A 143,775-nucleotide genomic window follows, 5' to 3' on the forward strand; every position below is an offset into this window, starting at 1 on the left:
ATGTGAGAACATGGTCTAAATGCTTCTTGAATTCTGGTGCTCAGAGCCGTGCCCTGTGCAGCCCGTTCCATGCCCACCGCCCTGTGCTGCAGCCCCTGTCCCTCACCCCCAGCTGCCCTCCCCTCACACAGCTCCATGCCGTTCCCTCAGGCCCTGTCGCTGTCACACACAGCAGAGCTCAGCGCTGCCCTCCGCTCCCTGTCAGGAGCTGCAGCCACCATCAGACCTCCCCTCAGCTCCTCTGCTCTGTGCTGAGCACACCCAGGGAACTCAGCTGCTCCTCATACACTTTCCCCCTCTAGACCCTTCTCCATCTTTGAAGCCCTCCTTTGGACACTCTCTAATATTTCATGTCCTGTGAGTACCGCTGCACACAAACGTGCACACAGAACTCGAGTCAGTACTCGATGCATCCATGCTGCCATGAAGCCACCCTGCATGGCCACAGCTGAAGAAAGCTCAGGTGCCGCCCTGTCAATGCAGAGAACAAAGAGTGACATTGCCCAGTGAGGTGGTGCTTCCTCCTTGTTCTGGTGCAAAGGCCAGGAAGGCTTGGAGGCCACTCCCTGCGGAGTGTGAGATGTCCTGCCTGTCTCCAAAGACAAGCCTACCATCAGGAGCACTGTGTGTGTATCAGCTGAGTAGGCCACTGAGACATTGGTATATCTTGAGAAGAATGCAGGAGAAATGTAGTTTTGTTAAGTAAATGTACATAATATGTATTTTGCTTTTTAACTAGCAGCTTTAGCGCACATTAGAAGCTTGTATTTGTCTGGAGGAACTACATCCCCACATTTCCATTGGGAAAGCAACGGAATTGTATTACTAGGAGGGGGGGGATTGTGGCAGCAGTTATGTTTAGAATCTGTAGACAAATTGGTGCCTGGAGGCAGCTTATGTAAAAATAAATATTTATTAATTGCTGTTTAAATCTGGCTTAGAACAACAGTAATTGGCAAAACATGGTTTTCTGGAGAAATTGCTTTTGTTTGCTCTTTGCTTGTTATTTTTTACTGCAGTTACTCTGAAAATGTTGTGCCAGTTCATTGTTTTTTGGGAAGTGAGCCCAGTCTATGCCCAGGACTACAGTTATATTGGTCTGTGGAGGAAAAGCATATATACAAAAGAAACCATGCACACTCATTAGTAAACTTGATTTACTCGGTTGCCAATAATATACTCCAACTCCCTACTAGGAGATGAATTGCAATATAAACTCTTAAACACTTGAAATAGTGTGAGACATAGGCAAAGCTGGATAATAGAGTTGCTGGAATGTGGTACATTAGTGTTTTCTGTCTGAGCAAGTCGTTATTGTAATGCTTCCTCATTAAAATGTCTGATAATTGGAGAAGCCCCTTAATGTACTGGCAGACAGACACCTAAGGTAGTTCATATCCACAGCAGTTCTAATGTCAAAATTTGTTTTCTTGCTCTCCATCATCTGCATGAAAAGGACCACTGAAGTTAACTCTGAATGTTGTTTATCTAGTGACCTTGGACCAAAATTAAGTTTAGTACCACTCCAGAATGGACTAAGTGCTTGTTCCTTCACATTGGTTTTTTTGGGTCATTCACTGGAAATTACCCAAGTATCACTTATCGGAAATGATCTGTTCTGTGCTGCTTTTCTGAGAACCATTTTGGGTATTAGTAGATGAAGAACAAATTCTTCCCTGAGGTGACTTTATTCACAGATGCACTCCATACCAATGTTAGCTGCTAAGAAATAAAGCTATAATGTACTTAAGCTCACCACGATGTGAGAGCAGGAGTACATATAATTCCTGAGTTAAGTGTTATAGTCCATGGCCTGGAAAAGAAAAGAATGCTTTCTTCCCTCAAGAAGAGGATAGAATCTGGAAGGGCTGGGCACTCTTTTGGCATCTGCTAGGGAGAATAAAAAGATGAATAAAATGGTCCTGTGATTGGAATGAAATGAGTTTCATTGATTCTTTGCATGTACAGTTGAAATTTACTATTTCAGACTTTGGAGTACTGTATTCCTTGTTCAAATAAGCATTAAAACTCCTTTTACTGAAAATGGTTGCCAGTTTTTCAGCTGCGCTATTGATTTCCTCCACCTATTCTAAGTAGTGTTTTGGCATACAGCAAAAGAAAACAATACTTTAAACTTGCATAGCAAAATACAAATCCTTGCAGCAGTAGCAGCAGAATCACATGGACCCTAGCAGGTTTGCATCAGCTAAGGGCGTCTTAAGGGATCAGCCACAGATCCTCAGCAGTGGGGTTTTGGTTACCAATGTCTACTAAAAGATGGTTGTGCAGTAATGGGGATGGAATTAATGGAAGCTGTAATTATGCTGTGAAGACAAGGATGACACATTTATGTGTAGAATAAATTATTGCCCTAACACTATGGTTTGGAGTTCTGTGTAGAAGAAATTCATGGCCAAGGAAGAAAGGAAAGATTAAGGTCTATTTAAGAGGCATGTTTCCTAGTGCAGATTCCTAGCAGAGATTTGTGCCAGTCTGCATGGCACTGGATTCCTATAGTGAAGCTCAAATGATTGTGGAATGTGAAAAGGAAATTGGAGCTGGCAGAAGTGCTGTCACGAGTGAATGGACACTGGTTAGCGGAAAAGGGAGCCAGCCAGGATGTCTGATGGGCAGAGACTTCAGACTGCTGTGGCTTTGTGAAGCAACCCTTCCAGCAACCTAAGCTGGGATGTGCAGTGAGCCACAAAACCTAATGCCTATGAGTCAGTGCATGGGGTGCAGGGTATGGCTACAGGAAGAGGAGAATGTCAGCTGCCAAGAGAATGATGACTCCAAGTTATTGTTTATCTTGCTTGAAGAAGGGATCTTACTTGCTGGGGCTAGTTTATATTTGTTAGCTGATCTTCTGTCCCCCTTTTCAGCCCTAACTACAGCGATAATTATTAAAATCATAGTTGGCAGGTAAGAAAGTCTAATGCAGTGAGTGTCCAGAGTAGCTTGATGTCATTCTACCTTAAAAGATCATGAAATTACCTTCTGAAAAATTTTACCTGATCTTTTTGTGTTAGTTGAGCCTCCTGAAACTTTAATTTAAATTTAAAGCATGGGATTTTTGAAAGGAAAGTGCATAGTCTATCTATAGAAACAGCCTACAGCTGACATAAAGGTTTCATGCTGCAAGTTTACAGAGACTTGAAATTGCTGGAAGGCCACCAGTTTATCTGGCTTTAAAATTATTTCCTCCACAGATTGCATAGGGCTGCTACATGTTTTTACCACTTCTAACTTTACAGTTATTATTCCAAAACATCACTTTTCATTACTTTATAAAAATTAAAGAGGTGCTTAAACTGCAGTTTTGGGAACAGCATTATGTTGCCCAGCAAGTCTTGAATTCATATTCTTTCCTAATTTTGTAATGACATTGTCATGATCTTCTAACTTGTCTATAGCACAGATTCTGAACCATAGTGGCATATTGCAGGATTATAAAATACATGTATTTTCATCTGCATTCAAGCTTATGTTCCACATTGCAAAATTAAGGACATTCTCTGAATTACAGCTGAAAAGATTGAGGTGCACAACTCATACCACTGCTATTTGATAGAATAAGTTCTTCTAAGAAATGATGTTTTGGCAGAAGTTTGTACTGAGGAATACTGGTAAATGTTTCTGTTATGAATTTGTGTTCTCAATTTTGTGTTCCAGTTTGCCTTTGGGTTTCCCAGCATCTGAACATACCAATTATGCCTAATTTTGTGGGTGTAAAAGTTTCCAAATTGTGTTTCCCTCTTTTTTTTTTTTTTTTTTTTTTTTTTTTTTTTCTGTAGTTTGAAATGCAGTCATAAAAGTCTTTCTGGCAACATGATTTAAAATTGATATAATCCATTTTGATTTTTTTAATGTTACTGCATTAGACAATCTGAAGTGCCAATAACAGGAAAAGGTTTTCTCTTACTGCTACCTGTAATAATTGTTTTAGAGTCTTATCGTTACTGATTTCATAGAAGCTTAAATCCACCATGTGATAATGAGCCTTCAACATAGATTACAATAATTAATTCTGCCCTTCCTGTGCTAGCAGAGATAGGTCTGTGCAAAATTTGCGATGTCTTCGTTCTTAAGTAGGCTTTAATAGATTTGATTTCATACAGCTTCCCGTATAAGCTTGTCCTATTGAGATAATCAGCAGCCCTGGAGGAGCCAGGTTCCCTGAATCACTGTTTCAATGGCACAGTTCCCTGTATGTGCAGATAGTTCTGCCTGCTGAAGTGTCACTTGGTATGTGATACAGAGTAAGATGTTCATAATGGTCAGTGTGTAAAGACACTGAATCTTGTATTGGCTGTGGGATACTAGATATGAATCAGCAGAGCTAGTTTTACCTTGCAAGGCAGGATTACAATAATCATCACATCTCTCTTTTTACCTTAAAATTAAATCAGAAAGTAAGAGGGAAAATAGATTTGTCTGCAGGGTGGCAAAGACCTGTGATGGAGTTGTTGATTTGTCAGGCAGTTCGACTTCCTAACAAAAGCAAATTAGTAGTGCACGTAAAATATATCTTTCCCCTTTATTTTAATACAGTGTTTGTGTTCTTGTACCAATGGCTTATGAAATGACTGTGACTAAGTAGGCAGTCTTAAAAGGAATCTGTTTTGAATAACAAATATGTTGCAGTCTATGAATGTATGCTGTGTTCTCTTTAGTCCAGGCACTTAAAACCTGTAACTCATCTCTTTATGGCATGTAAACTGCTGTAACTGACAAATCGATTTGTTTTTCAATTGGAATGTTGTCAAAGTTTTTAATTTCTTTCTTTATCTGGTGGCACAGTTCCAGCAGTTCACATCGCGACTCTTTCACTTACTGGAATCAATTACTCACTGTCACACCTGTGCCACATCTTCTCAGTGTCGAAACAGGTATGAAATTCTTCATCCCTTTTAAATTTTAGATTTTCTTCCCGCTCTCTTGTTGCATGTGAAGATATAGCTCCAGTCATCAAGACTTGTGCTACCATTTCTCGAACAGACCAGTCAACATTCTTTACTGAGATAGTCTCAACGTAGAGAAAGTAATTGGTCACAAAGAAAAATGCTTGTTGATGTGCCCTAATGCAACATTTTTGGTCACCCTTTTATAGGAGAAATGTCTTAACAGTGTTGGATCACCCAGAATCAGATTCCTCTCAAGATTTAAGAATGAAATAATGCATTTACTAAAAACCACAGGTTTGTAGTTCTAGAATAATGCTATAAAAAAGTAAAGAAACAAAGAGTATTATGAAGATTGTGTAGGTATTTATATTTATATTTATGTTTAAACTTAGCTCATTTTGGAAACTCTATTCACTTGACATTTTCTTTGCCCAAGGTGGATGTTCATTTCTTTTCCAACCCCTGCTTAAGCACTGAACAGGAAAAGTGGACAACAAGCAAATGATAAGATTATGTGATGCTCTCATTTCTTGGTCTTGTACAAAGCGTTAAGGGTAATTCTCATTTAATTTCTAGAGTTTTGTCAACCTTAGAAAGTAGGATGATGGAGATAGGTGAGGGAGGTGCCTGAATTAGCCATTGCAGCTAAATCTGCTGTCAAATGTGCATCACTAGTGTGCAACATTAATGTAGATTTTACACATTTCTGTCACAGAAAGTGGGATAAATACAGTGTCATAGGAAAGGAGGTTCCACTGAAATAAAGCAACATGCCTCTGCATGGTTAACTCTTTGAAGTTTACATCTTTTGACATTAGAATATAGCACTGTTGGGGGAAAATGGAAATAATACATCGTGTTTATTAATCTTTGTTATTCAAGAGACAGTAGGTAGATAAACTGTGTGCCCAAAACACTTCTGTTCAGTGATTTGTATGTGTTTATACTCTGTGCACAATATTTGTTTATATAAATATCTCTGCCTGCCATCCTCCCACAGAGCACTGCAATGTGCTGTGAATTCTAATTTGAGATGTCTCAAGGGCATTCATTAGGCCTGAAAGTTATGCTTAGAACTTCAGGACAGTTTATCAGCCACTCACCAAGGATGCACAAATCTTGAAGAATTATATTTCAGCTTCCTGAGAAGCAGATTTTTTTGTGTGTGAAATAGTTGAATCGTTTTGTCAGTTATGTATGCTAGGCATACATTGTTTTCTCCACAATGTGGCATGTGGGTTACCTTGGGCAGGAAGCAATTACTGGTAATTAGCATCACTTATGTGTCCTTCACTGAAAAAATATTCACTGTTCAGCAGTTGTTGTTGAGCCTCCACAATGGAGCTGTGCAGGAATGTAAAAAGTGCCATTATTCCTAAGGCACGATGTGAACAAATGTGTCTCAAAATACTGGAGTGCTCTTTTCAATGTGTTCACATGGTGAATGCTGTCTTAGGTTTGGACTGTGTTTTGACATGTGTCTGGAGCTTTCAATTTAAATGTCTGTCGCAGCGCAAACATCCCTGTGAGGCCAACTAACCATGTTAATTAGTACAGGCCTAGAGAAAAATAGACTTTAAAATGTGCAGACCTCATTCTTGTTTTGCAGTAGTGAAGTTTAGAAACAATTCAGTTGAAAATATGTAAATATGAACTATGATCACACACAGTTTATGTAACATTAATTTAAAATTATGTAAATTCTTTGCAGTGTCTAATGATTGGTCCCTTGGGTAATCTTCCTTATAGTCATTCCTGTTGGAAATTTCTCCTTGTTGTGGTTCTGGTCTAATGTACAGCTACTGTACATTGAGACATGGTGAATAAAATGGTCATGGATGAATATAGCATCACTGTGCAGTTCTTTTTTGAAGGAAACACACTCTTACAGCTGACTGCAAAGCATCGTATTTGTTGGTGAGAATTTGACTGGGGAGGTGATGGGATTTGAAGCATCAAATGCAGGAAACAAAACACTCAACATTTCCAGTGAATGGAAACTTAGCTCTTGCAGTCATATAAGAAGAAGTTGAAGTATGGTTCCTCTGGAATCCTGTTTGTGTTTTCAGTACATGTTTTTAGTCCAGATGTTTCAAATACTTTGGAAACAATGAACTATTATTGTCAGAATAAATTCTTTCTGCTTTTCAGTGAAGGCCAGATGACTACATTTTAAATAATGGAATAAATTGTGCACAAATGTCTCACCTACAGGCTTAGATAGGTCTGTATAACTAATTCCTGACTTTGAATTAAAACTCTCATTTTTTATCTTCTGTGCTGCTGCTTTGCTTTCTGATGTGTCAGAGAGGGGAGGAATGTTTAGCAGACCTCTAGAGAGCCCTTTGTGTTCTCTCTACAGGGTTGCAAAATGTTTCTGGACAGATCTGTTCAGCTTCTCCTAATGGTGATCTCACCAGCACACAACTCCAGTGCTGTCCATGTAATATCTGCTGCTATATATCATCAGGATTCTGTCTCCACATTGTCCCTTAGTTAAATTAACACCATCTAATTGCGAATGGAGTCATCTCAGAAAGACCTGAAAGCTATATAAAATATAAGACATTTATAAATAGGTGATTGTAAAACTGCTACCTATGTACTACCTTCGCACCATGTGGAAATTTGAAATCTTGGTGAGAGGCAGTCTCTTCTACCTAAGAAGAAATGAAAGCATTTTCTAGCAGTTTGAAACCCTTTGTCTTTCACTGCACTTTCAGTAATATTCCTCCAAGTCTGAGGCTGTCTGTAAGCACAGGCACTTGCCATGGCTGGGATTTCTGCTGGTGCGGGAACGTGCAATAGAATTTGGTCTTCTGATCATGATTCTGTAAGCACCTACTTTTAGACATGTGAAAGTGGCCCCAAGGATTACTCTTTTGTTGAAAGTTAAAAGTATGAGGCTCTTTTCAAGATGAACTGTGTCTGTTAAACTCATTGCTGCAGAAATCTATTAATGTCTGTTTATATCTTTAGGTGGGTGATCTTGTAGGGATTGAGGAATAAGTGTCTTTTCTTTAAATGTTAATTTCAAAAGCTCTTTGGCTTATTATACCTAAATAGAATTTTAATGAAGCATGGTTATTATGCTTAGCAACAGCAAAAGCACCAACCATGTAACAAGAATAATGAGCTATGAGTTATCTCTGTAGCTCGTACTGCAAGGATGGTGTCTTGTTGACAGAAATCTTTCAGACTGTTTTGTACCACTTCTGCTATACTAGATGTTCAGATTTTTACCAGACAAAGTTCAGATAGCATAGCCAATTATAAGCCTTTATTACTCTCTTTCCAAAAGGAAATAAAAAAGATTATTAAAAACATTTATTTATACTGACAGCCAATGCTGACGTTTGCGTTTGAACTTTAGAATCTGTCTTCTACTTGAATAGAGAACAGCCAGTTGAAGGTGCAGGCAGTGCGGGTGCTGGTTGCCTATGGATGCAGAAGCACGGGGCAGCAAAGAAGCCCCATTAAAGGGCTTTTGCCAGGCTTATCTCTTTCTTTCCATTGCCAATGCCTTTTCTTTTAAGGAGAGAAAGACTTTTTGAGCTGCTCATGCAATATGAACAACTGATTTCTAGCTCCTGTCAGCAAACTCTCTTATCCTGAGGGATTTATATTTTTATTTCTATATGCTGTACTATATTTAAATGTTTTATGTTGTTATAATGTTTATAATGTTTTATGTGTCAGAGTATATGCCAGCTGAAGTAGCAAATGTGACCTGACTCATTCTTATCTCTACCCCCTTCCTTTTATGGGAGCAGCTGAGCCTTGGAAGAGGTGATGTTAACAATGTCTAGGCTGCTGCTGGAAAGGTATGAAGTATGGGCACAGAGAACCTGAATGTGAAGACTGGAGGGTTGGGATCCGGTGAAGGATAGAGGGGGACATTTAATCCTCCTCCCAGTCAACCAAAATCCCAGAGTCTTCTCAGCCTCAGTGAATTGTCCTCCACTTCCCTTTTCTTTCTTTCCCACTCTCTCTTTCATGCATCTCCACCTTCCACAACCATTATGCTCTTTTTATACAGACCCTAAATACTCCCTCTATAAAAGGTAAGTAGACTGCAAATGGAAATGAGGCCAGGTTCATGCATGGGACAGCAGAGACTCCGAGCTCCTGAGGCAGAAGGGTACTCAGAGAGAGGGGGACCTGTACATGCTGGGTGTCCGCCATCAGCAGGGGGAAAGGCAGGACAGTTCAGTGCTGTGAGGCAGCTTTTGCCATGCCAAATGGTGGGGTACAGGCCTTAGGAAAGACAAATTATTTGAGGAGATGGAGAATTAGTGGGATAAGGCCCTTCTCTTTCAGACTTCACCGAATCCTGTTTGACATACCTGTCTAAGTAATTAAATATTACTGTGGTGCTGTGAAATCTTTTTTTAGCATAGTGAAAGATTTCACATTATCCACACAAGGCACCGAAGGCTTCCTTAACTCAAAAAGAAGCACAAATGCCCCTTCTGTAAGCAACAGCTTTAATGTTATGTTTAGTATTGCATTAGATGTAGTCCAAAAAATGGTTTGACTGTCAACTTTGTGAGTGATTTGTACATTGTCTTACTTCTGCTTTTTCTTTCCATTCACACCAAAACAGATGGGAAAGTCACAGCTGCTAAGTTCAGACTTTCTGTCTTCTCTGTGAGAACTCTCATGGCTAGCTATTTTACATTTTTACTCCTACAAGCTCTATTTCTATTTCCCATCCTGAAATCACTACTTTAAAGATAGCTCGGATGTATTTATACGGTCTGAGATCAACCCTCATATCCATCTGTTATGAATCCATTACTGCCTTCCTAGCTGTCAGTTACGTTGCGTGTCTGGACGTTCTTTCAATTTTCCTTTGCATTTCTTTGCACATTCATTTGACTAAAGATAGTTTAAGCCCCTTGCTTATATAACCTTGCATCAGGTTCCCCTTAGCTCACTTGTTTTTGTGCTGCTGAAGCTATATTCAATTATAACTGGGTGACTATATTGCTCAAATGGCATTTCTTAGGCTAATCAAGAACTATTTTGGTTACTGTGTCTTCCAGTAAGTTTTCTTCATTACCACATTTTATGTGGTAAAATGTGATTTTTGGAATTGTCGTTTATCTTTTTCTGGTATCTATGTAAGAATTCTTTTTTTAGGTAAACATAAAGTTTTAATTTCAGACTGGGACACCCAATTGATTTCCTGTCAAAACAAATAAAATCAGATTGTAAATCAATCTGTGATTGTAGCAGCAACAAAGCAGGATGTCCTACAAAGGGCACTCTTTTCACTCTTCCACGTTCTCTAAACACACATAGGAGTTTTACTCTCACTTTATTCATGTGAAGAACTGTGGACTTTACATTTTCCCATATCTGCCCATGTAATCCAAGTTTGCTACTAATTTCTTTCTTTGATCTGTTAGTCACTTCATTTGACTTACACTCTGTAGTCATTAACTCTGATATTTTCTTCCTTGAGAGGAATCTATCTCCTGTTTTTCACATACTGCTGAGTTATGGGTGCTTTCTCCTGAAACCTCCACCTTTAGATTTCTAACTTGTAGGACATAACATTTTACACATGCAAGACCGCTTTCTAGCAGTGTGCCAAACATTCGCAAGCTCTTTCTTATCACTAACTTTCAGAGTCTCAAAGGTAATCAACCTACTCAATGACTGGATTTGCTGGATGTTTTTCCCCTGAATCTAACTGCTATAATACTTGTATTATTATATCAAATAAAAATTCCAGAGTGCCTTTAGCTGCAAATCTTAAAAGTCTTAATAGATACAGTGGTGACGTAGGGGTCAGCCTCTTCTCCCAGGTAACTGGTGATAGGACAAGAAGTAATGGCATCAAACTGTGCCACGAAGATACAGTTTGCTTGTTAGGAAAAATTTATTCTCTGAAAGAGTAGTTGGGTGCTGGCATAGGCTGCCCAGGGAGATGATGATGTTACTGACCCTGGAGGTGTTCAAGATCTGTGTGGATGAGGCACTGAGGGACTCAGTGGGTATGGTGTGATGGATTATTAGTTGGACTAGATGATCTTAATGGTCTTTTACAACCTTAATGTTTCTATGATCAAATGATTCTGTAACAGATCAGCTTCTAGTGCAGATAGGACCAAAGCATGTGACAAAGGTAGCCATGAAAGACAGTCTTCTTCTCCTATGTAAGTATGTATACATTTCTACATAAGCATTCTTAATGCATATAGTGCGTGATTTACTTTCTTCATGGCGGACCTTGGTATCTTTTAAAATTTCCCTCTGTAGGCAAAAGTTCTTTTCACATGAGGAAAGTAACCAGAAGTGAAAAAAGGAGAGCACTATTTGCATTTTCTTTAAATGCAAGGTGGTGTCAATTAGCGGTGGCTTCAAGTATAACTCTACTAACATTGGTAGAGATACTGAACTTCCAGCTGAAGTTAATGAACTTATGCAGGTTTATTCAGTCAACTTGAGAACAATGTCAGCCTACAGTGTCAAAAGTGAAAAACTAACCTTATTAGAGATACTTTTCCTTTCTTCTCCTATGCTGTGGTTCAATTTAATTTAATCTACAGATAATAATGAATGCAAGCATTCAAAAATAAGTATCGAGATTGTCCTGATTCAGCATGCCGTTCCTCTGTATGTGATCTAGCAAATAATAAAGTGGAAATACCACTGACTTTTCTGCCTCAGACATCACCATGAATTGAATGTTTTTCTTTACTGCTCAGCTCAAGCTGCAATAGGAAGTACACTGAGGTTAGTAAATAGTTCAGCCCAAATTTATGGTTCACTAACTGGAAACTGCAGATTTTCTGAGGTTTCTCCAAGTTCAAGCATGCTTGAAGTATTATCTTGCTACATGGCACAAAGTGTTCTGGTTGCCCTCAGTAACCAAGGGTTCTTCTGTCCTCCTGACCATTGCTGTTGTACCACTGCTGTGCAATATGTTGTGCATTTGTGTGCTGCCACTTCCACCCTCTGGATGCTCTAGAAACAGGGCAGGGAGATACAGCACTTACCAGCTAGCACTCAGTACTCTGCTTTGTATATCTGATACACCTTTCAAAGGACAATGTGTTGTCAGGAAGTAATCTTGGGTTCACTCTTAATTTCATGTAGTTAAGATAAAAAGAAATCGAACTTTTTATTCACAAGATTAAAAGTAAGCAACACAATAACAAAGATTTACATTCAATGGAGATGAGGAAGTAAAACATTTAAACTAGATATAGTTTAAATTCACTTTACTTACATCTGATTTAATACATTATGCTGGACGTCAAGACTTCTGTGCTGCTGTATATCTTATGCTCATGTTACAGAATCACAGAATTGCAGGGGTTGGAAGGGATCTCAAGAGATCACCAAGTTCAACCCCCCTACTAAAGCAGGTTCCCTACAGTAGGTCACACAGGAAGGTGTCCAGACAGGTCTTGAATCTCCATAGAAGGAGACTCCATAACATCTCTGGACAGCCTGTTCCAGTGCTCTGTCACCCTTACTGTAAAAAACTTCTTCCACATGTTTGTATGGAACTTCCTATTTGAAGTTTTAGGCTGTTACTCCTTGTTCTATCACTATGAACCAACGAGAAGAGCCTGGCCTCATCCATATGCCTCCCACCTCCTTTAGATATTTATAAACATTGATCAGATCCACTCTTAGTCTTCTTTTCCCCAGGCTGAACAATGCCAGGTTACTCAGCCTTTCCTCACACAGGAGATGCTCCAGGCCTTTCATCATCTTTGTGGCCCTCTGCTGGACTCCTTCAAGGAGATCCCTGTTGTTTTTGAGCTGTGTAGCCCAGAACTCGACAGAATTGTCTAAATGTGGCCTCACCAGGGCAGAGTAGAGAGGGAGGATGACCTCCCTCGGCCTGCTGACCACACTTTTTTAATGCACTTCAATGATACCATTTGCCTTCTTGGCCACCAGGGCGCTCTGCTGGCTCATGGCCAACTTGCTATCCGCCAGGACCCCTTCTCTGCAGAGCTCCTCTCCAGCAGATCATCCCCTAACCTGTACTGATGCATGCAGTTGTTTCTTCCCAGGTGCAAGACTCTACACTTGCTCTTGTTGAACTTCACCAGGTTTCTCCTTGCCCAGTTTCCCAGTGTGTCCAGATCTTACTGAATGGCAGCCTTCTATTGTGTCAGCCACTCCTCCCAGCTTTGTACTATCAGCACACATGATGAAAGTGGACTCTGTCCCTTCATCATTGTTGATGAATGTTACATCACTGGAAAACCCCTTTTCTGATGTGGCCTGTTACCTTTTATAACTAATGTATTTTATAGAGTATGAAGTCTTCCTGAGGAGATTTAATCTAATTCCACAAAATTTATTTTACTTACTCTTAATCCAGGAGATGATCTTGCCAGTAAAAAAATAATAAATAAGCATTGTTTTATTTCCCAGAATATCCAGATGCCTCTTTTTCAGACTGGAATGCATCTGCTGTATTTATGAATCTGACAGTTTTGTCCTGCTCCCGCTATGCTAATATTAATGACTGATGAAATGAAAAAAGAAAAAGCATATTTGCTTTTAGTTATTACCACCATTGTGATCTAATTCCCACCTTGTTCAACTTCTTCATCAGTGACCCGGATGAAGTGCTTGAGACTACCCTCAGCAAATACAGAAAGCTGGGAAGAGCGGCTGACACACCAGAAGGCTGTGCTACCATTCAGCAAGACCTGGACAGGATGGAAAGACAGGCAGGGAGGAACCTGATGAGGTTCAGCAAGGCCAAGTGTAGAGTCCTACATCTGGGGAGGAACAACTGCATGCACCACCACAGGTTAGGGGATGACCTGCTGGGGAGGAGCTCTGCAGAGGACCTGGGGGTCCTGGCAGACAGCAGGCTGGCCATGAGCCAGCAGTGCGCCCTGGTGGCCAAGACCAGTGGGATCCTGGGCATTAAGAAGAGCCTGGCCAGCAGGTTGAGGGAGGTGGTTCTCCTCCTCTGTTCTGCCCTGCTGAGGACACATCTGGAGCCCTGTGTCCAGTTCTGGGCTCCCTGGTTAAAAAAGGGCAGGGATCTTCTGGAAGGAGCCCAGTGGATGGTGACAAAGATGGTGGAGGCCTGGAGCATCTCCTTAAGAGGAAAGGCTGAGAGAGCTGGGACTGTTCGGCCTGGAGAAGTGAAGGCGGAGGGGGCATCTGATCAGTGCTTATAGGGCACCTCGTGTGGAACTCAAATGGGTGGGGCCACTCATGGCAGTACGTAGCAACAGGACAAGGGGCGACGGGTAAAAACTGGCACAGAGTTTGGAAACAGTCCCACAAGGACACGAGGAAGAACTTCTTTAGAGTGAGGGTGCCAGAGCACTCAAGACCCGCCTGGACGCGTTCCCGTGACCCGCTGCAGGGAGCGCGCCGCGGCTACACGGCCCCCCCTGCCGGCGGCAGGCACTCACAGCCGGACCGTTCTTCACGGTGCGACGGCAAACGGTGGCTTTAAACCTGCCTTTACAAAGACACGAAGGGGGGAATCTTTTCTAGCCACAGCCTACCTCCGGCTCAAACCGAGCACTTCCGCGCAACCGCCCGCCTCGCCTCAGCCTTCCGAAAAGGACGGAGAGCCGCAGCAGCCCGCGCGAGGCCACGCCTCCGGACGGCGGGCGGGAGTGGCCGAGCACGCGCAGCGCAGGGAGCGTGGCGGCCGGGCGGCGCCGCGATGTTCGTGGCGCGCAGCATCGCGGCGGATCACCGCGACCTCATCCACGATGTCTCCTTCGATTTCCACGGGCGGCGCATGGCCACCTGCTCCAGCGACCAGAGCGTCAAGGTGGGCGCGGCGCCAGGCGGGCCGGGCGGCCGCACGCGGCCTGCGGACGGCGCGGCCATGGCGGGCGGGGCCTGAAACCGCGGCGCACGAGTAGCCTGCGCGAGTCCCGGCTGCGGCACCGCCGTGCTGCGGGGCTGCGCTCCCCTTATGCGGCCTCATGGGCTGCAGCTCCGGCCCGGGCCGCTCCCGTGTGGATACCCACGGGCTGTGCCTCCTTCAGGCCTCATCCGCCGCTGCCCCGCGGGCTCCTCCGTGGCTGCACGGGCAGATCTGCTCCACACGGTGCCCACGGGCAGCAATGGGACAGCCTGCTCCTTTGTGGGCTTCTCCTGGGCTGCAGGGAGCTGCTGCTGCTTGCCTGGAGCTTTTCCTGCCCTCCTTCTGCACTGACCTTGGTGCCTGCAGGGCTGTTCTCTCGCATCTCTCACCCCCCTCTCCCCACTGCTGCTCCATGGTGTTATTTCCCTTTCTAAAATCTGCTCTCCAAGAGCACGCCCAGCATCACTCACGGCTCAGCTCTGGCAGCGGTGGGTCCCTGTTGGAGCAGCTGGAGCTCTGAGCTGACATGGGGCACAGCTGGGCTCTGCTCACAGAATCTGCCCTGCAGCACCCCAGTACCAGAACCCTGCCATGGGAACCCAGTACACAAGCAGACAGCTTCTCTCTGATCACAAACAAAAGAAACAAACAAAACCAACAGCAACAGGAAAAAAGAAAAATCAACCCAGCCCCAAGGAGTAAGCCAACAGCCTTTGATCAGACCGAGAATATAAAACTTGAAGCCTGAAAAGAAAGACAGCAAGATTTAGGTAGAACTTAGAAACCACACCTTTAACAATATAATGTAGCTTTCCAGTTACAACAGTTCTTTATGAGATTCTTAAGAAGCTTTACAGCCATATTGTATTTGATGTACATCCCACTCTCAGCAAATGGGCCCTGCAGAACAGCATTTGCAGCGTTTCATGCTGACAAGATTCCCTCACATCAGGCTGATAAATTGAGAATGGGAGGCTACGTTACTTGTGTGTGGTTCATAGATCAAGTTAGAAATATTAGAAGCAGCAATAAGATCTTTTACCCACTTTGTAACGCTAGATTTGTTTTGTCTGCTGTCTTGCTCTGCCTTGCAGTCACACTCCACAATCTCTGTAGGTCCTCTCCAACAGAACTCTTCTATTCTGTCCGAGGTGATAGCCAGGAGCCACATCAGGGTTTGGGGACCACGTCTGAGCTTGTACCACGGTGAAGACTGCGGTCTGCTGCAGTAAAACAAAGTGATTTGCTCCTGGGATATAATGTATTGAACATGGCCATAATCTGTTTCCTTGCAAGTAATATGTTGCTTACAAATGACAGACTTCACATGATGGTGGATTTTGCAGGCATGTGCCTGTCCTCCACATCTGTAAGAAGGATATTTTCAAAGTTAATCATAGTGTAGTACTGCACCAGGGAGATTTCTCCAGATGAAAACACTCAGTAGTGACTTTTTTTAGTGGCTGTGTTTTTTGTTACTACCTGTTGCACTTACATACAAATTATATGATTGTCTTCTGATTTTTCAATAGGTCTGGGACAAAAGTGAAAATGGGGATTGGCATTGCACTGCAAGCTGGAAGGTTTGTATTAATAGTCATTACACAGTGATACTGTTATTTCTCTCTCTTTTATTTTTTGGTGGAGATATATTTTCACACAGCGGTAGTGTGTGCTTGAGGAGTTGGAAAACAGTACTTTAGCTTTTAATGGAATATTTTCTTGTTTGTATTTTCTTGGCTGTGGGGAGAAAAAGGAATAGGAATGGCTTTTCAACATTGTAACTGACCTCTGTGTTTTTCACCCATAACCTTTCTGAGAACTATATATGGAGTCTGTAGTTGATCAGAGTAATTAGTGCATTCAGCTTCTGACTTATCCTGGAGCTTGTATATAACAGGACCACAGTACAGTAATCCCTATAAAAGAGAGAGCAAGTGAAGCTTTTATATTCCCTTTCTCTAGCAAAAGCGGTGTTCAGTGACCAGGTATGAAAGAGGAGTTTGTTCTGAAGGACAAGCTAAGCAATGCTCTACACATGCTCTAGAAAAGTACAGGCGAGCTAGAAATGGGCATAGTGATGGTTGAAAATGTAAAACAGGGCTGCATCTCCTGTCAAGACAGAATCTTAGTTGGCAACTATTTTTTTGGAACTTAGGATTTTAAAGCAGTAATGAATAATACCTAGAAATGCTAGGTGAGATACTTTAGAGCTCTTACTTCTGCTTTACAGCAGGAAGTCACAAAAGTGTATGGAAAACCCTTCATGCTCCCTTGCAGTCGTGTGTTTCTCTGAACTGTTGCACTTTGTGTTATCTTGCAGACGCACAGCGGCTCTGTGTGGCGTGTGACGTGGGCCCATCCTGAGTTCGGGCAGGTCCTGGCCTCCTGCTCTTTTGATAGAACAGCAGCTGTGTGGGAAGAAATAGTGGGAGAATCCAATGATAAACTCCGAGGCCAGAGTCACTGGGTAAGATTTTAACATATAAATTTAGCTTTTACATGTGCCCAGAAAAACAGATTTGCTGTGCCTCATTGATTTGTTTGCTTATTGTAATGGGCTGAAGTTTTAAACTGTTTGAACTCCAGAATTACACAGAAGACATTAAGTTGTTGAAAATTCCATGTACTGGACATCTGAGTTTGCAACATATTTGCTATTTCTGAAACAGAGTTTTCTTCTTTAATGTGGTATCCTTGACTTTATGTTTTGTTAATTTGTGGCAATGTTCCAATGTAGGAGTACTTTCATGACATTTGGACAGACAGCTAAATGGCAACATTCAGGCCAGTTAAGCGTCACTTAATATTGGTTTAATTAGGTGTTCCTCTGCAAACCTGAATCCCATACACGATAGAACTGAAGTTGTAGGTATTTTGTTCTTTATTCATCTGAAACCATCCTGTGCCATTCTTTTTCCTCTTTGAGACAGTAGCTCAGGTTTGGAGAACAAAACATTTTGCTCAGAAGTAGATTTTCTGGATAGCGTTTCACAGAGGGAATTTCTATGTGTAAACAGATTTTTTTTGCAGACACTCAATCTTATAGATCTCAGTATACTGTTCCTCCGGTACTATATTCTGCCTTCAGTTATCTGCAATTTTCTACTTTCCACTAAAGCTTTCTAAGTGTGTGACTGAGCAGAGTCAGGTTGTTGGAACCTGTGGCATCCAGCGGGGTATGGAAGCTGATTTCATGTGCAGGAGGCTGTACTGATCTGTAGTTTTCAGGTCAAGCTCATGCTTTCTTGACAAGAAAAGAGAAAGCTTGGAACCAAAAGTATTTACTTCTTTTGTCCTTTTTCACTCTAGATAACTTTCCTATCAAACGTCTGCTGTATTCTCCCATTCCCTTCTCAGAAGTACTTGTTCAGACACTTCTGTTGGGAAATCCCCATGGTCAGTTTCAGTAGCACTGAGATTAGAAAGCAGCGTTGTTAGGGATGGCAGTTGATACTGTCAGCACTATGTATGAAGAGGACACATTCAAACTGCCTGTGGCCAATGCATTTGTATTTTATGCTTCTGTTCTTTTTTTTTCTTTCATTCTGAAGTTTAATCAAAACAACTTCTGTTGTTCTCAAAACTTTGATATCACAGTGTGCGTGTCCCTGCTCCAAGTGTGTGCAGTGCAGTGTCCATTTTTCTATTGAGTCTATCGATAAAGTTATTCTCGTTCTGGATGGAAGAAATACATGATGCTATGAAGTGGTGTTGTCAGACTTCCACTGCCTTCTGGGCAAGGGGAAAAAAGTCAACAAATTACAAAATGCATTTTTGATGGAGACATCCAAGAATTTCTGCCTTTCTTTTGCAGGTAAAGAGGACCACTCTGGTAGACAGTAGGACATCTGTTACAGATGTGAAGTTTGCTCCCAAGCATATGGGTCTTATGTTAGCAACTTGCTCAGCAGATGGCGTTGTAAGGATTTATGAAGCCCCAGATGTGATGAATCTCAGTCAGTGGTCACTGCAGCATGAAATCTCATGTAAGCTAAGCTGCAGTTGCATTTCGTGGAATCCTTCTAGGTACGTAAATAAAACCATAGGTTTTGCCTTATAACTGTGTAAGCAGAAGATCTGAAGAGTTAGTTCTGGAAGTGTTACAGAATGTCTTTTGTCCCATGAGGTTGTATTCCTAAACTTAATTTTACAAGCAGTAATTAACAAGCTCAAGAACTGCAATGTGCTTTTTTTGTCCCACAAAACTTACCTGAGTTTCCTAAGGAAAAGTGTTTATAAAGAGACCGTTCCCATGTTTTTGCTTCAGGAAGTTGTCACAATAGGTAATAATTTGGACAACTCTACAAGGACACGCACCCTTGGCAATTCTAGGAACCACAGGCTTTGCTAACACAAAGTCTAAGGGTTGTATTGTTCCTTTAGTTGTATTTTCAGGGGCTCAGTGATGTATTTAACCTACTTGGACAGAAAGAGATCAGAGGAATGCGATGGTTGGTTTATCCCCACCCTAAAGAATATATAAGTAATCTATCCCCACCATGAAGAATATATAAGTAATCTGTCCCAGAGGTTCAGAGTACAAGCTTTATCTCTACATCACCCTAGGAAATTGTGTTAAAAGTCGATTTAAAAACTAGTACTCATATATATGCTTACCTTTTGTAATTGGCTTTCCAAAACCTGAATGAAACCCTCCTAAATCAGTCACTGAGAATCATTGGATGCAGATTGTGCTATATTCCTTAAAGCAAGTATTTCACTGCAAATGCTTAAATGAATTTAATCCTGATGTCTGGGAGCATGTGTCATCCTGAACGAAATTGCCAAATTGTGTTCCTTAGTGTTTTATCTTTATTTGTTGTATGAAGTAGACATTCAAGACAACAGAATTGAGGTAGTACTGATAACTATGAATAACACTTTGTATTTCTTTCTAGGCAACCTTTTTGTTTTATTTACAAATATGTCTTAAATTTTGGAGATGGCTTGTGAAATAATTATTAACAGAATTCACATCTTTTTACTTCCAGCTCCAGAGCACATTCTCCGATGATAGCTGTAGGAAGTGATGACAACAGTCCAAATATATTGGCTAAAGTTCAAATTTATGAATACAATGAAAATACCAGGTATGCTAAATAACAATATATGTGGGATCTTAGAATAGCTTGTGAATGTCTGGCCTTCTGTTTCATTCCTGTTGTTGCTCATGAAGTCATGAAGAGGAGTGGGAAATAATACTCCTCGCTTTTGTCTGCAAGACTTTGGGCAGGAGAGACACCTCAAAATGCAAACAAATGTCAAAGAAAACGGCAGATTTTTATAGTTTTGTTCTATCTCAGTACAGAAATTCCAGTATTCTACTGGCATTTTAAAGGGAGAGTTGCTTTTATGCTTCTGAAAGTTTCTGTGCTTAGTTTTGCACAAGGAATCAGTAGGACTAAAGTTGGAAGTTTGAATTATGGCTGAACTAGAAACTGTTTTGTTCAAGGTAACAATAAAAATGGTTCTAAGATCATATTTATAGTGATAGAAAGTCCTGTGAGTTTACTACCAGTCAGTAGCAGTTGGGAGTTAAGTTAGGAGTTCAGAACCAGAAAATGCACGCAGAACCACTTTCAATTAGTGGATGACAGATTGTGTTTCATTCAGCTTGACTGCTGTGTGAATGGTTCCAAGGTGTTTTGTGAGCTTATTCCTGACTTCACACTACGTTCTTTGTGCATTAACAACACAAAAATTTGTTGCAACTCACCCTGTGGTAAATAAGAAAATGAAATATATTGCTGTACAGCAAAGGAGGCAGGTAGTAGCCTGCTTATAAGCACAAGCTATTTACTAAGTTTCTGGAGTAGAAATTCCTCTTCAGATTTGTGAATGAAGGAATTTTTTACGTTTTCTTCCATCTATTGACAGAAATGTTCTTTGTACAGGAATCTGTGCTTTGTTCTGTGATTTACTATTACAATCAGATTAATGCTTGGAAGTGGGATACAGGAGTGTAACAGCAAAGGAACCAGCGTGGATAGGATGGTATTTCAAAGGAAAAGTAAAGGTGCTCACCTGCCTCTGAAGATCTAGGCTTGTAGGGAAGACTCCACAAGGGAGAGACATCCAATCAGAGATTCTTCCCTAGAGGCAGTCAGCCCTTAAATGAGGTCTAAGAGAGATGCAGCCAGGCTCCACCCCTTCCAGTCACACAGCTGAATTGCCTTCACCTGTGCTCCCAGAGCTAACCCAGTCCTTTCCCCAGGTGATCATTCAGTGGTTCAGGCCATGACTTAACAGTTCCCTTGCGTTTAGTGTTATGATACTAGTAGTTGATGTATCTGTTGTATTCACTTTCTGAAGAAATCAGCTTGTAATTATTAGTTGGAATGTAATTTATGTTAAACAATTACAGCTTTGCATTGTCGTGTATCCTGACTAACCCCCTTTTCTCTGTTCTGTTCGCTTTACGTAATTAGTGGCCCTGGCAGTTTTAGTGGCGCTAATGGTTAATTTTTCACACCCTACAGGAAATATGCAAAAGCAGAAGCTCTGATGACAGTCACAGATCCTGTGCACGATATTGCATTTGCTCCAAATCTGGGAAGATCCTTTCACATCTTAGCTGTGGCAACCAAAGATGTACGAATTTTCACACTAAAACCTCTAAGGTGAGCTTAAAAGCAAGACTGCAACACTGTTCAGTATGATATGGTACATACTGTAGAGTCTTTCTTAGTAGTATCTGAGATGCAAAGGATGTAATTAAATTTATTTTAGCAGCCTGTTTTTTTAAGATGATAAGATTGTGAGCAAAACATCAGTTCTGTCTGAATATCTCTTTATACTTCTAATCTGTTATACAGCTAAGTACTTTTCTAGAAGGATATAGACATCTTTTTGTCGTTGCGTTCAAGCCAGAACTTGGAGCAGTTGTGTGCAGAACTGTCACGTCTCTCTTTAACAGGAAAGAATTGACTTCATCTGGAGGATTAACAAAATTTGAAATTCATATCGTGGCTCAGTTTGACAATCACAATTCCCAGGTGTGGCGAGTCAGCTGGAACATCACGGGCACAGTGCTGGCCTCCTCCGGCGATGACGGCTGTGTTAGGCTTTGGAAGGGTAAGAGCTCTGCGGGTCTCCTGCTTGAAGTGCATCGGCTTTGTGCCACGCTGAATGTATGGGAGGAAGTATTTTTGGAGTGAAAGGTTTTTAGATCGGTGAATGATAGGTTTTTGCACTGACATTTCAGATAAAAGGAAATAAGGTGCTGGAACATGGGACTGATTGAAGTTTCTGCAAATAGTTGTTACTGTACTATATTTGGTAATCTCAAATCTCTTGTTTTACCAGATCACATCTGTGTAAAATTGTCGCCATTTAGAACTAACTTGTATTGAGTTGTTGTCTTTGCCTGCTGCCAAACCCAGAAAAACTGTATTCTGTTAAAGCAGCACTCAGGCAATCTGGCTTTTTTTTTCCCCTTGAGCTTTTTCATATTTCTGTTTAAATTTCAAGAAGCAGCAACAAAACTCAGTGGCAGTTTCCTCATCCATTCTCAGTAGTTTCTCAGCTTTTTATTAAAACTTTATTAAGGACAAAGCAAACCCACTCTTACTACAGAACAAAACCGAGGTTTAAATAACGGATAGGCAGAGAACGCCAAGCAGCTAAAGGACCACATATTCACCTACTCAGAATACATATGTTGATGCTGAAGTACAATTCTAATTCACACCAGACGCCTAGCAGTTGAAGTATCATGACTGTACCAAAAGCTGAGTTTCAGAGTCCAAACTAACAGTTTCTATCTGCGTACATTTGCAGCTAATTACATGGACAACTGGAAGTGCACTGGTATACTGAAAGGTAACGGGAGTCCAGTCAATGGTAGTTCCCAGCAGGGAATTTTTAACGCCTCTCTAGGTTCAGCCAATACAAGCCTACAGAATTCACTAAATGGATCATCTGCCAGCAGGTAGGCTAACTGGTAAAGAGACTGGATCTCAGCAAATACTTTCTTCTCTGAATCTTCGTTTCACTTTGTTTTCATGTCTTGTATTCTTTTAAAGTGTGGTGTCATTTATTGCACGAATACTCCTGCAAGCTGTTCTGGCCTTGCTCTGTGTTTGTGTCTGTTACACTGGTAGTAAGAGGAATTACCTTATCAATAAGCAATGGTAGCAGTGGTTTTTACTTTTAGTTTTTTCGCTTTCTTAAAAAGTCTTTCCTGAAGTAGTTTTGATCCAGGAGAAAATTGATCGTACTGCTCTGTAACTGCCATTTAGATGCATGTATAAAAGTTAAGCAAAAATACCAGCAACAAATTCTGGTTTTGACTGGGACAATGCAGCAGGATGGAAGGAGGAAAAGACACTTTATAGCATAGGACTTCAACAATCATAGGCTGGTGTTTGTTCATTTTACTTGCATTTTTGCAGGTGTAACATCATTTGAGTAAAAATTTTGGGTTTTCTTAATCTTCCTTATTCAAATGGAATTCTTACTGCTTTCTAAATTGTTTTTATTCTTTAATAATTGCTACTAAATAGGTAAATTAAACTGCCTTAACCAAAACCAGTTTTTAATTTGTGTACACTAAACTCTAGAAATTACTGGGTCCTGCACTTGTAAGGTGAAGTGAGTACAGTGCTTTACAGGATGTGTGCTGTATAAGGGCTTGGTGTGACCAAATTCCACAGCAGAAACTTCCAGGTTATTTAGCCAGCTTTATTTGTTTTTCCCCAGATGCCTTCATTTCCATCCATGTACAGCTACCAATACGAATATTTTTCTTTTAATTTAAAATGCTCATCTGTGAAGTACTAGAATAGGTTTTGGAGTGTTGCTATTCCCCTTTCTACCACCCCTGGGCGGTTCTGGCAGTTCAGGATGGCAGTTCTGGCTTCCAAATCCATAGCTCCATTGAAGAGAGAAGGGCATTCACATTTCCTCACAAGATAAATGGAAAGCAAGAGGTGATTATGGGACAAGCCTTCAAAAAGAAAGGAAGCCAAAATTATATTGGTCGTCTGGTTCCAATTGCTACCTATTGTGTAGCAAAAAGTGCAGGAATTATTCCCATCTTGGACATGGGATATCAAACGCTATGCAGCTGTAAGTGGTTTGGACTCCTGCAGGAAGGAGATACAGGCCATTTTATACCTCTTCAGTACGGGGGTGGATCCATAATCTCCTAATCTGAGCCATACTGCCTGAAAGACACCCAAACCCCACTGCAATGGTGGTGGCTCTCTCCTTTATGTTGATAGGAAGCCACCATGAAACTGAAACTTGTACTGTTGTTTTAGACTTCCTCCATTGCTCTGTGTTTTGAAATTTAGATATTGGGACTCACTTTTGGTTACAGAATGAAGCCTATGGCTGTGGAATTTTAAGAATATGTCCTAGGATGGGACATATTCATAGTAAGGTGCACTTAACGCGTTTTCTGTTTTAATCATGTTGGCATGAACTGCGAAAACGTAGTTGCTAACTTTTTTTTTAGCCATTAACATTTTTAAAAAAGATTTATGTACTGACATTTGACTAAATTGGTATGCTACACGATCTACTTCGACTGTAACCACAAACGTGATGTTTTGGTGTTCATATGTTTAAACATGTAAGGTAGCTAAGGCATAGGTACATCTGGATCTCTGGAAAACTGCTAAAACACGGTCACCAAAGTGGGTTCTCAGCCAAAATAGTTTTTAAATGGATGATACAGGATTGTTGGAAAAGAGTTGGCAGGGTGATACTGTTATGCTGATATAATTGTATATGTCTGGATTTGTGATACAATTTCCCTTCTCCATCTGTATTATGTCCTTTTTAACAGAAAGCAGAGCTGATACCAAGCTAACTGGAGTAACTTTGATGTTTTGCTGCTTGTTGCATGCACACAGGAATGGAAAATGAACTCCTTTTTCCCCTCCCCAACGCCGTTTGACCTCTCCCAAGACACCAGCAGCCTGCTAACTACTAAACGCTATTCCAAAAACCTTTTTAAACTACGTTGTGTACTTTTTTTGTACTAGGCCGCACAGTTTGATACTGTTGAAACTCCTGATAGAAAAAATACTAGGAGAGGCTTTTTGTTTAAAAAAAAAAAAAAATCAAAAGAAAAAAAACTTCCATCAGAACAGTTTCTTAAAATAACTTGTCGAGTGAGCCAGTTCTTGAGCAAAACTGAAAATCTTGTCCTTGGTTGGGATGGGAGGAGGGAAGTGACCATTAAAGTAGCTTTCATTAAAATTGTTTTGATAACTGCTGTGTTTTACATTTCATGGTGTTTAACACTTGACTGAGATTCCTTAACATCACAAGTTTGTAACTGCTTTGTAATATATGCAACTGTTAGTTTTAAAGGAAAAATTGTGCTTTGACAATTGTACAGATGGTAGCTTTTGATAGTTTGGTATTTCTTCATTTATAACTTAGTATGACTTAAAATATGTTTTTTGTAAGTGCTGTCAAGCTTGCTTCATCCTGACTGGGACGCATATGTTTTCTGATGTGTTTGTATGTTCCTATGGCAATGATTCCATGCGTAACTAAAATTCTGAGCGTACTGTCCTAAATAATGCAAACGTTTGAGCCATATGAAAGTTGAAACCAAAATGCAGCATGTTGTGGATTGTCCGTAATTTCACAAGTGTACAGCTGTTCTTTTAGGCAAGTCCACAGAACTGTAAACAATATAGATAACACCTGTAGGTATCTAATGTAGTTATACTAAAACACACAAATATTACGGGTAAGTTCTAATAAAAATGGCAGAAAAATGACATGGAGTGCTGTAATTCTGAGTTCTGGATTCACCAGGAAGCTGAAATTGATCCTGAGTATTTTGCGGAAATACGTAAATAGACACAAAGATTGTACTTCGCTGAAAGCAGTTATCCTCTGTAAATGTATACTATTAAATTTAAACTACTGTAAAAGCTATACAATGTTTTTATGTCTATTCTGGAAGTCCCACGAAGTTCATCTGAGTTAGATGCATATGCAGAAAATGTACGTACCTGGTTTTTTAATGTATAACTTGTGTCGCAAATGGAGCGTTGCTAAAAGCTGTTAACATCACAGGAATTCTGGGAGAGTGAAAGCATGTTCATAGCTGTGTTATGAAATTCTTTTGATTTCCAAAGCAGTTTGTTCATTCTGCAAGATGGGTACTACAATTATTATTACAGCATTCTTTCTATGATTTTCAGGGGAAAACTTTTTTTCCTTAAAGGACAGTTTCCAGATTTGTCTTGTTTTGAATTACAAGCCTTGATTTCTGCTATTATGTTCTATTGGTTTTGGCATGGATATACTAAAGCTTTTTTTTTTTTGTTTTCCAGCATGTCTTTTCTCCCCTTTGGTTCTCCTTGTATTTACTGCCTTTCTCTTTTTTCTTGTTTTTGTTTTGTTTTGTTTTGTTTTGTTTTTGTTTTGGTGTTTTGTTCCTGTCTTAATTGTTTCAGGTATTTCTTTCCCCCTCTGGATTCCCCACGGGCTGGATCGAGATGGTCCAGTCATGCCCAGCTCCTTCCTCCTCCTCCTCTGATAGAGCACTCTTGCGATGCTGACACTGCCAACCTCCAGTATCCTCACCCTCGCAGACGATGTGTATCTCGGCCTCTTAATCTATTACCTGAGAATGAAGGGGTTTAACATGTTACTTTGAATAAACGTTGAAGGGCCTTATACTGATGGTTGTGAATGCTTCCATTTCTGGCTGCTTGTGTGTTCCTTCTCTCCTACAGAAGATTTTAAAAATTTGGGGTCTTCATGCATGTTTTGCAAAACAAACTGCAATATTTGGAACAGTCATTTGTGTGCATCAAAGGAACATGTTAATCGGTAGGCTTTCAACTGTGGCAACACATGCAGACGTGAGCCATGAGCTGCTAATGGAGTAGCCAACTTCAAAGTGCCTGCCCTGGTTTTTTTTTCTTTTCTTTTGTTTTTGGAATCAGTTTATTGTGACCTTGAATTTTTTCTTTTATATATTGCACTGAGAAATGTGAAATGTATTCTCAAAATTAAACATACCTTCAAGAAGTGGTTGAATAATTAAAGGATGATGTTTGATCAACTCGTAAAAGAAACAAAACCATTCCTGTGTATACTGCAGCAAAATGCAATTTGGAATGTTGGGTTACTTTAAAAAAATTTTCCATCTTGCTGTATAAATATTTAAATTTTATAATTGTGGTTGACTAATAAACTTATTTTAAAAGGTGTGTTAGTATGCCTTTTCTTGGAATGGTGTGGAGCTATTTCATAAGGTGGAGGTGGTGGAGTCACCGTCCCTGGCAGTGTTCAAGAGGCGCCTGGATGAGGAGCTACCAGAGATGGTTTAGTAGCTTGTGGTACTAATAGCAATGGGAGAGTGGTTGGACTAGATGATCTTGCAGGTCGTTTCCAACCTTGTGATTCTGTGATTCATAACCAGTGTGAGATTTTGGATTCAGATGTCTGTTCTCCTGTATTTGGGTGAAAGAAGCCATGCCAAGGGAATTGAGACTGTTCAGTCTGGAGAAAGAGAAGGCTCAGTGGAGACCTTATTGCTCTCTACAGAGACCTGAAGGGAGGGAGTGGTGAGGTGAGGGTTGGGCTCTTCTCCCAGGTAGCAGTGGTAGGATGAGGGAAGATTTAGGTTGGGTATTAGGAAAAAAATCTGCCCAGAAAGAGTGGTGAGGCAGTGGCACAGGCTGCCCAGGGAGGTGGTGGAGTCACCGTCCCTGGATGTGTTCAAAAACTGTGTGGATGTGGCACTGAGGGACATGGTTAGTGGGCATGGTGCGATGGGCTGACGGCTGTACCAGATGGTCTTACTGGTCTTTTCCAACCTTGATGATTCTATAAGTCTATTACATGACTATTTGGTTCTATTTTCAGAAGATTGGAGAACATTTTAGGTACATATATGTACCTTTATGTACCGATCGGCTAGAAAATGTTGAACTATTCCAGTAATTTAACACATGGGAGACAAGCTGTTATCACATACAAATTTTTCCAGTTCTTTGGTAACCTTAATAATTCTATGATTTCACGGTCTCGTTTCATTGTTTCTGCAATCCCCAGACCAGGAATATAACTTCAGGATAAGTGGATTGTAAGACCTGAATGACAGCAGCACTCTCCTGACAGTGATCAAAGTGATACGTGTGGAGAACAGGACCTTCTCACCCTCTGCTTACAAAACAACGTGGCTTTTATGCTTCAAAACTGAAATCAGACCTTCCACGGGCTGTATGGAATCTGCTTACTACCCTACCTCAATAAGACAAAGCGTCTCGCATAGCAACAGTACGGCACGAGTACATCGCTATCGCAAGCACCGCAACAGCGCTCCTGGGCCCTCGCTGCGAGAGCAACACCCGCCCCTCCCGCCTAACGGCCGCCGCGGACACCGCCGCGCCGCAATCCCCTCGCCCAATCAGCTCTCCGTTCTCCAACCTTCTACTTTCCGAGTGCCCCGACCGCCAATCGCTGTCTCTCACTGCTGCTCGCTCCGTCCTCCCCCATCTATTGGCTGAAGGCGGGGCGGGGCGAAGCGCGCGCGCGGGCTTCCCGCCAGGGCCATTAGGGGTGGCGTTCCCGCTGCGCTCCGGGTGAGCTGGGGGCAGCTTCTCGGCCCGCAGGGGGGCGCCGTGGTGCGGGGGGTCGGGCCGGCCCTAGCGGCGGTTTGAAGTTTTGGCGGTTGGGCGGCGTCCGGCGCTGGCGTTCGGCTCCTTCCGCTGCCCGCTCCCAGGAAAGAGGCGGCGGGACGCGGGGAAAGGGGTCCCGGCCTGCGAGCTGGTGAGCATGGGGGGCCGCCGGGTGCGGCTCGGGCCGGGTCCGGGGGGTGGGGGTTCGTGTGGAGCGCTGAAGAAGCCGAGCCGGGGCCTCCCGGCTCGAGCTGTGACGGCAGCCGATCGCGTCACGGAACTCGCGGCTCCCCAGGTGGCTCCTGCTGCTGTTGGGGCAGTGCCGGAGGGCGGTCTCGCTCCGAGCAGCTTTGCGGGCTAAATATAGGCTGGCACCCCGAGCGGCGTCGGCGCTGCGGCTGGCGGGGAACGGCTCTTTTTAGGAAGTCGGAGGGGGCGGTAACAGAAGCGCCCGAAAGGTTTGCAGAGGGGGAATTGTGATCGATTCTAAAACGTGTATGTGAGCCGAGCGGGGCAGTGGCCAAGCGGCACTGGCCGCTGTGTTTGGGCAGCGTTTGTGAAATTGTTACCGTGACGTAGGTAACCGTGTGCTCTTTTGCTTCCAGATGCTGCTGGACCAGGGCTGACTGTTGCCAGCAGGGTATTGCTTTAGGCAGATTGCGCAGCACGATGGAAAGCTTCCGAAACATTGCTGATGAGACCTTTCCCAGCTTCCTGGGCAGTTCACTGAATAGCAGTGCCAGCATCCTTGTGGAAAATGTCACCATCTCCTCCAACCCCGGTTTACCTGTTGCAGCGTCAACTGTTGCCAAGAACAAAGCAGGCCATGACAGCAGGTGAGGCCCTCGTTTAATTCTACTTAGTAATTCCACTTAATAATCTTACTAGCTGTCTGGTTTGACCCATTTAATTTGGAAAGGAAAAACTACCATCACTTATTATTACACTGCTTAGTAATCAGTAGTGGCTGTTTGTAATAGCAATGAAAAATCTGGGTGAGGTTTGTAACTCATAATGTAGTTAGCTTTCCATTAAAGTTATTCTTCAAAGGAGTAATTTGGCTTTTAGAATGAAAAGATAACAGTACTTGAAGGGAGCATGTAAACAGGAGGGGGAATGGCTGTTTATTAGGGTGGATAGTGATAGGACAAGGGGGAATGGTTTTAACTAAGATGAGGTTTAGGTTAGATATTAGGAGGAAGTTTTTCACACAGAGGGTGGTGACACACTGGAACAGGCTGCCCAAGGAGGTTGTGGATGCCCCATCCCTGGAGGCATTCAAGGCCAGGCTGGATGTGGCTCTGGGCAGCCTGGTCTGGTGGTTGGTGACCCTGTACATAGCAGGGGGGGGTTGAAACTAGATGATTGTTGTGGTTCTTTTCAACCCAGGCCATTCTATGATTGTATGAACAATTGAGCATAATTTCATTTTTTACCTTGAGTATACTCTAGCCATTCGGAGAATATATTTAAAAAACGTGGGTACTATGTTAACCTACCTAAATCTCTCACATTTTAGAAAGGTAATGTAAGTAGAGACACCAGCTAAATTTTAATACAATGTATAATGATTTGTTCAACAAGGGTTAAAACCAACAGTAACAACTGAAACCTTTGTTTATATCACTGCTGTCCCATGTGACTTTATATGCAGTAAGGTCAGACCGTTAAGGCCTGTCTTCAGAAGTGCGCATTCCAAAAGTGGCAGTAGCCAAAGAGAATAAGAACATGCTCGCTCTCTTAAGAACTTGAAGAGAAGGAGCCTCAAGAAAGACATTATTGCTCACTACAACTTGTAACTCCCTGAAAGGAAGTTGTGGTGAGGGCTGGCCTCTTCTCCCAGGTAGCAGCAATAGGATGAGATGGAATGGCCTGAAGTTGCACCAGGGGAAGTTCAGGTTGGATATGAAGAAAAATTTCTTCTCAGAGCAGTGAGGCAGTGGCACAGGCTGCCCTGGGAGGTGGTGCAGTCACCATCCCTTGAGGTGTTCAAGAACTGTGTGGATGTGGCACTGAGGTTCGTGGTTAGTGGGCATGGTGATGTTGATTTGTGATTGGACTGGACGGTCTTAATGATCATCCTTAATGAGTCTGTGATCCTATTTTCAGAAGATCAGAGAATGTTCTGGGTACCAAAACGTACCTTCTATACAGATTGGCAAGAAAATGCAGAACTACTCAAGTAATTCAACACGTGGGAGATTAGTGATTACCAAAGAACTGGAAAGAATTGTATTTGATTACAAAATAGAGATGCTTATCACAGCAATTGTGTTTTCCCTACCCACTCTTACAGGGTTTCTGATATCCGGGCATCTTATTTAGAAGAAGGGAAGCACTTACCTGCATCCCTATCTTCTCACGGTAGCCAGTTGGATCCTGAGCCGATGGGGAGGTTTGCCATCAGTTTTCACGATGACATGTGAGTGAGGCTGTTAAACTAATTTGTTCCTAAAAAGCATATAGCAACATAGTATTTAGATTTGTATATGCAATGGGCTACTCATGGAATATGTTTGGGTTTTGAAAATGAAATTATCAGCCATAAAAACCAAGCCAAATTGGGTCTCTAATAGTAATGTATCCTCCTGCCAAACATCCCATTCTCTGCTCTAAAAAGACTTTTCAAATTTAAATATAGCTAATGCATAATGCAAAAATGTTTCATTTCACTCAATGTGGAAACTTTAAAGTCTTATGATTAGCCCAGTAAGCTAATTGTGTATGTGGCTATCAGAAGTGAAAAGTAAGTTTTGAGCAGAATTAGTGAAATTCTTTGTAGTTCTATTCAGTAGCAGCTTTTGTAAATCCCATTCTTTATATTTCTGCTCCAGTTTAATGTTATGAACAACCTGCTGGTATTTATGGGCTTAGGAAAATCTTGTTTAGTTTTTGTTTGACTTGCTGTCAATTTGATCATGGAATTTTCCCAGCAGGAACCTCTTCCCTTTGGGCTTTCCTCACTTGTTGCAAAAATGCAGAGGAGAAGAAGAAGTAGGGGACAAAACAACAACAACAAAATGGGGGCGGACACGCACATATATTAACATTAAATAGCTCTAGGTGCTTCTCTGGGACGTTTTAGGTTGTGGAACAGCAGCCCTTGATCTTGATAATATTCCTCTATTATAAAATGATAGGTGACGTGTGTAGAATTTGTTAATGGGAACAGCAAAATTCCCAGGGCTGAAGGTGTGAAAACTGGAGAACTTCTCAAATCTTTATGTAGAGAGATGTCGTATGCTGATGTTGATTACGTATAATTATGGTATTTTAAATTGAAATAATTCTCTTTTTAGGGAAGTTGCTAAGTTGGTTAAAGAACCTCAGCCTGCAATTATTAGTCTGGGAGAATCCTATTCCGTGGCTGGAGATCAAGACCAGAACGTTGCTGAGCATTCGAATCACAGTCAAGATCCCTTATTACCGCTTGAACGATTGGAAGGTATTAAACTTCAAGAAAAACTACATACTTGGTCTCAGTGTAGTTACCTTATTACAGTGTGGCTGTGGAGTTTTTAACCATTTCAGTGTTTTGTGGCATAGTGCAAATGGGATTTGGAAAAGAATCTTTTTATTTTGTACGAACTGAAAACGCAAAAAGCTTGGGATTGAGCGGAAGTCCAACAATATGATGACAATGTACAGAGTTGTTTTCTACCCCTTCTCTTTCAATAGATGCAGGTTTATGAGATTGTATTTTAACTGATGTTTCTTTTCTTGCCCTATTCCAGCCATTAATGAGTGATTTTTTTTATTTTTATTTTTTGGCTGTGGCTGTACAAAGTAGAAGCTCATATTTATTTTTTTTAGTGTAACATATGGAAAAGTAGTTTGGAATGCTTGGCTGTGAAAACTGTTCCTTCTTGAAGTGTGAATGGAACAGCAGAAGCAAAACGATGTTCTGTAACTTGCTTTGAAAGTGCAGTTACTGATGTTAACTATACATAAGGGAGAGGGATTCTAATGTGATCAAATTCCTTTGGCTCCTTCAAGAGAGTAGATTCATAAATACTTCTAGTCATTACCTTCTTCCAAGCTATCTGCAGTTTTGTGAGGTAAGCATTCATAATTCAATAGACAACACGTTCTATTAGGAAGTGCATGGTTTGTAATATAAATGCACCCTGATAAACCACTGTTCATTGAAGCATTGTCTTCAGCCATTTCTCCTTTTAGGCTTAAGGAAGTGACAGTAATATAGGAACAAGATGCTTTGGAAAATTGGGAGTGCCTTGTTTGGGCTTGGTTCTGAGCATTGCTACTTGGCTATTCAGTTTTAAGCTGTGCTGTATTTGAAGCTTAAGATTGTAGCCTGGAAACTGCTTTTTGTTCCCATTTGTTTCTGAAGAATTATGAACCTTTTCAGCTAACATCTGTATTTTAGATGTTAGCTCTGTCTTGTGGGACATGATTTGGTTATGGGAGAATACAGTAGAAAAGTGAAAGCTGCTTACAAATGATTTTAAGAGAAGATAGTGTCTCAACAGTGGAATGAAACAGTGGAACATAATGCTCACTTCTGCTTCTGTAATGTGCCACTCTCTCCTTTTTCACAGTGCTTGAAAGGAAGCCTTCAGGCAGTAATTGTCTACATGCTGTTTACAGTTCTAGCCCTGTTGAAACCTTGCCTTTTTAATTGTTTCCAAGATGCTTCTGATTGTTCTTGTACGTTCCTCTGAATGCAGGAACTTTGGTCTTGTTATAACGTGTACATTTCAAGAGGCTGTCTTATAGAATGGTTACTACTTAGTGTTCTCATGTTATGCTACTAACATACTGATTTTTACTGTATTTTTTGTTCCAGATTTACCAACTGGAATATGTTTTCTTCCAGACAGTAAGGATAACAAGGTAAAAACTTCTTAGATACTGTGAAATTATAGATATCCTAATAATAATCTTGTATGAGACTTCTCTCTCAGGAAGGAAAAGAAAGGAAAGTGATGCAACAGTGTTCATTGTTTAGTGTATACCTGCAGGCTGTAACAGCGTGTCGTGTCTCACTTTGCCTCTGTTTTCCCCATCACTTCACATAATTAGCACCATGGGAGTGTGACTCCACCTGATCTCTCTGTTGTGAAAGCTGTTGTTTATTCCTACCTTGTGCTGTCTTCTCATTCTTTCTCCATGTGTGAATCTTTTAAGCACAATTGTAGTTTGCCCTAATGAAGAGTCTTGGAGGAACCTTTCTGAATGCTTTTGGAAGTTGAAGTAGGCTACCAGTCTGATCTGTGATGCCTTTATACTTGTTAATTGCTTAGAGGAATATTAGTTCACATGACTTCTTCAGCGTTCCCAACATAAACCGCACCATTTGTAAGACCTCAGTCTGCACCTGGATTTTTTTCTCTCTTTTCCCATAGTTGAAAACAGCTGCGTCAGGTACTGGCAGGGCTGTGCTTCAACTGCTTTCTGCTGTTGTAGAGAAGCTGATGCTTATGGGTGCAGATGGGAATGAGAGCTCACAGCTCTTGTAGAAAACACACCTCAGGCTGCAGCCTGATGCTGTCCAGCTGTATGCTTCTTGATGTGTCAGCTGGTGTTTTCTAAATTACTTTAGTTTACTTTCATTTGGTCTGTGTTTGTGCTTGTGTGTGTTTTATGGGCCACAGGGGCCTGTGACTTGCAGTGGAATGCTCTCAGTCTGTCATTGAAAAGTAGTACCTCTCAAAAAGTCTGTCCTTTCTGAACTTTCATATTTCCTAGCTGTCAGAGATGAAACAGTGTGAGACTAAATCCAAAGTAGGCGTTGTGTTACTGCTTTCTTAAAAAATAACAACAGGAGTTTGATTTTTGGTGTATGATTTCTGAAGAAGCATTCATTTAGCATTATAGAAACCTATTGTGTATTTCCTACTGTGCACTTTAAGATGAAGGATTTTTTTTTTCCCTAATAAACTCCTTAATGCAGTAGTTCAGTATTTTGGTTCTGAGATCTTTCAAGTTTGGTGTTATTCAGGTGTTTTTTCCCTTTTATGATGTTTGTGTTTCTTGCATGTTTCCTTTGTGGAAGCTAGAAGGCAAAATCGACTGGAGCTGAATACTTCCTGGGATGTGTAAGAAGGAAGGGGGAGAGTTTTAAAATGTTACTTAAACCTCTTTAATTGCTTCTTATTTAGGGGATTTATGCAATAGCTGATCATTCACAGGCAGATTTACATATGGATGTTTCTCACAGGTTACTCCGTCTGAACCTTCAGAAAAACTGGTAGAAACTGAAACCTCAAGTGATCATCTTAGCATTAGTCTTTCAAGTTTTTTAGAAAATGAGAAACTCTCATCTCTTTCAAGCTTAGGAGGAGATTCCACAGGTAAGGGATTTGTGACTTTATAGCTTTCTCTGGATAGTTATATTTAGAATTCTGACACAACATTGCTACCTACTTGAGGAGAAATGTATTACTTAAGCATAATTCTGTATAAAATACTTCATCAAAAACTTGTGTGAACAAAATTACAGAAAACCCAACTTATTTTGAGGTGGAAAAACAGGATCATTCTGCTTCGACTGTATGAATGTGTCTTGATGCATTAAAGATTATGGAGTTGTTCTGATAGCCTGCCAGGTGATTTATAAAATACCTCTGAAGGGTGAATGGGATGTTTTCTTTTGTTTCAATAGATGATGATATTGATGATGAAGAGTTCTTTGATAACCAACTGGAAGCTTATTTTGAGCAGCTGATACCACCTGAAGTGACCAGAGGAGACACTGACATAGGGAAGCTTTCAGATGGCTGTAAAGCTCTGAAGCTTCCTGAAAATGGCTTGCTTCAAGTAAGTTTAAGATGGAGTTCCAAACCTAGTACTCCTAATGGCTGTGAAACACAGTAGTATTGTTGAGAATTGTCTGCCAGGGTGGACAAGATATTCTTTCATGACAAACCCAAACACTACCCAACAGATAGCATTAAGCAAAGGACTCCTGTTTCTTAATTTTTTTTTTTTTTTTGTAGTTGATAGCAAATAGAGCTCTAAGCAGGAAACAAAGCACTTTAAACGAGATTCTGGCTTTCTTTTCCCTATGCAAGGTTTTCCCTAGGAGAAGAATAAAAAGAAACAAAAGAAGCTAAATAGCATAGCAGTGTTTGTATTAATTATCTTATAGTGCTGAGCTAGCAGCCGACAAATATGCTTGTTACAGAGGATCTTTCTGCTTATGTGATAAGGCATGGGGAAATTAGGTAAGTAGTTGGCTGTCCCAAGAGACATTAATCTGGAAGGCTTGCAGAAATGCTCACGGGTTTCCTGTTATGCTGTTGTCTTTATTTAGGCCTTTGTTCAGATTTTCTACACTTATCTTTGTTGTGGCCTTCTTTCTCCTGATAAGCAGTTTCAGACCTTGTGCAGTCAGTTTTGTTACTTGATCTTGCAAAGGGGTAAATAACGCGAGTGCTAAGGCTATATTACTGTCTTCTGGTATGATGGAGACCTGTCCTAGGGTTAATAACTAACATAACATCAATGGTATTTCCTGAAGATGGACCTTTTCTTGCTGGACTGCTTAAGACTTCATTTCTTAAGTCCTATTATTGTAAGTATGCTTTTCAGATAAAATCTATTCTATCTCTCAGCTGTAGGATGAGAAAAAGGAATAAAGACCTGAGCAGTTCTTTATTTAAATAGCTGCTAGCAATTCAGCATCACCTGTTGATATTCTAGCTTGACCTTTAGAGTAAAGTAACAGTGGGGTAGGATACAAGTCAGCACTTGCTGCTGTAAGAGCTAGCCTCTGCTTGACAAGTTCAGTCTGTGCTGCAGTTCAGTCTAATGTTTCAGGGGCTGCTTTTTGGAGTTCTGCTTCTTGTGTATGTGAGTTTGAACTTACTGCAACTCTGAGGTGTTCGCTTGAATGAGTTATAGTGCACCTTCTGTACTTTTCCCACTGCTGGTGTTAGTATCAGGCTTGTAGGTACGTGTTTGGAACCTCCTCAGTCCAGTAGGGGAAACAATATTACTGGTAAACAAGCAAAAGCCTTTACTAATATTGCAGTCTTATGAAACCATGATTTTTACCAGCATCTGAGTGCAAGGAATTCTTAATGCTGTCTAATATCCATAAAACACTAGCTTTACCTCTTCCTTCCACTCCCAACAAGCTGGTTGGATGAACTGCAAGGAAGGCCATCTTTATATCTTGTAAATTCCAGGAGATGAGTGTGTTTTCTTTGTAGGCATAGCTAAATTTTATTTTGATGGTTCTATGACAAGAAATTATTTTAATAGTTGTAACTTTTTGCTAGTCTTTGTTGTAGTTTAAATGCAGCATTGTTCAAAGCACAGTGTGGAGCTTTCTTTTTGACGTTGATCATCTTGTTGAAAACAAATTGATTTCTTTTCTGATGAAGGATTGTTTTATTTTTTCTTTTTACAAATACTTTAATGTTTGCTGGCATTAATGCTTATTTCATTTTGTACGACTGGTTTTTATAAAGAGCTTTTCAATCACCAGCTTGATTACCGAGGTCATAGTTTTCAAGGTTTTATTAAACATGTAGCATCATGAGGCTGTTTTTGCAAGTGAGTAAATGGTCTCCTGAAGTCTGTGTGAGGAGGGTAAGCAGAGAGCAACAGCTACCTGGTGGTTTGTCTTAGAACACCATTTCTCTCTTACAGATTGCTTGGTGTCTGTAACTCTGAATGAAAACTTGATACTTACATGCTTGACCAGAACAGTGAAGTGTGATTGATTGAATCGTGGTTGCAAAGATTATGATTATTCTAAGGATGTGTTGTCTGACAGCTTCATAAATTTCCCACCTGACTTCAAAAATTCCAGGCTGTGGGAAGTGATCTGTTAACCCTTTTGATGGCACTCTGCACAGGTTGCCAGTTGTTGATGGACAGCTGTATGTGAGGAATAGAATAGATGACTGTTTTAAGACCGTGTGGCCATGGCGAAGAGTGAGAACAGCAGAGCTGTGTTCTCTGACCTCAGGCTTGATGTAAATAGAGCAAGATGCTGCTGCTTCACTGTGGCTGTAGATGGGCAGTGGGGTAGGTGCCAAAAGGTTCCAGGTTGGGATTCTCATTCAGTGATAGATTCGGAGAAGCAATAGTACAGTGCCCTTGTTAAAGAAAATGAAATAACATAGTGGGACTAAAAAGGAAAGAGATGCCCCATCTTCTTGCTCTGTACATACTGAAGGCAGATTGGTGGACTAGCATAGCCAGCAGTGTGTTTTATTTTTCTCTTCAGCATTGTGGATGTGATGCAACTTAAAATTTTTATTTCCTTTTTTTGAGGACTTCCAGGATCCCAATATGTACCAGGCTGTGACAGGAGGAGACTCAGGAAATGCCAGTGATGAAGGTTCGCAAAAGCAAGGGATGACTGGGTGTCCTGTGCAAATAGAAAAACTGCCCCGGGCAAGAAGACAGCTGGTATGGAGTTATCTCTTAAATATATGTAGAATAAGGCTAGCATAAAATAAATATGGTTGTGCTTTTAAACTTACAAGAGGTTGAACTAACAACCCAAACTTTCTTTAGAAAAGATGAATAGTAAGGCTTTGTTTTTTGAATATGTTTTTCAGCCATGGTTAACTTGACTATTTTGTACCTAGAGCTATTAACACAAGCAATTAACAAATGCAATTCTGACAGTTAAGAATAACTGTAGTAACTTAATTTTTTTTTTTCCTAAGAATTCCATGACCAGCAGAGATGTGCTGGAATCCTGCAGTGCTGCTGAGTTGTGTTTAGATTCACTGTATTTTCAGTGCATCAGCAGCCACAGAGCTGATGGCGAGGGTGCTTTTTCCAAGCAGGAAGTGTGGTCCTCTGAGCATCAGTCTGCTGCTTCTGATGGTCAAGTACTACATCCAGCAGAAGGGTTTCTGGAGCACTACACCAATCCTAGAATTCCTCTTAGTGCAGATGAACCTGCAGCTGTCCCAGGTGCAACTGGGTGTGAGGTTGGCCTCTCTGATACTTACTTGTCTCCAACTGCAGACAGCTGTCAGAATAAAAGTTTAGCTACAACAGACTCAGGTATGTTGTTTTATATGTAACATAACTATGCCACTGTTGTGTGCAAAAGGAAATAAAATTGTAAGCTGTGCATTTTTCTTTAGTAAAAAAAAATCCACGACTTCTTTATAAATAAGAAAAAATGTAACTTGAATAAATTGGTTTTGTTTTTAAAAATTACTGATTGATGGCTATTGCAAACTGTTGCTTCTTTGGCAGAGCTGCTGCAACTTGAAATTGCAGCTACTTGATCTACAATAACTTGTTGCTGGCCTTTAGTGAGTGGATTCATTTAAATTCAAGACATTTTGCCTCGTTCCTTTTATTTTAATCATCTAGGCATCATTTGTTGTATATTTCAGGTGATGCACCACATAGCATTGTTTATCAAAATGAAGAAGGCAAATGGGTGACTGATCTTGCTTACTATACTTCATTTGATGGAGAACAAGATTTAAACCTGTCTGAGGATGATAAAATAAATGAGTTCATAAGTGGATGTATGTAATCTTTTTCCTTTTTAGTTGGCTGTTCCTATCTGTTAATATAGTTAAGGAAACTTTTTCTCTTCCTTTTTTATTTTTTCCACTTTAAAAATAAATGGTGTTTAGTATTCAAAGCCTGTAGGCTTTAGATACTAAATCTTATTTGAAAGCTGTTGTCGTCAGCATATAATGATAGTTTCAGCTGACAGCTTATTTCCATGTTTCTTACTCTTCCCAATAAGAGTGTCACTGATACCAACTGTATGAGAAAAATAGCTACCCTGTCTGTCATTTCCAGAAGTGTTGGTTAGAATTTTAATTATTGTTATTCTTTTCATCAAGAAGAGGAAGCCATTGTTCTGTACTGCATGATGGGTATAAGACAGGAAACTGTAAGCAAGAAATTATTATGTAAACAAGCAAGTAAATGTGAAAAGAGCTGCTGAATTCTCTGGCTGGTGATTTCTGTGAACTTCTTGGGGATGTCTTGGTGCTGAGTGCTTACGCTTAGCACTGGTACTGCAAAATGTCACTAAGGGCCATTTACAGGACTCTTCTAAGAAATTCTAGGCTTTTTGAACCTTTCTCTACTTCAGTTTTAATTTTCCTTTACCTGTCTCAGGCTGATCTTCATGAGAGTCTGTGTTTGTCGTACAAGATTGGGTAGTATGCATGTAGTGCCGTGGGCAAATAAATTCCTCAGCACCAAAATGTACTGTAAACAACTGTCTTACCGTACAGACTTAAGCATTGTATGCAGTGGAGTTTCTCTCTGCTGAGAAAGAAGTTTGCTTTCCTCAAAAGCAACGAAATTCCAACTTCCCTTAAGTAATTTTTATAGACAGCAAACTTTGGCCATGTTAACTTGCACAGGTATTTCGTGAACTGATACAAACTGAACCAATCTCTTTCTTTTGCTTAAGTTCAGCACTTAATTTGCTAACCTGAATGTTGTCTAAGTTGGTTTGGAAGCTCCGTTCTACCTAGTATAGATAGCAGAACCAATAATGAATATAATTTGCTTTCAGGACAAGGTTATAAGAGGCCTTCTGTACTGAGCTCTAAGGTAGCTCGCCAAATGCTTCTTTTACTGGGGTGCCTAAAGGTTAGGGAATGCTGTTTTAAACCAACTTCACATGAACCTTTCTTGCTATCATGTGAGGAATAACTCCTGGTTTGTCCCAAGTTGTCTTGGATGTAGAATTAAGCATCTTTGCCTCAAAGTTTAGTTTAATGATGCAGAATAGTAATGGCAACTCTTATTTAATACATGTCTTTGATTTTAAGCTGAAGCAGCAGCATTGATTGCACAAGACCAGGAAGAGTTTGAGAAAGCGCACAGACTTTTGCAGGTAAGTAATGATCTGAATGCAGGCAGAATAACTGCCATTTATTTACAAATGACAATTTTTGTCACTTCTTTGCAGGCAGAAAAAGTAGACATTCTAAATGCATCTGAATTGGCAAATTCTTCATGGAAATCTGCCGGCAGCTGCCTTCTGCCAAAAATGTCTGATGTTAGTAAAGATGCCAGCTACTTACGTTTGTCTCTGGGGGAGTTCTTTGGTCAGAGGTCTGAAGCTCTTGGTTGTCTTGGTGGAGGCAGCGATGTGAAACGGGTATGTATCTCAGTGTTATGAGAGGCAAGGGAAGGATAAGAAAAAGCAGGACTGCTTTTTTTGTTGTTGTCATAATTATTTCTGAGAACTGCTTCTAATTCTGTATGCATATACAACAAGGATGAGTTGTTTTTTGATTCTCATTTGACATTTATGATGTGAAGGGATGACTAGTATTACCAAGGAATCTTTATAATTCATTCTTGGTCAAAACATAGGGTTAGAGAGAGGGAAGGTAGGCCTTGTTACAGGCTGCTTGCTGGAGATAAGAGCAAGCAGTCCACAGAGTTGAATGGAACACTACTAAGAGGGAAATTTGAGTGAGGTGTCTCTAAATGGCTGTTGATAATTGTGCTATCTAAGCAAATGCTCACTTCCAGTAAAAGCGTAATCATCTAGACCTCAACTTACCGATAGACTTTTATGTGTTTCTTACCTGCTGTTGGGTAGATAGCATCTCATCTGTGCTGCAGACAAACAGAACCTGACAGTTGTGTATAAGGGGATATGCTTGTGTGATTCAGTTTTGTCCTAGTGTACTGGTAGAGTGAGCATGTTCTGTACTGCTGCAGAACTGATGAGAGCACATGTACTTTCTTTTGTCTAACTGGTATAAATACATTTTCTGCTGGCTTTTTTTTTTTTCATTTGTGTGTTGTATGCTTTTATTTTTTTGTTATTTAAATAGCATTGTATGTATGTCAGGTAGGCATTTACAAAGCTAGGAGGCATATGTTATTTCTCAGCCAAATACCAACTGAGGAGACACTGGCTGAAAATACTTTGCATACCCACTGGAACTGTGGGTATTTCATGATTGAATTTACTAATGTTGTATTCTGGGTTGTCTCTTTTTTTTTTTATAGCCTTCTTTTGGCTACCATATTACATCTCCGAAGACAAGGCAACCTGTTGCTTTGCTAAGGCAATTTGATGCATCAGTAGGTGACTTTACCCAAGAAACTTCACAATTTTCTGAAGTGTTTCCAGGTAATTATAGAGCAGGATGAACCTCAGACCAGTAGTTGTAACATTAACGAGGAGTTATTTGTGTGTAACTGTTAAAGACTGTACAAGCATGTGATAGAGACTGGAGAGAAGTATGTGATAAATTCATTGTAATCATCTTAATCACTTTCAGGTGTGGGAGGGTGAAGATGGAAGGTATTCACACCAAAGAAACACAAACCCTAAAGCGTTGTGTGAGAGCATTCCAATACCAACTAGTAAACTGGATTGCCCGGGCCACTTCCACATTTTCAGATGCTGGATAAATACCAGAATGTCTTGTAATAATTAAAGCATGTTCAGGGTTTACCTATTGAAAAAGCTATATAGTTCTTTTGACAAAAGAACAACAACAACAAGCCCAACAAAAACAATGAACCACAAAAACAAGAAGTTGATTTATTTTCCATTTAGATATAGAGGATGTAGGGAAAGTAGTAGATCAGGTTATAACTGTCTGCGTGTGTATATACAAGTCTAACTTTTCCTTCCATCTTTTAGAATAAATAAGTAATTATACTCCTGGGATATCTGTTTAAAGAAAGAATAAGGAAATTCCTCCAAAATCTTATGTGCAAAGACCAGAAGGTGCATTTTTGCATGACTTGCATACAAACTGAATGATATATATGTAGGAAATTGAGAGCACTTAATCAAAAGATGAGATCCTTTTAAAGCATCTTTGCTGTTCTTATACACTTATATCAGCCTTCTGAATCCATTTGTAGCATCAATGCTGTGGCTTACATAAACTTCTACAGTGACGAAAACATCAGTTAGATTTTTATGTAGGACATTTCCTTAAAAGCAGTTTTACAGCCATTATTTTCCCAGGTCTAAGCCCTTCCAAATATTTTTAAAGCATCCCTAATTATATTATTTTGCTTGTTTTGTTTTCTTTAAACCTAGTGCTACTGTGCTTAAATTCACTCTACACTAGTCTGGATTTTTGTTTACAGTTTGTTTAAAAACAAACAAACAAGATGTTTCTCGAATCTTGTGACCTTTGTTCAGGTAGAAGCTAGCTGTAATTGCTGCTTTAAGTAATAGGTAAATACCATAGTGTGCTCTGCAAATACTTTGTAAATGCTAGAGAAAGTGGCCACAAATTGACTTAAGTACCCAATATATTAATAGCAATTGTCATGTGAATTTTTTTCAGGAGTACTGGCAATTATCTTTATTAACAATATTAGTATACAATCCTTTTTTAAGGAACAGTAGATGCAGAAGAAACTGAGAGCTTAGTGACCTGAGAAGGATATTACTTCAAGTACTGAGGATATCCAAACTCCAAATATCTACCACAAGTAGAAGAGAAGCTAAATTAACTGAAGTAAACACACTTCATACTAAGTGTATTAACTTAGTATGTTAAGCAGAGCTTTTTAATAAATAGTATATAGTGTTCTACGGAGTCTGGATGTTTTCCTTCGAGCAGAAACCCCTTGGTGATATAATAGCTTCTACATCTCATCAGTACAGTATTTCCTACTTTGTGTTCTGTCTGATGATCCAGAAGATTCTTAATAGACTTGATGGTTTCAGAGAGGTGTCCTTCTCTGTATAATCCTTCAAGATCACCGGTTCACTGCTATCTACATCTCTCAGACTCCCTAGTATATGAAAAAACGTTTTGCTCAGTTCTAACTCTTATGGTTTTATGTTAGAGCTGGGTCTACGTTTATGCTACCTTGTGAATAACGTTTTATGAAAAGACATGTTTAGCTTGTGCTCATATGGTAGGCTACCTGAAAATGAAGTGTGAGCTTGGTATTGTTAACATCACTAATTTTGTTAACTGAATGAAGATGTTCTTTCAATATTATAACTATACAGGCGATTGTTGATGGTTCTTGTATTGTGTTCAACTGGAAAAGACTGTTGTAATGAACAAACAGGACTGTTCACATCCGTGAATGAAGTTGTTCAAACAGTATACTTGGAAATTAATTGTAGGTCTTTTTCTTTCTTCTTAGGAGACTTGGAAGCTCAAGCAAAAGAACATGCGAGTTCTACCAGCTGCGAAGATGCATGGTGTAGTGTGGAGGCTGCAGCTGGAATACAAAAAGGCATTAATACAGAAACTGCTTCCAAAAGTGAAGCAAAGGTATTTTTTTCATATTTTCTATTAATTACAAGTGTGAACTTGAACAAAAGTCACTTCTGTTGTTGTTGTTTCTTTGAGTAAGGTTAAGTTTAGACTTTGGTCTCAACCTACTTCAGCCTTTTATGCTGATAACTTGAATCCTAGCAGAAGTCTTTTACTTCTTAGACTAGTTTCATTAGATTGTTATGATCTATGAAGTAGGTCTGGTCGTACCAGCATTGAATAGAAGAAACAGCACCTTTAACCTGCTGATCAATCTCTTCTTGCTGCACCATAGATTGCTGTTGGCTTTTTTTTTTTTTTTTCTACAAGGGAATGTTGTTGGCTCATGGTCAACTTGATGACTACCTGGACCTCTGATTTCTTTTCTACCAAGTTGTTTTCCAGCTGGTCAGTCCCTAACCAGTACTAGTGCAAGAACTTATTCTTCCCCAGGCTGAAAGGCATTTTTCTTTGAAATTCACAATACTTCTCTCATCCTGTTTCTCCAACCTGCTGAGGTCTTTCTGAACTCAGCCAGCCCATCTTATGTATGAACCACACCTTTGCAGACTTGCTATGAGGCTGTGCTCTGTTCCATTATCAACGTCACTGATAATGATACTGGCACAACATCCTTCCCTGGGATGCCTCATTATGGACCTCAGGCTACTCATAGCCTCCTGACAGACTGTGTGCCCTGATAACAACATGTTACAGCCAGTTCGTAGTCATAATCTCCTTGTCCACTCCATAAATCAATAGTCTTTTTATGAGGATACCGTGAGGGCTTGTGTGGATATCTATGAGAGGACATAAACGCAAGTTCTCAAAAAGAAATCTTGTCTACAAGAGAGATGGGAAGAGATTATGATCTAGAGGTGACATTGCCTAGTTATGCCAGTGTTTTGCTAAGAATAGGCAGTGTGCAAATTCAATAAGTCATGAGACTTCAGAGATGCAGAGAAGCGTGGAATTGATTTTGTTTCACTTTGTTGAGAGGCAGATGATTGGAAGTTATTTGGGAAGATAGTGTGTGTTTGGTCAGTTTCCTCCCTATTCTGTCTTTGGTTGTATTTACTTGTAGTCCCTAAAACCAAGTTAAGGCAGATAGGAGAATTTTATGTGTATCAAGTTGCCAAGTTTTAAAGGAACAGAAGCTTCCTAGCAGGCAATCCTTATGGCAAGCAGTCTTGGAAAATCAGTGGTTTTCCTGTTGTGGTGTTTCTCCTTGGCAACAGATTAAGCCTGGGGCAACAAGAAATATATTAATATAATATCAGGTGTTCCACATCTGGCATAAATTCAAATACAAAATCATTCTTCATTTGGTGTTTAATCTGTTTTTCTTTGTCGTAGGATGGAGTTAACGAAGACAAGTTGGAAGGTGGCTTATCTAATCATTCTGACTCTGTCCTCAGTATTAGCACAATTGCCTCTGCTATTGCTAATGCTTCTTGCAGTGCTGATCCTTCCCAGTTGGCTGCTATGATGATGACACTCTCCAATAAAAACAGAAAAAAGTGTTTCCTTCCTGGAATTGTTAAAGAGATGGAGCTCACAGCTGATCAGGCATTATCCAGCCATGTGGAAAACAGTACATTTGATATGGAAAAATATCTCAAAAAAACAGATGAGATGGGACATGAAAGTGAGCGTGAGAGTATTGTAAAACTTGAGACATCTGTCCAGAACAGTATGTCTGAAAGCACTTCAATGGGTGAAGTGAGAAACAAAGAAACTCTTGTAGAAGACTTTTTAAATGATCATAATGAGCAGCGACTAACAGAGAAGCAGTTTCTGGATTATTTTAATGCAGAAAATGGTACTCAGAATATCTCTAGCTCATCTGGTGCTTCCAGGCATGAGGACAGAGCTGCAAATAGTGTTAAGTATTCAGAGAAGTTATCTGATATATTAAATAGTAAACATGTGCAGTTGATGAGTGCTACTCTTAAATCTGATGTGCTGGGTATCCAAACTTCACCTAGTAGAAACAAAGCACAGACATGTGAAACTCCTTTAGCATCTAAAAGGGAAATGGCACAGAGACTTCTGTTTGCTCAGGAGGCTGACAGTCTTACTAGCAGATGTTATAGCAGGGAAGATGGAGGAACAGTAGATCAAGTGAAAAATGCTGTTCCCGAACCATGTAATGATTTGGAGAGAAGTACAAGAAACATCGTGCCACTCAGCAATGTAAAATCTACCAAACAACCTGATAAATATGTCTCAGTAAGTCCTACAAAAGCAACGCCTGTGCAAAAATTGAACACTGATGAAGAGACGCAAAGCACAAAGGTGGAGGAGAGAGCCAAAGAGAGCAGTGCTGCTGGCAGTGGGAACGTGAAACATGTAACTTTTGAGAAGCTCTCTCCAACTTGCCAAAATGGTGGTGGTGAGTAATTGTAACTAGTAATCTAAAAAGATGAAAGCAACCAGTTGTAGAAAAGGCTTTTCTTGAAAATAGACTTGTTTCCTGTGCTTATACACTTACAAAATTCTGTTTATTTATCAGAGCATCAATCCGTGCTCCCTGAATGTGACTTGCAGCCTTTAGAGGATGAACAGTATAGCTTCAGGCCTTCAACTTCACCGCTGATTCACTCTTCTCCTAGTGACACTTCTGGAACAGCATTTTCAGGGTAAATTTTTTAGCATGGGTTATAAGAATTGCTACAGTTTCATGGGGATCTTGGAGTCATCAGGTTTTAAAGTAAATATTGTTTTTGACTTCAGTTTATAGAAGACTTTTTTTTTTTTTTTTTTTTTTTTTAGGACTAGGACTTTGTTCTGTGTGTAAGCTTACTCTTAGGTTTTAACGTGTGTGTGGAGGAGCAGTCTTAAGCAATTGTTGTTTTATTTCCCTTGCTGGTATGATGATAGAGTTGCTGGACAGGAATGTATCTGTTTCTGCTCAGGATTGTCCAGTAATGCAAGAATACAGAATACTCAGCCTGTAGCTAGTCAGATAGTGTGGATACTTAAACCTTCGTGATGATGGAACTGTCGACTGCAGTATTTAGTTTTTATTCATTTTTTTGTTACGGTTCTAGTTATGTAATAACAAAGCTTGATATTGTATACAACCAATGATGGCCTGGGTTGTTGTTGTTTTTGTTGTGTTTTTTAAAGTTGTATTTAGGTGAGTTTTGTTCTCTAATTCATATCACTGCTTGTGGTGAGAGAATAATTAGAAATATTTATATTACTTATGAACACTTTCATATTTAAAACTGTAACTTTGTCCCCAAGATTTGAGCATTTCTTAGCAATTGAATGGGTAATGTTTTTTTTTTTTTTTAAATGAGTTCCAGTAATAAGAGGAGCTGTGTGAATTATAGGATTGCTACCAAGTCTTGTGGTTTTAAACATATGGTATGGCCAGTGACAATTCATTTTCTTGTGGGCATGCATTCTGTGTCGTCTGACATACTTCCTATCTGTTTCTCAGGTCTGAGGCTGATTTTATTAGCACATCACATCATCCAAAATCATCTTGCAAGGAGAGTACTGTATCATCTCAGTCAGTTTACTCAAGCCCAAGCATGAGCAGATTAACATATGTCTCTGAATCTGACAGTACGCTTAAGAATACATCTGTAATGTGTGATCCAGAGACGCACTGGGTAAGAAAATCTATGACTGTAATTATGTCCTATGCTCTGCCCTATGAACTGTTACATGGTCAAAATCATTTTTAATGGTTAGAACAGCCTGGAAGGTTCCAGAATAGTTTAGTGTACACTGTGCTTAGCAAAAAGGTATTGTGCTTTTCCCTCTTTTCTTCCATACTCCCAAGTTCCAGAAATTTAAATTCTGAAGTAGGTTTTGTTAAATTACAAACCCTTGTGAATGTAAGAGTAAACCATTCAATGGACTTCTGGAAAATGCTAGAGTTGGTATATTTTTTTCCATGTTTTTCTGAGTTGCTTCTTGAGTAATTCTGTTCTTGGAATGCAGTGCAGCATTCTAGCAGCAGTTAGCAGGCTCTTTATCTCCTTTTTTCACCCCTGAGGCTCCCTTTCTGTTTTGTTTCATTTTCTGGTAAGAGTGCTTCCCTTTGCCTACATCCTAAGAAATGTTTATCAATGCGTGTTTTAGCTTCCACCAATTGATTTCAGGACTGAAAATACCATTTGTCTACCTCTGATAATCATTCTCACTGTTCTTACTGATTTAGTAAAGAGTGTATATCAGAGTGAAACTTCAGTTCAGACTTGCAGTCTTATGCTGATTAAGATAGTTAATATTCTCTTACCTCAGTCCATGGTTTCTTTGGAATCTGAGATCTTTGTTATGTTTCCCCCCCTCCAAAATGTGCAACCATGTGGATGAAACTTTAAAACAAACAAGTTCAAAATCTCTTAGATTACAAAATGAGTGATGCCATTTAAACTTCCACTGAGATAGGTACAACATCTTAATTACTTTAGAATTTCTCTAATGGTTAGTAGAAATATTCACTGCTAGATGTATTTTTCATTTGTAGGTATGAGAAAAACACCAAAAATTTCAGGTCTATGGGAGGACTTTGATAAGTAAATCGAGGTGGGGGGGAGGAGAAGGATGATATAATTGTTGCAAAAGAAATCACCACCAGCAGACCAATGCCCAGGGCAATCTCCAAGGAACAGTTACTCTGGAAAAAATATGCCACAGTTTTATTTCTGAATGTATGGAGTATTTCTTTTTTGTCAGCTGTCCTGACCATCTCCCCTCCCAGCTTCTTGCCCACCCACAGCTTTACTTACTGCTGTGGTGAAGTGAGAAACAAAGGTGACCTTGACTCTGCCAACATTGCTCAGCAGTATTTGAAACATCAGTATGTTATCAACACTGTTTTCATCACAAATCCAAAACATAGCACCATAGGGCTGCTGTGAAGAAAACTGGCTTCGTATCGAGCAGATGCCGTACACCTAGTTACATGTGACTTCAGATAGCAAACAGGCTGAAGCAACAGGCTTGCTTTCTCAGAGTAGATAGTCACAGATGTCTGAAGTCTTGTTTTTGTAACAAGACTTGACAAATTTGATCACTTAATGGTAATGGCTGGTGGTTCCAATATTAGGGTCTGTTCCATGAATCCTGTTTGCTTGTCTAGAATGTGTAACATTTGTCGTAATACTGTGTATCACATTTGCTTACCAGAGTGAAAATGCAAGTAAACTAAGTACAACAATAATTCGAGCCAGCCCAACTCCTTCACAGGAGCAAACGAACAAGAATTTAGAAGACTACTTGTGCCAAAGAAACCGCAAAGGAATACAGTTCAGTGTTGATCAAAAATCAGAAGAAAATGAACTTGCGCATCCTGAAAGAAAGCTTGAAGGACGAGGTCAAGAACTGACCAAGGAAGATCTTCCAAAGAATGAAAGGCAGCTTACCTCTGCTGCCTCAAAAGTAGCAGCAACTCTTAAAGAGTTAGACCCTGTTATATCAGCTCTTGCAAGTAAATTCTGTGTCTTTCAGCCACTTCCTGTTAATGTTGGTGCACAAGAAGTATGGCAGGATCGCACAAATAAAGCACAGAGCCAGGGATTGCCATCTTTAAATGCGTTGCCTGTATATCCTGGATTAAGAACTTGTATTCCGATAAATCAAAACGCTCCTGGTGGACAGTATATTCCTATTTCAAGCTTTAAATCCCACATCACTACCTCTGAAAGTCAAACAGTTTCTTCTGTTGCGACGTTACTTCCAGGCCATTCCTTGGCAACAACTCAATTTGCACAGCAGCATCTAGGAAACATACCATCTACTGGAAACAAAGTTTTACCTCAGTTTCATGGCTGCAGCTCTGCAGGTTTTAGTGTACCACCATCAGGGCTTCCTTACTCCAGCATCTCAGCAGGACGTGTGGAAAATCCAGTTCCAGCAGGAATCCCTTTGGGTTCGAATATTGGTCCCAGTTCTTTGGGTACAGCTGCACTTTGTCATCCACACTCTACTTCCTGGAGCAAGAATACCTTAAATATAAGATCGTGTACTGTACAACCCCTTGGGACTAGTAGAAATGAGTGGGACTTTTCAACGTCACCTGGTGTTGGTAAGGCTTATTTAAAGTACATTTTTAAAATAGCTGTGGTCAGGAATAGCTAAAAGTACTATAAAGGAGTAAGTAAATGTAGGAGTGTGTGTGACCACAGCTATTCTTTATGCAAGCTGATATTTGAGAAAAATGATATTACTGATTTTCTTTGGTTAATGGTATCTTCTGAATTTAGTGTCTATTCTTCTAGTCTTCCTGATACCCTTAAAATGTGTTTTTTGTAATCAAGGAAAGTAGATCTCAGCATTCAGTGGTTTTATGGTTGTGGAAAGGATCTGTTGCACTCTTTGTCGTGAGGGAGAGAAGTCCTAGCTGCAGTTTGTGCTAGGCAAGACAACTCATGTCCTGGAAGTTCAGCTGCACTTTAGCTGAAAAGCAGAAGGCATTTCTGTCACTTTTGTGGGCAGATATTAACAGCCAGTTAAGCCAAAAAATCCCAGAACTGGGGGGCTGAAGCTGCTTTCTGCTTTTTTCAATTCAAATATTTTCTTGATGCAAGAAAGCATTTCTCAGACAAGTTGGCAAACTTGAAGTAAGGATAGCCTAAATGATGCTTTATTCAGGATACTTGGAACTAACAGTAGCATGTTTCCTTCCTGAGGACACGTAAAAGTACCAGAAGAGCTGAAGTTTCCTAATGCCTGCTGTGTGGGAATTGCATCGCAGACAGCTCTTAGCATTTTTAATCCAACTGAGCGGTGGCTGCAGGTCAGCATTGGAATACTCAGCATATCAGTCAATGGGGAAAAGGTAAGTATTTTTCAGTACACTTATAAGCATGAAGCTGTAACCTTATCAGATGTCATACTGTGAAATAGTAGCCTTTAGAGAGTTGTAAGTTCTTCCCAGTTTATAGTTAATATAAACAAAAGCAGTGGTACCTCTCTTAGGCAGGCCTCTTGGTTTATTCCAGTGAGTAGGAATAGTAAGTGTAAGTATCTCAGGATAAGATTGACTTGAAAATTTGTCTTGTGTGCATAAATTCTGGTAGGTTTGAGATCACTGCTTATTAATTCCTACCTTTCAAATATAGTAAATATTGCAGTTCCCATGTTAATCTGTTACTAGATGCTGGACAGAAGCCCCAGTAACTTTCAGGCTGACCCTTTAACTCTTTAGATTTAAAGCAAATGCCTACAGTTGAGTCAAATGAAAGTGGGGCATAAAAATGGTGATGCAATAAATGTGGTATTTTGAATGAAGCCGTCCTCTAACAAAAAGTTTGAAGTTGATGTTGATTTTGCTTTTCAGGTGGATCCTGCAAAATATCAGTGTCTCGTGTTCAAGAACAAAACAATTGTAGGACCCCATTCTACTGATGACCTGAAAATACTTTTCTTACCTTGTCATTCAGGGATCTTCCAGTGTATTCTCAGTGTTTCATCTTGGCCACTTTCTGCAGATGCTGAGACAGTTGTTCAGGCAGAAGCTTTGGCAAGTAGGGTAGTTCTGACAGCAGTTGCTGAAAATCCTATTTTAGAAGTAAGTAACTACTACTTGTGTGGTTTTTGTTGGCTTTTTTTTTTTTTTTTTTTTTTTTTTTTTAATTGGAATTCTGAGTAATCTAATGATAGTGAAAAAGAGTGGGAATAAAGACTGCTCCTCATAGGAACCTGCAATTTCTTATGTTTGGAATGAATAGGGAATGTAAGAGTGTATATATGTATATTAAAAGCTTAAACAAAGGAAGTTTTAATTGTGGAAGAGCACGTAGCTGGATATGAAAAATTATTGAGCAACTCTTTGAGAATAATGTCTCATTATTAAAAGAATGGATGAGTTTTTTAACATATAATGCTTTCTCAGAATTCTGGATATCACAGCATTAAAATATAGTAAAAAGCATTTATTTCCTATTGTAAGGATTTTTTTAAAAATCACGTGGCATAGGTTTTGTCCTGTTTATTTATTCCTTTGAGCTCATTTGTTGTTGCAGAGAGTATTTCCGTTCAGACTAATTCGTAATTAAAAGTGGATGGATGGAATACTTTGTCCATCTTCTGTCTTATGAAGAGCAAGTGGATGGGAGACAGTGTGGTAGTTGTTCCAAGAATTAAATTTGGATTTATGTGGTTGTCAATTTATGAGTCTGGTTGAGCAGAAATGTGCATAATGTTACTTCTAGAGATTTTGCAGCAAATTACATTCTTGTCCGTGGCCTTGCTGACAAAAGTCAAATTTTCCAGTGTTGACCACAGCTTATAAACCTTTATTTTGGTCTTAAGCTGCTCTGTTAACCTTCTTGGCTAAACTGTATATTTTAAAATAATTTTAGTGCTCCTTTATTCCAGTATATGTCAGTAGGTGTAATACTTCTGTACTTTTTCCATAAGTTTGAATTTAAATGATTTTTCATCAGTAATTGGACAAAATCCATCACTGTCGGTGTTCTTCATGATGTGGCTTCTTGAAACTTGCTTCATCTGTAAATTAAAAGTAAATTCTCCAGTTTCCCTACACATCTTGTTACACTACTGAGACTGGATAATGTGCCAAATAGAAGTGGTATTTTCTTTCAGATCACTGAAAGAAAAGTATTTTGTTATACTAACAAAATTAGCACTTCAGATGTTTTTCTACAGTTTATATAGCTATAATGTTACAGGTGGCACATTCTTCTTGCTAGCAGTAATGATAGTTTAAATTTGTTTCATGTTTATGTCATACTAACCAAAATAACCTGACTATGTAATGGATTTTGGTGGGTAAATATTGCACTAATGTTGACTTAAATGATGAGACAGTACACGTGAGTGAAAGCCAGCTGGGTATATGCACTTTAGAAATCCGAGCAAATGTTGTGTAGATACAACTACCCCCCTGGTAGAAGGCGTGTATTCTATGTGCTGGTATGGCATTACAGAAATCATGCTTCCTGCTGCTTTTGTATTCTAGTTCATTTTTGAGGTTTTCTTTCCTTAAAAGTTCTGCTTTGTCTTAAAACCAGGTGGAAACAGGAAAACAAGATTATCTGGATTTTGGTGACTTGACTTCTGGCAGTTGGAAGGCTCTTCCGTTAAAAATTATCAACAAAACCCATGCTTTTGTGCCAATTAGACTTATTATTAATGCAGTAAGTACAGTAGAATTCCTGTATGTAAAAGCTAACTTGTGATAATTAAAATTTTAATACAAATTAATTTTAATACAAAACACTGCTATTTTACTAAAATATACCCTTGACTCTGGATGTAAAATTCCCGAGAAGTGTTTCAGGTTAGTCAGGAAGTACACGTTTTTGCTGACTGGTGATCTGATTCAGTTGTAATGGTACCTGTGAAAGTGCTTCTGGGACAATTGCACCTTGTCCTGTCTTTCATTTCAGTCAGCCCAGCTGCGGTCTGCTGCCCCTGTGTTGCCTGATTTGAGACAGTAAGGCAGCAGACAGCAGAAAGGTTTATGATGCCTAAACCTTCCCTCTGGAAAGTTGAAGATGGATTGCACTATTCTAGTGGAATGTGTGCTTTTCTAACAGTTGGCTATTGAAATTAGCAGCCTTGCTTCACTGGATCACAGAATGGCCAGGGTTGGAAGGGACCTCAAAGATCATGAATTTCCAACCCCCCTGCCACAGGTAGGGCCACCAACCTCCAGATTTGGCACTAGACCAGGCTGCCCAGGGCCCCATCCAACCTGGCCTTGAATACCTTTAGGGAGAGGGCATCCACAACCTCTCTGGGCAGCCTGTTCCAGCACCTCACCACTCTCATAGCAAAGAACTTGCTTCATAGAAAGTTTAATGAGTTCTGTCTTCCTTTGCTGGAGGAAGAGCAGATCTGTTTCTGCTTTGTCTCCCACTAGGCAGTAATACCCTCTGTAACTTGCTACATTATGCTCGTATTTGCATCTCTGTGGCGGTGCAGATTTTGGGTTAGTGTCTAGGCTTGCTGCTGCTTGCTGTGGGAAGAGTTTTTTCTTTTCCTCCTTTTGTTCGGGGACAAGAGAGAAAGGTCTGGCTTTGTGTTAAGGCTGTGGGTTATCATCTCAGTTACTAGTAAGATTTAGTCTTGCACAGCCCAACTGGTTTAAGCCTTCTGCTTACCACTTGCAGCTCAATTCCTTCTATTACAGAGGATTTCTAACAATTTTTAGAGGGTTTTCTGCACTATGACATACCAGCTGAGACTACAGGCTAATTTTTTATTTCTTTTTTTCCAGACTAAATTGCTTAGAGATAGCCTTGCATTTGTCAGCTTTGTCAGTTGTGTTTCAGTAAGTATTTTAATACTTTAAAAATCTCTGTTTTGTGGACAGAATGCAGTAGCTTGGCGTTGCTTCACGTTTTCCAAGGAGCCAATTAATTCTTCTAATGAGCAATCACTCCAAATGGATACAGTTTCTCAGGTAGCAGCTCCATCTGTTGTAAATCATGTGATCCATGCAAGCTATGATGGACAAGTGAGTAGTTGGAGTTTACTGATTCTTTCTGTTACTTACTGTCTGAAATGCGTTCTGATTATCTGAATTCACAGTAATGTTTTTTGTAATCTGTTTTTTTTTTTTGTTTTGTTTTTTTTGTTTTTTGCTTTATTTTTTTCTCTAGTAATTCCGTTCATTCCGTAAGATGAATCAACCAATTTCTTTTTCAGGATCCTGAGGTTTTAACAGTTTGGGTTCTGTTCCATGCACCTAAGAAACAAATTTCTTGTTCAGGTATAGCAATTTGAATTTCATTTCAGTTTTTTTTTTTTAAAAAAAAGAGCTTTTAGTGTATGCGTGTGTTAGAATTTTAGGAACAGGCTGCAAATTTGAACTGAAATATTCTGTCTTTGTCTTATGTCCTGATGTTTCCATTGCTCAACTTCTCGTTCAGTTTTAGTTCCTGAAGGAGATGGCATGCTTCTGTGTCTTAATGTTTTAGGCATTAATTGGTTATTTACGCTACGGTAGCAGACTGTACGAAGTGGTTATTTATTGCAAAATATGTGGAATGTGCTCTACTCCTTTCACTGAGGTTCTGTGAGACCTGGGTTATACGTGTGTGTATGGGACTACTAGCAGACTTGCTTAGTTTCTTCGTTCGTGGACTTGTCCCTAGATGCCTTGGGTCCAGCAGAGGAATTCTTGGCAAGAGTTGATGTGGAAGTGGATAGCCCAGGACCTAGTAGTGTGATTGAAAGTATTCCTCTCCGAGCAAGAGCTGGAACAGCCAGGATTCATGCTCCAAAGGACTTACAGGTTTGCATGTATTTACAGAGTAAATTTTAAGAACAGTTTGCCTCTCCTAGTCTGCTTGTGGTAACATGTTTGTATTTAGAATATAGATGTGTGCATGCATAGATAGACACTTATTTCCTTTTTCCAGACAATACATCTGTCTGCTAGTGTGGGTTCAACAGCCAAACAACAACTGCCATTGAAGAATGCTGGAAACATTGGTGTAAATCTGAAACTTAAGGTAGGCTGGCTTTTCCATCTTGAAATCATGTTTTGTGCTGTTAACCTATTTGAAAAAAAAACTAACTAGGGCTAAGCCTTGGGATCCTTGCTTAAATGTGGTTTGACAGAAAAGTTTTCAAGTTTATGTAGAGAATGAAAGATAGCCAGAATTTAGCTCGTGTAAGTGGAAAAAAAAGATGAGAATTTTGTTTGTTGAATTTGCTCAGCTTCAGTTTATTTGTTAAAACAAATACATTTTTATTTACATAGATTTTAACAGACTTCTTAAAAGTAGAATCCTGAGCTACATAGCGGATGTTATTTAGCTGATGATGTGAAGTACATTTAGATTAAAGAGGAATTTAAGCACTGGTAAACATTTACAATTTCTAAAAATGCTGTATTTGTTTTCTATGGACAACTTGTCAAGTCAAGTACAAAACTAAGTTATTTTCAGAGAATCTGGGGAATGTATAGACCCAGATTGAAAGGTAACTAGACTCACTGTAACTAGCACTTTGAGGTTAAAGGAAGGGGTGATTGGTCTCATTTTACAGCTAGATATCTCACATTGTCTTACATCTAGATTTTTCACATCGCTGAACCTCACATCCCTGAACCTCTGGGTGAGAATTGGGGGGAGCAAATTCCTATGCAATATAAGGGCAGAGCGAGTCTGAGACTATACATGAGACTGAATATCAGATATTCCCAGTTATGTATAAAAACTGTGAGAAGAACTTGTGAGTAGCGCTGCTGAGAAGGGCTTAAGGATCCTGGTTGATGAAAAACTGAACTTGAGCCAGCAGAGTGCGCTTGCTGCATGGAAGGCTGATGGTATCCTGGGTTCCATCAGAAGAGAGGTGGCCAGCAGGGTGAGAGAGATGATTGTTCTCTATTCTGCCCGTGGGAGGCTCCAGCTGAAACACTGTGTCCCACATCTGGGGTACCCAACACAGGAAAGATGTGGGGCTTTAAGAGAGGGGTGGCCATGAAGATAATCCAGGGACTGGATGAAGATGTGCTAGTATGAAGATGGGCTGAAGGAACTGGGCTTGTTTAGCTTGGTAAAGAGAAGGCTGCAGGGATACCTAATTGCAGCCTTTCAGTATTTAAAGGTAGCTTATAAACAGGAGAGAAATAAACTTTTTACATGGGTGGATAGTGATAGGACAACGTGGAATGGTTTTAAACTAAAAGAAGGGAGATTTGGATTAGATATTGAGGAAGGTTTTTTAGTGAGAGAGTGGTGAGGTGCTGGAGCAGGCTGCCTTGAAAGGTTGCGGATGCCCTGGCCCTGGAGATTTTCAAAGCCAGGCTGGATGATGCATTGGGCAGCCTAATCTGATAAGTATCTAGCAGCTTGCAACTTGTCTGTGGCAGGGAGAGGATGGGGGGGAGGTAGGATGGGAGAGGGCAGGGCTTAGAACTTGATCCTTGTCCCTTCCAACTCAAGCCATTCTGTGATTCTGTGATGGTGAGGTCTGTTTAAAATATGCAAAAAAGTCAGGGTTGTGACTACATCATTTCGCAGAGTGGAAGCCATGGAGATTGTGACGTTAGTCATGCATCTTAATGTTATATTAATGCAATGATATGAGTAATGGTTGGTAACACGTGAGGAGGTCAGTGATGCTGCTTTGATAGTGGTGTATCATTGCTCTGTCTCATTTCTTTGAATCTCATTCAGTGTTGTATATACAGTTGATGTCTTAAGATGTCTTCTGTTGGGTATAGTATAAGTATCTCTAACTGTGGAAGAATTTGGCTAGAGCACAATTATGTGAAAAAGTTTTGAACTTGACAGGTGTATTTATGTTGTCTGAAGCTGTAAGTACAACAGATAGATAGCCAGCTTTTATATGTTGTAGAAATACTGTCTTCCTCAAATAACCAACACTTTTTCCTCCGCCCTCACACATGCACCGTCAGATATCAGGACAGGACAGTTGCTTCTCTGTTGAACCTGATGATCTCTTCCTTCTTCCTGGAGAAGAACAAGAAGTGACTGTGAATTTTGCTCCAAAAAATGTAGCGTCTACTCAAAGGTAACAAAACTATTTTGAACAGTACTTTTCAACATTAAGGTCATCAACAAATGTGAAAGTTTTTATCCATGAGAGAGTTGTTTCAACTTCTATTGCTTTCTTGAGTCCTAGACTTTTGCTGATTCACCTGTTCCATAGATTTCCTGCCTCATTTTCTCTACGTAACTTAAAGAGTTGCTGTTTCTTTTCCTGTCACAAATCAGCAGAGATCTTGTAGCTTACTTCTAAGCTACAACAAAGTTTTCAAGTATTTACCTTTAGCAGCCATTGTAGTTGCTTCTTCACCCCACTGAGACAAGGGAAATATTCTTTCCCTTTCTTTTTGCAAATGAAAACCTGAAGCTCAGACCAGGATCGAATTAATTAATTCATTTTGGCTACCATAACTGAGGTTAGTATGTGAATCTTCTCTAAAAATAATGTCTATGTTTCATTCGTAGAGTATGCACTCATATATTTTGCACATTAATTAGCTGATCTATATGAAATAGCCAAATGGCCCGAAGGATTTAAATTTTGTCATGCTTAAAGCTGGTCTTTGCTATAAAATAGAGTGTATTTCCTTTAAGAAGGTACTTTTTAAAAGGCCCGTCTGTAACTTTTTTCCAGTTATGTTTTGTTTTCATTAGCTGTTCTTGTTCTGTGCTGGGATTAAAATCTACATGTTTATTTTTTTCAGTGTTTTGAAAATCCTTGTGTTGCCATCTGGGCCTCAGTACGAAGTGGTGATAAAAGGTGAGATGGAATCAGTGGGAAATAGACCTGTGCTTACAGCTGCTGCAGATATTCCACCTATTCTCTCCAACAAGCAGTTCATTGCCTGGGGAGGAGTAAAGCTTGGAGAATCAGTGTAAGTAGCAGTTCGTATAGAATGTTATTCCTGAATTAATCTATTTGAATTTGATTACGTTCTGATGTTAAAACTACTAGTGATAGAGAATCTGTTGTATCTCTACAATAGCTTATCATTCAGACTAGTTCTTGTCTGAATTTTTTAGTTTCAAGATTCCAGCTTTGCTGTTAATTACTGTTGAGATATACCTCACTGCTGCTTTAGTATGTCAAGATTGCAAGTTTTGAAGTTCTTTGGACTAGTCGTATTGCTTTGGGGAGAAATCCACTATTGTTCTGATACTGAACTTCTGGAGGAATGTAGTGATGCTTCGGGTTATCACTTCAGATTGATCCACATTCGTAACCAAGAATCACTTCTGATGGCTACGTTGCCATTTTTCTGTTTTGTCAATATAACTTATTTTGAAAATAGCAGTCTTGGATGTTTGGGGATGACTTTCTCAACCCTTTATTTTCTGTTTATCCTGAAAAGTAGTTTTGACTCACCAAAGCCTACCAGGAAATTTAATTCTTTTTACATTTTTTTTGTTTCAATGCAGTATAGCAGTGTCTGCTGCTGAAAGCTGGGAAGAATTGTTCTCTCTCTGTGTTTGTTTGCAGTAGCTGTTTGATCTTCCTTCATTGCTTTTTACGAGTTTTAGGGCTTGTCAGATTGTGTTGGCTTCTGCCTCGCTAAAATGGAAAAGGTAGTAGCTGTTCTTACTGGAGAACTTTCTTACCTCTCCTGAAGGCCAATCTGAGTAGCAGATATCTGGTCTATGTCAGGACATATCAAAGAGGTGGGGGGAAGAATACTTTTTAATCAACCTGATGCTGCCAAAGGCTCTTTGTGGTATAATTATGTTGAAAAGTATATGAAAATATTAGCCTTAATTTAGTTCTCTGCCACTGTTCCAATGGATCTGGGTCATGCTATTTACAAGATTGCTTCTTCATAACTGAGTGGTTCTGGATAATCTAATTGCATCTGTCTTAGTTGTTTGTTTATATTGACAGAATTTTAGTATTGACAAAACTGCTGTGTTAAGAGAAAGTAATGTATTTATAGCTCTTCTGCTGTATGAAAACTGATGTTAATGTTATATAATACTGTAAGATCTGTAAGTTTGAGAATACAGTAATAACTTTCTACTTGAAAGTTGTACTGGAGGCATTTTTTTTCATGAAGTGACTTAAATTTTCCTATTTCCATTGCTCACACGAATAAATATGTACAGCTGATTAATGTTTGCTGCAAAATATAACTGAACTCCATATTTTTTCAGCCAACAGAAGTTAACTTTAAGAAATAACTCTCCATCTGTGACTCAGCATTTAAGACTGGTGATAAGAGGTCAGGATCAGGACTGTTTTCAGGTGACTGTAAATTTCTCTTTATCATTTATGACATCAGGATAATACAAAAATATCAGAATTTGTCTCGCTTTTAGCACATCCTTAGTGGTGAATGAGCCAGATTAGAAACCATGCTGTAGAAGACCTGTGCAAATTAAATTAATCACAGAATGAATTCTGAATTTGGTATTTTGGATTAGCAGCTCACTATATTTTTTTTATTTTTTTTTAGTCCAGGTGAATTAAATGAGGTTAGAAATTAAATGTTTATCTATACTCAGTGGAATGGCAAAATTTAAAATATTTTTTCCACTTTGCATAGAATTTCATGTGTACCTTCATGCAGTAAGCGTGTAATTTTCTGCCTATTTTCTCAACAAAATATTTTGGATCATCGTATGGTCTTGTATTGTACTGATGAGGATTTTGTTTACTCTTCTGGTTTTCTCTGGTTGTCATGTCCCCTGTGCTAACCTTTGTACCATGTCTGTGTATCGCAGGATGTACAATTTCACTTGTCATGTGAAGTCATACCAGCCATGAATTAGGCAGTGATAGTCCTCTTCAGATTATGTTTTTCAGGTCAAGGATGGCTCTGAAGCACCCAGTAAATTCTGTCGGTGCTCTTGATCCGGCAGTTGACGTAACTCTTTGTATCTTTGACGTAACTCTTTGTATCTTTGACGTAACTCTTTGTATCTTTGCCTGTTTGATTGAAGGTGATGGAGGTCAAAAACAGTGGTGTTGCTCTTTCTGCCCAGGCTCTAATAGATCTTGGCACTGAGGTGGAGGACCTTGCCCATCTTTGTCTTGGTTTGATTATCCATAAGTAGAGATGAGTCAGGCATATGCTGAAGTGTTGATGGACTTGTGCTGCAGCTTGGATAGATGCGATATCGTCAAAGTGCCAAATAGGTTTTGAGATCTAGGCTTCTCACAAAAGAGAACATTAGTAACTGTATGTAATGGTGCATTAGATGCCATGGTTGTTGTATGGAATTTTAGACATTAGAATCTGATTTTTGTTTTTTTAATTCTTGGTGTTTCTCTTGTGCTTATCAGAAAATTCAACTTGCATTTATTTACTGGTTGATCTGTAGCCTTTGAAAGGTGGCTGGTTTTCTCTGGGTCGTTTACAAGCTTGTGATTGTTTCTAACAATCTGAGAGGCTTTTAACCAATACGGCTAAAGTTCCCTCACTCCTCAGTGAAGGTGATCTGGACAGAATTGTTTGGTAGGTTGTTGATCTCTGTTTCCTTTGAAACCAGAAAGCCAACTGATGGTACTACAATTTGTGTGCCTTATTCTTTACTAGCATAGTAGGCCATGGTTAAGGGAATGTCTGGCAGTTGTTGCAGGTAGCCTGGGAGTCTGTTGACTGGCAAAGACAGTAAAAGAATTAACATTCCAAATAGAAAGCTATTTTCCAGTTTTACTCCTACCTAGTGTCAACAATTGCATATTATTCCTCCCTACCTGTATTTTTTCTCAAGAATGCTTGAACTTGCTAAGTAGTTTAGCACTTAATATGGCTGAGATGTAGTTTCTTAATTAATGAGTTCATACTTCTGTCTGGTGTACCTCTTCACTCTTCTTGAGTGTCTATTACGATGAGACTACTTGGAATCACAAAATCATTAAAGTTGGAGAGGAGCAAATGGCTGTTACCCAGAAAGGAGTATTAGGATACCTGTTTCTGACTACCCTGAAGCTTGTGAAGGAGCTACTTAAACTGTTCTCACTTTCAAAAGTTGTGGTCTCCCAGCTCAATCTAAAGCTTGTGTTTCGTGCTTCCATGGGCTGTGTTTCCTCTGTGGCTGCCTGGATGAACATGGTAGTGAAGCTGTACTGATAACCTTCCAGCTGAAATCATAACAGCATTGCAACAGATTGGAGCTCAGTTTGCAGCTCTTCAAACTGCTGCAGTACAACAGACTCAATACTGGGTAGAATGGTCCTATTGCTGATGCTTTTTCCAGGAGTGATTCAAGACCTTACTTCAAGGGACTGTGTATGTAGGAAGGAAGAAGGAAGAACTGGAATCAGCTTTTGGAGTTTCCATGATGACAGTTTTGTTATACAAATTCGTTATACAAATACAGATTTATAGCCCTTCTTCCTCAGCTATTCAGATCTGCTCTGTAAAATCTTCAAATGAGGAAGAACTAATGTAGCATTATGAACTTCAGCTTCATGCACTGTATTAGGGTTTGAACCCAAAAAGTTCCGTTATCTGAAGTGAGAGCTCACTGTCAGTGAACTTAGTTTCTCTCTTCTATGTTAAGCATCACAGCCTTTAATATCTGCTGTCGATTACTTACCCAGATTCTGAAGTTTGTTTTGGTTTGGTAGTGAAATAAGTCTTATTAATTATTTTTCTCACTGTAGTCACTCATTTATTGTGTCTTTTTTTCTGTAGCTGCAAAGTATATTTGGATCAGAAGAACGTTTAACTAGCAACTGGGAACTCAAAATCCGTCCCAAAGAAGACACTAACATATACTTGATGTTTACGCCTACTCGAGTAACTTTCTTCTTTGCAAAGCTGGAAATCAAACAGCTGGGAATTAGATCACAGCCAGGAATTAAGTTTACTGTAAGAGTCCTAATGTAATTTTTGATAATATTAAACATAAATTTTTCTTGATTGTTAAAAGTCTGTTGTTTCTGTCAAGAAGTTGAAACTTCTGGTGATATCCACTGTGTGTATTTGCATACTGCAAAGGGAATATGGGTATTGAATTTTAGTTTAAGTAGCTTTAACTTTGGTATGTACTTCATTCCTATTGTGAAGAATGAAGAAATGGTTCATGTACCTTTTAAAAAGTAGCCTGTTTTTAACTGTAGATCTGTTTAAAAAAAAAAACAAACAAACAAAAACATATATATATATATATGTAGTGTTGTTGAATGTTGTGATTTTACTGAAGTTTAGTGAGAAGGCATTCATTTGAAATACTGTTGTTTTTTGTTTGTTTTTCACAGATACCTTTATCTGGATATGGAGGAACCAGCAGTATAATTTTAGAGAGCGTTAAAAAACTGTCAGACAGCTACACATTAACACTGGATGGATTATTGCCTTCAAGATTAAAGAGAGTTTCTTTCTGCGTGAGAAATACAGGTTCTCGTGCTGCATATGTGAAAGCACTGTGCTTTGCCAACCTACAGACAAAAACAGTTGTAGATCCTCAAGTAATGACAGTATCTCCAGAGAAGTTCATACTGACAGAAGGAGCACATGAAGTAAGTATATTGCCTGATTATGAACGAGTTGTATTGATTAAAATGTGCTTAATGAAAGCATCCCACTCGTTCCTCATTGAAATCTCATCTAACTTTCTAAAATTTCACTTAATTTTCCAAACATTAGTACTAAAATGAAGATTTTTTTCCCCAAATGTTGTCTGTTTATTTTATCAGATGATTACAGTAACATGGAATCCCATGGAAAAGGAAAGGAACTTTCTTAAACCGAAGACATTGTTATCAACAATATGTTTCTTTTGTGGTGATGAAATTTCCAGGCAGCGATACCGTAGGTGAGATGTCCTTTGCTATTGTTATATAGCTATATATTCCACAAAATGTTTAAACTGAAAGTCTATGCTGCCGTGGTTTTAGTGTGCTGCCGGGAATGGCAAGCACAATCCGAGAAACCTAGATGATAAGGACAGATGTGGTAAGTCTTACGTCTGATATTTGTTTATTTGAAGGTGGCTGCTTATGATGGCTTTTTTTTTTTTCTTTTTTCCTTTTTTCTTTAATGTTTAATTTACATACTGTAGCTGCAATTCTAGTTAAGGATTTTGTTCTTTTTATATTCTTGAGTGTGAACGTGTTGGTTTTTGTGGATGGATTTTGTTTTTTGTGTGTGCATATCAGAAGAGCTGTCTTCTGTTTTACTATCTTCTGCCTTTTCCCAATGCATGTGTAACTTTAATTCTTTTTTAGTGAAACACTCTTGAAAGGAGTGGTACTGAAATTCAGTAAATTCAGTTTTGATTGAGATAAGCATCTTGATTTGGTGAATTATATGAAGAAAGGCAGCATGCGAGTGAATGTGTATGTGAGAAAAATAACATCCACGCAGAGATGATGTGGGACTTTTTGGAGAGGTTCCAGAGGAGGGCCACAAAAATGATCCAGGGACTGGAACACCTCTCCTATGAAGACAGGCTGAAGGAACTGGGCTGTTCAGTCTGGAGAAGGGAAGGCTTTAGGGGATGTCATTACAGCCTTCCAATACTTAAAGGGAACAGGAGGGAAATCCGGATTTTTACATGGGTAGATAGTGGTAGGACAAGGGGGAATTATTTTGAAGTAAAGGAGAGGAGATTAGAAGGTTATCTCTGTGAGGATGGTGAGGTGCTGCAACTGGCTGCTCAGAGAAGCTGTGGGTGATTTGTTCCAGGAAGTTTTGAAAGCCAAGCTGGATATGGCCTTGGGCAGTCTGATCTAATGCTTGATTTATTGATTGGGAGCTCTGCCCATGGGAGAGGGACTGGAACTTAATGGTCTTTGACATCCCTTCTAATCCAAGCCATTCTGTGAAATCTGTAGAATGTATCTAACCAAACTTCAGTAGATGCTGTATTTATATTTTAAATTGTATAATAAATGCATAAAAATATAATGGTGTGTTCTGCTTTCAGTGACATAAGTGTCTGTGCACAGCATGCGATCGTCATACAAAATGCTGACAGTAGGCAGAATGCTAAGGAGTCAATGATCACAGAATCACCAAGGTTGGAAAAGACCTACATGATCATCTAGCCCAACCATCCACCAATCACCAATAGTTCTCACTAAAATAGTTGTCCACTAAATGTTTGGACATTGTGTTGAGGGACATGGTTTAGTGAGAGCTATTGGTGGTCGGTGGATGGTTGGGCTGGATGATCTTGAAGGTCATTTCCACTTCGGTGATTTTGTGATTTTGTTCTTTGAACACCTGCAGGGTCGGTGACTCCACCACCTCCCTGAGCAGCACCACGCACTGTAAAGCTTCTTTTCGTGAATGAGGAATCTTTCACTGTTACCTGAAGCCTTACTGAAGTCATTGTACCTATTGTTATCCAAGTGAACTATTAAAACTAGTAGAATTTAACCATTGGACTTGGAATAAAAAGCTCATATTATATAGCTGCATGTCTGATAATCTTATCAACAATTCAGCCTGTCACGTATTTCAGAAATGGTAAAAGCTAGTGATGGTAGATAATTATCATCTGGCTCATTTCTTTTGATCCATGTTTTTAATGCTTTGAGTAATTCAGTGACTGTTTTTTCATCTCTAACAGAGCTATGATGTGTGAACTTGAGGTAGTAAAACCCATAGTCCCGGAAAACAGTTTATTGAGAAACATTGTATTTGATGAAGAGTTTCAAGGGGAGCAGCTTGTGACAGAAGGTAGGCCTATTAACTTTTAAAAGATGTAATACTAAAAACACATAAAAACTGTTTACTTTTTTTTCCTATCAAAATGTGACCTAAAGTAATGAATATTATGACATTAAAATTGTCAGGTTTAGTGGAAGATATATTAAAACTTGAGAAAGAGACTCGGTGCTTTGCTTCATTGAAAGTGTCAGATTTTACTAGAGATATATATTCTATATTTTAAGATTTAGCAATTAACTTTGCTGATATTAAAAGTTGTATTTCCCTCCCCAAGTTAAATAATATTACAGGCAGAAGTAAAAAAGAGCAGAATATATTGTAAAGGTATCCTCCAAATAAAAAAATTGTCCTTTAACAGAAACCTCCTTATGACAGCATAAGAAATAGAGTTATACTAGTTTGATTTACACACGGAAAGAATTCAGTGTTATAATGCCACTACACGTGAGTGAAAGTTGTAGCCTGAATCTGTCCCAATAGATTTTATACTGTTTTCACTTGGAAAAGTGATTGATCACCTTGGCTGAGGTAAGATCCTAGGGAATATAAGAAACTTGAGTGTGCTCTAAAGTTGTTTAGTTGGTATAAGAGGGTATAAGAGAGCTGAGATGACTTCTATTAATAAGATTATCAGAGATAGTCTTGCTAGTAGTAGTTTAATTTTCTTTTTCTTTCTGTAGAAAACAAGGCATCTTAGTGGCTGTCAAATACAGGCTTTTTTTCTTTCCTATTTGAGCACAGTCCTTTCACTTAGCAGGACTTATTTGTCCTGCAAGTAAAAGATCCTTAGCATTCTATTCAGTGTTTTCTGTACTGATAAATATATATATTGAGGAGAAGATTGGTATTATTAAAAACAAACAACAAATAATGATGGACTTACGTAATACTGCTAATAAGCCTTTATGGGGGAGTTGAGAAAGTTGCTTCGAAGAAGCAAACACTGATACAGACTTAAAGCCCTTCATTACCTCCTTGTCACTCCAAAATTATACACTGACATTAGTGTTTGAAATGGTGTGTTGTCAGTTTTTCACCAGCCTACTTGCTTGTTGCATCAGCGTGCTGCACAATGGAATATGCAATTAGACTTGACAATCAGCATGCATGTCTATAAGAGTATGAATTTCACAGCATTCCTGAGTTTCATTATTGTGAGGGCATTCATCTGCCTTATCCCTAGCTGAAGTGTACATGCTGTGTACGAGCATTAATAATTTACCCCCAAATTTTCTATGCAGCAGAAGCAAGAATGGATCCAATGCATCCTGTGTGAGAAGCGCTCACTTTCTTATTCTGTCAATTCTACATGAAGTTGCTTGAAGTACAGTAGTAAACTTGGACTAAATTATTAAACGTTTTGAGGAAACAATTATTTTTATGTCTTGTCAGGGTAAATAAATTAAACTTGACTTTAATTGGACATAAAATCAAACTAATACGTGTGTTTTACATAAAGGTGGAAAATAACTTATATAATTCAAAGGAAAAATTTTGTTAATGTTGATTTATGCCTGATGATAATTTTCATAAGCTGTTTTTGGAATTATCCATTATTCTTAACCAAAAGGTTAAATAGGAGTATATCCAAAATCTCTGTTGTGCAATTTCTGAGCGTGATTCTTTTGTTCTTAGTGGAGTTGCTCTGTTACTCTTTCAGTGTGCGATATCCCACGAGGGACGAATGATATCCGTCTTTTCTATGCAAATATGCGGAAAATTATCCTCACTGTGGTTGGATACTTTGTTGTGAATCGGGATGTTTTTCAGCAATCTCCTGGACGTCATCTGGAATCAAACCGGTAACGTGTAGGAGTAACTGTTGGATAATGCTTAAGTGCGACTCCGTTTATCTAAAATCGTCTAAAGCCAGGTTTAGGAAGAAATTTGTTATTCAAAGGGTGATGAGATACTGGCACAGCTGCCCAGAGAGCCTGTGGGTGCTCCCATCTCTGGAGGCGTTCAGGGTCAGGCTGGATGGGATCCTGGGCTGCAAGTCGATCTAGTGGATGGCAACCCTGTCCATGGCAGGGAGCTTGGAACTCAGTGACTTTTAACCCTCTCCAGCCTAAGCCGTTCTATGATGTAGCTGCTGACTTTTTTTTTACAATGATGAATTAAATTGAAAGTCCTCATGAACAACATTGTATTTCAGTGTTAAATTTTAAGAGATACTAAGAGTAAGCTGTTATAAATACTTCTATGCTATCTTCATTACTACTTTTGCTTAATGCAATCTTACTTCCAGATCTGAGAATGCTGCAAGACTTATCAATGCAACATTGGATGTTCTTCCTGTTAAAGGGCCTCAGGGTCCTCCATTACCTGTGAAAACCAATGATGAAGTCCAGAACAAAGTAGATGCTCAACAGACTTGGACTGTTAAGCCTGAACACTTGATTTTGTTACCTCCTTCTATTAGTAAGTATTTTCTTCATTTAATAACTTAATCATTTTAGTATTAAAGTAACTTATATTCAAAATTCTCTTAATTTCGTGAGTGTGACTTGACCAATAATCTTGCTGCAATAATATTGCACCTAAGCAATAAACCTGATTTGAACAGAGTTTTGGTTAAATTGTGAGCGTTAAGGGGCTGTATGTGTTTGTGTATTTGTAATATGCACTATATAATTATGTATATTTTAAAGTCCTGGGAATTTTGATTTAAAAAAAAAAAAGAAAATAGAGCAGAAAATGCTTTATCTTACTTGGTGCGTCTCTGACTCTTGATCACTTTTGTGCATGTTTGTACTTGTTAGCTTTTTATAGCTTTTTTTGTGCTTTAGGTGGAACAGCTGATACTGGACATGTACAAATTGTCAACAGTTCTAGTAGGATGCTGACGTTTGAGCTTTCGTGGCCAGCTCACTGCCTTACTATAACCCCACAACATGGAGTTATTGAACCAGAGTAAGTTTCTTTACATAGATTCCTTTTTTTTATATACAAGTATGGTGAGATTTTAGAGCAACTTATTATAGTCTGTTCTAGGGTACGGTCATCTACTCTACTGGCATGTAAAGCTAACCTTACTTATTTGACTTTATCCTTCATAATTCTTTTTACAGGCAATGTTTTTCTGTTGTACACTAAGTTACCTGCAGACCAGGAGTTTTCTGTTCTTCGATATGTTGTTACTCTTGTATAATTTTCCAGGTCAATAAAACTGAAATTAAAAAAAAAAAAAAAAGTCCTTTCACAGTATTTTGTTTTTAATTTGAATGACCTATGTATTTAAAACAGGATATTTCTTTGATTTGGTTATATGCTGATATTTATCAGCACTTGATTCATTATGTATTGACAGAATCGTTTTTTCTTGCTTAACCTGTGGCTTCTCAGTATTTGTTAGTATGAAATGGCAAGTCAGCATCAGATCATCTCTACCTTATCTAGCAGTATTTTGGAACAGTCTTTGTACTGTCATTGCTTGTGTGGACTCTTAACAGATGTCAACAAAAAAACTCTTCACCACTTCTCATTTCTGAATTAAAATCAAGGTAAATTCAGAAACGCTCTTAAAGAATTAAGCAACTATCTTATCTTTGATGTTTACACAAAGCAGAGGCTTTCTTTTTAGTCCTGCGTCACTGTTCGAGGTATGGACTTCAACATTTAATTTGATACTCAATTAGATTTAATTTCTTGAGTCAGAAAAAAAAAATCAAGATGATTCTGTGCGGGGGTTAGAATATCTGCAAGGAGTGGCCAATTAAAACAGTGGGAGACCAACATACAATCTGCAATAGCTAATAGCAAGGATATGTTGAGTATCTTGTACCCTAGACTCAGGACTCTTTCAATTTTTTTTTTTTTTAATTGATGGGATCAGTGACAGGCTTGAAGCAACTTTCTTGTGTTGCATAATTATATTGTGTTCTTTTCATTAGAAAAGAATGAGCTGTGGCCAAACAGGTTAGGTCCAAAAAGTAGCCTGGATCAAGAACAGAGGCCTGCAAGCAGGAAACAGACCTCTGGGAACAGCTGACTTAAGCATGACAGGTTCTGCTTACATAGTTTTCTACTTTCTATGGCAATCTACATACCATGACAAGAACAGTCATGGTGTCAGGCTGGAAGCCAGGCAGTCTTTTATAGTATGCACTGTGATGGCTGGAGCTGCATGGAATTCTTGAGCTGATTTAAGCCGTGAAAGGAGAAGCTCCAATTCCTTAGTGATAGTGGAAGTCCTAAAATCAAAGACTGCCTTTGCCACATCAGAGCCAGTTAGATCATGCAAGCCATCTCCTGTTTCACCTTAACTAAAATCCTTAAACTCCCTGGAATGTGATAGGTGCAACCTTCAGCCTGTCTGAATGTGGAATCGTTAAATTGTAATTCCGTGCTGAATTTGATAGCTTTCTGAGAGACTTTTATCATGGAGATGTCTCAGTGTTGGAAGTATTGTGCTGTCAAAGGAATTGCGCTTTTGGAGCAGGGACTGTTGGCATCTGGAAAGATTTGCAAGTGCCTTGTTTAGGAAGCATCATGGAGACTTCCCTTCTGAATAAGGTTTGAAGGGCGGTTAGGCAGGATTTGTGTTCCCTAGACTGCTCCATTCCACAGCAGGAAAAGTACCAAGAGTTGGTATCTGTAGGTTGGATGTCAACCTTTTGAGACATCTGGGTCATGATTCCATGCAGGTTGGATTTGTATGTGAAGTTGGCAGTAAACATCAGAGTCAGGCTGATAGGAGCAAAGACAGTGAAAGCAGGTAGTAACTGAGAATTTTATGTGTACTAGTAAGTCATGTTCTCACATACACAGATTTGTATATGTGGGAGAGAGTGGGAGAGCCGTAAGAGTAAAGATTCTGAGTACTGAAATTTTGAAATAGTATTAATAATATTTTTATCCAAAATGGTAAGGTTGAAATGGCTTTGTGTATGTTGGCTTTGTGTCTGTGTAGGTTGGCTGTACCTATGCAGGACTTTCTCCTAGAGGAAACTGAGATTGCAACGGTTCTTTTAAGGAAATATTAAAACCCTGAATTAGTATGAGGCTACTGATGCCTGTTAGTTGAAGTGTGTATGAGAAGGTTTTATTCTGAGGATTATTATGGAGCTTTCCTCTGAGGACTGATCTTTGTTCTTACACTGAACTTTTCAAATGCAGTGCTCTGCTAGTGACACTTCAAGCTAATTTTTCTGGGATGGTTTGAGTGCTTTCACTCATTAACTGTCCTAACGTAAAATCAATGTGATCTTTTTGTGCTTTTTTTGAATGCTTCATTGCTTACTTTCTGCCCTCTTTTATGTTGAAATTTTTTGATATCGAATACAGAACATTGTAAATCAAACTTACATTCTCACTGGTCAAAGTACTGTCTTATGTTGTAATAGCTTGGAATGAATTTAGTAGATTCTTTGGTGTCCCCTACCTACATAACTATAGAAATCATTGAAAAGTTTTTCTCCTAAATCAGTGGTTCTGAGTGGGAGAAAGGAAAGCATGCAAATTCTTTAAAGCTAGAATTAGTTTTAAAGGTGCAATTTGCGCATACTTTGTTCGAATGGAAGTTTCCTTCTAGAGTATATTTTTTCTGATTCATGTCGTTCTGTGTTTGCTTTTTGTGACCTGAGAGGTTGTTTCTTAATGTATATGTCATGCTTTCCCTCTGTACCCTTAAAGAAACATCAATAACAAGTTTATGCAATAAGTTATTTTTAAGTTTCTAACAGCGCGTAATATTTTCAGATACTCACATAATATTTTCAGGTACTTACTACTGATATTTGTTTCTAGATCATTTTTGCTTAGCTACTGTCTTAAAAGTGCATTCTTTCTTGAGCTAGGGAGATCTGTTTTCTTTGTTAGCTTGATCCTCCTATTAGACAAAATGTTTTTTTTTTTTTCTTTTAGGAGCCGTGCACTAATTCTGGTGAGTCCTAATCCTTCACTTGCCACAAAGCCTTCTGTAATTCCTTGGAGTGGGCTAATCTACATCCACTGTGATAATGGACAAAAAGTAAGTGGCCAGTAATGTTGCCAAAATCTTTTAAATGTGGAGCACAAGTTCTGTAAACTTAATTCTCATTTAAAATCTCTCCCTCCACACCACAGATTTGTAAAGATGGTATTTCCCAAAAAAAACCAAAACAAAACAAAACCCACCACAAACAAACAACAACAAAAAAAACCCAAAGAAATGCACAGCAAACCCAAAGCAACAAAGCATGTTTTGAAAATTGAGAATCTTTATTTCTTTAGAGATTAATGAAACACCATGATGTGAACAGTAGGACTGCATTGCCAATCAAAATTTTTTCAATATACTCACTATTTATATATTGTTTTCTAGAAATGTTGAATTTGTTTCTTACATATATAATTATCTATATATCTCTGCTTTTTAATATATGTGTATGTATTTATTTATACAGACTACATACGTAGACAGTGTATGTATCTCTATGTATGTAAACCTTTAAGACAAAAGGAGTTAAAGCAGGTTGCTGGACAAGACTCTGGACAAGTTCACGTTGGACTCCCTTTAGGTGAACTTAACCTTCTGGCAGACAAGTCTGTAATAATGAATGTGTAGAATAGGTTCTTGCTTCTTATGCATTTTAATCCAAAATTTTGCCTTGATTCAATTAAGGCAATAATAAAATAAAATTCACAGAGCCAACAATTTTTCTGCTTTTTTCAGTGTGAAAGTATGAAATCTCTGTGGTGATTTCCCCCAGAGAAGTACATATTGTCACTTTTTTTACAGCTGTTATGTATTTTGGATTAATTATAATGGTACATGTAGAGACAAATGAAAGACACTGAAAGGTTAAAACAGTCTATCTACTTACCTTCTAGATGGAGAAAGATGATATGCATAATACAGAATTGCAAACTGTCTTGGCAAGAGATCCTTTATCAGGGATTGCAGTGACAGGACAAAGGGTTGTAGCTTTAAACTGGGAGAGGTAGATTTAGATTAGATATTATGGCAAAGTTCTTCACTATAAGGGTGGTGGGTCACTGGAACAGGTTTCCCACAGAAGCTGAGGATGCCCTTGGAAATATTTAGACCAGGTTGGATGGGGTCCTGTGCAGCTTGATCATAGTGGAAGATGTCCTTGCGCACAACAGGGAGTTGGATCTGGGTAGGCTTAAATGTCTCTTCCAACCTGAGCTGTCCTACAATGAGGAGAACAAATGAAAAAAAAACAACCAAAACCGCCAAGAAGAAACATGAGAAGCTGATAAAAGCAGTTTGTAGAGAAGGAAATTGGCACTGTGTACATCTTTTACTGTGTTATGTTAATAAAATATTAAATAATATTGATTTAATTACTAAATAATAAAAAGTTGAAGAGAAAGAAACCTAGTGTGGCAGAAGCAGAAGGTGTGTCCAAACCAATCTAATTGTAAGATATCTGGTACTTGGTAATGCTTTTGCAATTTCTTTGCAATCTGTCTAGTAAGGCAGGAAGAATGGTAAGATTTCATATTTAATTTTTAGAAGCATTACTTACACAGCCAGAAATGAACATAATCTTCATTCTGTTTCAGACAGTCCTAGTCCTTTTCTCTGCAAATAGAGAATATTCTAGCAAAAGGCAATTAAATTCAATCGATCTAAATTGTTTCTCTTATTGAGGAACAATCCTCTGCTGATCTATTAATAAAAATATATTCCAAAACATTTCTTACAAAACATAATTGTAAGAAAATACTATTTGTAGTAACGAATAAATGAGAAATATTTGCAGAAGTTGGCAGCAGGGAGTGGGGTTTAGATTAAAAAGAAGATCTTGAGTATTGAATTAAAACTTCTAGAAAAGTGCTCAGTAAAATTTCCTTTTGTCCTGAACTAAATTTATCCTAAAATCTTAAAACATCAGGAACAAAAGCTAGAGATGGCCAACTGACTTAAGACTTTTTTCTCTGTTGGGACGTGAGGCTGAACAATGTGCGTTCTTAGAGCTTGAGGGAATAGACCTGAGTAATCTGACTTGTTGATGTAAGAACATTCACTATTTTAAGTCTTTCTCTCCAAATTGTGTAAAAGGTCATTAAAGTGCAGATTCGTGAGGCGCAGGATGTGTCTGGAACAAGCTCTCCATCTAGAAGACGTGATTTATTTACTCTACAATCTGCAAGTCCTACTGTTCACGTGGCAAAACCTCTCTCAGCACATCCTTTAACAAAAATGGAAATAAAGAGCAGATCGATTATTTTTCCTAGAACAAGAGCTGGTGAATGCACAGGTAATAATACTTAGTAACTATAACATCTGAGAGATCTTCAGTGTTTTTGTTTTCTGTATTGAATGTTTGGGAACTTGAATGCCTTGAAATTGTTGATTCCAGTTGCCATGTTTTGATTCATTGAACTGTTAGTCCTCGTGATGGAAATCTTTTTTTTCCTCCTTCATAGCAACACATTTTCCTGCAGATGGTTTGTATGCGGGCAGGTAAGTTGCCAATTTCTTAAATTATTGATGTATCCACTGAACCGTGCCTCTGTCAAAAGGACACTATTAATTGTGTTTTGTTGAACTTCTTTTGCATCAGTGTTATTGTGCAGTATACCCATTCTCATCTTGTATGTGTTCCAAAGATGCTTATACAAATTTATCTACAGGTAGAAGGGAAATATTCTGCCTTAAGTCTCTAGGAATGCCAGCTCTGAGACTGGCTGTTCCTATCTTGTACTTAATGATCCAGGAGCATGTTGTTGAAAATCCTCTGTCTGTACTTTTAATTACAGTAAATACTTCAAATTCTTCAGATTGCTGTATGAAACTGTCATTCTGTTATCTAGATACCAGATTTGTTAGTGTGTTGTACTCTTTTTCTAGGTATCTAATATTTTTGTAGTGATTCACTAACCCTACGCTTTCATTTAACTACCTCTAGAACTGCCAAGGCTTGCTTTATTGATTATATCTTTTTTTTATACTGTCAGTGTTTCTCCCTGAGCAGCCAAATAACATCTTGGAGAAGAGTTGGGTATCTTCAGGGATTTTTTTTTTTTTTTTTTTTTGGAGGGGGGATGTCTGGTTTTGTACACTAGAAAGTGAAGATAGACTCCAAAAATCTCGAGGCAATAAATTGAAATGTTGGAGTTGACTTAGATTTCTCTTTGCTAATTGTCATACACTGAATTTTTAAGGAGCTAACTTCCTCCTACAGACAGTACGACCACGTAATTGTCTTTATGCTTCAGGGCCTTTTGGAGGGTTCTCTTCTGTTCTTTTAGGCATATTGAGTTCGGGTCTCACTGCTTGTAAGCATCTTCAATATGATTCTTCACTGGAAGACTTGACTTCCAAATTTATTTGTAAAAACTTGCAAGGAATTTCTGATAGTGTGCTTTATTTGAGTCTGCTCCTGAAGTTTCAAATCTACTTGACATCGTAAGAACCACTGCTAGTAATCTTCACTATATCTAGAAATAAAGGGCTTTCTTTCTAAACAAACTGCCTGTTTTGAATTCATTCAACTAAAGGTGTTTGAACAAATTTATTTACATGTGATATTTCTCTTGCAGAGAGTTACCTGGAAATGGAGAATAAGGGGGATGAAAATGTCAGGTGGAACTTATCATCATTTACTCCACCCTATGTTAAAGTGAGTGAATGCTTGCATTGAGAGTGTTTTATGCAAATTCCCTTTTGTTTTTCGCTTGTTCTCTCTTTCTGCTTCTAGCCTCTTGAGAAAGTATGCCTTTTTGAGCCTGAACTCAGTTAGTTTCTTTACCATCACTCTGACTCTGTCCATATAAAGGAAAACTTTCCCCTTTTTTTTCCTCTAGTATACTTCTGGCTGGGAATCAGTGCTCTGTGAACCTATTTCTGGTTCACTTAGTAGCTTATGGTGCTTGCTTTTGCTCATTCAGTGTTGTATTCTGGATTGCACTAGTTGTCAAACATACATGAGAGATGTGTTTGTTTCTGATCCAGAATGCCAATCTAACTTGCCCTGTTACGAGACACATGCTTCTAGAATTCTGCTCTGCATTATACCTCTGTAGGTAATTTAAAGTTAGGGAAAGGATATCTGAACTACACTACTGCTGATTTTGCAGTTACTGTAGTAGCTGTAACTAGTATTTGTAAATAGTCGCCTATTTCTTGATAGCTGAATGCTGTGATGCTCATTGGATTCTGTGCTAGAATTAGTATGGGTTATGAAATGATGAATAAAATTTCATATCCCAGAAATCCTGTAAATGTGGCCATGACTGTGAAGACAGAGTATGTAGTGTTCCAGTTAGTAAACCACGTCTAAACTGGAAGTCAGTAGTTGTGATGACTGCATACATACTGTAGTAGCTTCAAGTCTTTGTTGTTTGCTTTCGGGGACTGAATATTATTTGCTTATTTGAAAATAGCTTTATTGGGTGCATTTTTCAGTCTTACGTAAGCGTGGTGAGGCAGGGGGCAGGGAGTGCAGCATGTATTCTAATCCCTCCTGAATCTGGTGCCTAACTTCGTTTGCAGGCCATGGATGGAACTGGTTCTGTTTATAGAGCTACTTACTCTGCTTTCAGATGTTACCATGTTTCTGGTACACTTGAAGCTCATGGAAAAGAGAAGGTAAGCTGACATTTCAAGCATATTAATTTATCTTAATTGTAAAACAGTACCCTGCATGATAAATTTTCTGAAATAACAGTTGAATTATTGAAGCTGGTTTTCATTATATCTATTTGTATTAAGTGGTCCGTATCTACTTACCACAGGTGTTATAATGTCAGCTGAGTTGATGTTAATATTTCATGCAATCTATAGGTTTACTTTGTTTTGTAGTTTTAGAAGATACTCTGTTCTAGAACAGAAGATTGTTTTAAAATGCTTTATAAAAATCCACAAGGTTATTAGAAATTGTACTGTGTTTTTGCAGAACTGGTGTGAGAACTAGCTGCTGTTTATGTCAGAATTGTTGAGGAGCAATTGTTTGGTCCTAAAGTTGATTTCATTTAACTTACAATTTTACTTTCTGGCCAGTAGAGGGTTTCATAACCACAATTATCAACATCCAAGGATGTACTGAATAGGATTCTGTGAGGCACAACCCTTTTTACCAGAACCTTTTCATTTGCAGGCAAAGGAGGATGAATGATAATGCTTTCTGCAAGATTGTGTGTGTGGAATGCATGCATCGATTTCTGTAGTGTATAAATAATTGTGCTGGCTTTAATGAAACTTTGTACAAGTTATGGAGTTTTATAAATTATTTTGAACTTTTGCAAATTTTTCTTCTTGTTTTTTGTAGGTTTCTCTAATGTTTTTACCTAGAGAAAGTGGAGATTATTCTCAGTTCTGGGACCTTGAGTGTCACCCTGTTGAAAAACCTAGTTGGAAACACAAATTAAGGTTTCAGCTTTCTGGAACAGTGAGTATATAAATGCTATAAACTCTATCCTGTTATTTCATAACATCTTAATGTCACTGTACTGTATTATTGCTGATATGCCTCAATGATACTATGAAAGAAGATACAGCCTGAACTGTACTGTTTTTCTTATATTACAAAAATGAGTTTTTAGTCTTGCTTATGTGATAATGCATTATCTTTTGTCATTTAACATGTACAATTTTGCTTTCTGCTCAGAGACTGTAGAGAAACTCCTGTGGGAATAATTTCTGTAGGGGCAGATTTGTTTATATCACATGCTAAATGCATTGCATTTATTTCTGTAAATAAGCAGTAAAGCTATTGACCTTTGATCCAGCATGTAGCTCAGTTTTTAGTTTGCTTACCACCTGCTTTGGAGATACGGGTATATTTCTGATGAAATCGATTTGAGCATTTTATCACAGTTCAGCATAGATGTGGGTAATTATTTAGATTTATACATGGGAACAATTAAATCGCAGCTCTTCTTTGCTCTTTTCATGCTCCTGAGCTCTAATTTTATGGCCTTGAGAAATGGGTTTGGGAGTTAAGAGAGCACAGAAAATCACTTCTTAGCTCACTTCTAGTCACTACCTCACCATCCATCCGTCTAAAGTGAGTCTGCATAGGACACAAAATCTATTTTTAAATATTTACGATAAGTAAATTCTAATCCTTATGTAGATGAGCTGAATGTGAAGAACTTTGATATTCTGTGATTGCTACATACAGAAGCCTTACTTTACCCTTCTTGGCAAGATACCTTTTACTTTGTAGGATCTTTTTTCTTCCCAGTAGTTAATTACGTTGAGAATAGGGCTTGTTAATAATATAAGTGTTAAATGATTTCTAATTTTGTCTGGAAGAATGAGACTTGAACAATGTTTGTTTGGAGGTTTTTTTTTTTAAGCTTTCATCAAATACTTTGAACATGATTTCCCATAAAGCGAGGAAAACATCTGTCAGTTGACTGTTTCAAGCTTGAGAAAAGATGAATTCTTTATTAGAAGTCTAGAGTTCTGAATAATTCTCTTCCAAGAACATGAGTAGTTGTCAGAATTGTGTAAATCTTTGAGCTGCATGACTTGACATCAGTGTTTTTGAACTAGCATGTCAGATTTGTTTCTCTTTCCTCTTGATTCTACTTAAAGCTGTTAACTATTAGATCTTTCCAGCATTTCCTTATACATCTAGGAATAAAGCATTACAGAAAATACTTGAAATATCTGGAGATCATTTTTGATAAAGAGCAGAAAATCTTTTTTTTATCAACTAGATAAGGAAACTAGTTATCATTTTGCAAGAGGAGTCAACACAGAACATTTACTTAGGCTCCTGCAGCTTTTTAATACGGCCTGCTTTTAGAGAAGACAAGTCAGTTATTGCCTATTACGTCCTAGGAACCAAGAGTGTATACTACATTACTATAGCTTTGGGAAAGACTTATATCCTGTAGGCTTGCCCTAGGTGGGGTACTGCTGTGTTTTTTTGATAAAATGAAATAGGAAGACTGACTGTCATTCACAATGATGGACTGGTATATATTTATAGCACTGCTTCAATAGAATTGGAAAGAGGTGTGAACGACGTCAGGAAAGAACTAGAACAAGGTGAAGTTAGGAAAATCAATGGTACTTACCATTTTCTTTTTTTTTCCTAGGAAGTCAGTTAGCTGTAACTGTGATGCTCTGTTTGCATTTGCAGTTCCCACCGTTAGAAACCATAGACTCCAACTCAGAAGAACTGGTTTCCACATCTGATCCTAGGGACAGAGAGAGGAAGGACTCAAATGCCCTTTGCAGTCTCTTCCTATCAATACTGACAATGCAAACTTAGTTTTTTCTCTTTTTGATGAACATTTGCTATGGGGAACTGGCCAAAGATCAATGGGCCAAAAGAAATGCCACCATTGTGCACAAATACTTTGGAATAGCGTTTAGGTATTGATTTCTTCTTGTTGAAGCAGTCAGTCAGCAAGAACCTGTCAGAGGGCTGAGGCAGGACCTAGGTTATGGTGGCTTCTTCAGTGTGTAAAAAGTTGAGGACTGCATAAAGAATTCCAGTATTGTTTGACAATACTACAAATGATAGACGTGATTTTTTTTTAATGTGATCTGTGTACTTTAGCTGTTGTGTTAAGTAACTTTTTAGTGTATTATTTTGCAAGAGGCAAAGTGAGCAAATTGAGCTCGATTTTTGAATGGTTAACACAGAACATTTTACTAAAAGTTCTGATTTGATTTTTATTGTTATTAGCAATATGGAACCTTCATCTTATTTGGATATTCCAGGAGTAATAGGGGAAACCCCCGCCCTTTTTTTTTTTTTTTTTTTTAAGCTCAGTGAGCAGAATTAATTCTAATTTCACACTAAGTGTGCATAAAAAAAAGCATATGCTTTTGATGTTACTTCGGGATCAAGAGAACCATATGGTGAATGTTTAACATACTACTTTCATTTGAAACAGGAGAAATTAGTAAGGTGTCAAATAAAGCAATACTTGAAGATACTTTTGTAAAGATCAGGGAAGACAGAACTTGTGATTATTTTCCATTATGGGTATTATTCTTATGCAGTGAACTTGCCCTGTTGATCCAGTAGAATTTGAATGATAATACTGAAGCACGACACCCATCATTTTTTCCTACGTGGAAAACTAAAAGCTCTTGAAACAACATATATGCAGGCTTTTTTTATCTTTAGGTACCGGGTTCTACTGTGGTTCATGGATTATTTGCAGCTGAAGAATATTCTTAAAATCAAGGTTTTTTGTTGGCTGTTGCTATTTCTGGCAGACTGACTCGCAGCTCTTTCAAGTAGAGAAATCAATGTCTGAAAGACAAGTTTGTCATAGCAGCTCTATTGAAGAGAAAATTATTTTTTAAATCTTCCCTGCATAAGGAAATCAACTGCTTGTCTAAAACATCAGTGCTATTTGGGGAAAAAAAGACTATGTTGTATGACCATACATGTGGGGAGGTCCTTTAGTTCTTTGTCTGTTTGTCAAGATGTTGTAACACAAGGGGATCCCAGACAGTAGCTGGCTAGATTCATCAGACAGTGGAGAATTTTGAATTAGCTGTTTGGCAAAATATTCCCTTTGGGTGGTCTGGTTTTCTTGTGTTAGATAGTACATTGAATAGAGGTTGTGACAGAGGTAAATATTTTTGTCCTAATTGCTAAGTGTGACAGTTACTATTTAGTGCATTATCAGATTCTTTTTCTCCGGAGTGATGCCCCTTTGGGACTGATGTATCCTTCATAATGCAGAAGTATTATGAAGCTTTGTGCTTTGGTGGGAATTTAAACTACAGTGATAACTGATGTCTTCCTCTGTGACCAGTTGTTTTGCTGACTTTGCTGTTCTTGAGGCACATGGGCCTCAAGAATGTCTGCAGAGAAATTTCTTGCAGCCTTTATGAGATTCCGCCTGTACTGCACTACTAGTGTTCTGTGAACTGCCTTTTAGCAAGTAAAGACAAAACATGGTACATAAAACACAAAAGCTTGGTCCTCCCAAGCTGCTGCTCATCTGTTACTGTTCTGAAATACTATACTTCAAAAAAAAAAAAAAAAAAAAAAAAAAAAAAAAAAAAAGTCTTACTCCCTTTCCTTGTCTAAGGAAAATGACTTCAGTACTTGGGACCTTTTCAATACAAAATTTAAAGGCTTCCTTATCTTTGTCAATAGGGTACCAAAGCAGAAAAAGCAGAAAATACAGCTGCAGTTGGAAGGGCTTCCGCGGAAACCCTCATAGAAGCTGGAAGCCCAGTTACACCTAGAAGGAAGGTTTGCTCTGAGGCTTGTACAACTAAAGCAGGGTATGTATGGGCAAGAACTGAAATGAGATGCTGCTAATGGTTGGAAGTTCCAAAAACACAACCAAACCTTTTTGCTGTTACAATAGCTGTGTGGTAGAACAGGCTGCCCAGAGAGGCTCTGCTGTCTGCCCTTGGAGATTTCTGGGACCTAACAGGACAAAGCCCTGTGAAATACCTTATCTGAGCCCATAACTGATATTCTTGGTACAAGGGGTGTTGAACGTGAGACATCCTGACTCTCTTCCAATCTTAGTTATCCTATATGAGCAAATAGCTGCAGAAACATACTTGACCAAACCTTGTGTTGCACATGCGTTCAGTTTCGCATTCTTCTCATTTAAGTTTCTAAGTTGCCTAATCATAATTTGCTGTTGTGAAAACTAGTATCAGCAGCAGAATTGTTTACTGACCCGTTTTGGTGGTTTTACAAAATGTTCAAGTTCATTGTAAGAATGTGGTGTACTCCATGTCTTAACATTGCTATTTTTCTCTAAAATTGATCTACAATTCTTATACCATGGGATGATATGAGTATGGCAAGAGAGTAAAATGTTTTGGTTAAATGTGGAATCCCTGAAAAGAGATTAGCTGTCTAGTAAAGCATATGGAGGGAAAATTCAGATTGTAAAAGCATGTGTAAGTAAGCTCATGTATTTATGTTGCAGTGATGCTTTCCTTAGACTCTCGGTGGCTAAAATGTATAACCTATGACACATAAGTGAGAGTGTTGATGCCTTCAAGAGCTTTCAATTTTCCCTTGTTTACTCTCTTAAGAAAATACGAACATCTTGAAGTATGTAATCAATACATCCAGACCATACAAGTAAAATCTTACCATCTTAACTCCCTTTTTCATATCAGACTGAATGAGGTAACTCGTGGGGTGTATGCACCAGAAGACCTGTACACTTTTCTTCCAACTAGAATTGGGGAATCACGCACGTTAAAAGTCAACTTGCGAAATAATTCATTTAGAACGCATTTGGTAAGTCTGGTGGGGGTTTCTTCTAAATGCATATTTTTGTAAATCCTCCTAGCAGTTCAATGTTCTACATAGGCTTATTTTTATTCTTTATTTTTTGCTCTGGGCATAAGATGGCAATAGTTCAAGTCTTGTGTTGCTAGTTTCTAAAGACAGTATTATACTTGAAAAAATTTGCTCTCCTCTGTAATTTTTCTCTTTTCTTGACTGAGTCAGTGAGAGTATTTGTAAGCTATGCAGTAGTTTTAAAAAGATGATAGATTTCTTGTTATCTTTATTTTTTTAACTTCATTAAAATATCCTGAGATTTCAGTTCTTCTCAGATGCACCAATCTGGGCATGTTTCATTTTTAAACACTGGGTCTATCTAATACTGTATTTTTAAATTACCTTGTTTAGCTTAACCATGTTATAGAGTGAATACAATAGGCTTTAGATACAGTGGGTCTTCAAGCATTTTGTATTAAATTGCAGCTGAAATTTTTGAGTCCCAATGAGCCTTTCTACATCAAACACTCAAAATACTCTCTAAGGTAAGTAACTCTTGTGCTAACATTCTTGCCTAACAACAATGAAAAAAATTAATTCAGTAAGATAAATATCTTCTCAATGTACAGTGCTAAAATGTAGGTATAAAGACCTAGCATTCTAGCTGTCTAGTTAAATATGTGAGGTTTTTTTTGCTAATACTGTGCTCTGTAATCTTGGTTAGGAACAGAATGATCCCACGCAGTTACTTCTGCATCTGCCAATTTCTTCACTGCAAACAGTGCTGCTGCTTTTCGTGCTAAACCTAATGCTTCATTTAGCCATTTGGCCTGCTGTGCACAATCAAGTCATTCCTTCTATTTATGCTTTGTACACAACAGACCAAATTGCCTTCATCATGCTTCTAATTTGACAAACCTGCAGAGCTGCATGAAAGATTCTCTGCAAATGTAGGTTTGAGCAGCCAGTGGAATTGCTCGGTCTTACCAAGTAGTTCAGCATATTACTTGCATGAAAGGAATTTTCAAGTTGGTGATAAAAGCCCTTCAAAATAGACCCAGCCATCCTGAGAGTTGATTAGCGCAGGTATTTGACAGTCCTGTTAGTCATCTCATGAAGAGATACAGCATCAAACATGCTCATCTGTAACAGTGGGAGTGTCAGAAAGATAAAATTGCAACCATTTCATTAGAAGTCATACAGCATACATTTTCAGCATTTAGATATTTCTCTATTTTAAAGATGAGGAAACTAAGTATATGCAGAATAGAAGTTGTGTGTAAGGTCAGAAATAGGACTGGATACTCTGTTTCTTCTCTTCCAGTGATACGTCACAGCCCCATCTTTGTAATAGATGTTATGTTACTAACCACAGTATTCAAGGTATATCGAAGCCAGTTTCTAGTAAGAAGTGTTGTAACTCCTCTGAGACATTTTTTAGTGTCTCTACTTCACTTGCATTTTTTTAATTAGAGTTGCCACTAAAGAGTTTATTACCAAAGTAGTGAACAAGATACAAATCTACCCAAATAAAAACAACTTGCTAGATCTATCTGAGGCTGTACAGCCTTAGGCAAAGGACAGTCATGTATTGACAATCCATGAAAAAAAGGTGAGTAACTTAATTGGAAAATACATGTTTCAAAAATACTCTTTAGGATTGCAGTCAAATCTACTTGGTATATTTTTTATGGGAGTTGATAAAATCCTTGTGCTTTTATCCAAAGTAGAGTTAACAAGTCAAACATTCAATATTATCTCAAAAGGTTTTCAACTGGATGTACTCTACTTCTAATCACATTCCAGAAACTTTTTTCTGGTAGCTTTGGCTATTTTTCTTCAGTTATAAATGTTGACATTTTCTGGCTTTTAAAAATTAATTTATCTGAAATCAGCGGAGCTCTGAAAAAGCCCTCCCATTTAAGAGCATAAAGCACAGAAGATAACTTGGACACGTGCTTTAAAAAAACAAACAAACAAACAAACAAAAAACCAAAAAAAAACCCACCAAAACCAAACCACCGTTAAAAGAAGATTCTGTACGTGGCTTTTATTTCAGATCAGCATGAAAGAGGATCTCAAAGCCATCTAACCCAAACTGACTGGACATTTGATAAAGTAATATTCAAAAGCAATTAGATAAGAGAACTGCTTAGGAACTTGGGATTGTAGTCTGTTAATAAGAGTGTAAAAATAAAAAGTATCATCAATTTATGTTTTGAACCAAAAATGTTAGGCAATAAAGATGATTTGTTGCATGCTTTCCATTTTGAGGGCCAAATTTGAAAGTAATTCTGCATAATCAGGTGTTACATCTGAGTAATGGAATCACAGGGTCTTGTTTTGGTTTTAAAATAATCTCACCTTCTAAGGCAGATAAAGTGGCATGCCAGTTCTTGTTCAATTGGTTGTGCGCTCACAAGTGCCAACAGTTAGCAGTGTCCTTTACCACTGTTTGCTGAATTGAAAATGACAGTGGGCTTTTTCCAACTACAGCATCTAGCAACCAAATCTGGTAAGTATGAGAATTCAAGTGTTGAACCTTATCCTGGTCATCAGAAATATACTGACTGCTGCAAAGCAAACTGAGCAGTGCCTGATTAATTCTGCTTTTCTAAAAGACAGTGTATAGCACCAACTGAATGGACACTTGAATTCTGTGGTCAGATTAAACTGAATATAGTTGCCATATGCCGTTACTGAGGTCATATAGTAACTGTTTTGGAAATCAGTCTTTGAAAGTTGGATGTGGACTTCTCTTGAAGAGTGATACATGACTTACTGTTGCTTTGATAGTGTGAGCTTGAGTTTGGTTGTATTCTTTTTGACTATGTGATAGGATATGTAAGGAAGCATCCGTATATCGCTCTGAAGATACAGACTTGTGCACACCTTCTGACTTTCTCTTAAATTTATTCTTACTTTTGTGAAGTCTTCAGCAGACTGAGTCTTGAGCTTCAGTTTCAATTCTTACTACCTTTTTTGTTTTCTAATGCAATGCATCTGTTACAGATGAAATGGTCATACTGATGTTCTTCTCTGTCTAGTATCTAATATATAGTAGCAACAAAATAATAAAAAGTAGAGGAAATGAACACATTCTAAGAGATGCTGGATAGCACTAAATGCTACCAAAGGCAGAGAACTAGAGTTATCATAAAATTTAAGGAACAAACAAGTCCTTTTTTCTTAGCAAGTTTTGCTATTTGTTTTTCCTTATTCTAATGTGTGCCTGTTACTTCTACTTCTTTGTTAGTACTGAATATTTCCATTAGATGCCATGGCTAATAGACTTCTGCTCAGCATTTCCAGCCTTTTTGCTTGTATAGCTTATATTTTTTTTACTTTAACGTGTTCACTCTAGGCTTTTGACAATTAAGACAGCCACCCTTTATAGCCTACCTACAGCTGAATTTTACTATTTGGCATGTTTTTATGCAATCTGAATAGAAGTAAGTAAGTAACCAAAAAAGATGTGATGCAACAGTTTGAAAATACTGGTTGAGGATTGATGTATTGGCTTGTGGTGATTCAGTGAAATATTTATTCATGTAGAGGCAATTAAAAATAATTGAAAATATTTTACCAGCTTTAAATTGATTGAGAATTGTACATTTTGGTACGCTCATCAACGGACCTGTGAAGACATGTAGTAAGTTTGCTGTAAACGTAATAGATGCGCTGTCAGTATTATTGTGAAGAGGCAGAACAAACCTATCCAGATAAACTAGCAGCAATAAAATATTTCAGTACTTTGCATAGCCTGTAGAAAAGAATCACCTTTAAAATCTTCCTTCAGAAGAGTAATAATCAAAGCTGTAAAAATAAACTTGATGATCTAGTACACATCAAATGTATAGTTTTGGTGATAATAAGGACTAGAACTTCAGTATCTGGTACAGTTTGCTTGGTTGTTGATCATGAATATGCACAATTGTCTCCTTGCAGATCTCATCATTACATCAATGTGCCAGTCCAGTTCAAGCCACAAGCAGAAGGCATATTTGAAGGTCTCTTGGCCGTGCACACGACCAAATATGGCTGTATTAACATTCGACTCTGTGGTAAAGCTATTGCAAAAGAATAGTCTGAACAACTTACAATTGTTTGGGACGGTTTAAGCCATTTAAACTATTCAAGGATTTGCTACTACATTTCCTTACTAACCTTTTACTTGTTTTGCCCTGTGATGCTGCTCTGATGGAAAGTCATCTTTAAGATGAATTATGGCGCTTGTTTTTCAAGTGCTTTTTCATAGTAAAAACACTGAGAAGTAATATTCTGTGTTTTTAAAGTTATCACGTTCTAACTTATGTTTCTGCACTTTTGTTGAAAAGGGAGGTTTCTATTTTTGCATTTATTAGGAAGAACCAGATATAATGTATTTTATTTTCAACATTGTAAATACAGAAATAAAGTATGCATTAACTGTTGATTCTCATTTCTGTCTTTGGTGGTTAGACGGTTACTTGCTGTACGTGAAGGATTAAGCTTCCTACTCCTAAGCAATGCTTAGTTATTTTGGGTTTAGGGGTTTTGGGGGGATGGGATTGCGGTACAGAAGCTGACTTGCTACATATTGTGTCTTCATCTGGTAAAGCTTGTACAGTCAATTCAGTGGTAGGCTTAAGCATTACTTTTTTTTCCTAGCAATGTGAAAACACTGTCAATTCAACATGAGCAATATTGCTTTCAGCACTCAAAAATGATTCTTGTAGGCTGGTATTCTGTCTTTAACAATGGCAAAAAGATGGTTGTTCTTGGAGATCGCAAAAGCCTGATCTGCTGCCTTTGGTTTCTTTTCCTTGCACTTTCCCAGATCTCCGGAGTTATTACAATGGGGACAGGAGGCAGAGATTCCCACCTATCCCTTTTTTCCATTTATGGACCTGTTTATGAATTTATCTGTATGCCTCTTTGAGCCTTTTGATACCCTGTGTTCACAACTTTGTGTGGCAACAAGCACCAGATGTTCACTGTCTACTCTTTCAAGAGAAGTTTTTCCCCTATGTGCTAAGTGGATTTCTTTAAAATTTTGTTGAGTGCTCTCCAGTTCTTACATTGTAGGATTCAGTGAACAGCAGTTCTGCAGTCAAGTTACCCATTGCTTCCATGCTCTCTGCACCCTTTGGCTGTTGGCTCTTTCACTTCTGTATCATGTGTTATATCTGAAGTTGCCATAAGCTAGAAATGTAACTTTGATAGCCTTGTTCTCATTGGTTACATACGTTATTCCTTTCTTCAGGTTGGTAAAAGTAGGAGTGAAAATACAGTTTCATATTGAAAGTAATTTAACTTTCAAATAAGTCAAATTTGAAGATAACTGGGTGGAAGAACCTTGAATTGTCTGATGTTTCACCACAGTAATTATAAAGTATACTGAAGTATACTGTAGGTGCTTTTTCTTTGTTAAAACGTAGTTTCTCAGCAGACTGAACACCAAAAGGGGAAGATTTGCTAGAAGAAATTTAAGCTAGACATCAAAACTCTTGCTCCCTGTGTATTCTTCCATCAGCGGGATCATGGAATGGCTTAGGTTGGAGGGGGACCTTGAACATCATCTAGTTTCACTCCCCCTGCTATGGGCAGTGTTGTCAGCTCCTAGATCAAACTGCCCTGGGCCCCATCCAACCTGGCCTTGAATGGCTCCAGGGATGGGGCATCCACAGCCTCTCTGGGCAAACTGTTCCAGCACCTCATTGCCCTCTGAGTAAAAAAAAAAATATCTTCCTAACATCTAACCTACGTCTACCTTTTTTAAGTTAAAAGCCATTCTCCCTTGTCCTATAAATGCATATAAGCACCTATCTAGATAGTAGGTACTGTGACCAACTTCTCCCTGCTAACATATTTCCCTACCTGTTGTGTACTCAGAATACTGAATTGGAATGGGGATGGATCTACTGCTGTCTGTTGTCTTTCCTCTTTCCTGGCTTCTTTATTTGTGAGAGACTTTGGTGTTCAAAAACATGGATTGGTTTGGTTTTAGGGTCGTAATCAGAAGTCTCCTCCTTTCAGAGATGAAAAGAAGACGTACACTGATCTCAGTGTATGTATATCTTCATAACCTTTGCATTTCACAGCTGAATATCTTCCAGCTGCCTTCTGTTTTAGCATTATCCTTACTTTATGGCTCCAACCTGTGGAAATGGGCAACCTTCAGAATCATCTGAGGCTGTATCCTGAGGAGTGGTTAAAATCTTTCCTTGGGGAAGACATTGAATTTTCAAATCACTTAATTTAGCACTTTGTCACTGATGAGAGTTTTTCATTATTTTTGACCAGGATTACAGTGTAGAATTGGTACTTTAAAGCACGTAACTAATTTTTTTTCATGTTCCACTGAACAACTAGGTTTGATAAAGAGACAGAATTTACTCAACTGGCTGCCTTCTCAGATTAATTTAGAACCATAGAACCATAGAATTGCTCATGTTGGAAAAGACCTTAAAGGTCATCGAGTCTAATCATGGCCTAGCCATACTACCCTAACTAACAACCCTCCGCTAAATCATGTCCCTGAGTACCACAAGCAAAAGGATTTTAAGCACATCCAGGGATGGTGACTCAACCACCTCCTGGGGGAGCCTATTCCAGTGCTTAACAGCCCTTTCTGTGACGAAGTTGTTCCTGATATCCAACCTAAACTTACCCTGGTGCAACTTGAGGCCATTTCCCCTCGTCCTGTCACCAGTGAGAAGAGACCAACCCCACTCTTGCTTTAAGCACCTTTCAGATATTTGAAGAGAGCAATAAGGTCTCTGCTTGGCCTCCTTCTCCCCGGACTAAACAGCCCCAGATCCTTCAGTCTCTCCTCATAGGGCAATTCTCCAAGCCCTTCACCAGCCTTGTTGCCCTTCTTTGGACCTGCTTCAGCACCTCAATGTCCTTTCTGTACTGAGGTGCCCGAAACTGAACGCAGTACTTGAGGTGAGGCCTCACCAGTGCTGAGTACAGGGGCAGGATGACTTCCCTAGTCCTGCTCTCCACTCCACTCCTGATACAAGCCAGGCTGCCATCAGCCTTCTTGTCCACCTGGGCACACTGCTGGCTCGTATTCAGCTGGCTGCCCATCAGTACACCAAGGTCCCTTTCCATCAGGCTGCTTTCCAACCCCTTCTCCCCAAGCCTTTAGGTTTGCCTGAGGTGGTTGTGACCAAAATGAAGGACTGACACTTGGCCCTATTGAAACTCATACAGTTTACCTTGGCCATCGATCTAGTCTATCTGGGTCCCTCTGTAGTGCCTTTCTCCCCGCTGGCAGGTCAACACTCCCTCCCTGCTTGATGTTGTCTGCAAACTTACTGAAGGTGCACTCAATTTAGTAAAGTCCATAAATGACTTTGTGTTGTTTCTCACAAAAAAATTGATACCAACACTAGTGCCAATTTCAGATGCTTCTAGAGTTCTAACAAGGTCTACTGACCCAAAGATAGCCTTTGAAGTCACTCTTATCTGTAACCATTTAGCTTAGTGAGCAATTCCTGTAGGCAAAAATAAGGTTTTGTCATTATTCATACAAGACTGTATTAGTCTGGCTGCACAAGAACTCGGGACTTACCTAGTACTGAGCTGTGTTTGACTTGTTTTGACACATGTCCCATTGTCAAGTGACTATTGTCCAACCTCTGTAAGCTTAGCCTCTCTAAATACCTGTACAGCAACACAAACTGGCTGCACTGAAGTAGTCAAACAAGTGAAAGCTATTAGTCATTTGGCCCAGAGGAGGCAATTGACCAACTTTCAGATGTATACTTCAAGAAGAAAGGCAGAACCAACATCGTGCTCCTTAGTGCAAAGGGTTGCTCTGTGCCATGAGAATATTCCCAGTGAAGACCTTAGGATGCTTACAGCATCTAAACCTCATTTACTGATGTAGAAAAATTGTGACCAATGACTCAAAGCCTGCAAATCAATTCTGAGTCTAAGCTACAACAGTTATAGTTAAAGAATCAGAATTAGCTTTGTACGTAATTCTTGTCTCTTGTTTTTGTCACTGCTTGCTTTGAAATTTCTTTCAGTTGTTTTTCATGTTGGATGCAGTCCTTGGTCTCAGACTGGGAAGATTGGCTCAAACACACCAAGCAAGCAAATTTTTTAGAAGGAACTCCTTTTAATTATAGCAATCTTAACATGTTGATTTTAATATCAATCAGAGAATTCAGAAATTGTTATTTGAAATTCATTAAGTGCCTAACACTCAGGATATCTTTGTACCTGCTCAGCCTAATTGGGATATTAGTAATCATAATTATTCAACAGCTTTGTGAAGTTTTCACATCACTGACTATAAATGGAGTTATAATACATTCTGCACACGTGCTTCAGTGTGTTTTGGAGATTGTTGCCCTGGCATCTGAAACTAATTAGTGTTCAGAAAACCTAGTAAAGGTGCATATCAAGGCCTGACTGTCTGGAAAGTTATTTTGATTATATAAAAGGTTAAAATGGTAAATTTTTAAGGGATTTTTTATGTATAAAGTAGGCTTTTGAGGACAGTGGTGGCTTTTTGAGTAGTGCCTTAGGGCATTTCTGTGATAAGAATGCTTTTTAAGGGTAATGCTGGTATATTCTTGCCCATAGGGTTTGTGGGAGAATTGAGGGGCTGTAGGGCTATCAGAGATTACTACAAAATTGACAGGTAACATATCTTACGTATGTGAAGTATACTAGATTTTCACATTATGGCATCTTTGGGAATGAAAAAAAGCACTATGGGATCAAAAGTCCTTAGAAGCTAATGAAAGAATGGGCATTTGACATAAAAACAGTTGTCCTTGGGTCTGTAATTGAATGTTCTTCTATTCATAGCCATCTTGTTTTAACTTTTATTTATTTATTTATCTTATTTATTTATTATACAAAGCGAGGTAATAAAAGTTCATGCCTTACTACTTTCATTTTATAGCATAGGTGAAGAATGTGCGTGTCCTACAATCAGTAAAAAGGACATAAAATGTGAGAAGAATGCATCTGTCTGCAGTGATGCCTCATAATCAGTAAGAAAGTTGTCTGTTAATAACCATGAAGCAGCAATGTTTGCATTTTGCCAAATTTCTCTCCAAATCTACCAGTTAAAAGATTTATTCTATTTCCTCATTTGGAAATTTGAGCTGACATTGGCAGCAAAAGAGAAGTTTTTTTCAATGTACTTGTTAACATAAATGAGTTTTTTCTTTACAGTTTTGTATTTGTTCATTGATGCATCCTCTCACATGGAACGTGCATCACCGGTTACTAGACAGGTAACAAAGTACAAAAACAGGTATTGCAAGCTGAACCATGCAGAGCTAAAAAGAAGGCTTTCTCTACGTAAATGTTATACATTTAAATAAAGTGTTCTTTAAACTTTGTAAAAGTAACTGTAAAGTTGTGCTGAACTTAGAGTAGCAGCACAAACACCTCACAACATATGCAAGTTAATGTAGAAACAGTAACATACTCTTTGATCACAAAGCTTTCCTAAGCATATCCTTCAAGCTCACTTTTTTTTTCTGCTAAATTTTACGTGAGCAACTCTTAGTTATGAAAGCACGTGGATATATAGCACTTAATTCAGTGTAAATGTTACCTGATTGTCTCTGAAAACTGAGTGCTATGTTTTGCTGACTTATAGATATTCTCATTTCAGCGCAGTAGTTTGATTGCTGTCCCTGACTCTGGCAATGCATAACTTGTGAAGCTGCTCTGGAACTCAAAAAGATGCAACTAAATTGGCCATTCCAAATATGCAACATACTTATGAAAATTAGCTTTGTGCTATTCTCAGAACAAAGTTGGTGCTGACAGGATGAAATGGCACATAAAAAAGTGGAACTTGAAGACGCTAAAGCATTCTACCTGAGTATTTTTCCTCATTAGTATACTCATTGCTAATATTTTCTTAGCTGATTCTTTGTTATACTCTTTCATGTCTTTATGGCTTGAAATGTTGAATGTTGAACTAGTTTCTGTCTGATTCCAGTGGCTGCTTGCTGTCTGGGACTGATGTTTTCAGGTATGGCTTTCCTCGAGCTCCCATCAGTTGCCACCTGCACAAATCTGACAGTTGAGCACCAGCTGGGAGTTATGACCCGGAGAAACAGAAAAGGACTGGGGAGAGACAAAGTGATCCATCAAGTCCTACTTGCAAGTCAGGTCTCCAAACGTGCATTTTCTATTCTATAAATTCAAAATTAAAATACTAATGGGTGTTCTTTTGTATTCAGCCAACAATTGGTTCATTAGGTAGGTATGTACAAAGAGGCTCTGCTTGTCAGTGCTGTTTGGCTATAAAAGGAGGGAAAATCGGTAGGGGTTAGGCTAGCCGTGAAATGCCCCCACCCCTGTTTTACCTTCCCTCCATGTCTGCTCTGTGGGGCTGGCGGTAGGTAATACTCATCCTGCATAGAGCTGGTTCTCTTTGTGAGTGCTCTGTCACTAGTCACAGCTGTCAGGTATGTCAGTCATGTAGTATTGTGGCGGTGTCAGAGACATAATCAGAGAGATTAGGTGGACACAAAGAGCTTTGAATGAGGTGGTAATTGCGTTCAGGGGAAAAGAAAGTTAAAGAAAGAAACTTTCCTTTCTCACAAGATCTATTAAAGAGGTGACAGCTAATATATTAAAGCTGGAACAAGATAATTGTGGTAAGAATCTTTGTGTGTTCTCTCTAAAATGCAGTGTGCTCACAATAAACATTCAAATGCTTATTTTGTGTTGTGAATACCAGATAACCATTTACAGTGAAATGCAACCTCTTTCAAAAAGTTTAAATTCATTGCCAAGAATGTTCTAGGAACAGTTATAAAACTCAAAAGGAATATTGGTGCTATGCTGAATCACAAAAATGCCATCTTATGAAAGCTTCTTTGCAGGGATTTTCTTCAAATTAGTTTGACTGATGGAAAAGAAATACTGAGATGCCAGCCATGGGCCGCACTCTTGCAGGCTTTGAGTAGTACTTTAATAGCACCTCTCCCTTCCGCTTTCCTTCTTTCTTTTTCCTTTTTTAAACAGAGATGACTTGAGTATCTGCTTACGTGACACTTGTGGTGTATTAATTCTGTGCTCCAGACTTGACAGTTACCTGTAGGGTCTGGGAAGGAATTCCCCTTTCCCTTCATTGGCTTCTGAAATATTTGGTTTCATTTTTTATTTTTGTTTTGCTTCTCATTTTTCTCCTCCACTTAGGAAAAACTGAATATTGCTGCAATTGTACACGCAGGGCTGACAGAATATGCTAGTATGTAGTTTGAGAATCAAGTCCTTTGTACGCGTGTTTTCTGTGCACCTTGCTTTCTGTCACTACATTTGGGGTCAAGTCCATTGTCACCTCCAATCCACGTAGGCAGGTATAAACGTGTTATTTTCTTTGTGGTTTGAACATTTTGCTTTGAACCTCTGAGAGCACTATTGTACTGTTTGCCAACAGAAAACATGAAAGACAAAGTTTCATTTCTGTCCACCAACTTCTTGGTATCTTCCTCGAATGTTAACACTGAAAACAATGTCCAGTCTCACAATCTTTCCTCACAAAATTCTCACAGGCTTCAATGGCATCTGTGCACATACAAAAAAACCCATATTAGACTCTACAGTGATCATTTAATCATGTCTCAATATTCAAGACTATATTTTTCATAGATAATGGCAAGATAATGGTATTAGTCAAATCATATTTGAATGATTCTTCATAGAAATGCAAGTATTTTCAGGCTTTTCCAGGTATTTATGGATAGCAGTGGTGGTTCTTCTTTCTGTCTGTTCTGACTTAATACTGAAGCGCTGGGAAGTGTCATCTCCAAAGAAAGATTTGACACATTTCCATTATAACCATCATGCATGTTCTTTTGTGGTAGTTGACTCACCTTTTGTTGATATAATGAATCCACCAGTCTGATTCTTTGATAGAGGTAAAGCACTTTGATGTAGGTTAATTCAGACTGTGTTTACAGGGGTTACTGAGATCTGTTTTTGAGGGTACAGTATGTGTTTTCAGAAGAAACAAGACACAAAACCCTTTAGGGAATGAAAACTAATTCCTTTCTATTTACAGAATAGTATTTTTTCTTTCAAGCTGAAAGCCTAAGCAAAATAAGTCTTACATTTTTCCTCATAATCCTTTATGAGTTTTAAATCTGTTTTTTAAGTTGGCAGTTCTAAATGGATCCTGGTGACTAGAGCCCTGGTGAGCTTCAAAACCACACACAGTTTCAATGAATCTGTGTGAACCTGCTTCAGAATCTCTGCAAGTTTTCCAGGCTTTTATGCTCTCGTATGGTTTACAGACAAAAACCTACAGGGGTCCCATTTAAAGCCTCCTAGCAGCTAAAAGATAGAGAAAAAAAATGGCTTTTAAAAACCTGAAGTACCCTCTTCTGAGTGCATTAAAAGCAATTTTGTTTGCTTTCCACTTTCAAAATGCTTCAACCCGCCAAAGACGCGGTGTTAGAAAATGACTCATGAGTACTAGAAACACTCTTTGAAAGTTTCCTCATGGTAAAGAATGATAGCTAGAAAGTGAGGTTTCTATATTCAGAAAGAAATATCTTGTGTCCTCATATTGCAGATTTTTTTTTCCTTTTTCAAGAACCTCTTCAGATCTTCTTCACCTTTATCTTACAGGTTTTCAGCAATTGTGTGAAAATCAGCTTGGAAGCTGTTTGTTTGTTCCTGTGGATGCTCTCAGTGTCTCGAGCCCAGGGCCTCCGAGGAGTGGGAAGGCAATGACAGAGCAATGAAGGCTCACAATTTAACCTACTGGTGTGTGAAAGATCCAAAGAGATGAAAAATGTTTCTTCCTTTCAGGTAAATCAAGGTGTTCCACCCCTATTGATTCTCTGAGAATAGGTCCAGTGGGGCTTAGCAATTGCAGCATTCTTGTCCGTTTTTATCTATTTTGTCTTTGTTGTAGTATCTGGTATTGGAATGGTTTCTTGATTTCTCTATGGAAACAAAATGTGCAAATGCAAAATATTAATATGCTCTTATCAATTCATCAGCATTGGTACAGATTCTTTTTTTTTCTTTTTTTTTTTTTTAATTACTTCTCAGTAGATTTTCCAAAATTTGGTAATATTTGGGCCTTGTATTCCATTTTGAGCCTATCTTGAACAAGTATGGTTTCCATCCTAAATTGCTTTGTTGAGTGATGGACAGAAGAGACATTTAATAGAATGTAGAGATGACCTGACAAGTGAAATTTTAGTATTTTTTGAAGAAAGAATTAAGGAACTAAAAGAATTTAGTGAAAGGCTAGAATTGATATTATGATGTGTCTAAGCTGTATTGCCCTTGTGACCAAACAGGAAGTTTAATATCCTGTGAACAGGATATGAACATAAAGTAAGATAATGAGATAATGAGTCTTACCTGCTTGTAACTGAAAACATGACCATGTGCTTCAATGCTGTCTCTGGATGGAGGGAGAGTTGGCTTAAAAGATAGAAGCCTGCAATGCAGATGAATAGTAACTTAGGAGGTTTGATATTTTTAGAAATCAAGTGAATTAAATTGTGGGATTCAATTTTCAAAGCGCTTACCTACCTGGAACAGCAATTGCTTAATCTTGCCACTTAGTTGGATAAACCATTTAATATTGGTGTATTATGCATATCCCTAGACCTCTTTTGCTGCATCTTCACACCTGCATAGCTGTGCTGAGTTTAAACAATATTACTAGTCAGTTGGTGTATGTTAGTAAGTCATTTGAAAGCTTGTTCTGTATGCCACGCATCTCTTCAATAGTTTTTATGGTTTCTGTGTGCCCGTATCCTTTGTGGCCACTCCCAGAGTCCTCAGAGGAACTACACTTGGGATTTTCCATATGGCTTTGAGTGAAAAAAGGTGTTTTGAGTCTTAAAAACCAGAACAGCCAGCCAACTAGACAAAACCTACAAAGCAACTGCTAATAGAACACAAAGTCATTTAAAAGAAGAATAATCACTAGCATCACCAGAAATGAAACCAGCTGTCACAGTATAGCAGTTATCCTGTTATGAAAGATGAAGGTAAGAGTTTTGTATGGCTTCAGGAAGTATGTTATCATCCATCTTATTTTATGTCATGGAGATTTCTCCTCATCCAGTCTTCTTTCAAATATGTACTTTATTTTGTGTGGTTGCAAAGGCATATTTATGAGTATAGAAGGACATAGAAATTCATATACTGCAATGTTAAGAATACTGAAAGCAAGGGAGCTGCTTAGTCTTTTAAAAAAGGTTTTGGGAAGATTGGATATTTTGACATTTGGCTGTGCAGAAAGGAGTGTTTGTGGGAGATTTTAATGTTGGCTTTAGCAACACAGATGAGCAAGCATACTAATACAATTTTTCTTGACAATGTCTAGAAAATAATCACAGAGTCACAGAATGAACAGGGTTGGGAGGTACCTCAAGGATCATGAATCTCCATCCCCCCTACCACATGCAGGGAATAAGCTGCCTTTTAGAAGACAAAGGTAGTTTAGTGAAGTAATGGGCAGTTAGACTAGATCTTGCTACGCTTGCAGAAGAGGTAACTGTCCCTCATCAGCTTGTCACCATCTTTCTAGCTATGGTTATAATAGTCTCAGATATGCTAGTTGTGAGTGTGGTTATTCCCTAACATGTTTGTCAAAGGTTAGGTTAGAGAGACTTTGTTTTTAAAAACTAATTTAGTTCCTTATGAAAGGAACATGGAATTTTTCTACTAAAGAGCCCCTCCAGCAGATAATTTAGCAGATACTGTGCATGTAAATCAAACAGTAATGGTGGATAGCTCTGTACACTGGGGACACTACTGAGACATACAAACGGATTATGAGTTATGAGCATATCCAAATGAACATGGAAAAAATTTCCACTTTTGTCTCTGTAGATTTATATGTTTGTATGAGACAAAAACGAAATGACGCTTAGAGAGATACATGATTTTTAGATATTTTTACAGTTCCTTATTTAAGCTGCAGAGAGTATTTTTTCTCTAAAAAAAAAGTCATTCAGTGGCTACTAATTTTAGTTTAATTTTTGACTTTAAGTCATATCTGGATTTATTATAAAACTGTATCTGTCTGGTACAGAGCTGAGATTGACCGCTGACAAAATTTCTATGCTCATGTAATTCTCTTTGAGAATTCTCTTTGAGAGCAGACAAGTTACAGCTACGTTGGGTCCAAAGTATTTTAGTTTTTAATTTTTGGTGGCAGGTGGGATTCTGAAGTACTCTGAGGCTTCTTTAAAGGAACTCAGCATCTAGCCTGTGCCTGGATTGTCCTAGTTAACTACCAAACAGCTTCTGTAGCAGCTAATAGCTGGACTTGTGGATGGAGAGGAGTCTGCCTGGTACTGTTACAACCTTCACATGGTCAGTGAGAGATGAGTGAGAGCTCTGAGGTTCAGGAGGTGGGACGGTAGCTTGGAGCTGCAGCAGCTGTGCAGCCTCTGGCAGGATGCGCCATGCAACTGCTGACACACTCCAAGCTGTGCTGTTCCATGCTCAGATTTCCATGTTGCTGTTGGGACACAGAGCCAAGAATGGTGTTGAACAGAACAATATCTGTTTTTCTCTGTTGTCTGGCCCTCAGTGGAAAGGCACATGTTTGGAGGGAGACAGGTCTTGGAGATAACAGTTTGGCTATTTCCCTGAGGAGGCTCTGAGGTCTGTGCGTGGCCTCACTGTGTGTGGTGAAATTAGAATTGTTGCTCATCTATCATGCTTTCAGGATAACAACAGTTCTAGAGCGTAGCAGAGAAATAAGTAAATGTCACTGTGAAAACAATGCTTAAACAAAAATAAGCAGTAAGAAGACATTCTAATACCCATGAGAAGGAACAGCCTTTATTGTTATAATTGTCTGGTTTTGAAGCAATACAATTTGGGATAGTTATGTGCTGTGGCATAGCTACAAGTAAACCATGAGCACATTTAATTTGCCCTTGTATGCATGCTGGTGAAAAGTCGCAAGTTTGAGGAAGGAAGAGAGTATTTCACATATTTGTCAACTTGCCAGAAAGACATGGCTTGAAGAAGTGAAATTTTGTGGCAACAGCGTAATTTAGATTGGCATAAGATATAGGTGTGGCTGTTGTATGAAAATGTTGCCAGACTCTGAGGTAATGTAGGTGCATGCATATTGAGAGTATACCTGCACGAATTACCTGCTCTCCTTCACTTCTTATTCTAATTAAGTTATCACAAGTCAGCTGTTTGCATTAACTGCCTGCATAAATATTGTACTGTCAGGTCAATATGAGATAATTCAAAGCCATTTATTTCCATGTGTTGCTTGTGATATTTGTTCTTGATTTTTCTATAGAGTGTGATAAAGCAAGTATGATACTGAACAAGAACAAAATGTCAATCTGCACAGGTGAGGTAGAACTATCAAATTGAACCTGTTTCCATATTTATTCTCTGCATGAAAGGAACGAGACAAAGTTTAATAAAAAAAATAAATAAAAATAGATGTTATACCACTGTGTAGACTGACAAAGATTTCAGTAGATTGTATCAGAATTTCTGGAATTGCACTGACCTGCAACAGGAGTTCTTCAGTGTTAGGATTACAATCAAACTTTTCACTTAACCTTTGGTAAAATGAAAACAAAACATTGGTAAATCATTTTGTAACCTATGAAAGCTTTTTTCATTCTTTTGTATGGAAGTCTGTATTCTGCAGTGTATAACTCACAGTGTTTCTAACCAGTTGAAGAAAACTGTCTTTAAATGTAATGCAATACTCTTTCACTTCCTAGATTTGCAAGAAAGAAATATGGGTGCTTTTCTTGCATCTCATTACATTAAGCTTGTGAATCAGAGTATCATTTTCACAACGTGCCAAAGCACATCTTGGTACACTAGGATTCAGTAGAGAAGTATGTGAATGACCTGGTAGGTCATATAATGGTGACCTACGAAGTTAATTTTGTGAAATGTGGAAACATTTCTCTGCAATTTTTGAATATATTTTTCAAGTAGTGTCTTGTCTAACGTGGGTTAGTTGTCAGTGAAGACTTCTGAAAATGCCAGCTGAATAGCCAGTGTGTAAAGAAAAAAGATATACAAATCTATCATTTTTATGTATTCCGCCTTCTTTCAACTTGCTATTCTGATGCTAAAATAACTGTGAGAAATTATTTTTAATGACTTCATTTTGGGCTCTTTCTTGGAGTCTGTAAGGTATGTTTGCAATCTGTAGGTACCCTGCTTATAAATAAGTGAGTAGCTGAGGAAGTATCTGAGATAAAAGACAGCAGGTTATCAGAGGAACTCTGGTTAATACAATCATTGACATCTGTGCCTTACAGCGCCGTTTGTCTTTCTTCAAGCTGTTTTTGATCTAGTAGTTAGAGTTTGACTGCAAGAATGAATTCTGCCACTCAGCCTTCTCTGTTGTTCTCCTGTAGGTGGAGTAGAAATAATGTTTCTGTATGTCTAGGTTGGTGAGATTGAACAGGTTAACGTCAACAAAATGCTTTGAGATCCTTTAGTGGAAGGCATTAAATTTTATGCTTGCAGATTTTTAATTTAATTTAATTTAATTTTCTTTTTTATATAGGTGACCTGCAGAAGCAGCAAGGAAGATTAAAAAAAAAAAAGTCACCAGGATACATTTAACACAACAGAAGAAAGAAGCAATTCCTAAGGCCTCACCGGGGGAATAGTCAGCTAGGAAACAATGTGACAGTCTGATCTTCAGTATTTCTGTAAGTATATTCAAACTTGGAAAAAATGCATTTGGTCACGGCAAGGAATGAAGCAAACCTGATGCAGTCAGCAGCAGGTTCCATTTGCTCTCTTTCTGGACAATGCAGGCATCAGGTTCAATGGGCAGTGTTAGCTTCTGATGCCTCAGGGTGAGGTAGACATGAAAAACACTCAGCTACTGCTTATGTTAAAATATATTCAATTTGAACAGTATAATCTGGCCAAGCTATTTATGTTAATTTTTATTGTCTTTCTTCATAGTAAAGTCCTCAAAATTTTCAACACTGCAGAAAAACAAAGGCTTTAGTATAAAGGGAGTCCAAAAAAAGAGGGGAAAGAATAAAAAAGAAGAGAAAGAAAAAAGAAGTAGTAGCAGTAAGCGGACACTGGAAACATTTCAAAGCCTTCCGGATTTATCCTTAGGGAGAGCTGATGGGCCGATCTAAAAAAATTATTGCAATGTAGGATTCTTAAAATGAAGGCAATTATGTGTTTTAAAGTTTAAGCATTGACAAGGTGCTTTGTACCGTACTAGGGACACCATGAAGATGATCTCAAAAAAATCAGTTTTTTATTTCAAGTGCATAAAATAGGAAGGTAGAATTATTCTTTGAAGCCCTAAAGAAGAATTCAGTAGCTTTTAAAAATACATGGATGTGTCAACTTACTGGGAAGCATTTGAAAGCTAGGAATATGGGCAGCCAAATAGGAAAGATTAGGTTGGTGAATAGAGAAAGGCAGATGCTTATACACTGTAATACTGATTCTCTCATCACAGTTAGGCCTGAAATGTTGATGCTCTTATTGGTAATCAGTTCTGTTGTGCAGCCTTCTCATATGATTTCCATCTGTTGCCATAAGGCAATCCAAAGTTTTGGAGTCACGACTTCATTTTAGTACAAGATGGGCACAGCATTCTTTTCAAATGCATTTTCAGAAGGCTTTGTGTGTGCACATATGTGCATTTGTGAAATGATTCTAGTCCTACTCAAGTCAGTGGGATTTCTGATGTGGACCTGAGAAGAGTTAGGATCCTGTCCAACAACACTTGGCAAGTTTTTCATTTGAAAGTATTTTGCAAACTGATGATTTCCTCAATGTTTAACATAAAGCAGTGCAGTAGAACTAGTGGCTAAAAAAAGTAATTTTGGCTATTTTTGGAGAAGAGGGGAATTTTGTTTTATTTAAAAAATGAAAAAGTATAGAATAATAGTCAATAGCTGCTTTGTGGTTCAGTAGACAGAATGCTACAGAATATACGAGTAATTTTGATCAGTACGTAATTCTGTCCATTCTTAAAGCAAAATCATGGAGCAGATCCTCCAAGAAACTGTGTTACAGCACATGGAAAACAAGGAGGTGTTTGATGACAGCCAGCATGGCCTCGCTGAAGGCAAATCATGCCTGACAAACCTGATAGCTTTCTGTGACGAGGTCAAGCATTGGTATATAAAGGGAAGATCAACTGATGTAATCTACTGGGACTTACGCAAAGCATTTGATACTGTCCTGCACAACATCCTTGTCTCCAGATTTGGAGATTCGTGGATTTGACAGATGGACCACTCGGTGGACAATCAACTGGCTGGATGGTAACACGCAGTTCAGTTAACAGCTTGATGTCCAGGTGGAGACAAGTTACAAGGTGGTGTTCCTGAGAGATCTGTGCTGGGACTGGTGCTATCTACCATCTTTGTCAGGGACATGGGCGGTGGGATTGAGTATATCCTCAGCAAGTTTGTGGACAACACCAAGCTGTGGGGTGCAATTAACATGCTAGAGGGAAGGAAGGCCTTCCAGAGGGATCTGGACAGACTTTAGAGGTGAGCCCATGCAAAACTCATGTAATTCTACAAGGCCAAGTGCAAGGATTGGCAACCCCAAACATGAATGCAGGCAGGACAAAAAATGGATTCTGAGCAGCCCTAGGGAGAAAAGAGTGTTTTTTGAGGGAAAAACTCAATATGAGTGTGCTTGCAGGCCAGAAGGAGATGGCTAGCAGGGTGAGGGAGGTGACTGTGCCCCTCTGCTCTGCACTCATGAGGCCTCATCTCAAGCACTGCATCCAGGCCTAGCCTCCAACAAAAAAACAAATGATGTGGATCTGTTGGAGAGGGTCCCAAGGAGGGTCACAAAGATGATCAGAGGGGTGGAGCACCTCTGCAATGAAGAAGGACTGAGAGGGATGGGCTTGTTGAGCCTGGAGAATAAAAAAGAAAATACATTTCTGATATTTTATTATAAACAAGAATCTCGTTTTTCACATGGCAAAGGCTTCATTTTGCAAATATGTAAATATACTGAGTTGTACAATTTGACATAAATTTATAGTTCATCTTACGTATTTATTCACACCCTAAGTTACTGAAGCTGTGTCCAAAGTGCTTTAGTGCTAAGAGAGGATTTGGAAATAGCATTGTATTATCATTATTCTAATACATACTGGGGACCCCCCATCTGAAAAATTTAGTGACTAATTTGTGAAGAAGATAGATCAATGTGAAGGCATATGGAAGTTACTAAATATCTTTCTATTTTAATGTGGTGCTGTTATCAACATTGCAGCAAACTAGACAGTTTGGTATTTCAAATACAAGTCAGGGAATCAATTCAGAACTGTAGTTACTATTTTTACTTTAAAGAATTGCTGTCAAAAACTTTTTCGGGTTAGGATTCCATTCCTTCAATCTGTGCTGCCTCATAAGACAGTAGGTATATTTTGTAAGGATTTGCTAACTTGAAGAAAAATGGTTTGAGGGTTTGTTTTTTAATAAAAGGGAGGAATAGCCAGGTTAAGGCAAGTATTCTTTCTAATTTGATGGTCAAATATTATCACATAGCTCCATACAACACTGGCTCTGTATAGGATGTTGATCTGTATCTTGATAGATGTTCTGTCATTCCTCCTCTTTCTTTTAACAGTTTCTCTCTTTAATGTAGTGTGTGTGGTATTTGTTAGTTTGTGATATGATCTCATTTTTGTCCCTTTCTCTTGGTTTCTTGTAGCCAGGTTTCCACATCATATCCTTCTTGGCTGATTTATCAGAAACTAAAGGTAGATCTGGCAACCTGGTCTATGTGCATTCCCAATGGGTCAACTTTGCATTAAGCCTAGGAAAAAGAGGAGGTGGCAGTTGTCCTCTCTGTGTGTCAGTTCGATATGAGTTCTGTGATGTTAATAGTTGCCGAGGCTTTTCATCCACTGCTTTTTACAGGTTTAAATTAGGTGCATTGGTGCTGTCTTTTAGCAATCTCGTCTTGGTCGACATTACAGATTTTGAAACTTCAACAGGAGCTACAGAATGTGTGTCCAACTGAGATTTACTGCCATGTCTCTCCCAGGCTCTAGGATTACTTGCTGTATACAGTAGCTGGTAGAGTTGTAGTCTGGACTCTACATTTGCATTCTTGCTTATGGCTTTATCTAAGGATGTCCTTTCAAACTTTTTTACTGTCCAAAATCTTATGCTCTTTAATGTTACCTATTTGTTGAAACCTGAGGATGCAATCCAAATACTCTTACAGACTTACAGTCTGGCTTTACATTTTATTTAGCACGCAAACCTTTTCAGTTAGATCCCGCACAGTAAGAAAACCAAAGTGACTCTTAAGATCTGTGTCACTGTCTAACACTGAGATTGACACCTGGTGGAGAGGCCTGCAGGTGGGTGGGTGAAATTGGCGGGTGAACAACATATTGCAGAATGAGCCTGTGTGCATGCACCTGGAAACAACAAAGTAGTTGGTATATGACTTCAGTGAATGACTAGAACACACAATCTTTTTTACAATATTATATTTTTTTATAAATAACCTTTCTTTTGTGGCTTTACTTATATCCTTACATATTTTCCCTCTCATGTCACTGCTGTAATACCTAGCACCTCTTTAAGAAGGCAGACAAAGTGGTCAGAGAGAACACAGCTGCTGGAGGAGCACAAACTACACACCATCTAACACCATGAGAAATGCAGCCAAGATCCTAGAGCTCTCTGTGTGTGGTGAGGGAGCCCCCTAAGCCCATCCATCTATGCATATCTGGTTGGGTGTCGAGGTGCAGGGCAAGACCTTGCACATACTCTGGAGTTCAGTTCAGACTGAGGGCTCTGTCTGTTGTTAATTTTGTGTGAGAGCACAAAATGCACCCAAATCCAGCACTCCCTACCCCAGGGGCTTGACTGAGTAGTGTATTTTGGAGGTTAGCACACTGAAGAATTTTTTTGTCTGGGAGATAAGTCAGGATGACCTCTTGGGTAAAAAGCCCTACTGAAAAATCTTCTAACTTGTTTTAGGTGTTGTTTTACTTGTAGCATGCTTTTTGCACGTACTTTAGTAAGGCTATCGTATTACACGTGCCCAAATGTTATTTGGCTGTGTTATTGTGGTTTGAATGTTTTTAATTTTATCTTCCTTGTTCTCGTTGTGAAGCAGATAATAGGAATCAGTAACAGTTGAAATACACTGGTCTGTGGCTTCCTGGTGGGAACCAAGATGAGTCACCAGTAACTAAAACCCATAACTACATTGTTTAGGATAAAGAAAGGATAAAGAAAAGAAAGGAAATCATACACAGATTTACCAATACCTTAAATCAATTATAGGAGCTTTCTCTTATTTGTCCAGGAAATGCTGCCAGGATGCCAACACAACCTCATGGGTATGAAAATCCAATATCATGATAATGTGAGTATTGCTTTCCCAGAAGAGACTTGTTATCTGGAGAAAAAAAAATAATAAGAAATGTCTCCTCATATTCCCAAGCTCTCTCTGGGATTCTCTTCAGAGAGAAATGTCAGCACAGCTCCAGCATCTCCTATGATGTATAAAAATCTTAACACTCCTCTTTGATTCCCTCTCTTTACATTTCAGAAATGCTGATGTTCTTCAGATGTTGAAGTGGAGCTGTACTCTATCCAGACACCGAACAGAAGCTGGAAATGACGAAGATAGTGATAAAAAGGTAAAGGAATTGAGAAACCTGAGGCATTGTTGTCCTTTGGCAGGTGCCAATATGTTCAGCGTCAGCTTGTCCCTTCCAGGGATGTCTCATATGGGAACAAGTGTACCAGCAGTACTGAGTGATAACTTTGGTTCAATTTCCTGGTACAGATCAATATAAGCATAGCACTGTGCATTTTTGCTGTTTGTTTTTTTTTTTCCCCCCATCTTCTTTCTGCATACCCCAAATATCCCAATTTTTGCCACTACAGTTTTCTATAAAAACGCAAATTCATAAATCTTTAAGTCAAAATTTGTTTGCTTCATCTCAGAAGATGGCATGTATGCCCTGCAATTTTGCATTTTAGAACAAAATTTCAAACTTCAATTTAAAAGCTTTGGGAAGATATATGGACCTGTTGATTTCTGTCAGAAATTAGAAAAACAAAACTTGAAAATAGGAGAAAAGACAACAACAGTGTGCATATTTGTTAGCTGACGAGAATTATACCCATAAAGACAATTATTTTTTTGGGCAGCAGCTAAACTAGTCATTTTAATCTTTTTAAGCAACTTTTGAGGATTTGACTTGGGCATTATGAAGAACTGGCATAAATCCCTTCAAACCAGGGCTGGAAAAAGTAAAGCACCTCCAGTCTCCAGTTCATGGGAATTGATATCTGCAAGTGTAATCGTGTCCACTGCAGAACTTCTAATAGATTACACCAGTTCACGTGGGACCACATATGCCAGAAGCATTCTCAAGGAAAACTAGATACTCACTGTTATCACAATAACAGATGAGTTTTCTGTGTGAGAGTAAAGAAAAACAGTCCACTTAATCTACTCTCCCATATCTTTCCTTTCTAGAGGCAATTTTTCCACTCTTGAGGTTTTGTATAGGGGTGGTTTGGTACTTGATGGGTGATTTTGTTGTGCTCTGCAAACTTTTATGTGGGCTGGGGATGTGACTTTGCACATGGCAAGAATCTCTGCCTGAAATGAGTGTCGTCTTGTTTTCCTCACTGAGGGAGCACAATCACAGTGTGTCAAACCCAGGTGTGGTGGAGCACACACAGGTTGCTGGGACACCTAGAAATTAAGCACTTGATTCTTGGTTGCAAATTAAAAAGCAAACTTGAAATCAAGCTTCTCTCGATTTGTCAGTAAAATGCAGACAGTAGTTTGGTGTGGTGACAGTTAACCCTGGGAACTTGAGATGATTTTTGCAACTTTCAGGACATGTAGCCCTGTTCCAGCTAGCACTCCTTATGATTAATAAGGATTATTAATCCAAAATATGTCTGCTAAAATTGTCCTTCACTGCTGTTTCTCTGCTCTGGAATGAATTCAGTGCTCCCCCATTTCCTGTCACAACTGACAGCCTGCAGCGTGGCCTTCACCATCTGTGGGGCCTGGGTGCCCATCTTATTCTCCAGGACCAAGGTAAGGCAGGAAGGGAATGAACTGAACTTCAGGAGTGTGTCTGTGTTAAGAGGGCACACTTAAAACTGGAAACAGAGCTTATCAGGTTCCCCGCTCTGTGCTGCTATTCATTCAATTCAGCTATGAAGTGAGAACTTCATAGTTCTTGTGAACATGCATCACGGGTGGGAATGGGAACGGAGGTTGGTCATAAGAATTGGTAGAGATTTATTTTTTTCAAATGTACATATATTTTTCCTGTGGGTCAGTCTTTGGACATTTACATGTATTCCCAACCTGTGGTTGCTACATGTGCTGCCACCAGGCTTGGCATAGCTGAGGCTGAGTTGGCCAACCCCCAGTGGCAGCCCTAAGCCTCAAGGGCTGTCTGCTGAGACAGAGAAGGTGAAATGGGGGCAGAGAGCAAGACTGTTGGGCACAGGAACATTCAGCCAGGTGTAGCCAGATGGTGCCTGCAGTGCGTGCACCTCAGCTCTCCCGGGCAGGGCACACTCCTGCCTTGGGTTCAGCCCGTCAGGCTTTGCCTGGAACTGGGTATTCCTGTCCTGCAACATTTTTTTTAAATGTCAGAAAAATTTCATTCTGCTCGGGACAAAACTGAGCCTTGGCCTCCCCCAGCTCTTCCCCAGGTTTCCCTGTTTCACACAGCCGCGGAAGAAGTAGGACCCGCGGGGCCGCCCCCCCGCGTCCCAACCCTGGACAGGCAGAGGAAGAAGGGGCGCCGACAGCAGGGAGGACCGCGGGGGGGCGGCCGGCGCCGCGTACATCCGCCCGGTAGGGGGCGCTGTGAGCTGCTAGCCGCGCCGCGGGGAGGGAGGGAACGGCGGGGAGAGAAGGAGGGAGGGAGAGAAGGAGGGAGCGCAGCCGCCCCTCCCCCGCTTCCTCCTCCTCCCCGCCCGCCTCCCTCCCTTCTCCCTCCTCCTCCGCGCCGGCGGCCCCGCGCCCGGCCGCCAGAGCCAGACTCGCCGCAGACAGGCGGCAGCCAGCGGAGCGGGCAGGGCGGGGGGAGGAGAAGGAGGAGGAGGCGGCGGCGGCGGCGGCGGCGGCGGGGCTGGGATGAGTTGGAGGCAGCCGCGGCCGCAGCCTGCGCGCAGGGAGGGAGGCGGCGCGGCGCCCCGCGGGAGGCCAGCCCCGAGCGGGGGCCGGGGGGAGGTGAGTGCTGGCGGAAAGTGCCGGGAGGCCCCGGGGTCGGGAGCGGGGAGGCGGCGAGCGGCTCCGGCGGCCCCATCGCTGCCCGCTGCTGTCCGCCACCCGCCTGTGGGGGCGGCCTCCCAGGTGTTCGGTGCCGCTGACAGGTAGCGGGGAGACGCGGGGGGACGCGGGGCTCGGCCAGCGGCGGCGGCGCGGTCAGAGGCGGGCGGGGAGCGGCCGTGTGCCGGCGGACAACTTTTACGGGAAGGGAACGGGGCGGGCGGCGGCCGGGCGCTCTCCGGTGACCCGTGTGTCGTCGTGCCGCTTTTCTTTTCGGGTTCGGTTAAAGTTTATCCGCAGAAACGTAGTTCTGAAATCCGTCGCGTCCGCCTCCATCCTTCGCTTGTGGTGCGCGCAGCCCAGAGGTGTGCGTGCCTCTGAGAGCGGGCTGAACCGCTGTGCGGGGCTCCGGGCTCTCGGGAGAAAGGATAGGAAATGGGCAACGTGCAAAAATAACTTTTTTTTTTGTTGTTGTCTTTTGTTTATATTTGCGTGGCGGCGTATGATTTTAATGCCTAGAACGGTGAAGGCTCTGGTGGCGTTTGGTTCTTGGGGAGGCTGTGAGCCTGGTGCGGTTGCTTTGGTGGCTGTGCAGGAGGACAGCGGTCTGGTGAGCGGTTTCGTGTGCTGCTGGAAATAGTGCTCGGTGCTGTAGGAGCCTGCGGGTTTTTGAAAGCAGGTACCTTCCTGTCAGGAAGGAAATCTCAGAGCTCATCTGTTCTGGCACGCAAAAACTTTTGTGTCGATTGTGTGGGGAATGGGAAGGTGCAGCGCATCGTGTGAAGAGCGAAGCACGTGCAGCACCTCGCCCGTGGGGGCCCCAGAAAGAAGAGGTTCCACGGCGAGGAGGGCGTGGATGAGGTTAAGGACGTGGACACTGCGTGAGAACAGCAGTGTGCCCTTCTGCAAAGCGCCTTTGGCTTTTTAGCCTTCAGGCCTGGGTGCTGCTGGGGCACGGTGCTGCTGCCCTGCCCTCTGGCTTCAGTGCTGGGGTGAGGGCTCAAAGAATTGCACTCCTTGCAACAATCCAAAAGTGTTTAAGTAACGTCTGCGCGCTTTGAGTGGAGATGAATAACTGTGTGTGGTGCACACGTGTCTGCTTCAGCTAATGAGAATATAATAATATTGCGGCTTCGTAGCTGTAGAGCAAAGGGGTCTGCTGGAAGGCCAGTGTGCCAGTGGGAAGTCCTCTTGCTTCCCTGTTCCACGTGGCCTCTTGTCTACGTTCACTGAGGTAGTGATGGTGCTCTGAGTGTCTGTGCTGGTGTTCTAGCAGCAGGCATTTGGTTGGTGTGATCCGTGGGGTGAGCAGAGCCAGGAGAATTTGGGTTGGAATGCATCGAATGCATGTCATTGCGTACAGAAGGGAAAATGCATCTTTTCAAATACCCTGTGTTTTATACCAGTGTATTTAATTCTTATTCTTTGATATGTGGAGACCATTGCACTGCTCTTATAAAGACGTATTGGTATTCATCAGCAAGTTAAGATGTCTGGGCAGGCTGAAATGATGATAAATGTGTAACGTAGGATGGGTTAACAATGTGAGACCAGATATTTCAAAGCGGTGGTTTGTGTTAATTGAAACATTATGGGCATTGGGCAGCTCTGGCTGGTAGAGCTGGAGCTCAGCCCTCAATGCACGTTGCAGAAATAAGAAGAAATGGGGATTCAACACTGAGGCATATGAGGACTAAGTTTAGTAAGATGCAGACTGCCAACCAATAGCCAAACCGAACAGTTCAGAGCTAACCTGCCCCATGATGGGCTTTAAATAGATAAAATGCTGTTTTCTCTGCGTAGAACCCACAAGCTGAGGCCCGTGAAGATAAGATACTTTTAGTTCTCCATTCACTGGAGGTACCAGGCCTTGTTTCTTGTTTCTTTTTTGGAAAAAGAGAGTTTTTCATTTCATTTTTTTGTCCAAAATTTAGTTTTCTTTTTCCCAGCTGCCCTACAGCACCTTCTGTACTCTCTGCTGCTCTGTCAACGGGAGCTGGTTGCACTTAAGTGATGCTGTCTGAAATTATTGAGAGTCCTTTCAGAATATGATGTACCAGAAAAAAAAGTTCATTTTTATTAAAAAAAAAAAAAAAAGGCATCCTAGAGGTTGTACTGAATTAAATTAATGTTGAGAGAAATGAAGCGTTAAGAAGCGTGTGCCTACCCATCAGGTCTCATGTTGGCAGGAATGGATCTTGCATTCAACTTCTGAGCAGCCTTGGAAAAGTTATCTTTCTGCCTGTAGTTCCCAATAGTTTAAAGCAGCTCCTCGCAGATGAATTGCCGGAGAGGGAATACAGATACTTCTAGGAGTTTGGAGATGAATTTCTTTGCAGATTGGTTCTGTGATAACCGTGAAATTCTTCAATGGCACCAAGCTAGTATCAGCTGCTCGGCACAGGCACTGATGCCAGAACAGTGGTGCATCGGTTGCTGGGAATCCAACCCCGTAGTGAAATGATTCATACGTGCACATTTTCTTCTCTCGGTTGACAGCTATTTTTAAGGGTAGCCGTCTTGCCTAGAAGGTTGATGTCTAAGCAAATGCAGCCTAGAGAGCTAAAAATTTCTTTCCCACCAAACATCATCTTATTTTTGCCAGACTTCTAATATGTACACTAAAACATTTAAACTGAACTGATTTTAATTGATTTCTTGTTAACTCTCTGGTGCTAATTAGTCATTATAAAGAGATCGTGATATTTTGAAGCTGCTGTCAGGAAACCAGCAAATTTTTGCACAAATCAAAATGATGGGTTTGAAGTAAATGTCAGTTTAAAATAATTTCTTTGTAAAAATGGGTAGCAGTGTCTAAATGATAGCAGAGTACTTGATTAGCTGAATGACTTCTTGAAATTAATGGGATTCTCTAGGTATGAAAGGCTGCAGAAACAGTCTCGGAACAAAGTAATGATGTGTTTGTTGGTGTTCTTCAACTTTTCCTATGTGCTGCACAAGCAGAATATTCCGACGCAGGAAAGCTGTTGACCTTCTTTTTTTCTTCACATTCTTCTGAACCCTTCCATTTGAAAGAAAAATGTAAGTTATTTATTTTAGAGAGGAGCTTTGTGAGCTTAATTCTGAGACTCAGTTCAGTGATAGCGACTGTGAGGAGACTGCAGTGGGAAGGAAGCCTGCAGGTTGGTAAGAGCGATGGCTGCATCACGGTGTTTTCTGTTCTCCATGCTGACAAAGCGTCTCTGTATTCATCATCTATATTTATTTAATGTATGCATTGCAGTAGCATGTGCCTTGATTTAGAATATTTGGAAGATGCTAAATGTAGGTGCATTCTTCTAAATGCTTTTTCTTGCTGAAAGCAATGGAGATATGTGAGTACCCGTATTGCCTTCATTATTGCTCAGCATAATAGTAGGTAAATTCAGTCTTCCTGATTATTTTGGTCACAGGAGACAATGGAATGAAAACGAATCGTTTTCTTGATGTGATGCTGGGTCTGGGCTGCTCATATCTGCCTTTCTTTTCCCTAAAATCCTATTACAGACAGCACTCCGACCTTTTAAACGATCTTGCTCTCCTTCAAACTCTTAGATAGGAGACAGAAATTAGGAAGAACGTAAATGCAATTTCTCTTCTTATTGCCAGTGGAGAGCTTTCCTAGATTTGAATGAAGTGTTCTTTGTGCCAAATAGTTGACTTTTCCTGAATAAAATCTCTTTAGGGCATGCAGACAGTCCTCTGGTTAATATATTGGCATTCCCAGAACCCACTAAAACTTAGGCAGCTTGCCAGACACCACTTAATGAGGATGCCAAGTGTCTGGCACAAATCTGCGTGAAAACCAGCAAAGAAGTTGGGGGTGGAAGTGCATGCAGTGGGGAGAGGGCTGGGAAAGCAGCACATCCACACCCACCGTTACTTTTAATGTCTGCCTATCACAGATAAACTGGGAATCTTTTCTGCTGGATTTTGGAAACTTGCTGCACCCAAGTTTGGATGTAACACCTTTGAGGCAGCTGTGCAGTCTTGGGAAATTGCTTCATTGTGGAAGTGGTTTATGGGCGAGGGGATTTAGTTTTCAAGGAGAGGACTGAAAGAGGATGGGATTTGCAATTTATTATCTTCTAAAACTGAAAAGCATATTAGCCTGGGGAGCAGTGCAAGTTGGTGATGGCCGGCATCCCTGCAAGAAAGACTGGTCAGGGTGCGTGACAAGGGGTGGTGCTGCAGGAGCAGTGCTGCACGGTATAAACTGGTGCCGGGCTTCTGCCCCATGCGACTGCTGAGTTCTTACTGCATGTGAAGCAGAGCTGAATGGACTTTGTGGTATGGTGGTTGGATAACTCTTAAAAGAAAGCGAAAAAAAAGTTTGTGCTCAGGCATTTTTTCATTAGAGTGACAGTAGAAACATGATGATATTATCTTGTGTTGAGTCCACTGCTTAGTCCTGAAGGTTGAAACTGATTAAGCAAAGTTGTTATATTCCAATCTGAATGTTATATGAGACATTTAAAACATCAACATTTTCAGCATTTTCCCAAGGCTTTAGTCTTTCTCTTGCTCAGCAAAAAAAGCAGTAGCACAATATATATCATTTTTTTAAGTAGATAGGTATCTGTGTAGGTGATTTTAAAGTAGATGGGTTAATAGGCCTAATTGAAAATTTATTTCTAAAATCATTATTTTAATTCTAATAAAAGGTTGTGTTTTTTTTGTTTGTTTTTTTGTTTTTTTGTTTTTTTTTGTTTTTGTTTTGTTTTTGTTTTTGCTTATAATTGAATTCAGAAATGTGCATGCTTGTTACCTGCTTTTCAGTAAAGTTTCAGTTGTGCAATTTTGGAAAACTATTCATCTTAGGAGAAATTTTGTGTGCTGGAATAAGAACGTGTGGCAGAGTTTGCTTTTGGGTAGGCCTAAATTATAATTTACTGTTTGGTTTTGTTTCGCTAAGGTGAGGTGAGAAATCAGAGTATTAGACTTCGGACTTCAGTGCCAGCACCAGTGGAAAAGGGACAATTGTATGGAGTATTTTGGGAGTTACGTGGAAGTCTTTGAGTAAAGTGTTAATAAGTTTTATCTGTGTTGGCACTGACTGCTAGCTCTCTGTAAGACAGGAGAAACAAGTGGTGAGTGTGGTGGGCATTGTTCCTCTGCCTTTCAGCTAACGTGTTTAGGATTAGTGTGAAAAGGCAGAATGGTATCTGTTGGAAAAGCCCCCAGTGCTCAAATGCTGCATACAAGAATAAGATGTGTTGGGGAAATGTCTTCATCGTGTTTGCATCTCTGAGTGCTCTTGATTTATTTTTTTTCTTTTCCATGCTAAGCATCCTGGTACCCTTCTTGTCAAAAATGGAAACTGGCAATGAGTCTGCTTCTCAAAACTTATTACCACATTGAACTTGCTGTTGCCTGTAAAAGACAAGTTTGGAGATTTCAATTCTTGCATTCAGTGTATCATTCTGTTCATGTATTCTGAACTTGTCTGTAAAAGATGTAATGACTTGGAGGAGAGAAGTGCTCTTATGAATAATTGTCTGATAAACATCTTGAGGTTTGAATGATTCTGCCGTGATCTTTGACCACTGAATATATTTTAGTAATGATTTTAGACAGTAGGATAAAATTCTATTAGAATGCATGTTAGCGCTTAGTAGAGTCACATCTGAACTGGAAAAGTGTTTTCTGCCTAAATCCTGTTTTTACTCAGAATGTAACAGTTGACTCACCTGCTTATTAACACTCAGCATGTGCCAGTATAAAGCTGCCGCACTTCGTTTTTTATTTGCTGTGTCCAGTACTTGCAGGCATCTTCAAAAAGTCCAGTTTGTTAATCACAGCTTCATCTCATCTTGATTCCAGGGATTATGAGAAGGAAAAATGTGTGATTCTTTCTTAGTTACCTTTTTATGTGGTGTACCTGAGCCTGTAGGTTTGTCACACCTATTCTCCATTGCGTAGAGGGAAAGGAGGGGGAGTTTGTGACTGAGATATGAATCCGTTTCTTTACTGAACCTCTTCTTCCATTTTGGTGAAATTTTTACTGCGTGTTAATTAAGAGTGATTCATTAATATTTTGAACTTGTGAACACCTTTAAGCGTTCCATTAGGTATTAATGACTCCTGAAGCAATAATTAATATAAATGTTTTAGTCCTCGATCTAGTAGGAGTGTACCTGTGTTTAGTTTTGGGCCACTCTCTACAAGGAAGACATTGAGGCCCCGCAGCATGTCCAGAGAAGGACAGCTGAGCTCTTGAAGGGTCGGGAGCAGCTGATGGAGCTGGGGCGTTCGGCTGGGAGGAGGTTCAGGGGAGACCTTATTGCTCTCTACGATGTCCTGAATGGAGGTTGTAGTGAGGTGGGGGTAAGCCTCTTCTCCCATGTAACTGGCAACTTGTTGCGCCAGGGAAGGTTCAGGTTGGATGTTAGTTTCTTCTCTGGGGGTGTTTGAGAAACGTGTGGACGTGGCACTGAGGGACATGGCCTAGTGGGCATGGTGATGCTGGGCTGATGGTTGGACTAGGTGATCTTAGTGGTCTCTTCCAACCACAGTGATTCTGCAGTATGTAATTGCCTACATACATGTAGAGTTGTTACACCGAACTATTTAGTGTTGCTTTGTTTTCTGCTTTTGCTTAACCAGTAGTTATCGTGTCAAGTGACGCTAAAGGTATTTTGATCTGGATTATACAGAATTTCAACTGGACGTCTGCTGTGGTTTACTTGGGATTTTTCTAAGACAGAGGTGAGTTGCCTGGCTTCTGTCCTGTGGGTCAGAGCTAGGAACACAGCAGGAGGTGTGGGAGAGAAGATGAAGTGACGAACACTTAAAAATAACCTAATTTAATCTCCGTAGCTGTTGAACTGGCACCTTCTGTGAATTACCTAATGGGCTTATGTTCTTCTTTTGTAATTTCACCTTAATGCATGACCGTGGTTTTTTTTTAGGTTTTGCCTAACTAGCGTTGAGCAAAACGAGAGGGAACATTTGTAAAGAAAGTAGGTGCAGATAAGACACAGCGCTCTAAATTAAAGATAATGGCTATGTAAGAGCTAGAGTTGAGCTGACTAATAGCCTTTGTCGGCCAGTGCAGTTGATGTGTAGATATTTTGTTTTACAAGAGGTTTACATTAATTGTAACTCCTCATCAAACCTGGATGGGTAGTGGAAAAGGAGAGAGTTCTGTAAATATTTCCAGAAGTGTTGTTTTCTTTATATGTGACTCTTTCAGATTCTTCTTATTGTTTTAATAACCTTCCTAGCAAGTTTTTAGAAGCAGCACATTTTAGATTAACTTTTTGAAAATGCTCAATTCTCACTTTAAATGTCTTAAATTGTGAGTCTCTATTTAGTTGGGAAGCTTAAAGTGATCCATCTCTCCAGTCAGAACAGCTTGCAGTATGTTGAATGCAGGTATGATTTGGTACTTACTCTCATGTAAATTATAGTAATAATAATAATATTTTTTTAAAAAAGCTACCATCTGTTGATGAACAGAAATACTGCCAGTGTTTGTCAAATGTGTGCTTTATCTGACCTGTTCTGCTTAGCACCTTATGGCAAAGCTTTCTCATCAAAGCAATTTACAGATATCTTTATTCTTATAATGCCTTATTAGATTGATAACAGTGATGCTATCGCTTTTTTAATGTAGGCATTAATGCACTGAGGATTAGGGAGATAAAAATCTCTTTAGCTGCAAGACGAAGTTACCTGCAATAGATATAGAGCTTAGCTTTCTCACTCATGGCTGTAGGTGAAAATCACTTTTGTTCTAGTGATCTTCACAGCCTTTTGACCAAAACAACTGGTATTGTGCAGTGTTTCTACAGCAGAAAGCTACAAATCTTTTTTTGAGGGAGGTGGCTTGGCAAGTAGGTAAATTTCAAGAAAGAGATACAGCACTGATAGTGCATAGTAATGAAGTAAGAAGCATTTTGTTGATTTTTTTTTTTTTTTTTTTTAAATTACCTAAAACTCTCAGAAACCAGGAGGAATGAGAAGAAATAGAAAAAGATGGCTTCTTTGGGTTGCAGAGGAGGACTTAGATGAACAATGATATCCTGAAAGTGTCATTTATGATGATGAGTTCTCTCTTAAGTTGAATATGCAACCAGGAGCTGACTTTGACTTTTCCCATTCCCTGTTTTCCTCTGGGTATTGTTACAGGTTGGAGATAAAAGCCTTTAATCATATCTACATGGAGACACCAAAGGAAATAACGAAGTGTCAAGTCAAGATGTATATGTTAAAGTATGTTAAACTTGTGTGTGAATGCTGTGTTGAATATAGAACAGCCCCTTATATCTCTAGCTTGAATCAATCAAAGGTCATTTTACACCTGAATGAGAGCATCATTCAGAATGTAATTTGAATTACAGTGATCTGAAACCATCTGTGTATGAACGAGGGCCTCCTGACTTAGGTGTTTACCTTAACTTCAACATTTTATCATGTACTTGATTTATCTTTTGTCAGTGTTGCTTATTATTGATCAGTTTTCATGATGCCACTATGAAGTGGCATCTTAGCTGCAGCAAATAGCAGACTGCTAAGTGATCGTAACTTAGTCAGAAATGGCAGTTCACTGAGCTTGAGATGATTCATTGCAAATCTTTCAGATTCGACAGACTTTCACTCAAATTAAAATAAGATATGACCTCTCTTTGATTCCTGGTGACCTGTGGTTTGGATGAAGGCCTTGGCATGGAGCAGAAGGGTCCTTGGCATGGAGCAGAACTACTAAGGATCCTACTTTGTGACCAGGGACACTGTGTTTCCAGAAACAGGGGGCTTACTTGCATAGTCCGTGTGAGAAGTCTATTCCAGAGACTTCTCTCTGCAGTAAACCTTGTGGGACCACCTCAGATTTGGGCCCTGCAGTGATCCTTTGTATTTGCATATTGAAACTGGCAGCCCTCCAAGCAATGAAACTAAGAAAAAAATAAATTCCTACTCAGCAGCTGGTAGGAAATGGAGAGAGAGATTGAGTTCCTTTTGCTTTGAAACAAATTAATAACATTGAAAAATGTCTTGCAGCCCAGAAACTGGCTGATTCTAGGCTGAGCTGTCTTTCACTGTGCCTTTGGGGATGTCGATTAATATCTGTCTTGCCACTTCTTTTTAATCTGCGGCTCACCTGAGGAAGTTCCTCAGGAGTACCAAATCCTTTGTTGTCTTAAGGCTTTCATTTGCTTTCTGTCATATTAGCCCTGACTGCAGAGGGTTGGAAGTTGTACTTTGCTGTGCCTTATATAGGAAGACATACATAAAGCAAAGAACATCTTGAAGCTGGAATGTTCTAAAGGGTTAAAAGGAACTGCGAATCATTCTGAGAAAAAGGTAGTTCTGTTCTTTACTGTTTCTGTCCAGCTGAGCTTGCCTCCCAGAGGGACCATAGTATTGCAGGAGAAGAGGAGCTGCTCAACTGAAGTAGATGCAGTGTATGTAGCTGAAAATTCATTTTTGCTTGCTTCCTATTTATTGTTAGCTACCATTACAAAATTAAGACTCCCTGACATTCTTGTTGAGGTCTGTGATGTGATGGTAGTAGAAATTATATTCTTTCTCTGAAAAGACAAGGATACCCTTTCTCTTTGCTTATAAACATTCTATTTGATAAGTTGATTCAAGGATTGTGTTTCTCTTACAAAAAGCAAACGGACAGAACTTTCTGAACTTACTGTCTAACTTGATGCTAAAATGCTCACTGAAAGTTGTTTCTTACGTGAATGATAATTTGAGAGCAGCTCTTGATTTCAGTACATTGAAATGATCATGGAATGGCTTGGGTTAGCAGGGACCCCAAGGATCATCAAGCTCCAACCCCCCTGCCACAGGCAGGGCTGCCAACCTTCGCATTTAATACTAGAGCAGGCTGCCCAGGGCCTCATCCAACCTGGCCTTGAATAACCTCCACCGTGATGGTATAGTTGAAGATGCTGAAAACACAAGAGTCTCTTCACTAAATGTGGAGACAAATGAGTTGTATTATTTTATTTGGTGCACGTTTAATTGACACATCTAAGTTGTTTGCACATGTGATAAGTTTAAGGCTGCTGAAGCAGAAGCGGATAGATGTTTGCAGAATAAGTTTCTCACAGACTTAGGAAAACACAGAATTCCAAGCATATTCCCTGTCTCAGTGGGTTGATTTGTTTTTAAAAACTTCAGCTATTTGTTTTTGAATTTTTGTCACAGAGTTGTAACACTCTCAACAATCTATCTTTCCTGGGTTAGATGGTATAGCAGGTTCTGGAGGCAAGAGAAAATATTTTACGTAAGATATCTGAATGACAAATTCTTATTTTTGAGTGAATGATAAGAGTGAATTTACTGGATGCAAAGGATAGTCTCTTTTTTCATGGTGTAAAAATGTTAAAAGAATATTTTTTCCCCCCTGCTTCTGACCATGATAAGTAAAATAGTAAAATATGCCTTTTTCCTCTCATGTACTTGTGATGTTCTCAGGTGTTCCTTACTCCTTACTAAAAAGCAAATGCTGTTTCCACAGATTTTCTTATTTCCCTGATCTCTCTGCTTGTTTTCCTGGCACTCCTGTAGCTGAAGACCTCTTCCTCCCTCTCTTGTACTTTCAAATGCAGGTATTTCAGGGAAGTCATGCAGCTGTAATGTCTAAATGTCTTCCTCTTCTTTGCTTTCCCCTTCCACCCCAACCTAGAAATTCCATATGGAAGCTCTTTGGTATCAGTAACAGCTGAACAGCAGATAATTTTTTGAAGCCTCAGAGCTGTAATAGTTGTATATATCCATAGTTACGGTATGCATTCATGTCATGGATCTTCTGGTCCTCAAGTTTGTCAAGATTCTTGTAGTCATTCTTGCTGTAGTGTTTCCCCTATTTACTGTTCCTAGTTGAAAGTAGTTTCTTTCAATGATTAAAAATAAATAAATAAATAAAAACAAGGATTCTGTCATAAACTTTATTTTTAGGAGGTCTGAATATTTCAGAGTCCTGTGTTGTGATTCAAAAACTGTGCTCCCTTCTTTCATCTCTAGGGTTTGTAATAAGGTGTCAGCAATGATCTAGTCCATCTGGGAGCATGCATCAGTACTTGGGAGAGCCATATGTGTCTGCCTCAAACAAGGCTATAGAAAAGTGTTCCACTAGCAACCAAGATGTCATCCATCTGGTAGACAATCCTGTAGCTAGTTAACTTAATGACGTATTTATTTGACTAGATGTTTCTGCATAGCAGACTCCAGCTTTCCTCCCTGTTCAGATTAATATCAAAATCTCCGTGCTCTGGAGAAAAAGAATGAAACCTGCCTGTTCTGGAGAATGTCAGGAAGTGTGTGGCTGGCTGGATCTGCTGCATTTATCTCCAGGATGAGCATGGTGTGCAGGCAGCCCATGCGGCGCAGGTGTCTGGTGGCGAGGAGCAGCTGGCCAGACGCAGGACCTGGGTGACCTTAGATGTACATAGAAATCCAATCATGCTGCTCCTGCTTTAGGGTATTATTTTAGCACGCGGGCTGCCTGAGGATTGCCTGCTGTGGCACTTAGAGCCAGCGTTGTCGTAAACGCTTTGCAAAGCTACTAGAATAAGCCAGGTGATTATTTCTCTTTGTTGCTTTCCCAGAAATATTTATTCCAATGCTAAGGGGCTCACAGTCTTCAGTATACGCATTCTGGATGTTTGTGTTCTTGGGTGGACCTAAAGACAGTTGCAGGAGCAGAGTGGCAGTGTGCTGTGGGAAGAAAAGCCCTGTAAACTTCAGATACTGTTGATTCTTGCTCTGGTAAAATAGAGCATGTTGGGGCTGACTGGCATCGATTTTTTTTTCCTTCCAGCCGCTCTATCTACTGTTTATTTTTAGTCCAAAGAGGCTAAGTCACTGTTGCAAATTCTAGGCTGATCTGATTTCTAATCTGTCTGTGACTCACAGTAGAGTTGAGAAGGGGACAGAACAACAGGGAAAATGGAGATCTAGAGGGAAAGAGTGCTTTATGTTCATGGCAGTTGTATTAATTGCTGTTGAGGTAACTCGGTGAATTTAACCCGAAAAATGGACGTGTGTGTTTGGACAGACAGCTGTGCAGTTGGGTTCATCTGAAAATCTTCTTTCCTGTCTTGCAAGGGATGTCACATGCACAGTTATTAATTTAATAGGGCCTTAGAGACCATCACAACTTTGCATGTTTGTAGTGGAAACAGTGATATCTGCTGATTTTGGTGAATTTTACCTGATAGCATTTCTTTAAAAATCAGTGGACGTTGATAAAAATGAACTTGGCAAACTTCAGTGGACAACTTGTAGTCTATGCAGGTTCTACGTAAGGCTGAGAAATAGGCCCAAAGTAAGGTGCAGAAGCAAATTTCTTTCTTTGCTATATGCTAGAGACCTTTCTGCTTACGGGTGTAAAATGTTTGTTGTGGGCAGCCTTAAGCTGAATAAGGAGATTGTAAGTGAAATTAGGGAAACTTCATGGAATGCAGAGTCCTGGCACAGCGTAGATTGAAGAGGTACACTGTGCTTACTCCGGCTTCGTCTTCTGATGATGCAAAGAGAGTTGAGAAGTAATTCAGACTGCAAGGGACCTTCTGGAATTCATCTTGTCTGACCTGCAGGTAGGAATAAGCCTTTGTTGTAGTGGAAGAAAATGGAGAATATGAAGGAAGGCAGCCTTATTTCTAAACATTCCAAGTGCCAAAAACAGAACTAAGTTTACTTGAAGTCTTGTTGCAGGTAAAAAGGAGCTACTGACTTGTGGAGCTGCTGCATGTGGCTAAAGTTGTCAGCACTGTTGTATATCCTTGAGATGTTGTCTTCAGAGCGTTGTCTATGTAATTAGTCACAAATCATCTGGTTTACTTTTCAAGAAGGAAAGCATTGGCAACACTTCATTGATACAAAAATGTGTGCATTTGTACTTGTATCAGGTCCCTCCTTTTGCCTCAGTGCTGCAATTGGTTGTTCCAAAATCACAATTAAACAACCTTTTCTGCATTTTAAAAAAAACATGAATTATATTGCTTTAATTACCCTGAAGAGGTAATTGATGGGTCAGAATAACACTGATTAAGTTTTTGGTAAGGAGGGGATTTCACATCTTGCTGAAAAGATTCCATATCAAAACTTGATTGCTTTATAGCAGAATGAAAAAAATCACATTCCTGCTTTTCAACCAAACTACGTTTATATTGGATCAGTTTTTGTCTGTAGTCTTGTATGATTCCGTGCAAAATAAAAGGAAAAAAAATCCTGTCATAATGTTAAGAAAAGTTTTAAAAATTTTACCTTATAAAATGCCTATTTCAGTTCTTATTTCACAGGTAGTGTCTTCAAAAGGATACATTACAAGAAGTATTTCTGCTTTGATGCATTAGATTTTCTGATGGCAAAGAGATCTACAGGGATGTTACTGACAAGAAATGCAAACTTCTTTGGGAGCTTTGCCTTATATTACTTAGTTGCACGACTTTACTTTTAAAGTTCTTTTAAAAGTTTCTTTGCATTTCATTGCAAATCTGCAACTTTCTTCAGATAGTTTATTAAAACTGTTGTTTTAACTGATTGCTTCATTCCTTTTCACATTTGTTTTACAGGGTAAGAGTACATATTACTGCACAGGAGATGCATCTTCCTGACTGTTCTCTGCTGTTGAATGATTTATCTGACTTTAGATTAGTATTGCTAGAAATTCTTATGTGTATGGATGCTGTTTAAGTTGCCTACTGTATTTGTATTTTCTCATGTCTTCTGTTGATTCCTCCCTCTTCATTTCCCTACTGCTAATTCTCAGTAGGAGGGAGCTTTTTGCAGAGGGCTTACATGGAAATCTGGTCAATTTGAACTGGCTCTGTAATTCTTTTCACTTTGAATTGAGGCTAGTAACAAGCCAAACAAGGTTTTGGTTCTGAAGGGTGGCTGTGTAAGGTCTTCTTCCCATTAGCCAAGTGTTTCCCTTCTTCCAGCTCTTCATGTGTTGATGAGTGTCTGATTTTTCTTGTCATTAAATGTGCCTGTCCAGTTATGCAGAAGTGCTGTGTTACGAAAGAAGATTACATGCTTGACTTCTGCTCAGGTAATTAGCATAAAATTTAACTGTCTTATCCAATTAAGTTTATATATCCCAAGACAGTTCGTAATGCCGACCGACCGAAAAAAATCCCAAGCCTGACATGGTAGAGTTCGTCTTTGTGGAGTAATTTCTGGAATGCTGATGCTTCGGTGTCTCAGTAGTAAGTTTTAAGGCACTGTGTGTTTGGACATTCAGGATGGAGGGAAAAATCAGAGGTGACAAGTTGGAAGGTCGTAATTCTTAGCGTTGAGTGTTTGATGCTAGTTTGTGTTATAATCTTTATACTACTAAAGTTAGAAGACAACAAGCTCAGAAAATGAAGAAGGTTGTCTTCGGCTTTTGCCTTGAAAGTTTCTTCTGTGAGCTTTCGTGTGCGATAGACTCGAGTGCTCTATGAGGCAACAGGTTTTTTTCCAGCACTGCTCGACGGGCTAGAGCTTGAATGCATAATTGTGGATGCAGACTGTCTGATAGAGAAGCAGCCTGTAGTGTGTTATCACTTCAAAGTCTGAACCACGAGAAATGCTAGATGGTAAAAAAAAAAAAAATTCTCTTTCCAAGTATTTGCTGTTTAGGTCTGAAAGCAATTAGCTACCTTTTTAATTTCTCTTCAGCTGTCTGATTGCTGACAAAGCATGATTTTTTTTTTTTGGTTCAACATTTTATCATATCAAAGTAAATTACGTGCTACAGGGCATGTTTGTTTTGTGGACGTCACTTTTACAGTCAAAACCTTAAGCTGCTGGATAAACAAGTCGTTGTAATTAGGTATGTCTGTTTTCAGCCAAACTATGTCAGAATGTAAAACCATCAGATTAATTGGAGTTTGATTAAAGTGGCATGAGTATCATTGTGCAATCTCCTCTGCACTATTTCTGTGCCTACCTTATTAGGACGGTATTCCCTTTGTAGTGTCAAATGGTCCTGCAAAGAGATGAGTGGGAGGTATTTTTTGCATTGTTTTCTTAATTAAGAATGATTATTGAGAAAAACAGCCAAGTACATGATGATACTTATCTGAAAATGTTGTTTTGTCTGCTAATGTTTTAAGAAATGGGTTAAGTGTGCTATCCGTGTTTTTCATCTTCATTTTAGGTAGACTATGAAAGGTTAGTAGTGCAAATGCAAGACCCCATGTAGTTACCCTGTGTAGTACAAGACCCCACGAATTACTGCATAAAATGGGCCGGAGTGACGTGGGATAATATTAAAAAAGCATACCACCCAACCAAATACATGTGTAACACATGTAGATTTGTTACTTAGCTTAACAAATGCCTCATTTAGTCTAGAACCTTTAAAATGAAGCTAGCCTGCAGAAAACTTCCAATTTTAGGTTCATGAATTTTTGAAATCCAATATGAACAAAAGCTGGGTGCAAGGTCTTCCAAATAAAACTCCTGGAGTATATTATAGAGGCTTGTAATAATTGTACAAGTTTTTTTTCTGTAAGTCCTTCCCTTTTCTCTACACGAGCAGCTGTTAGATTGCTGCCATCTCAAACATTTAAGGAACAAGGCATCATTCTTGTGTTTTTTTATACGCCCTTGTTCCTTACACTGCTTGGTGTAGAGGACCATCTGCCATCTGGAACCACTAAGACAACTTTTTGGAGTTTTTCTTTACTGTTAGTTTAATTTTCCAGTCTCTGCTGGTTAGGCTGTTTCTCCATCTATTTCCCCAGACCTTGGGAATCGCACCTTAGTAAAACTTTTCAAGGTGCCAGGTCAGAATTTGACCTTGTGAGTATTCAGAAAACCTTCTTGAGTGGGTTTCCTGTGGCCTCTGCATGGGATGAAGATGTTGCATTGTCTTCTTAGTGCAAGCAAGCTGCCAAGGCGGCAGAAGAGTGGCACGCTTTATAAGCCCTTTGCCCCAGCTTAGCTCTGTTTTGTTAAAAGCTGTACGGTGAGACATGCCTGAATTGTAAGTGGGCAGGACTGCTTAATTCCCTGTTTGGACCCGTTGTTTGAATTCTGTATTAAAAAGAAAAAAAGAAAAACAGAGGAAGAAAATCCTCCTCTTCTGATTTCAAACTCCGTGTTACGAGTTGCCATGATAGAAGAGGATACATAGTTGGTACATTTTTAGTTGGGTTTTATTTTTTTTTCATTTTAATTTTTTAAAACATAGTTTTCTTCCCCCTTCGGTTCTCAACCAGATGATTGAGCTTAAATTAAATACTTCCTGTATATGATTTTTAAGGAAGCAAATGTACTGATCCCAACTCTGCAGGATGCCCGTGATGATGGTGGGGGCTGGCTGTGCTCACTGACAAGAGTGCTGATGGCTCTAAGGACAGATTTCCCTGTTATGTCAAAGTCTATGCTCATAACTGAAAATGTGGGACTGTTCTAAGTTGAAATGCTCTTCTGTTAATGTCTGTGAGGGAAATAAAATGTGTTTCCGTTATAGGTTATTGTATATTGTGTCTACAAATGTAGATCCTCTTGATATGTGCAGAGTTGGTATTGAACACATCAGAATTTGCTCTCAATAATGCTTCAGTAATGTTCACATTGGTATTTGATGTATGGGGGTAGGTAATAAGAAAAGAACTTCAAGGTAAATACTGTGTAGAAGGTAGCTGTTGGAAAAAGAAACATTAGCACTGTGGATAGAACTCATTTTCTTGTATTTTATGCCAGATATAAAAATGATGGTTAAATTGCTAACTTACAGAGAGGTTCTTCTATTCTAAAACTAGAACTGGAAAGACAGTAATTCGGTGTGACAATATTGCTGGTTGCTCATGCTTAGGCATGAGTATGTTTTGAGTATCTAAGAACTTTGTTTCATTGCTAAGGATTAAAACTTGTGCTATGTCAACTGCTGAAATGTTTGTTTTTCATGTGATACTTGCAGTATATTGTGATAACATTGAAAGAGGCAATGACATCTGAGGGGAAAAAAAGATTCTTAAGTAGTAATATAAAATGGTAATAGAAACACAGTAGGCAACTGTGGCCTTCCTTCATGATGCATGGAGTTGAAAGGTAAGTATGGAAACTTTGAAGAAAAGAAGCATATCTTAGTACTTTATCAGTGGCACTGTTTAATGCAAATTAAATGACTCATTTATGTGTTATAGGGGCTACTATGCCACATGTTGCTAGTAACCTTTAAGGGAAGAATAAAATATGGCACTTACAGCTTCTGCATTTGCTTCTCTTTTTTAAATCTGACAAATGAGAGCATGATGGCTTGGCTGAGCTGAGCTGTTCCAACATAGGGATGCAGGAAACAATACTCTTAAGTCTCTGAAAATATAAATCTGACAAAAATGCCTGTTGCTCGGGAGGACTGCTTCCAATTCAGCAGTCACCTTACCCACATATCCCTCGGTATGGCATGCTGAGGGGGTTATTCGTACATCGATGTGCTTTTCTTTTCCACTCCCCTCATCTTTTCTTCTCCACTTCTTTGCGTTGTTGCCAGTGAGCTATTCTGGTTTTCTGCAGACTGAGTTAACAAGCTAATATTGATATTTTCAGGTAGCTTATTCCCATCTGTTCTTGCAAGAGAATAAATGTTCTGACTAAGTGTTGTAAGTATTTATAAAGAATTTCTTCAGGGAGGAAGGACTGCATCTTATGTCGGTGTTTGGGGTACTGTTGCTTTCTTTGAGTTAAACTAAGCATTTATTTAGAGAGGCAAAGAACTAAAAGGCAATGGGGAGTGTAAATGCACGCGTATGTACAGATAGATATGATGATAAAAATGAGTAAATCTCACATTTTTATCATGGATCTTTAAAATAAAATGACAGATGATAACTAAATTCCTTTGAGTAGTCTGTGCACAGTTACACTTGAGTATACTTCCTTCTGTCCTTTTCTGTTCTGTATTGAATGAATATCAGTGGGTTGGGAAAAATGCTTTGGGTAGTCTGTTTTGCTAGCCTATGGCTCTCATAAACTCAAATATTGCTGCTGCAGCTGCTTTGGGAAGAGCAGGTTTCATAGTTACTTTCCAAGATGTTTATTATTTTGTCTTTTTACATGAAAACTATTGCCCAGGAGTCTGGGACTCTACAGAGGGTATCCATGTTAGGTAATTATAGTGGTCTACATGTTTGTTGTTGTTTGTTTCTTTTTAAATACAAAATACTTGAAAGAAACATACCAAGTAAATGAAATGAGATGTAATCCTAAGGTACTTTGTTTTACAAAAACTAAACTGGGTATTGGCAGACTCTCCCACTGGTGCCTTGCAGACAGGTAGCAAGCTAGTGAGTTATAGATTCTGGGTGTGTCTGCCATTGCATTTTGTTTATTGCTGTCATGCATACATCACATAATCAAAAAAACAATCTCTGTTGTACATTTAGTTTTTCTCACTGTACCAGGCTTGGCCTGATTCCTAGAAGCATGTTCATTTTCTCCCCATTAATACTGCACCGGAATACGTTCAGTACGTAACAACTGCCATGTTACTCTGATTTCCACGTCCTTGTGATTTGACTTTGCTGCACTATGACGGTTTTGTTTTGCTTTTATTTTTCTTCTCTACCATATCCCAAAATATTCTGATACCTGGACTGCTTTTTTCTGTATTGAAGCATGCACGTTCATCAGTTACGCTGTGTGCATCATTCTCCAGTTTGGGTGGTTGTTGTCGCAAGGCACTGCGCAGGAGCCGTGTAGTGCCATCGATCTTGTGCAAGGTGGGTTGCGCCTTGAATCCTTCCGTTTCTACTGGGTGGATGTGATCTGTTATAGATATCCAGTCTCCTTGTCTGTTTGATTGCCGTTGCTGATGACAGCCTGACCTGATCCCAAGAAGATGCTCTTATTTTCTGGCTGCGAGGCCAGTCTGATGAACTTTTGGTATTGACTTTAAGCAAAATGTCACAGTATTTTGTGGAAGTGGAAACTGTTGTCTTGACAACTAAAGTCCAGCTAATAATAAATAACTAAAGAAACTACAAGGCCAAATATATTGTAATTCTTACAAAACTCAAACTTTTTTTTGAGTGTGAGAGCTCATTTCAAGACAAATGCATTTGTGTTTTGGATCTGTATCATAAAGAGGTCAAAGACGTGAGTGTGACATACTGGTTGTATTGTGTAGTTCATCTGTGTTTGCTTTAAACACCGTTTTTCTTTGACAAAATGTTTTTCCTGTGCTAGTTTTCTGCAAAGTTGACTGTTTATATTCAGTGGTGGCTCTTCCTTACATTTAAACAAGTTAGCATTTCAAATGTGCATTGAAATTTGGGAATCATTGTGTCAGTCCAACATACTGTTTGTACTTCAGATGAGCTCTGGCTTTCACTTGGAGAGCCAAATAATAGATTTATGGTAACTTGTATCTTCCATTAGAAGTTTAATAATTTCCTTTTTCCTCCTTCATTTACTCTTTTAACCATTTTAAAGTTACTTTTTGAATGTTGTTTGTGCTGTGGCTGGGTAATGGAGTAGAAGCAATGGCATGTAATGCAACGGTTGGAAATAATGGTAAAAGCTGTTTTTTCTTCATCTGTTTATTTTTACTATTCCTTTTTTTTCCCAGTGGGTCCATTCTGATTCTTGATAAGATCCAAATCTAACGATAAAAAGCTAATCTTGAGTGTGGGGAGCAGGACTAGGGAAGTAATCCTCCCCTGTACTCAGCACTGGTGAGTCCTCACCTCAAGTACTGCATTCAGTTTTGGGCACCTCAATACAGAAGGGACATTGAGGTGCTGGAGCAGGTTCAGAGAAAGGCAGCGATGCTGGTGAAGGGCTTGGAGAATGTGCTCTACGAGGAGAGACTGAAGGAATTGGAGCTGTTTAGTCTGGGGAAAAGGAGGCTGAGGGGAGACCTTGTTGCTCTCTTCCAGTACCTGTAAGGTGCTTACAGTGAGAGCGGGGCTGGTCTCTCCTCACTGGTGACGGGATGAGGGAAAGCAGCCTCAAGTTGCACCAGGGTAAGTTTAGGTTGGATATCAGGAAAAACTTGTTTACAGAAAGGGTTGTTAAGCACTGGAATATGCTCCCCCAGGAGGTGGTTGAGTCACCATCCCTGGATATGTTTAAAATCCTTTTGGATGTGGTGCTCAGGGATTTGATTTAGTGGAGGGTTGTTAGATTTCGGGTAGTATGGTTAGGTTGTGTTTGGACTCGATGACCTTTAAGGTCTTTTCCAATCTGAGCAATTCTGTGATTCTACGATTCTTCATTAGCTTGCACTTGGTGGACAATAACGGATGCTTAGGTACTAAACAATATAAATAATATACAAACTTACCTGAATACAGTATATCGTGTAAATCTCTTGCCCCCCTGCCCTCTCAGTACTTCTTCCCAAAGCAGGAGCATGGGTTGTGATGCTCATTTCTGAAGAGGAACAGTAGTTTGAGCTCAGCATTAAGTTATTTTTCGGGATATATGGTACTTTATAAGGGGAAGTATATATAATTTTTGTCCGAATTCACATAGAAACATTGTGTTTGTTTGTGGCACAACATAAAAGGAACATTCTGATTTATCTCCAGAACACTGCTGGAGAAGAGAAAAAGAGCTGTTAGATGACAGTGAGGACGTGGTCTGTAGCAGGGGCCTCCGTGGGACTGTATTTTGGAGTGGGAGTTGGTGTAAATGTGTTTGGACAAGCTCACGTGTTGTGATTCCATCTGTGGTTTTAAGAGAGATTTAGCAGTAGGGAGTTTTTTTCCTTTAGCGTATCTGACAAAGAAAGAATATTATGTATAAGGTCGTTGAAGCTTGTAACATTACTACTCTGCTGGAGCTGTGAAAAGTCAGCTCTCAGGCCCCTTTATTATAGAGTGCTGTAATTCAGGTATGCATCATTCATGCGGCTTACAAGAATGGAGATGGCCGGGTTGCATTCTGACACTGTGCCTTGCCTGTACCCTACCAGAAGTTCCCCCCTCTGCCCATCCCTCCTTGTTTCTGTTCCCTTTCCAGGAGCCCAGTTGAGTGCCTGTTCTGCCTTGGGTGCAGCCTGGTGAAGTCTTCGGAGCGTGGAGTGCTGAGGTCAGAAGGGAAGACTTCTGTACAACTGCTGTTGTCCAAAGAAATAGCCCAAAAGCAGATCAGCAGTCTGAATAATGACTGCAGATCATTTTACGTAAAATTGCTGAGACTGAACGTGCTAGATAGACTGTTAGGTTCTCTTTTCTCCATTTAAATTCATGACAGGAAGATAGCCATTTTCCTCACAGTTTCAGAAATGTCTTAAATTTGGTGATGTTATGAAGGAGAAAAACAAAAGTCAGGGCTCTGAAGTTGTAGGTAAGCCATGTAGAGTTTGAGTTGCCATCCTTTTCCTTCTGAAGGATAACCTTAATGCTGTATATCTCCTTCCTTCCTTGCTCATTTTACAGCTAGAGGTATTAGAACTCTAGCAGTTGTTTTTTAAAAACAGAAGTATGGCCATTTGTATTTTGTGACTTGTCAGGTGGAGCTCTGTTCTGCTGCTGCCTGCTTCAGGCATTGACTGCTTGACAATCAGTGTTGGGAAATTCTTCTGGCAGGGAATCCCCCTGTGTTCAGGTTTAACCAGAAGGAACCAGCTTATGCTTGCTTTTCTTTTAACAGCTGGAGAAGTGGAAATTCATCAGAAGTTAGAGGATCTGTCTCTACCTCAGACAGAACTTTCTTTAATTTCTATATGTGATGTTACATTCTGCCTTTACTGTCATTATTAATAACACTGGCTAACTTGTTTGGATAAAAAGCTTGATTCTTCAGGCTTGCACTTAGTGTTTATATACTTTAATGACCAAGATCAGTCAATTCAACAGAATTTTTTTTAGATAAAAAGTGGCTTTGAGTAACACACAAAATACTTTCCTGCTGATCTCCAAGAGGAAAATTGCAAAACTATGATGTTGTGCTAAATATAAATTAGTATAGAGGGACAAATACATGCTCAAGTTATAACAGACTAAGCACCTGTAACTTAAGTTGCAATTTAATTGGTGTAAGGTATGTCCTATTGGAAAACTGTTCAAATTGCTTGTATTTTTCCCAGCTTCTGAACAGTATGAGCTGAAACTTAACATGCTGATTGGACTTACTATTCTAGGTTGGGAAGTTGTAGTGGAAAATGCTAAGTCATGGCCTGCACCAGTGATTGAACACCAGGTGCGAAGGCAGGGCCAACCCAGGGGAGCTCAGGTGCATGCAGTGCTCCTGAGTGACTGGAAGGGATGGAGCCAGGATCCTTCCCAGACCTCATTTAAGGGTTGGCTATGGAGGTGAGGGTATCTCTTGCTGGAGATCCCTTCCTTTCTGAGGCCTTTCCAAAGGTAAGCAGCTCTTCTTTCTGCATCTGTGGCTGCTGCATTTGGGCTTGTTCTTTGCTGTAGGCAAAGACTTTGCCACCCTGCTATTATCATGCCATTATAGCATTACAGAAGTGTTTCAGGTGAAACTAGTTAGTTGAAGTCTTTTTGATCATAAATATAGAGAAGGCCGCTGTCAATGTTGTCTCAGTGGGAAGAACTAGGCCTCTCCAAGGAAAGATTTGGTGGCTGGGGGCTGACCACAGCTGGACCAGTACAGCTGTTCGTATTGCTATGCTTCAAACCAGAGTGCTGAAGTCATGTGGCTTCAGACCAGTCCTGCAAGTGGAAGTTGGGAGTTGCTGTCCCTGCAGATCATTTCAGCCTCCCAGTGTGATTGCAGCCATGTGAACAAGTTGTCCAGGCACAGGATGGCAGTCTGTGGGCTCTGCTGCTGAAGTCTTTCTTCCATCTAGTAGGAGCACACTGCTGTGTTTTACTCTAAAACGTCTTGTTTAAGAAAACAAACTGTGCTTAAATGATGGTTTCTTGACAGCTTGAATCTCACTGTCAGCACATTAAGAGCACAGATGTGCGTGCTCTGTGATCTTGGTCTGCCCAGATGTACGTGAGCACAGAAGTGTCGTTTGTTTGGGAAAAATGCCTTTTCAGGGGTCCCGAGTCCTGTCTGCATTCAGAAAGCTGCAGGAGGTGGCAGTAGGAATTTATGAGAAAAATAACAAGAAAAAATACCTACTTAGAAACAAGGAGCCTCTGTAAATGACCCAGTGTGGAACCACTATTACAAAAGAGGCAGTTTAACGTGTCAGCAAGGCAGTGGCTGGACTGGGAAGGGAAGGTTATCATGGGCAATGTGAAGAATAACTGGAAAAATAACTTTGCATATTATGTTGTGTAGCTGCCTTTGGATAGCATTTTTTTTTAATAGCTGACTTAAAAAGCAATGAAAAATCAACCCCTTTAATTAGAGTTGATACATAGTGCTGGTCTTGACTTCAGAGAGAGGGGAAGGCTTCCATATACTAACTTGGTATGTATCTGATGAGGTACACTGTTTCTGTGTCTCTTCTTTCTGCAGAATTGTCAGCATTGTGCTGTAGGCTTTGGCAGGAGGACCAATGATTGTCAGTGGAGCCAGACTTGCAGAATCCAGGAATTCCTGGAGTTTTGTTGTTTAATAGAGGAAGTGGATAGGCTAGTAAAATTATTTCATGCTAAATATAGAAATACACATTGTTTATGAGTTAGGTCAAGAAAATTAAAGGCAAAAAAAAAGTTGTTGTAAAGTTAGCCAGTAACCTGTGTGATCGCTCCCAATAAATAACAACAACATATGCTACCACATAAAAGTGGAAATGGATCTGGAATGGCTGGTTAAAACAGACTTCTGTCCATCTGTCACACAGGCTAATAAGTGATTTCTCTTTGTTCTTCTGTGTAATAAGGGTGGCCCCATCAAAATGTCAATAAATATTGTGAGGAATGTAGAGGACCCATGTGGTTTTGGATGGATCGGAGCCAATGGTGTGTCTCCATCTTCTGTGTTTGTGAAGGAGAGAGAGGCTATGCTGAAGTACAAGCAGAATGTTCTGAAATGTCTGTTTCCAGCTTTTGGGTAGTTTTGTGTAGAAGTTGAGGCTTTCTGATACAGGTACAGTGTGGAGAGGAGCTGAATGTCCCTGTGTTGCGCTGCCTGGCTTGGATTGGGAAGCTCCTGCCCAGCCTCCGGGTCATGTTTGCAGCAGCCACCAATGCAAAGATAAGCAGGGATTTGTTTTGTCTTTAATTATATTTACCCAGGTACTGGTTACTTCAAATTTATTTTTTCCAATGCTAATAAGTGCTCTTAATTTTAAATTATTAAACTTGTGTTTGCTGTTATGCAGCCTATGTTAATTTCGTAGCTGTCTGATATCTAATCTTTATTTCCATTTAAATTTTTACTTTGTCTCATATGTACTGCTTTTTTATTCTGCTGTGTTCCCATATTTTTTTATTTGAAAATGTCTGGAGCACCAGGGTTCTTGTTCACACGCTGCTTGCTGTGATGAGCTGTGCAAGACAACATCTGCAGAGCACAGACAGAGCGCCTGAAAGAATGCGGGGTGTGTCTGTCTCCCTGCTTATCTTGGCTCGGCTCGTTTCTCTTCCCTGAGTTCCTCTCGAGGTCTGTCCTCCTACTGCCAGTCTGCAGCCTGTGCTAGCAATGCAGTGAAACTGGAGTCAGTCTGAAGTGCTCCGTGGTGCTCTGCCAGTTGATATGTAAGAGTTAGCCTGGTTCATGCTGCTGCTGCTGAAGTATTAAGTGAGATGGTAACATCTGGAGGGTGAGTGTGGAACTGCTGTGTATAGGAAAGGAGGAGAAAATAGAATAATAAATGGAGCAAAGCAGGGGATATCTGAGAGCATACTTAACGCTCTGAGATGGGTGTGGGAGAAACTGTTTGATGAACCATAAACAGAACACAGGAGTACTAAATTACGAATAAAAGAAGTGCAGATACCATTAGGAAATACCCAGAACTGATAGTGAGGACTTATTACTGTTGCTTTTAATTCTCCTCATTTTGCATGTCAGGTAGCTTGGATTTGGGTTAGAGTTAGGGTTAGAGTTTGACCTGTAGTTTCCTCACTCATGTGCAGCCTGAACTTGAAAATTCTTACCTTATATTTCGACATCTTGTGGCCTTTGAGGTGTCTCAAAAGGAGAAAACTCTTAAGAGGAAAGGACCAATATTTTACTTGGTCTGATAGTGGTAGTACAAGGGGGAATGACTTCATCCTGAATTCCCCTCTTTTAGTTTAGATGTTAGGAAGAAATTCCTTCCTTGGGGCAGTGAGGCGCTGGCACAGCTGTCCAGAGAAGCTGTGGTGCTCCATCCCTGCAGGTGCTCAAGGCCAGGTTGGATGGGGCCTAGGGCAGCTGAGCTGCTGGGGGGCAGCCCTGCCCATGGCATAGGGTGGGCTGTGTGGGCTTTATGGTCCCTTCCAACCCGAGCCATTCTGTGGTTCTTTGATATGGTATGATTCTATGACTCGCAAATGTGTTGAGTTTTGGTGCTCCTGTCTTTCCGCCCCGTGGTGCGGGGATGAGTGTCAGACACCCCTCATACTTTGCCAGAGCATTCCTATGGAATGAAATGGGAGACTTAAACAGGAAAATAGGATTCTCAGTAGTCAGTACTGTTTGTCTGAGGTGGCCAATAAAAAAAAAAAACCCTAGCAGCTGGAAAAGAGCATTTTCTTTTCATCTGACAAACGTGTAATGCCAATGCAGGAGTCCTGTTGAGAAGGAGCACACAGTGGGAATCTTCTTCAACAGTGAGTGTCCTTGGTGGGCTGCCCTTGCTGTCCTCAGCTCGTGGCTTTTTTCCCTTAAGATTGAGTGATTTTGGCCATTAGTGCAAATGTGATGGGTTAATATTCTCTGAGGCTAAAAATGGATGGCCGTGGTGGGAGAGCAGTCGTCTCTCCCGTGTCACTCTGCTGACAGGCTAATCCTTCTCTTGCCAGTCTCTGATGTAACTTAATTAATTTTAGTGGAATTACTCCTGATCTATAATTAAGCGAGAAGGAAATTGAACTGGACAATGTGAGAAGCTTCCTGTGTTGTTGCTTATCATTATGAAGAGAAATGGAGGACTCTGCATTTCATTAGTGCCAGGCTTTCACCTTGAATGTGAAATCCCCTTAACGAAGCACTACTTCAAAAAAAAAAGTACCTGGATCTGGCGTCTGAGCTTGAGTTTGCCTTGTTCTTTAGCTAATTACATAAGAGTGGTTGTAAACTGATGAGGATGTCAAAACTGAGTTGCAAACCGCATCCTTCTCATTATTATTTTCTTTCTAAGAAGCACTGCACTAATATCCCCAGTACTGAAGTCCTTGCATCTGCCTGTGCTTCTCTGCCCACCGTCTTTTGGGTTTGCTCTATTGTACCTTAAATATGCATACAGGGTAGCCCGTGTTTTACCTAGGATTAAGAACTGTTAGGGATTGTCAGTAGACCCTTTGCTTGCTATTGCAGTACAGGAACTAGCAGTGTGATGACTTCTGGACCATGTCTGGTGCCCCCTATTGGTACTTCTTAAAAAAAGCACTTAGTCTTCGTGGTAACGGTTCAACTCGAAGGTGAAGGTATGAGGAGCAGCTCAGGTTGCTCAGTTTTTTGGGCCCAGAGCAGAAGAGCTGAGGGGAGTCCTGATGGTGGCTGCAGCTCCTGACAGGGAGCAGAGGGCAGCGCTGAGCTCTGCTGTGTGTGACAGCGACAGGGCCTGAGGGAACGGCATGGAGCTGGGGGTGAGGGACAGGGGCTGCAGCACAGGGCGGTGGGCATGGAACGGGCTGCACAGGGCAGAGCTGCTGGAGTTCAAGGGCAGTTTGGATGTTTGGACAACTCGTAAAATGGGAAGCCGCCACTTGTTTTTGAAGTTAAATATGAAGAAGTGGCTGAAAGGGCTTGCAGGTTCTCTACGATTCTTCAGGGCTTATGAGGTGACAACTTCGTTGTCCTCAAGGGCATGCCAAAGGTAGTATCTCTGTGATTCCTCTTTTTTCTTGCAGATGCTCCTTGTGTTAAGGTATTGCTGTTCTCCTTAGGCATCAGAATTACTTTTTCAAGTTCTTCAAATATTTGTCTTCTTTTTTTTAGGTAGCCATTTCTTTGTTACTGTATCAAAGTAAGTTTTAATACTCTTACCGCTTGAGAAATGTAAGGAGAATGTTCTGTGCGTTCCTCACACGTCATCTGTGCGAGGAAGCAAAGTGTATTTGGCCAAAGATTAAATAAAAAAATGACTTCGAGTATATAGTAGTATGAATTAGAGCCTGAAGAAAATTAAGTATGGCTGGCTGAGCCTGATGTCTGTATCCCAGAGTACTTGGTTTGCTCAGGGAGCATGCCGAGGAATTATTTAGCCTTTCTTGTTGTCTTAATTTTTAGGATAATTGAATTGGGACGTTACTAGTATTTCTTCTTGGGATATTAAAAAAAGAAGTTATTAAACATCTGTTGTTTTAAATTTTTAAGTTGATCTCTGTTGGAATTTTGTGAGCCTACTTTCCTAGGTGATGATTTCTGAAATTCGCCCACTGCCATCTCCCTGTTGAAAACAGTAACGCTTTCATGACCAAATACAGTCTCCAGTACTGAGTTTCTGATGGTACTCTTTCTATATTAAAATACATGCTTTAATACAAATGCAATTACCTGCATGGATGAGAAATATTCACATGGTTAGTATAGTAAAATCAAATTGCTGAAATATGTCTTTAATCAGTCGCTGTGTATAAGAAACCACTTTTCAATGCTTATTTTATTATTCTGTTTAAGAGAATTTAAACTTAAAAAAAAAAAAAAATCCAAGGAAAAAAACGTCAGGCTTTACACTAGTCCTTGTCTTTGGCTCCATGTTTGCGTGACTATAATTACCTGCTTAAAGCAACTGTAATTTAGTTTTTCTCATTTCACAGTAGGGCAGGATGAGCTATCAGTTCAGGGAGTGTTTCTGGCAATTCAGAATTTTCGGTGCTATTTGTAGCCTTCAAAATTGGAACATCCAAATGCAAAGTGTGTTCTCCTTTTGCTCTAGCCAGTATTATTTACACATAGGGGAATTCAGCTGATATGCTAGCATGTGCCAAGTCTGATCTTCATACTGTAAAGGGGGGAAAAAACAAATAGAACGTCGTTGCTTTCGGGTCAGTTGGTGTCTGTAACTTGAACATCTTGGTTAAAACCCTGCCATTTAAGGTCATATAAAATAAATTTTATTGTCTTTTTTTTTTAAAAAAAGTATATTTTTACTTTAAGATTTGAAGGATTCTGTTGAGCCATTTAGTGTTGTGAAGCGATCTTTGAGTGAAGAAGTTGTTTCAAATTACCCTGGGCATAAAAACTTAAAAAATAAGCCAAAATATAAATAACAGTGTATGCACCCTAAAAAAAACCCAACACTGCCTCAGCTATCAGTTGCATCTAATGTTTTTGTCATGTTTAAAATGCACCCTTTTTTTCCCTAACCTTGTCCAATCAGAATTTTGTTTCTAATAGCTCCTTTTCAAAGAAAAAAGATTTAGCAGTAGCTGTCTACTCCTTTTTTATACAATTTGAGGAGTAGATCCTCTAAAATATGCTTTCAAAGGATGCTGATAGAGCAAGTGGGAAAAGAATAGGAATAAAATGGGCCATAGAAACGGTCAGAGGGCTGGAGAACCGCTCCTATGAAGAAAGGCTGAGGGAGTTGGGCTTGTTCAGCATGGAGAAGAGAGGGCTTTGGGGAGATCTCATAGCAGCCTTCCAGTACTTGAGGGGAGCTTATAAAGAGACGGGAGATCAACTTTTTACACGGGCAGTGATAAGACAGGGGAGAAGGTCCAAGCCAGTCTGAGGTTCTAATAAACCTGTTAAGACTGCAACAAAGGCACTATAGATTAGCACTAGCTGAAGGTGCAGTTGGTAGTTTGTCTGGATGACCTCATTTCTGTCATTGTTTTTGGACTGTAAATGGCTGACTCTGAATTCAACCCCATGTCATTTATTGTTAGCTTATTCCTAATAAGTGATGAAATATTCATTTTGGTATATTCTTCTAAACGGTGTTAAATGCAAGAGTCAAAAGGAGCAAAGAGAAAAGTATGATGTTATTCTCAAGAAACAACTGATTCAGAACAAGACAGTCCTTAATGATGTGTCCTTTGAAGATGACCTGTGATTATAACCCACAGTTTTGCTGTCATTTAAGCTGCAGGGGACGTGTATTACTGTCTTGCTCAATTGATGAGATTGGATGGATGATTGAATGATGAGACTGCAAGCCAGGTCTTTAGCTTGTCAACTCATGCCTAATTCGCAGTGACAGTGTGCATGCAAGGCGAGTGTCTGCATTCTGTCATATTTAAGCTTCTTGTGGTCTTCTTTCTGAATTAATGCTGTGGATGTTCCACATCTACTAGTGAGGAAGATGGCCATGCACAGAAAGAGTGAGTGGTTTCTGTATACTTAATATGAGTTTTTTTTCTTTGTTTGATTCTGATTCTTTTAGTGTTCTCATACAGAAACAAGTCCTATTGAAGAGCTACCTGTGAACTAAAATACTTAACTGCCTCAGGAAATGGCCTCTGTTTTTATGAAATCCATTTTCTGTTAACCTCCTAGTTTTGCAGTTTCCAAAGCTGCCTGAATCTGTTCTCTTCTTTTCTTGTTGATTGCCACACCTTTTTCTTCTATTCCTGCCCCTTCTCTCTTGCTTTGCTTTCCATTGCACAGATGTTTTCATCACTGGGTACTGTATTAATGAAAGTAATAAAGTGACATGATCAAGCCAAACTACTGCTTGGAACTGACCAATTGACACATAGTTTTCTTTTTAGTAAAGCTGCTGAAATATTTCCAGTTATTTATGTTGATTTTTAAAATGTTCTGTTTTTATGGTAAGATTTCACCTCTACTGTTTAACAGAATCCTCATAACAGGAAAAGGGGAAATATCTGTCTGGACCTGCTGTTTGCTGACTGCACATTAGAAAGAGCAAACATGAGAACGTCCAGCCTGAATCTCCCCTGGCACAACTTGAGGCCATAAAACGTCTCAGACTTGAGATGTCCGTGTGACTGCCTTACAGGAAGTGGATGTAAGGGGCAGAGTAGCAGGCAGTGTTCTGCCCTTTCCAAGTGTAGTGTGTAGAATAGTGTATCGAGCATACTGTGGTGTAATGGGAGGATGTATTTGATGTATCAAGATACGATTGTACCAATTTTCACAAGAGTTGCTTATATGAAAAATCTAGGGTTGCTGCAAAGGTATTTATTTTCCATGATTTCACAGAAAGAAAAGAGTTAAGTTTCTTTATTTTGACTCTTTATTCCGCAGTTGTTATTAGAACTGTAAAGTATAGTTGTGAAATGATCTGTTTTCGGGGTTTCTATCGCAGAATGCACATTGTAGCTCTTGAGATGATTTAATTTTTTTTAGGGAAAGTTGGTTGCTTTTAAAAGATGTTCAAAGCAGAGGTTCCAATGCACCTACAGACAGAAGTCTTAGAAGAGAGGCTTACTAAATCAAAGGAGAAGGTAATTTCTGTTAGGGCTGTGTTCAAAGACTTAAGACTTCAGCTTCTTAAGTAATATAGTAATACTTTTAAAATACAGGTTGTGTCATTATTGGCAAATTTGCAACCCAAATTAGGATCACAAACCATATGGAGAAGAGATTCACTATATGTCTGTGTCAGGATACTTTAATTTACAATCTTCATGCTTGCTTTAACAAGGATGGAATAATTGGCTGTTTGAAAATTAGCGGTGGGTTGCTGTCTTTGTTTTCTGTGCCTGTGTCAATCATGACAAGATGTTGGGGAGTTATTTCTTGTTTTAGTAAGTGAGCACATTATGCACAGTACACTTAAGAAGGCTTCAGAAGGTTGACAATCTTATCTAATGTGTCTACTATATTGGTGTATTGTGAAGTGAGTATTTTGTGCTGTTTGTGCATTTGCTTGTAAAGCATATGAAAAAGGACTCTCAAAAACTCAGTATTTTTGAGATACTTTCCAGAACTCACTGTTAGTTTCCATGATTTTCAGGCATAGAAGCCCAGCTGCCATTTCTGCTGGCTGTTACAAGGTTTTTGAAACATTTTGCTAGAAATATTTACATTATTTGAATAAAACCTGTGCTGCCTTCTTAATATGGCATCAGTTGGCACTGCAAAAAAAAAAGTCCAGCTTGTTTTGGTTTCTAGAAGTTGATACACAGAGCTGTGATATGGTTGTAGAAATAACAGAAGGGCAGAACTTTGTGGGAAGAGTCTGTTACAGTCCCTTTTACTTGACAAATGATTCAACTTTGTTCTGTTCACTGAAGTGTTTTCTGCCATCACCTTCAGCTCTAGGTCTGCAGTTGTGTTCAACTGGACTAATGCCATGGTATAGCGATTTGCTCCCATTTTCTTTGCCTTGGCTGAGGATGGCATTGGAAAGAATTGGTCTGGAACCCATTCAGTCAGGACAAGTTTCCTGTGTTCTGTGACATTCTAGTGCATTTGACCTTTATTCCGTTGTACTTCCATGTTGGATTAATCTGGTAGATCAGCAAATGCTGTATCTTTTCATTTTTAAAATTTCTTCTCTGTACTAATTTTGGGGGTGGACTTTCCGCAGATTTTGGCAGGGGCACTGAAAAGTCATATTACAATCTTTTCATTATTCACTTAACACTGGTTCTTGATGTTCCCTTTCAGAAACACTGCCATGCTGCTTGTTCTTGAGTTCTTAACTCAGATGTATCACAGCTGTAAAGTATACACTTGATTTGCAGGGAATTTTGTAGCAACTCAGGAGGTCAAAAGGCTCATGAAGTAGCTTTCAAACCAAGTCAACAGGAATTGTTGACTTGACAGTCCTGCAGATATAACAACTGGTCCAAGTTGGTTTGAAAACCCCACACTGACTCCTGATATTTGAGGTAAGGGGTGGTTTCTTCCAGGCTCATTGGGAGACTGAAGATCTGATGTAGAGGTGGTGTTGTGACTGCTTGCGGCTTGTATTTGCTGATACGAAACAGTTTGACATTTATGTGAGGTATTGAACTAGTGATTGCTCATATTTGGAAACATTTTTAAAATTATATAGATATGTTTCAGGTGAAAGCTTTGCTACTCTGCAAATTTGTCCCTCAGGTCCCAGGCCTGGGAGGCTGGTCCTTTCTGCTTGCCTGGAACAACCTCTCCTGTTCTCCTGTGCTTGGACTCTTCCTGAGCTCTTCTCAGCATCTGTTCCCCTGCTGCCTTTGCTGCCTTTTATTTTTTTTGCCCAGTTCTTGGAGAATTGATTCTTTTTTTTTTTTTTCCTTCTACTCAAAGCTTACATTATTACCTTCCATAAAATATGGGTCTGACAGTTCTGCTTCCCAGGGAATGTGAATGTGGGATGATGTGGAATATTTGTCCTAGTGGTTAGAGGAGAGTGTGGAGAGTTCAGTGCAATTGACAGTTCCTGTTAAAAAGGAAATTTACTTTGTGAGGGAAGATTTTTCTTCCACAGTTTGAGCTTTTCCCTACCATATGGGTAGGTAGGAATAGTTTGCCAAATGTGCGATAGTTACATAAAACATGCTACATATGACAGATACAGAAAGGATTGTAATAAATGACTTCTTTGCACTTCTGCCCTGAAAAAAGCTAAACAAAATGTTAATACCAAGCCCATCAGATTTTCTTTTCCTCTTTGGGGATCCTTTAACATAGTGTGGAAACTCTGGCTGTGAGCATAGGCTAACAATGGCTGGATCTGTTTGAGAGCTTTCTACTAGGCCAGGGTCAGGTACAATGCTATTTCAAATAGCAGTTTTCTTTTTCTTTTCTTTTTTTTAAATTTAACTAGCTAGTAATACTTCTGGGAAATTATGGCCTATACCTCATGTCCATTTCCAGTTCTGCATCTTCTGTAATCCAGGGACACCAGACACTGCTTGAAGTACTCAGATTTTTGTCTTCCACCCTCTTTTTCTCTTTTCTGTTTTTAAAGCTGTATTAGTTTTCTGAAGGATAAAGTCAAATTATAAAAAAAAAAAAAGTGAAGTTGTACTTAGGAACTGGGGATTACTTTGCTTCACTGGAAATATTTAGCCAGGTTGATGGTTTGGAAATATTTTCATGAGAGCTGCTTTGAGCTGAAAGTTACTGAGAAAAGTTCCATAAAAATAACTGTGAACACCAATTTATGACAAAGTCATTTCTGGCAGCCTTCAGTTTAAAAAGAGTAAAAACTTTCCATAGCGGTAAGAAAGGAAGAATTATGGATCAAAGTGATGCACAGTTTTTGGCAAGTTGAAAAAAAAAGAAAGAATAAAGCATTTAGATCCCCCTCCCCTCCGCAGTGAGTAGTTCATTTTAATTCAACTTTTCTTCCATATCCTTTATAAGAATGGCATGGAAGAACGGAGGATGGGAAGGAGACACTTATTTCTGTTTAAAATTGGTTCCGCAGTGTGGAAATTTGGCAGCACGTGTGGAAACTAAGCAAAACTGTCTGCAGAACTCTCTGCTTCTCCATCTAATGAAACTAACAAGCAGGCTCAAATAAAGCGAGGTTGTAATGACGATGCCACCTTTTGTTGAATTTTTTTGAAACGTTGCTTCCTTGGTCTTTCAGCTTGTTGGAAAATCAGTTGTCTGATGTGAGATGTACTGGTGCTTGTCTGTGCCCTGTGCTCTGCAGACCTCCAGGCCACGTGCCAGTGAATGTGAATGAGCTAGGTGCAAGGAGCCTGAAAAGCAAAGTATTAAAGGTGCAGAGGGTCTTACAGGTAGAGCTAGCATGAATGAATAGGGTATTTTTATGTAAGGAGTCCTTGCAGATTTCAGATGAAGTCTGAAATGAGTCTCAACTCTACGCAAGTCAGATCTTTTTAGCATTCAGGTGGGAATACCCACGCTCTCAATGATGTGCCAGCAGGAGACAGATAGGAAGGGAGGTTACAAGGACACGGTTCACTGTGCCAATAACTTAATGATCAGCAAAGATGAGCCAATGTGGGGATGGAAATGAGCCTGTTAATTCAGTGAAGAACAGTAGAAACTTACAGAGGCAGAAGCCAGTCAGAAAGTGTTCTGATGCTCTGCAGTTGCCAGCAGTCCCATGCATCTGCCAAACTGCGGTAGTTTTCTTGTGTCCTTGCTTTTTATTCCCGAGGTCAAAGACTGTTACAGAAATGAGTAGGGTATTGTCTTCATGGAAAAGTTACAAGAGAAGTTGTTGTTACTGTGCATTTCCTAAGTCTTAGTCATACATGAAGCTCATTAGAAAGGGAGAGTTTAGTGGTACTTCGCATTCCCTGGGTAAATTGGCTTTAAAGTAAGGAAATGCCTGTGGATCTTTTAAAATCAACCCAAAACCAAGAACAACAACAAACACACTGTAAAATTATATTACTTTATTCCCTGCAGATTATTTGCTGCAGGAGGAGTCAGCTTTTCTGTTATGAAAGGAAGTGACAACTTTCAAACTTGGTGAAGCCTTTTGAGAGGGATGAATGTGCAAGTGGATAGGAAGATCTGGAAGCTGTTCAGAGGCTTTTGACAGTATTCTGTAATGTAAGGAAGGTAAACTGTGCATGAAGGATGGTCACGTTATGGACTACTACGTTATTCGAAAGTGGGAATAATGAGGATGAAATAAATGGTCCATTCCAGCAGGTCACAGTATGGTTGGGATGGTTGGTGTACTCAACATCTAAAGGGGAAAGAGGCTAATTGGTGAAGAGAGGTACTTTGATGATGATCTTTACTTGTTCGTGATAGTAAGGTTGGAGTGAGCCATAAAAAATTGGAGGAATGCCTGACAAGACAGTGTGGCCAGACAGTAGAATGGTAAATGGCAGGTAAAATTTAATGCACATAAATGGGAAGTGATCTACAGGGAGGAAAATAAATGCAGTTCCACTGAAAAGTGATGAGCTTTGAGCTGACTGTTAGCATGCATGAGTCAGTTATGAGGTTTTTGATAAACAACAGTGTAAAACCAACTCAGTGCTCTACACTGATGAGAAAAACAAATCACATGTTAGGCATTACTAATAAAGGAACAGAATAAAACAGACATTATCAATATTGCTGCTGTATAAATTAATTGCTCCCCAGAATCTTGAGTAGCATGTGCAGTTCCTGCCTCCTCAGCCCAGAGATGATACATTAGGCTGGGAAAAATTTGGAGAAAGCAGCAGTTGTAAGAGATGCAGAAAGGCTTATGCACAAAATAAATTGTGTCGCTTTATCCTGGGAAGAGAAGATGTTGAAGTATTCTTGAGGTCCGTGTTATTGTGAGTGAGAGGGTGGACAGGTGTGGTTGTTCCCGAACAAAGAGAGGTGGATCTTGTTGATATGGTGTGCCAAGCAATATTGTGTTTGCTGGAAGTTTACTTTCTGACACTTCATGCTCCAAAAAGCAAAAAATCAACATTTTTTTTCTGTAATCATATGTGCTATATAATGCATAGGTGCACTTTGAAACGTGTTTTCTCTGGTCTTCTGTAGTTTTTTGTTGTCTGTTATTTCCTGCTGCAGGTAACTGTCACAAGCCTATAAGGAAGAGTGAGATTAGCTCACCTGGCTGTATTAAGTGACTTCGCTGTAGTACAGAATTATTATAATCCTTTCTTTTAATGTGTGAAGAATCAGTTTTATTTTTTCTTTTGCTGCTCTGCTTCCTCAATTACTTCAGAGGATGCAGTGCCTTTAGCTGGATTTTAAGAACCAGTCATGGATTTAGTTTCTAGTAATTGTTTCTACTATTCCCTTTGTCCCTAAGAAATAACTCTCAGCGTATTTGAAAACATCAGCTGTGCACATAGAAGTAGTCTGATTTCTAATGGTGTGGTTTTGCTGAATCCTCACTGAGGCTCCGTGCCCTCTTTAAGCACGCATCTGCTTGTTAAAGGCAGTGGTGAGATTGTGCTTTAGCCCCAGACATGGCTTCCTCCTTCCCAGCAAGTTGCCAGCTTCTTCTTGAGTGGTCTTCCTCTAAACACTGCTGATGAAGTATCACGTCCTAGGTCCCATAAAAGCAGTTGTTGGTTCATAGAAAGCTGGGAGCTCTCTGCTTCAGCATCTTTATCTTGACAGCATAGCTTGTTTTTCCGAGTAGACCTTTCCTAGTTGTGGGGCTTAAGCCGTGTGTTGGTGAAGCTGCATGTCTTCCACTGAAAGCAGAGGAGCATTGAGAATGTGGAAATGTTTTGCTGCAACCTCCTGTAACTCTTCCAGCTGGGCGAACTTCTTCCAGAGGTGAGTCAAGTTGGTAGCAACGTGTATTGTAATATGCAGCAGGTGCCAGTTTTGCACTTGCTTTATGTGCTTTGTGTTTGTTTTTTTTTTTAACTCCTCCATCTGCAGTTTCTGCACTAGAAATGTTCACCATCATCCATAGCTGCCAGGAACCATGGCCTGGCCTCTTGCTCAGGCTGTCACATCCTTGCTCTTTGTGCTTTGTCTAGCCTGGGGATTTTGGTTTCATGGACCAGCTGGAAAGCTGGAACATACATGCATCAGTGTCTGTTGCTCACTGAACCTTACGTAAGTTCTTTCACACAGCAGCTCTGCCACTGGTGTTTCCTCTCAGAGCAGTGAAACCTTCAGTCACTTTTATTCCAGTGGGCACTTTCTTCTAGGAAACTTCCCTCTTCATAGATTGACTTGCAGAGTGGTTTGTCCATAGAAAGAATCACAAAATGGTTTGGGTTGAAAGGGACCACAGAGCCCACCCAGCCCACCCCGTTCTGTGGGCAGGGCTGCCACCCAGCAGCTCAGCTGCCCAGGGCCACATCCAACCTGGCCTTGAGCACCTCCAGGGATGGGCCCAAATCGTTTTCAGATGTGCAGTATTTGGTGTGGTATTTTGGTGCACTTGTGTGTAATGTTTCTCTTCTGAAGTGAGAGCCCACTCTTTGGAAGGTTCTGAACACAACTGCAGGGCAAGCGCAAATACCAAAGTTTAGTGGGAGCCCAAGTTTCCTGATGGTAACTTGTTGTGCTAACAGCAGATTCATTTGTTTCCTAATTAATCAGAAAGAGTGTTCTTTTTATTTCAGCCATCTGGAGGAGAGCATGTTGTTTAGCTTCTTGCTACTGCAAATTGGAGCTACACAGGAAAAAGGATGTTTCAACTTGTGTTTTTGGCTTGTTTTTCTAGGTTGAGTCAGTGCAGAGCACATTAAAACATACAGTAGTCAGCTGCAAAGTTCATCTCTCAAGGACTGTGAAAATGTAACTGAAATATTCTTCCCCGAAAGACAAGAAAATATCGACTGCTTAATTGCTTATTATTACTTCTTTTGTTCCGTGAAATCAATTGTCAGATAAAAACGATGTTTCCTCAGCGAACTGCAGAACGGTTCTCGGATGCCACATCTGTTAGTTTGCCATAGAGAACGCTGAGCGTTGCTTTTGCGTTTCTCCTTTGGATTAATGTTGGGAGCATTTTGCCTGTCACACGATTTGTTGAGCGTGCCATTATCTCATAGCTCCTCACTCGGATATTAAAACATTGCGTTCTGCTCTCCAGAAGCCGCTCCAGCTCAGCCTTCCTTTGGAAGCTGTGTTATTCGCATAGAATACTTTCCAAGGCGCAGACTGTCCCTATGTGATGTTTACTGTATTTTTGCCTTGCAGCCAGCAGATTTTAGTACAAACTTGCCTGGGGGTGGCCTTGTCCTATTTTCCTCTTAGATGGTTCTGGCATTTATAGAGCTTGGGAGATTGTGCTTCTGAATTTTCCAGTCTGAAGAGCCCGAGCCAAAACAGCAGGGGAGATAGCAAACCTGTACGTTGTTTGGCTTACGGCAGCTGGGCCTGTTTTTCCTTTGACCTAAAGCAATGGCAGATTTTCTTGGGTTTGGTGTGGAGGAGGGGGAAACGAAGGTGAGGAACGATGCGTGAGGAAAATTGCTTTCTCTCTTTGCTTTGGAAAAGCGGCCTTTTTTTTTTTTTTTTTTTTTAATTATTACCTCTGTTCCTTTTTTTGCACCTTTAAGTGCAAAAAAGCCCCAAGTTGATTT

The 143,775-nt window shown here is 39.6% G+C and overlaps 3 protein-coding genes across 7 annotated transcripts in view; all 3 read left to right on the forward strand.

Moving 5' to 3' along the window:
* The first annotated feature begins 14,555 nt into the window (after positions 1–14,555).
* Positions 14,556–26,379, forward strand: SEH1L (SEH1 like nucleoporin). Of its 2 annotated transcripts, none has more exons than XM_042808859.1 (9): positions 14,556–14,688; positions 16,260–16,310; positions 17,051–17,197; positions 18,545–18,756; positions 19,722–19,820; positions 21,210–21,350; positions 21,647–21,804; positions 22,510–22,660; positions 26,157–26,379. In XM_042808859.1, exons 1-9 carry the CDS (start codon positions 14,578–14,580, stop codon positions 26,344–26,346), a joined length of 1,260 nt encoding a protein of 419 aa, XP_042664793.1. In that variant the 5' UTR covers positions 14,556–14,577; the 3' UTR covers positions 26,347–26,379. The 2 variants fall into 2 exon arrangements, with proteins under 2 accessions (XP_042664793.1, XP_042664794.1); XM_042808860.1 differs by lacking the exon at positions 26,157–26,379 and adding an exon at positions 24,524–25,632.
* Positions 26,380–28,398: 2,019 nt separating this feature from the next.
* Positions 28,399–85,136, forward strand: CEP192 (centrosomal protein 192). 4 transcript variants are annotated; one of them, XM_042808675.1, is made up of 44 exons: positions 28,399–28,482; positions 28,937–29,167; positions 30,628–30,753; positions 31,631–31,776; positions 33,139–33,185; positions 34,513–34,645; positions 34,957–35,111; positions 37,581–37,718; positions 37,982–38,327; positions 38,669–38,806; positions 40,079–40,143; positions 40,219–40,410; positions 41,277–41,400; positions 43,398–43,528; positions 44,867–45,905; positions 46,026–46,152; positions 46,962–47,136; positions 48,662–49,559; positions 50,164–50,312; positions 50,814–51,044; positions 52,510–52,635; positions 53,817–53,960; positions 54,152–54,215; positions 54,601–54,740; positions 54,868–54,960; positions 56,874–56,989; positions 57,669–57,839; positions 59,110–59,200; positions 61,599–61,775; positions 62,165–62,425; positions 62,603–62,721; positions 64,483–64,592; positions 66,244–66,385; positions 66,832–67,004; positions 67,373–67,496; positions 70,449–70,554; positions 72,595–72,793; positions 74,079–74,158; positions 75,031–75,126; positions 75,806–75,925; positions 79,619–79,749; positions 80,611–80,734; positions 81,206–81,264; positions 84,668–85,136. In XM_042808675.1, exons 2-44 carry the CDS (start codon positions 29,001–29,003, stop codon positions 84,804–84,806), a joined length of 7,632 nt encoding a protein of 2,543 aa, XP_042664609.1. In that variant the 5' UTR covers positions 28,399–28,482; positions 28,937–29,000; the 3' UTR covers positions 84,807–85,136. The 4 variants fall into 4 exon arrangements, with proteins under 4 accessions (XP_042664609.1, XP_042664610.1, XP_042664611.1 ...); XM_042808676.1 differs by having other exon boundaries at positions 37,590–37,718; XM_042808677.1 differs by lacking the exons at positions 28,399–28,482; positions 28,937–29,167; positions 30,628–30,753; ... (2 more) ...; positions 34,513–34,645; positions 34,957–35,111 and adding an exon at positions 35,744–35,868.
* An 18,005-nt stretch (positions 85,137–103,141) lies between these two features.
* LDLRAD4 (low density lipoprotein receptor class A domain containing 4) overlaps positions 103,142–143,775 on the forward strand; it is a 274,988-nt gene continuing 234,354 nt past the window's right edge. The window contains exon 1 of the mRNA XM_042834214.1: positions 103,142–103,346. The gene's annotated coding sequence lies outside the window, so the exon portion shown is untranslated. The remainder of the gene's footprint in view (positions 103,347–143,775) is intronic.

This window comes from Centrocercus urophasianus, unplaced genomic scaffold, assembly GCF_019232065.1.
Source record: "Centrocercus urophasianus isolate 14NV4802_14NV808 unplaced genomic scaffold, USGS_Curo_1.0 seq_11, whole genome shotgun sequence".
NCBI lineage: Eukaryota > Metazoa > Chordata > Aves > Galliformes > Phasianidae > Centrocercus > Centrocercus urophasianus.

Excerpts from the sequence above, each read along its gene's own strand:
- SEH1L (XM_042808859.1), top strand. The coding sequence starts at position 14,578 with ATGTTCGTGGCGCGCAGCATCGCGGCGGATCACCGCGACCTCATCCAC. Across the intron at positions 14,689-16,259 it reads CCAGCGACCAGAGCGTCAAG|GTCTGGGACAAAAGTGAAAA; the intron begins GTGGGCGCGGCG and ends ATTTTTCAATAG. Across the intron at positions 16,311-17,050 it reads ATTGCACTGCAAGCTGGAAG|ACGCACAGCGGCTCTGTGTG; the intron begins GTTTGTATTAAT and ends GTTATCTTGCAG.
- CEP192 (XM_042808675.1), top strand. The coding sequence starts at position 29,001 with ATGGAAAGCTTCCGAAACATTGCTGATGAGACCTTTCCCAGCTTCCTG. Across the intron at positions 35,112-37,580 it reads CTGAAAATGGCTTGCTTCAA|GACTTCCAGGATCCCAATAT; the intron begins GTAAGTTTAAGA and ends CCTTTTTTTGAG. Across the intron at positions 41,401-43,397 it reads ATTTTCTGAAGTGTTTCCAG|GAGACTTGGAAGCTCAAGCA; the intron begins GTAATTATAGAG and ends CTTTCTTCTTAG.